Source organism: Heloderma suspectum, chromosome 5, assembly GCF_057233095.1.
Source record: "Heloderma suspectum isolate Gila_16-S chromosome 5, 16-S_ref, whole genome shotgun sequence".
In the NCBI taxonomy this organism is placed as follows: domain Eukaryota; kingdom Metazoa; phylum Chordata; class Lepidosauria; order Squamata; family Helodermatidae; genus Heloderma; species Heloderma suspectum.
The window spans coordinates 162,635,310-162,749,435 of record NC_139462.1 but is presented as its reverse complement, the minus strand read 5'-3'; the positions used below and the strand labels follow the sequence as shown (position 1 = coordinate 162,749,435).

Here is a 114,126-nt window from a genome sequence, read left to right as displayed (position 1 = left end):
ACGGTGCCCAACCAGCTGCCCACAGGAACCCACAAGCAGGACATGAGTGCAACAGCACCCATGTTCCCCAGTAATTGGTGTACACAGGCATACTGTCCCTGATACTGGAGGTAGCATATAGCCATCAGGACTAGTAGCCATTGATAGCCTTATCCTCTATGAATTTTTCCAATCCCGTTTTAAAGACATCCAAATTGGTGGCCATCACTACATCTTGTGGTAGTGAATTCCATAGTTTAATTATGTGCTGTGTGAAGAAGTATTTACTCTTATCTGTCCTGAATTTCCCACCAATCAGCTTCATGGGATGACCTCAGGTTCTAGTTTTATGAGAGAGGGAGAAAAATGTCTCCCTATCCACTTTCTCCACACCATGCATAATTTTGTACACTTCTATCATATGTCTCCTTATTTGCCTTTTCTCCAAACTTAATAATCCCAGTTGGAGCATAGGGGAGTTGATCCAGCCCCTTGATCATTTTAGATCATTTTCTGCACTTTCTTCAGTTCTCCAATATCTTTTTCTAGGTGTGGTGACCAGGCACTGTGGTTACTTCCATACAGAAGGCTCCTAGCGCTACCAGTCAGAAACCACTGTGCGCCTATTTTCTTCCTTAAACGATTTTCCATAGTAAGAAAAAAGACAGAAGTGGTGGTGAGAGAACATGGGAGAGTTATGAGTTGAAGAAGTTGTCGTCTGGCTCCCACATAAAAATTCTGTGAACAAGGCAGGCCAATGGCATGGAAGCACCCTACAACTGTGGTTATAATCTGGAAAAAACAGACAACAAACTGCGTCTTTAAAAAGATGGGAGACAACATAGAAAATAGATGTGACATTATTACAAGGAGAAGGCTTTAAAAAAAGAAGATGAAATTCACATCTTTGTCTAAATGTTTAGACAACTTGTGAATCAGGGTTGGCCCAAGATCTTTTGCTGCCTGAGGCAGAGCAGCAGAGGAGCAAATGCCCACCCCCTCAAGTCAAGAAGCATACTGCTCAAGGTTGGCCAAGTTATTGTGATATCTGAGACAGAAAATACCATAAATGCTTCTCCACCCTCCCTGGGAGTAAAAATACGATGATGGGCACAATCCTATGCAAGTTTAGACAGAAAAAAGGCCTACCACTCCCAGCATGCCCCAGCCTTAAAGCACTAACATTTTGGTGCCTTTTCACGACATCCAAAATCAGCTGCACAAGGCAGCCACCTGCCTCATGATAGGGCCGCCCATGTTGTGGATCACTACATGTGCTATCTCATTCCTATTTTCTGTGGTTACGTGGTTTACTCTTCGTAACATCTTCAGTTCCTGTTAAACTGATTCATACTGAAATTAACTACCTTGTTCCTATTTCCCATGGTCACAGTTTTTCTTTCCAAACTTCGGTTCCTTTTTAAACTAAAGGAAACAATTTGAAATGAATACTAGGGCTATCACCATATTAATTGACTGCCTGGCCTGTAGGCCATGAACAGTGTCTTCCAATGCATGTTTATTGAGATGTAAATCTCACTATGTTCAGTGGGGCTACCTCTCTAGTAGGGATGTTCAGGACTGATGCTGTAGAGTGTAATATATGGATGTTTACTCAGAAGTAAGTTCCCATTGCGTTTAATGGAGTTTACTCCCAGGTAAGTGCTACAGGATTGCAGCCTGATTACAGTCTTTTGCCTCATCCATTGGCCAGAGAACCAAGGGCCACTGGGAAGCTGCATCCCCTGCTTCCCAGGATAAACGTCATGGCAAGCGGGAATCATAGAATCATAGACTCATGAGACCAACCTGACCCCATACTTTGGACAGAGAAGGAACAGCTGCAGGGAGTTTGTTTCACACTTTGCTATAAGAAGTTAGAAACTAAGAATTGGTGCCTGAGTTGTGCTTTCTTCCTCCTCCCTCCCAATCATTTTTCTTTCTGTGTCATGTCTTTTAGATTGAATGCCTGAGGGCAGGGACTGTCTTATTATTATCTATGCGAGCCACTCTGGGAGCCATTTTTGAATGAAGAGTGAGGTTAAAATGCTGTAAATAAATAAATATAATAAATAAACGGGCGATGTTAATCACTACTCACTTAAGTACCACCCCCAATGCCTACCCTGTAAAAAAAAAAAAAAGCATCTGGATCCAGGCGCCACCATTTAAATTTCCCACAATGTCCCAGATGTAGGCTCCCATACCCATCTGCCTAGCACTGCCCACTGTTACTGCCAGGAAAATGTGAGGGCCCCGACAGCAGGCACTGTGTTGTTGTTCAGGGCTCCCGCCAGATTTGACAGAGCTCTCTGAAGGCATTTGTGTGGGGGACGAAAAATAGTGAAGACAAGTGGTAGAGCAAGTAGGTGTGTTTATTATGTGCCCTATTTTTCTGTGACTACTTACTGTGGTATAAATTTGAATTCATTTGAGAAAACCAGCATGGCATTCTGAGGGGTTTAATCAACTGATATGTTAACTTATACACGAAGGCTGTGTATTTTGTAATTCTGTGATTACAGAATTCTTCATTCAGTTTGCCAGTGGTTGCAGAATTGACTGTGCTTGCAGAATATCTGCAGGAAATCGCTATTGGCATAGTTGGGTACATAATTTCCTTCTTCTGGTTTTTACGTTATTGAATATTGACCCTCAAAATAAATAACAAATCAAGGAAAGTAAATCCAACACCCCAGGAATGCTTGCATAACAGGCAAGTCCTGTGTGGACTTCACACAGGATGCTTCCAGAGAAGGCATTTATTGTGAACAGTGGTGTAGTGGAGGCAGGGCTTACAGGGACGCAGCCCCAGCACTTTTTCATTAGCAGAGACCCTGATGTCATCTGCCACCCCCATCAGAATTCCCTGTCCCCTCTGAGCTTAGCTGCGATCCTCACTGTGGCTGTGGGGGAAATGAATTTTCCAAGCAACAATATATTGTTCCATGTTGGAATGCAAAGTATTTGGGATGACTTGATCTGGAGTGGGCAATTCAGACCTATTCACTTTACCAAAGAAGTGCTCCTGGTGGAGATGAAAACGCCTAAGACTAGTTTGTTGATATGGGTCGACACAGCTGCCTGACATTTTTGGACTGCCCTTGGAGACAGTCACAATGAGCTCCTGCATTTCCAAATTTACCACTACACCGCTGTGTGTGTGTTTGTGTGTGTGTGTGTGTGTGTGTGTGTATAGTTCAATCCAGCTGGGTGTGTGGACATTTCTGTTGGAGGGGGAGGGGGGAGATATAATGAAGGAGCCTAGGGAAGGCTAATGGGTAATGCTGGGGTGCTAAGGGAGTTTGCAATGGGGCTGTTTAAATGAGAAGGGATCTGTCCATGAGGGCTGAGTTGAGAGGGTGAAGCTTCCATAGAGTATCACATTTTGAAAACCTAAAATGTTTGTGTTTGAGTGAGCAAGCAAGTGGGTGGGTGGGTGGGTGGGTGAAAAAGATTTTAACACCCCTGAATTTTTTCTTAGATGTCCAATTGAAATACCCCTGCCTTCCTCCCAGCTGCACTGTTTTTGGATCCCAGTTGAAGGCGGTATATCTTACAAGGTTGTATAATCTTAGAAGGGGGCGTGGCTGTGAGGGGGCGTGGCTGTGGCTGTCATGAAGAGACCCTGCACTTCTGAATTTGCCACTACACTACTGATTGTGAAATTGTGCTACCTTAAACACAATAATTTTACAGACTGAGTGGTGGGTGGGGAGGTAGACAACAGCATCTTCCATTTGTAACCCTGCTGTATTTTCCCACAGCTTCTTCCATCTTCTTTCCTTACCACCAAAAAATCCATTAAGGAGGGAAAGACAGAATACTTGCTCATTACCTTTTGATTGGTTTGTCTGGAAGCACCCAAATCAGATGTTGGATAAAATGTAGGATTACCTCACAATAAGAAGCTTGTGATAATAAATGTTACAAGATATTTACATATTCTAGGATTTGGGGTGACCATCAGGGATTTGTGAGTGTAAGTAAGCTTTGGTGAGTGTAGGTATGTGGAGGAAACTGGACAAATTTCCTAGAGTTACAGGTGGCGCCTATATCTCCACCAGAAGCCTCAAAGATGTCAGGATTTAAATGGGAAATTTTAGAGACAATTTCTCCAGACCTACAACTGTTTTCCAAGTTAGGGCTGCTTCTCCCTTTACCTTTGTGGTGCAGGTCCTTCCCATGCTGTAAAAGTTATATCAGGCACCCAGGCTGTGTTGCTTGTTGAGCCTCGATTCATTCAGGTTCCATCTTGGTTTAGGATGTCCAGGTGTCCTACTTTACAGAGAACAGTCCTCTGCTTGAAGGTGCCCCGTATTTCAGGGCTGAGCAAATGGTAGATTTCCAGATGGTTGGGACTTCAACTCCCAAGGGCCCCTGCAAGCATGGCCAATGGTCAGGAATGCTGGGAGTTGAAGTCCAATACTTCTGGAGATCTACTTTCTGCCCAACTCTGCTCTGTTTGATGGGCTGTTCACTTCAGGTCTGTTTAAAGTGAAAGAACCATAAGGAGGGAGAGCAGGGGCCCATCCACAGTCAGCATCTGGACACCAGACTGAGCAGGCACACAGGTCACCTCGTCGCAGTCTTCTCCACTATAGTGAGATGTATTGTATTTTCTATTTAAATTATAGTAATCCTTTCTAAATTTTCACCTATACAAATCCATTTGCACATGCAAATTGGTGGCCTCTTTTGGCCTTTTCTTGGGTGATTCAGTTCGTCTTTTTCAGTGAATGTATAAGTGGTGAGGCTAGTTTTAGCAATGTGACTGGATTATTTAAAGGGGTTATATACAGCTCCCTGCAGCAGCGTTTCTTTTAGTCCAAGAGAAGAGAGGGAGAGGAGAGTCTGGGGGCTGGAGATAGTAGTGCACTATTAATTCAGTGTGCTTGAATACAACTCATGGGCCATGTAGGAGCAGACCATGTGGTATATTCTCTCTGTATATTCCCTCAGGATTGCAGCAACCAGCTCAGCAGCAGTCAGGTGACTCAAGGGGTCAACAGGGCCTTCTAAGGCTTCACACTCTGGGCTCACCCCTTCCTTCATGACTTAACAATGTGCGTGCCCAGTCACCGCCTCCAGACTGCTAGCCTTCTCAGTAGTTGTGTGGACATTGGAGCAATTCTAGGACTTGCTTTAGCACTATGACCATCTTAACATGCCTCTCAAACTATGCCCCAGTAGAGAAGCTGCAAAGGCAGGTTCGGGGTGCGTATGTGTTATGGATATGGGGATGGGGATGATTTCTCTACAGGTGGACCTCTTCTTTACAAGAGTTCCCCAGGAAAAGAAATTGCTGATAGACTTGAACCATCAGTCAGGTTGAACTTCCTGATAACCTTGGTCTGTCCAGCTGCTTGGGGAGTTGGAAACACTTCTGGGAAGGACCCCTCCCTTCAGCCCAGCTCTAGGGATTTTTTTTTAAAGAAGGCACTTTGGATTTTCTTGGCCCAAAGCCCAGAAGTCACAAAACCTTGTAAAAAAAATGGAAGATGAGGATCCTAAGTTAACAATTACTGGATGGCCCAAGCTATAGCACAAATGGGTTCTAATTCTGGGTTGTTCCTCCCTCAAAAACCTAGAGTCCCAGGTTCACACATCATGGAGAACCTAGGGACATGGTGACCCTGGTCTGTTTAGCACACCAAAAGTGGGCAAGCAGTCGGGAGCAAGCATACTCACTCACTCCCGCTCGCTCCCAAGCAATGCATGGTTAAGAACATGCCATATAGTCCAAACCAAGGACTATACACTATTCACTCTTTGTTTACTGAAATAACAGAGCAGATTTATATTTTCCATACCAACAAGTTGTTTTTATAGAACACAATGAAAGTTCTTATTTCATTGTTTCGATTCCTTTTTTCTTTTTCTTTTTTTGCTGACCACACTGAAAGTACGTTTAACTCTTTTGCTTTGAGAGATTGTTCCCCACAGTCACAGAAGAAGGCCAACCTAATACAAATCAAAATGACTGAACCAACAGACTATATGCCTGAGTCCTTCACAAATACAACAGATGATGATTATGATTACTCAATCTTATCTAACTGGTGTAATATGGATGACATATCCAGACTTAGTGCCATGTTTACCAGCGTCCTGTACTCGCTGATTTTTTTTCTCAGTCTGCTAGGAAATAGCCTCGTCTTGTGGGTCATGATCAAATACGAAAACCTTTCATCTTTAACAAACCTCTTCATCATGAACCTTTGCATCACTGATTTGGCCTTCTCTTTCACCCTGCCTTTCTGGATTGTGTACAATTACTATGGATGGATTTTTGGCGAGTTTCTCTGCAAAGGTGTGAGCGCCATCTTCTCTATCAGCTACTATGGTGGTGTGATCTTTCTAACCATCATGACCATCCTCCGGCACCTGGCTGTGGCAGATCCATTGTCAACATTGAGAACTCAGACAAAGAGATATGGCATATTGGTGAGCATGGCTGTTTGGACCAGCAGCATCTTAGTTGTGGTCCCTGAAATTATTTATACCCAAGTAAAAACTTACAGTGATGGAAGACAGCACTGTGAGTACAAAGAGCCATCCCCTTGGAAGTTGGTCGAGTTGTGTCAGCAAATCATTTTCTTTCTTTGTTCCTTCATTATCATTACAATTTGTTACATCAGGATGCTTAAGATTCTGCTTAGATCAAGATCTCAAAGGAGGCACAGGACCGTAAGACTCATATTTGCCATTGTGGTGGTCTTTTTCCTGAGCTGGGCACCTTACAATGTCCTCGGTTTTGTGTACGATCTGTCCTCCAAACATGTAATCAAGTTACACTGTCAACTCCGCAAGGATGTTTTCTTCGCCTTTGACATCAGCCGCAAAGTAGCCTATTGCCACTGTTGCCTCAACCCAGTGCTCTACGTCTTTGTTGGGGTGAAATTCAGAAGGCATCTGAAACTCCTGTGCAAGCAGTACTCTCTGTGCCACAGCAGGAACCCCCTCCCCAGCCCTAGAATTCCTTCTTTCCACATTGGCCCTTATGAGGATGCATCCATGTACTGAAGTAAATACTGCCTTACGGTGAGAACCTGAATGGCACAATCAACCTAAAGCGGGAGGAGGGCCCACGACAACTCTTCCACCATATCGCTTCAGAGGATTTGAGTAGGAACCTGGTAGGATACTAGGGAAGAACAAAGATGAGTGTAAAAAATGCTTCCTTTGCTGAATAATCCTGGTTGTTTAGGGACACCCAATAATTTCTGTACAAGATTTGAGTGTAATTTTATTTTGAGAATCTTTTGTAAGCCGCTTTGAGAGACTTGTAGGGCTATAAAATGGAATATAGGTATAAGTATTCTTAATAAATAATCAATTATTGATTTTACAATATTTCCTTGGTGAGCGGGAGAGAAAATTTGACCCAGTGTAGCTACCAACAATGTACATAAAATACCTGAAATGTGTTCATCCAGCTATGCAGGTTCACACAATCATTTTCTGCCAAGGCGGCTTAAACCTGGCTAGGGTGACTTCTTGGTGTGGTTAACAAACCATCCACAGCCCTAAAACAGGTTCTGGGTTCTGGGTGGTTTGTTAACCATGCCAACAGCTAAGCCTGGCTGGGTTCGCATGTAATGACAAGCTACGTCGTGCCCCTGCCAAGGCTTGAATTTTCAAACTGGTGGCTGGTGCCATGACAAGAAGCAACCCATCCTGGCTGTGTTTGCACATAATGACAAGCTATGGCAGCTTGAATTTTTAAAATGGCATCTGGCACTGTGACAAGAAGCCCTTCAGGGAAATTCGCCCACAGTGGCTTCCCATTATGTGGCCCAGTCTACACGATCACTGGGTGGTAAGCCACCGTGGCTTGCTAACCACCCTGCATGTGCTGGTCATGTGCCAGCCAGACTTGCATAATTTCCCTCACCAGCACGATTTCTCATGTCATGCAAACCCGGTGAGGGTGGCTTGTTGAGGTGGGTAACAAACCACCCAGAGCCCATGGGGTTGTAGAGTTGTGGGATAGTTTGTTACCAGCCCCAACAAGCCATCCTCGCCAGGTTTGGACGACATGGGAAATCGTGCTGGCGAGGGAAATTATGCAAGTCTGGCTGGCATGCAACCGGCATGTGCAGGGTGGTTAACAGGCTATTGGTGGCTTGTTTCCCATCCTGCGATCCTGCGAACTGGATGAATATAAAGCGGTTTCCTGTGTTCCCAATGCAAGTTGAAGTTTTCATTACGTTTTGTGACCATAATAATCAACTAGAGATTTGCAGAAGAATCACTGAAATATGCTACCCTAAGTGGCTACTTAGGCTGCTTGTAAATTTTGCCACAATATAAACTCTTCAAACCATTCTAGTTCTACAATTAGCCAGGGTATATACAATTGCTCTTGAATCCATAACAATTATATTATTTTTAGAGCTATACCTTTGCGTGATGAATCTTGAGATGTATAATATTGTCGATATTCATTTCTGATTTTAAAGCATGTTTAACCTTAATGATTTCTATAACATAAGGGTTTGAACAAATGTATTCTCCATAAGTGGAATTAACAAGTATTTGAAAATGCTATCAATTAACAGCGTTCATTGATTTTTCTATGTTCTTAATAAAGTTATTCATAAAACTGAACTAATTCATGTGATTTTGGAGACTCCCAGGTGGCCTTTTATACTTGAACTGTATCTCTGGTCACAGCTGCTGCCAGTTGTTACAAAGTACCCCTAAATTCAGCTATTTGGGGGGGAGAAGTGGCCTCCATTTGGAGAAGAGAAGTGTTATTCTGGCCTTGGGAAAGGCAAAGGAGGAACCTCCAATATGCAATAGGGTGGCCACTTATGAATCACCCCAAAAGAAGAAATGCATCACCAAAAAAGAGGACAAAGGGGGCACATTTGCATAAAATTTGCCTATGCAAATATGTATAAGATGCACATTTAGAAATAATTATTATAATTTAAATAGAAATACAGAACATCTCACCATACTATGGAAGACCTGTCTACACAACAACTGAAGGAGAAAAGCATCAGGGTATTCTCCGCATTTCCAGGAAATCAGCTTCATGTGTCTGTCAGGGCCACATGAAGCCAGACAAGCAGAGTATACCATACCTAAAACCCCAGTTTTCGCGGGTCACACAGTGCTTGGAATCAACATACTTCCGGGTCAGGTGGGCAGAGTAGAACTGAACATCATCAACATGGCAAGGGCTGCTCAACCAATGAGAGACGCTTGTTTCCCGCCCCTGCTACTACATTATTATGAATGGAGAGTAACTAATTCACAATTCTGAAGGCTAGAAACAGTGCTGTAGTGCTTTTATGAATGTCAAAAGGCAGGCTCCCCATGGGAGCACCCCGCCATCCCAATTTCACCCCATTCCAGCAAACTGTCACAAAGTTATAGCTCCCACCCCCTTTTCCCCATTCTGCATGCTTTTCTGTGAAGAAACTAAAATCCCAGATTATTCAGTGTAGCATCTGAAGACACCTCACCACCCCAATTTCACCCCATTCCAGCAAACTGTCATGGAGTTATAGCTTCCAACCCGTTTTTACTGCAATCATCAGAAAAGCGAAGTAACGCAAACATCAGAGAAATGGTAAAGTAACACAAGGATCAGATAAGTGCCAAAGTAAAGCAAACATCATAGAAGTTAAGTAATGCAACATCAGAGACGCAAAGTAACACAAACATCAAAGAAGCAAAGCAATGCAAACATAAGAGAAGCGCAGGCTAGTTATTCTAGTTACTCTCCCTGGGGATAGTAGTGTCAATGGGGAAAATGAGTGAAGCAGGGGGGAGAAGGGGCAGCCCCACCCCTTAACCACATCAATGCCAGGTCACAAAGGCACGCCTAGGAGTTAATGTGGAGGAACACAGCACCCTGGAGCAGAGCCGCCTGGGAGCCACTTTAACGGGGGGGAAACAGAGTAAAACAACTTTCCGATAATGCAGCTTTTCAAGACAGAAGCTGCTGTTTGGCAACACACTGGTCACGATGTCATGTGCCACAAATGACCCCAAAATGTTCCCAGTCCACAGGAAATCCCCCATGAAGACAGCCCCCAGGTGACCTGTGTGCCTGCCTGTTCAGTCTGCAGTCTAATTGCTAACTGTTCATGGTCAACAGTTCTTATGGTTCTTTATTTTTAAACTGGAATTGGACTGGACAGCCTTCTAATTTGTTTTATCCCTCTCTGTTAATACTTGTAATTTGCAGGTCTTGCTTTGGGTCAGCAGCCACAGAAACATCCACCAAATAATATTTTGAGTTTTAGCCTTCCTGTTGAAGCCAGGTGAAAGGAACTATTATCAGCCCATTTGACTTTGTTTAACCTTTTACAAACGTGTACATCTTTACAAGCTTTCAAACCCCAGTATTGTGTCAGAACTGTATTGGAAGGGGGAAAGTAGCTTTTGCCTCAGAAGGAGACATGCCAAAATAGTTTACACCTAGATGACTATATTTGTCACCTCAGTAGGTCCACTTTGTTTAAGACAATCACTGAGAGATCCTCCTGTCTCACACACGGACCTGCGAAAGGCTGAATCTTTCTGCCCAAGGCTATGATCAGAGGTATTAATGTAAGGATCCACATTCTTCTCCCTCCCCTCACACCATGAAGAAGAACGAGAAGTCATTAGACTGGTTTGCATGTAACCACAAGCCACTGTGGGTTAATTTCCCCACAGAGCTTGTTGGTCCATTGCTGGCCACCATTTTGAAAATGCAAACCACGGTGAGGGTACACCGCAACTTGTCATTACATGCAAACCCTGCCAGGGCAGGTTGATGGTTGGTTAACAAACTACCCACAACCCTAAAACAGGCCATGGGCAAAGCAGCAAGCCCTGTGGGGAAATTAACCCATGGCAGCTTGCCATTACATGTGAACCAAGTCATTTTCTTCTGTCTTCCCTCCCAGACTGACACCTTAAAATCACACAAAAAGCAAAGGTATCTTTTTTAGCCATAAGAAAAATGCCAAAATCCATCTTAGCATAATAGTTTTATTGAGCCAACCAAAATGTCAACAAAAAATGTGCAAGTTTTCGAGATCTCAAGATCTCTTCATCAGGCAAAATGTGCAGGAGCAGGGAGGGGGAAAGGGGCTGATCATCTTCACCCAGGATGGAGACAAATCTGAGTAACAGCTGGATTTTATATCTTAAAAAATGGGGAGGGTTTCCAAATATTTCTGCCTTTCTTGCTCTCAGCAGTCCTAGAGGCAACTCCTGGTGAAACCTGAAGCCATCACGTTATATGTTAAAGCAGGGGTAGGCAACATTTTCGGTCCTGCAGACATTTGTAATTTTATTTTCTGGTCCCACAGGCACATTTGTTATTTTTGGAGGGGGGTTCTCTCTTTTCTCGCTCCCCACTTGCCTGGGTTCTCTCTCTATGGAGCCTTATCTGAATGTCTGCAGTCTCCTCCTCCCCTATTGCATCTCAAAACCATGATCATGCAGACACCATGACTTCAACATCAAGTCATCAAGGAGCCTTTCCCCCTCCTTCCCCTCTCTCCCAACCCTAATCCTAAATGTATCTACCTGTAAGTCCTATTAGGAACATAGGAATCTGTCTCATACTGAGAACCTAAGAAGTGTCCTGCTGGATCAGGCCAAAGGCCTATCTAGTCCAGCATTCTGTTCCCACTGTGGCCAACCAAATGCCCATGGGAAGTCCACAAGTAGTACATGAGCACAATTATAGTACTCTATTATATACTGACTTCTATTGTTTTATATTGTAAGCCACCACAAGAACATAACATAAGACTATAAGAAGAGCCATGCTGGATCAGACCAAAGGTCCATCTAGTCCAGCGTTCTGTTCATATACTGGCCAACCAGTTGTTGACTAGGAAACCACAAGCAGGGCATGAGCGCAACAGCACCCTCCCACCCATATTCCCAAGTAATTGGTGTACATAGGCATACCACCTCTGGTATGCCTGGAGGTAGCACATGCCTGGAGATAGCACATAGCCATCAAGCCTGGCAGCCATCAATAGACTTCTCCTCCAGGAATTTGTCTAACCCTCTTTTAAAGCCATCCAAGTTGGTGGCTATCACAACATGTTGTGGTAGCAAATTCCACAGTTTAACTATATGCTGTGTGAGGAAGTACTTCCTTTTATCTGTCCTGAATCTCCCACCAATCAGCTTCATGGGATGACCCCGGGTTCTAGTATTATGAGAGAAGGAGAAAAAAGTCTCCCTATCCATATTCTCCACACTGCGCATAATTTTGTACACCACTATCGTGTCTCCCCTTACCCTCCTTTTTTTCAAAGCTAAACAATGTTGTAACCTTCCCTCATAGGGAAATTGCTCCAGCCAGTTGATCATTTTAGCTGCCCTTTTCTGCACTTTTCCCAGCTCTACAATATCCTTTTTTAGATGTAGTGACCAGAACTGTACACAGCATTCCAAGTGGGAAGATTACAGTCTTGAAAGTTGGCCAAGAAATATATGTAATCCAGAAATGATAAATGAAATAATGTAATCTCCTTCAATGATTGTGAGAATGGATCCAAAGTGTTGTTCTGGCTTAATGAAGAACATAATGATGTGATCTTATGTAGGTAGAACCCAAGAGACTGGGAAGAGGGGCATCATCGTTCCATGTGAAACATTGGTATGCTCAAGCCGTCTGTTAGTTTTGCCACAGACAACTGGAAGGTGCACTTTAAATACATTGGCATGTGACTTGACCAGTGATGTGCTTTTTCTAGATATTATTGAATTGGAAATTTTTCAGATGCCATGATTTATCATTTGTTTTTGACTTATATTTAGTAAACAAAACTAAAAGAGTATGCATTGTTAATTTTACATGCTGTATAACTATCTCAGAAGACATTTGCTCCCCCACTCTGCAATTGTCAGGAGCGCCCTAGCGGCCTCTTTCAGTACACTCCAATAGCCAACTCAAGACACAGATGAAAGGATTCTTTTCAAAGCTTTAATCCTTTTACAACTTAATGACTCTTTCAGATGCTAATCACCAGCGACTAAGCAATGAACAGCAGAGTAGCCTATGCTCCAGGTAGGCAGTTGATCCCCGTTTGAAAGAGAATCACTTGAAGACCCTGAACTTATGGGCTAGGGAGAGATCCTCCCTCTTTCCCTTGGGTCCACAGGACATGGCCATTGCTTGCGCGCCAAACGGGCACTACACCTCCTTTCCACGCCCTCCATCGCTCGTTGCTCCCTGCGTCTGCGTCGAGCGTCTAGCAAGCCCCCCCTCCTGCACTTTCTCACTGCCAGGGTCACTATCTATCTCAGGAATGCCATCAGGAGGAATCTCTGCCAGCCGCTGTGCCTGTGAGGGATGAGCTGGCTCCTCTCCCATAGATTGCTGATCCTTCTCAGAATCAGAACTGGTCTGGGGTTCTATAGGCCCAGTTTCCACCCTGACAGCAATATCCAAAAATATTTGAACTGAAATATTTGATTAGGGGAAAAAATCAATAAAGCATATGGGCCAAGCATTCCTATAATCCAGTTACATGGGTAGTGCAGGAGATTGGCCACCACTATTTGTTCAGTCGTTCAGTCGTGTCCGACTCTTCGTGACCCCATGGACCATAGCACACCAGGCCTTCCTGTCCTGCGCTCTCTCCCGGAGTGTGCTCAAATCCATATTCATTGCATCAGTGATGCTATCTAGCCATCTCATCCTCTGCCATCCCCTTCTCCTTTTGCCTTCAGTCTTTCCCAGCATCAGGGTCTTTTCCAGGGAGTTTTCTCTTCGCATTAGGTGGCCAAAATATTTGAGCTTCAGCTTCAGTATCTGTCCTTCCAATGAGCACTCAGGGTTGATTGCCTTTAGGATGGACTGATTTGACCTCCTTGAAGTCCAGGGGACTCGTAAGAGTCTTCTCCAGCACCACAGTTCGAAAGCATCGATTCTTCGGCGCTCAGCCTTCCTTATAGTCCAGCTCTCACAGCCATATGTTGCTACTGGGAAAACCATAGCTTTGATTAGACAGACCTTTGTCAGCAAGGTGGTGTCTCTGCTTCTTACTATGCTGTCTAGGTTTGCCATGGCTTTCCTCCCAAGGAGCAAGCGTCTTTTAATTTCATGGCTACAGTCACTGTCTGCGGTGATCTTGGAGCCCAAGAAAATAAAATCTGTCACTGCTTCCATTTCTTTCCCTTCCATATGCCAGGAAGTGATGGGGCCAGATGCCATGATCTTAGTTTTTTTAATGTTGAGTTTCAAACCAGCTTTTGCACTCTCCACTTTCACCCTCAACAAGAGGCTCTTTAGATCCTCTTCGCTTTCTGCCATTAGGCTGGTATCATCTGCATATCTGAGGTTGTTGATAATTCTCCCGGCAATCTTAATTCCGACCTGTGATTCATCCAACCTGGCGTTTCTCATGATGTACTCTGCATATAAGTTAAATAAGCAGGGCGACAATATGCAGCCTTGTCATACTCCTTTCCCAATTTTGAACCAATCGCTTGTTCCATGTCTGGTTCTTACTGTTGCTTCTTGACCCTCGTACAGGTTTCTCAGGAGACAGGTAAGGTGGTCTGGTACTCCCATCTCTTTCAGAATTTGCCAGAGTTTCTTGTGAGCCACATAATCAAAGGCTTTAGCGTAGTCAATGAAGCAGAAATAGACGTTTTTCCGGAATTCTCTTGCTTTCTCAATGATCCAGCGAAAGTTGGCGATCTGATCTCTAGTTCCTTTGCCTCTTCGAAACCCAGCTTGTACTTCTGGTAGTTCTCGGTTCGCATACTGCTGAAGCCTAGCTTGTAGGATTTTGAGCATTACCTTGCCGGCATGTGAAATGAGCGCAATTGTACGGTAGTTTGAACGCTCTTTGGCATTGCCCTTCTTTGGAATTGGAATGTAAACTGACCTTTTCCAGTCTTGTGGCCACTGTTGAGTGTTCCAAATGTGTTGGCATATTGAGTGCAGCACTTTAACAGCATCGTCTTTTAGGATTTTAAATAGCTCAGCTGGAATACTGTCATCTCCGCTAGCTTTGTTGTTAGTAATGCTTCCTAAGGCCCACGTGACTTCACTCTCTAGGATGTCCGGCTCAAGTTCGGTGACCGCACTATCATGGCTATCAGGGATATTAAGATCTTTCCTGTATAGTTCTTCTGTGTATTCTTTCCACCTCTTCTTAATCTCATCTGCTTCTGTTAGGTCCCTGCCTTCTTTGTCCTTTATCATGCCCGTCTTTGCACAAAGCGTTCCCTTGAGATCTCTGATTTTCTTGAAGAGATCTCTAGTCTTTCCCATTCTGTTGTTTTCTTCGATTTCTTTGCATTGTTCATTTAAAAAGGCCTTCTTGTCTCTCCTTGCTATTCTCTGGAACTCTGCATTTAGGCCACCACTATACCAGCTGCCATATCATGTACCTGCTCAGCCCAGGAACAGAAGGGAAAAACAGAAGAAAATCACAAAATAGTGTAAAAACAGCCTCCATACTCCCCCCCCCCCCGTTCCATCCATGGAAACACTGCCAATGCCCATCAATCAAAGTCTGGTGCAAAGTTGTGCCATTGACCAGATCTTGGTCATAGTTCAGGGATGGGGAATGTGTGGCTCTCCACATGTGGTTGTACTGCAATAACCATCAGTCCTAGCCAGCATAACTACTGCTGTGGGATGATGGTAGTTGCAGTCCAGAAACATCAGGAGAGCCACGTGTTTTCCCATCTCTGCCGTAAGCTGAGTGAGTACAGAATACAGCGTAAGTGTACTCCTCCCATGTGTCCATAACTCCACCCCGTTTAAGCCATTCCACTGGCATAGTTTTGCCAACATAGCAGATGCACCAGTGGAGCATATCTCTTGTGCTGGCGAATCTGTCACGGCGGTGGGGTTGTGCCATCTTAGTGGTCAGCCTGGTTGGGTCAGTTTGCTGACTTTTCCTGCTGCATGGTGTGCGTGTGTGTATGTGTATGAATAGGGCGTATGTGTGTGAATGGGGTAAATGATGTGTTTCTGTTTATGTGTGTGTCCAAACAAGCATACCAGGGGCCGCATGCCACCAGAGGAGTGGCCCCCAATGTGCTGGCTTTGGAACCAATGGGACCCTCCACCCCTGTTATAAATCCTTGGTCAGCTGTACCTCCTGTATAGGAGAATGCCCTTCGTGTGGTTAAATTCTATATTCCAACACATTCAAAGTTTTACTTGGGAAATATTTTTATTGGAAAACTTGTAGCAATTTAAAGACATGGCAATTCAAAAGCAGGCAATCCCCTTTTATCGTTTAAATTTTAAGAGGGGCGGGGGAATGAAGGCACTGAAAACTGTTAACAGATTACTTTAACCATACCCAAATAACTGTGTTTTGCTATAAAGATATCTCCTAGATATAGTCATCTGGACAAAGTTAATGAAATTGCCCAATTTGACTGCTATTTTATCAATTTATTATATTAATTTTAAGAAACAATGCATTTTTGGAAATGGAAAGTTTTCAGTGGAAAAATAGGGCAGCGGAATATTTGCCTTTTCTGCCCCACATAATTGGACTTGACTTGCATGCATACGTTTGCAATCCTATACATATTTAAGTAGGCCCCACTGAATTCAGTGGGACTTACTACTAGTACTAGTCATGTATAGGGGTATGCCATGACTCATCTGGGAAAAAGACACTTGAGATGCTCTCTGATTGCACACCAACTCCCCTCCACTAGTGAAGGTCACTTTAAGGGTCACTTGGCCAGGGCCCACCCAAAATCTTAAAGCTAGCTCTGGCCAATGTGATATTCCATGGACTGCCCTGTCCATTAAATTGAGAAATACAATCCGGAGGGTGCAACGTACATCAGCGAAACGTCTGTGAAAGCTGGTTTAAATTTGGAACTGCAGTAATAGTGTGAGTATAACAAAGGAATGGAGAGGAAAGAAAAAGAGAAGTCTGTTTAAAAAAGAAAAGATCAACCCGCAATGGGCAGTTCAACCCACAATGGGCAGCACAAAGTGAGAATAAACTAAAGGAAGTGCTTGTGAAGATTTCATTTTTGCTTTGATTATACATGATGAAAAAAGAACAAGCAAGACATGAAAAGAATAGAGATCCAGTTGGTTCCCCACAAACACAGTTCACGGAGAAAAATCAAATCTAATGAAAGGTTTAACTTAACTAACTGTGTTTATTGAAACATTCAAAGTGTTACATCTTTTATCTTTTCAAAACTTCCTTAAATACAGTATTTGTAGTGTAAACTCCAGGGCGGTAACTGTAACATCCTTGTTCTGGTCCATCGACAACGTGAATCTTGAGGCTTGCCAACCAGCGCTCATGACTCATGGCAACGTAGATCCCTTCATGATTTGTTTACAGGCCATATATTTCTGGCATATTTCTTTGTTTGTTTGTTTATTACATTTCTGTACCGCCCAATAGCTGAAGCTCTCTGGGCAGTTCACAAAAAAGTACATATCATTGTAATTTGGCCTGCACCTGTGTTTATAATGGTGTACAGAGACTTTTAAGTGTTCTTTTGCTAAATTTGACAGCCAGAGACTTCCTTTCTGAGCAATAACTAAACTTTGACTCGGGCCCAATCTACACAGCTGATTGGGGCGACAGCACATCAGGGTCATTCACAACAGATGACGCTGTTGCCAATCTGCAGCCACCCTGCAGCTTTCCTCTGGAAAAGCCGCATTTTCGGAAAGGCTTTTAGCGCGTGTTTTTTACTTAAAGCGGCTCCCAAGAGGTTCTGCTGCAGTGTCCCCCTGCATTAAATCCTGGGCATGCCTCTGTGACATGGCTGTGACCTGGTCAAGGGGTGGGACCGCCTCCCCCCATTCCCTCTTTTTCCCCATTCGCAGTAGGGCACTTTTGGACACAGGCTTCCTTTCCCACTTCCCACTATTTCATCCTTTCGCTATATCGTGTAGCCTCTTCACCCATTCACAGTAAGCAGCCTGCCTTTCCCATTCATAATACCGCAGTTATGCATTTTTGAGGAGTCAGAACAGCGAAGTAGTCGCTCCACTCATTCAGTCTGCAGGCCGTGTTTCCCATTCATAAAATCACTGCCTCTTCCTCAGAAATCATGGCCACATACCATCGAGATTGTCTCGCTTGAGGGAAACTGGGGGGGGGGGTGTAGGGGAGGATACAATCAATAGCCATAACCTCCACAGTGTTCCTCCTAATATTCATGGGGGAGAGCAGGAAGCTGCCATCGCCATATCCTCCTAAGCCAGGAAAGGTGGCAAGCCAGCACTGGGCCTGTCCTCCTCTACGAGCGAGCAAGCAAGCAAGCAAGAGACTGAGGCAGCAGGGATGATGGGGTCAGGGAGCACATTTTCAAGGAGTTAGAACAGCAAAGTAGCTGTTCCGCTCATTCACAGTCTGCAGTCCATATTTCCCATTCATAAAATCGCACTTGCGCATTTTCAAGGAGTCAAAACAGTGAAGTAGCAGCTCCACTCATTTATAGTCTGCAGCCTGTGTTCTGGATTGACAATAGCATGGTATCTTTTAATCTCTGACAATATCCTATGATGGGGTAAACTACAGGGGCTTAATTCAGTGCTTCCTGTAAACTTCCCTGGGCAGGGGAGTGTGGACAGGAGTGGGGAACAATCCTCTCTCATTCGCTGAGCAGGGCTGATAGGGTTCAGTTCTACTTCACCCACTCAACCTGGAAGTATGGGGATTTCATGGAAACAGAATGAGAAGTGCTTTCATGTGACTGTGAAAACCAGATTTTTAGGTACTGCGTACTCTTCTTTTCTTGCTTCGTATGCCTGGGATGGACCAAAGCAATTCCATGAAAATCCAGATATAACCAGAAACCACTTCTCATTCCGTTTCCATGTACACTCCCCCTGAGTTACATTTAACTGTTGTTGTTGTTGTTATTGTTGTTCAGTCGTGTCCGACTCTTCGTGACCCCATGGACCATAGCACGCCAGGCCTTCCTGTCCTGCGCTCTCTCCCGGAGCGTGCTCAAGTTCATATTCATTGCATCGGTGATGCTATCTAGCCATCTCATCCTCTGCCGTCCCCTTCTCCTTTTGCCTTCAGTCTTTCCCAGCATCAGGGTCTTTTCCAGGGAGTTTTCTCTTCGCATTAGGTGGCCAAAATATTGGAGCTTCAGCTTCAGTATCTGTCCTTCCAATGAGCACTCAGGGTTGATTGCCTTTAGGATGGACTGATTTGACCTCCTTGCAGTCCAGGGGACTTGGAAGAGTCTTCTCCAGCACCACAGTTCAAAAGCATCGATTCTTCGGCGCTCAGCCTTCCTCATAGTCCAGCTTTCACAGCCATATGTTGCTACTGGGAAAACCATAGCTTTGATTAGACGGACCTTTGTCAGCAAGGTGATGTCTCTGCTTCTTACTATGCTGTCTAGGTTTGCCATAGCTTTCCTCCCAAGCAGCAAGCTTCTTTGAATTTCATGGCTACAGTCACCGTCTGCGGTGATCTTGGAGCCCAAGAAAGTAAAATCTGTCACTGCTTCCATTTCTTCCCCTTCTATATGCCAGGAAGTGATGGGGCCAGATGCCATGATCTTTGTTTGTTTAATGTTGAGTTTCAAACCAGCTTTTGCACTCTCCTCTTTCACCCTCAACAAGAGGCTCTTGAGATCCTCTTCGCTTTCTGCCATTAGGCTGGTATCGTCTGCATATCGGAGGTTGTTGATAATTCTCCCAGCAATCTTAATTCCGACCTGTGATTCATCCAACCTGGCGTTTCTCATGATGTACTCTGCATATAAGTTAAATAAGCAGGGCGACAATATGCAGCCTTGTCATACTCCTTTCCCAATTTTGAACCAATCGCTTGTTCCATGTCTGGTTCTTACTGTTGCTTCTTGACCCTCGTACAGGTTTCTCAGGAGATAGGTAAGGTGGTCTGGTATTCCCATCACTTTAAGCATTTGCCACAGTTTGTTGTGATCCACACAATCAAAGGTTTTAGGCGATTTGATCTCTCGTTCCTCTGCCTCTTCGAAACCCAGCTTGTACTTCCGGTAGTTCTCGGTTCGCATACTGCTGAAGCCTAGCTTGTAGAATTTTGAGCATCACCTTGCTGGCATGTGAAATGAGCGCAACTGTGTGGTAGTTTGAACACTCTTTGGCGTTGCCCTTCTTTGGAATTGGAATGTAAACTGACCTTTTCCATTCATGATTTGTTTTCAGGCCGTATATTACTGGCATATCATTGTACTTTGGCCTGTACCACTGTTTATAAAAGTGTACAGAGACTTTTTTTGTGTTCATATTTCATTTTGGTCTAACTTGCAATTAATTATGTTTGTGTAATTATACTTAACATGTTTTTGATATTAAAAATCAAAGTTTATAGTACATTGTTATAGAAAATAGCCTAATTCTTTTTTTAAAAAAAAGCTTTATGGACATAAATAAACTCCCGACTTTGAATTATAGTGAAAACCGTTGTTATTTGTGGAATTTGCATGTCAAGAGCTTTCCAATGAAGTGTGTTTCATGAGAATCGGTCAACAGGAAGGCACTCAAAAAGGGATGACCAACCAACTCCCAACTTTGAATTATATATATTAGATAAGATAGCTGTTCCATTATGGGTTGTTTCTCAGAAACAGATGAAATCACCTCTAAGAAAACATAAACTTCATAAATAAGGTTTATAGCTAAGTAGGGACTAGAACCTGGATCATCCTAATCCCCAGTCTAACATCCTAACCATTCCACTAATACAAGTATGCATCATGAACAATTGTTACAAGAGAGGGAAGAGCTCTATTACTAGTGTTCCTTCCCACTTGCCTTTGCTATATAGCACTTTTAATTTGCAAATTCCTTTCATTGTCAGTAGAGTTGTAGATCCAGGGGCTCACAGGGACACAGCATTGTCACTTTTTTTTATTAATAGGAACACTGACATTGACATGGTTTCCATGATCACCGTAGCCCACCTTGACTTATTTAAGCTACTGTGGGTTGCAACGCATGCCAGTGCGTGCCTGGTGACTTTTGAATATTTAATCCATGACTGTGGCTTGTTGTGACATGCAAACCCAGCGGGGATGGGTTGTTGGCATGGTTAAGCCCCAGGGGTTAATTAACCCACAGTGGCTTAGCCAGATGTGCCAACAGACCCATCATCTGCCACCCCCCTCAGAATTCCCTGTTTCCTGTGAGCCTAGCTGCAGTTCTCACTGTAGCTGGAGGAAAATGAATTTTCCAGCAACAATATATTGTTCCCTGTTGTAATACAAAGTATTTTGGGGTGGCTCAATCTTGAATGGCCAGTGAAGACCCATTAGCTTTACAAAAGACTTGCTCCTGAGCAGATGAAAACTCCTAGAACTGGTTTGTTGATATGGATCAACGGAGCGGCCTGAATCTTTGAACTCTCCTTGGAAGTGTGGCTATGACGACTGTCATGATGAGCATCCGCACTTCAAAATTCACCACTACACCACCGTTCATTTGACAGTGTGATAGTGTAGGGGAGGCAGGGCTGGCCCAAGATATTTTGCTGCCTGAGGTAAAATAACAAATAGTGCCCCCTCACCAAGTCACGGTGCATGCTAAAAACAATGCAAAGAGCGAAGCAAGTTCTGATGTTGCAAAAGAACGGCATTATTTCTATTAACTGGCTTAGCTTGTTTTCAGCATTTATTTTCAGCCTGCCCAAGCTAAATTAGACCCTTCTAGGCCATTTTTTTTTCATTTATAAATCTTTTTTAAAATAAAAGTTGAGGAATCAAGGGAGTTGCTCTACAGTGTCCACTAATGTTTCCAAGATGAAGGAAATCATTCTAGAACAACTCATGTGAAATTGTTAATGTCATAAGGACAGCGATGCCATAAAATATCCAATAGGACATTCCGCATATGTTTCTGCATCTGTTTTTCCCCCTCTTTTGTTCTTAGGTTTAAATAAAAATCTTTCACTCCAAATAAAGTATTGTTAGAGTTCATGACGCCTCTTGTATGAGCATGTATTAAAATAGTCTTCTGCATTAGTGCTGTCAAGTTCCCAGGATTTTCTTCCTCTCTGTGTAGGGTTCTAAACGTCATGAAATGTGACTCTACGCAATGAAGCATGTGCAGTCACACAAGGAAAACGCACAGATACTGTATAAGTATGCATGGAGTTTAGAAGTAAAACCAGCACTAGCAGGGAGATGGAGTTTGAAGGAGGAACAGGAAGGGAGGAGGAGGAGGAGACAGAGGCAGAGTGTAAGACAGGCAAAGGCAGAGCGGGAGGCACTGTAGCTGCTTTGTAAGAAACCACTTTAATAAAGCACACTGCTTATGTGAAGTTTGGAGTGGCTCCTTTGATTGCCTAAACAGTGTCACATGAAAATGGTGTAACGCTATGCAGCTTTACCAGCCCGCCCTGCAGATACCCATGCTGGGCCAGTCACTCCCTCTTAGCCTAACCTCATCAGATTGCTGTGAGAAGCGGGGGGGTGAACTATTTGGGGGAAGGGTGGGATAGCAATAATGAAACAAATATTATAACCCCATAAATATTAAGTTTTTTAAAAAAAATAGTTTTATTAATTTGATAAGTATAAAACAATACAGAAAACAGAATCAATGTATCACAAAACAGGACAGTTACCAACAACAACATTCTACGTTTAGATGTCGTAAAATCAGGAAATCCAGTTGGAAAAGTTCAACCCGCCAACAAACCTTGTGGGAGCCATTATTCCGTTCTAGGCAGTTAAAGGGTTACAAGGTCGTCCAGAGGCATCATGGGAGTTGCAGGCCTCCGGGAATCATGGGAGTTGTAGGAAAAACATTGGCAGGGCATTCCTATGTCATGGCTGCCTTCCGTTTGAGGTAATGTACTTAATTCTTTCGCGGGGATAATTACGTTTGACAGCCCCCCACCCCACCGCGAGGCAGGCTCCGATCTCCCTACAGCAATGTGGCGCCTTGTCAGGGAAGCGGCTGGCCGGGGAGATCCAGTAGGCAGTGTCGTAAGAGTTCTTGCTGGGAGACGAAAACTTAAAAACTTTTTTATTTTCACTTGTTGCGGCGGCGGCTCTTTCTGAGTTCCACGAAACAGGTTCTCGCTTCTGGTGGTGGTGGTGGTGAAGGGATGCCCCTCCCCAGCCAGGCTGACCTAAATGACCCCATTTATGGAGATGCTTTTGATCTTTTAGCACAACCACCATTCCATCTTCATCCCCCCGCCCTCCTCCTCCTCCTCCTCCTCCTCCTCCTCTTCCCAAAAATTGCTTCCTGCAAATCCAGTTGTTTTGATGCGTGCTGGTTTCGCTTTTCGACCTCCTCCTAAATGGCTTTGATTGCTTCGAGGTGCGATTGATGCACGAACAAGTTCCGTGGAAAAAAGGGTCGGGCGTGTTGTGCAAGAGGGCCAGCCGCCCCCAGCCCGCAGCTGCTGTTTGGAACAGCTGAGAGGGGGGAAGTGTTTGCTGTCTGGCGCAACCTGTTTTAGGAAGCAGAGTAAACAAGACGCGAAGGAGGAGGGAACACGATCCTTTTTGCGGGACAGACGACCTGTTGCCGAAAACAGGCAAAAATGGGCTTCTCTACAGCTCTTCTGCAGTTGCAGTGAATATGTTGGCTGCCCACTTGCTAGATTATCATGAAATTTGCGGAACGGCAGTTACCCTCTTCTGTTCACTAATAGCCCAATCCTACGCGTGTTTACTCAGAAGTAAGCCCCACTGAGGGCAATGGGAATCACTCCCAAGTAAATACGCGTAGGATTTATGCTTTTTAAAGCTGCCTGCCGCCCAGTTTCTTCCCAGCCCGACTTATCTCCTTCCCAGCTGTTGTGTTTATCACTCCAGCCAGTTCATAAACAAAGGTTTGGCTTCCTTCTCCCATATTATTCCCTTGTTTTATTACATTTATATCCAGCCTTTCCTCCAAGATGCTCACAGCGGTAGACACGGTTCCCCCAATTTTGTATTCCTAACTACCCTGTGAGGTTGGTTAGGCTAAGAGATAGTGATTGGCCCAAGGTCACCCAGTGAGAGTCATAGCTGAGTGAAAATTTGAACCCAGATCTCCCCAGTCCTAGTGGGACAATACTAACCACTACACTACCCTGTCTCTGTCTTGCTGTCTCTTAGCAATTACACCGTTATCTACGAATCTCAATATTATATTCTCTTCAAGGTGGAACAGGTGCCTGAGAATTTCATCACAGTAGCAACAGTTTTTAGATGTTATATACCTTTAACACTCTTCATTTCTGAGACCTTTGCCTTCTGCTGTCATTTTGTCAGAAAGGATTTGTTTTTAAACTGCTGTCTGCTGGTGAATTTAAAAGTGTGTTTCAGCCCTTCCACCTCATTAGATTTGTAAACTGCTGACATATAAGCATTCATCAGCCTCCTAATCCATCAGGCCTAGTTTCATGCAGATGACAGTGTGGGTTTGCCTCTGTCACAGTGAGGTTATTATAGTATGAGGGAATGTATCTCTCCTGCTTTGAACTATGTTGTTCTTATGTTTCATGTCTGAAGTACAGATGTAAGAACAATAATCTCTGTGGACTTGTATCACCTGTTTGGTATGCAGTTTGATTTTCTTTTCTCAAATCAGAAAGCCTCAGCTATCATCCTTCTGTAGGGAGCTGAATCTTGCTGCACATTGAAAAGGTTGCAAAAGTCAGCTAATTCCTCTCTTTTTGAGCAATGTGTTGATCCGTAATGCTGACCACAACTTGATTCAATCCTTTATTACTCTTCTTCAGTTTCAGACCTCCCATCTGTGGAATCAGATGTCCTAGGCTCAGAAAGAGGGTGAGGCTAATGATGGTACAGAAGACATGTCCCATAATGGGGGTGCATTTTTAATGTCCTTGACAGATATAAAGAAGCAGCGCTGATGTCAAGGGTAGGCATGGTCGGGCACCTTCCGAGGGCCCATACCCCAGCAGGGGCCCACTGACGACCCCCCCCCCCCGATTTTCTCCTTCTCTTCACCATTGCAAGCTGCTTGTTCACTTGCTTCTCATTCTGGCCCAGAAAGTGGAGGTGGTAAGAAGGAGGAGCAGTCCATGCCGCTGCCTACTTGCTCTCTGGCTCTCTGCCTGTGAAGCAAGCAAGTGGTAGCAACAATGAAAAAGCGAATGAGGAGCGATCGCAGCTGGTGACAATGGCTGCACGAACATAGACTCGCTGAGGGAGGGGGCCCATTGAGGGTGTTTTGCCCAAGGGCCCTCCAAAATCTAGAGCCACCACTGTGTTCAGTCAAAATCCTTATAGTACTTCGATACAAAAGTTAACATTTTTCTTAAGGTGTAGTTAATATTACTGTAGCAGCAAAAAAAAATGCAGAAAATCCCCCAGAGTCAAATTCAAGGAAACATCAAGTGAGTTTTATAATTTGTACTGTTTTGTACAAATTTGAACCATTATAGATATATAGTTTTTAATGATTTTAAAGACTGGTTTCTCTTCAGGTCATATAATGGCAGAGAATAATGACTGTAAAGGCAGTGTTCAGTATTTGCATTTGTTTTGTAATTAGCAAGACTTATGGTTTCTACATAAGGGGTTGGATCCAGAATCTCTGCTGGCTGGGGGATTATGGGGGTTGTAGTCCAACACATCTGGAGAGTACCAGGGTGGGGAAAGCTGCTCTGTGGCTGCTTACTGTGCAGAGTAATTAAATTGAAAATAGCCAGTTGAAATAATAAAAGTGGTATCTATTACTTTATTTTATTTTAACGTACAATATCTTTGAAAATAAGCCCATAGAAGTTACTAGCCTGTAAAAAAAAGAAGTTACTAGCCTGCTGGGGCTGGCAGAGGTGGGACAGAGAACCTCCTGAAGCAGCCCATGACATTTCTTTTCTGGGCACGGAGGAAGGGACTTCTGTTCTCCAGCTACCCACTTGGCTTCTATGCTGGGTGCAGAGGACAGAAGGAGCACTCCCTCTTCTTACTTATTCGCTTGCATACAGTTCCTTGTCTCCTGTGGCTACCTGGCTAATGCTGAAACACAAGGCTGATTTGCAATATTTATTTGCCGCTTTTCAGCCATAATGGCTGTCAGAGCAGGTCACAATCATTATAAAACCATTACAAATACCACACATTAAAACAATCATTGATTTAAAACTAAGGTGAGATTGTGTAGCTACCACAAAGAAACAAGACAAAATAGCAGTAGGATTTTTAAAAAACCCTTTAAAAATAGCACAATGTGAAAGTTCCAAAATTGTCAGGTAAGATTAAACCGAGAAGGAACAATGAAATAAATAAGTCTTTGCTCTCCACTGAAAGGAAGGGAGGGAGTGTGCCAACCTGACCTCAGGGGGAAGGATATTTTGAGGCTGTCACTGAAAAGGACCTGCTCTTAGTCCAGGATAAGCTAAATTCCTATTTGGTTATGGACCAGGATCTGATGAACAGATCTTAATGACCGGGATGGGGGAGGGGTGTATGCGCCCTGGGATACTCAGGACTCAGACCATGTAAGGAAGAGTTGAGGAACCTCCAGAAGCCCAAGGCAGTATGGCTAATTGTCCGCAATTATGGAAGTTGTAGCCCTGTAACATTTGGAGGGCCACAGGTTCCCCTGCCCTGGTACAGGACTTTAAAGCACTTTGAATTTATTCTCGCGTTTTCTGTAAATAAAAGAAGAGCAAAGATCACCTTTGTTTGGCATTCTACTTTATACAGGTCATATGAAATCAAAAAAACACTGTGCTAGATAGAACCTTCTACCTATCTTATTCCCATCCAGCACTTATGTTGGGCAGTATTTCTACCATTGCTTTCTCAGTACTTTCTCTATATGTCATCAAGAAACAGATTGAAAAAGAAGCGTGGCCCCACAAATTATTTCTGTGCAGTGTGAACATGTTCAGCAAAAGGAGAGCATCAACTGGGAATGTCACTTTTGCTTAAAATAATTGTTGTTACTAGTGGCACATTTTTTTTTTACATTTAGGTTATGGTTGTTGTGTTTCATCTCCCCTGCCCCTCAAAAAAAAGGGGGACAAATATATAAAAAATGGGTCGTTAGAAAAGTTAAAGACAATTTTTATTGGTTGATTTTTGGAGGAAGTAAAGAAAAAACTATATTGTTAGCTTAATATAGGTATTTTTTCCTGGGGACTGTGATCAGAACAAGATTAAAACATCTCATATCTTTGCCGGATAAGGGTAAAGTATCAGAGGCTCAATGATAAGTTAAAATTCAATTTTAAGTGCATGTTGATATCTTGTGGTTGAGATATCATGATGTGAAATTCTCTGTGGGTTGTGTTCCTCTTCTTTGTTTATGAACCACATTGTGAATCACATGTCCAAATTAAAGGCTTCTTTTGAGCCAAATTCATTTTGTTCCTAAATTAGGCAGGATGTCATATTATACACAGGCTATATTCTCATCATTGGTCTTCAATGCAATTGTGATTTATGTACAATTTTTATATTTTGCCGAGTGCTTGACAAGTTGTAATTTGTCTTACAACAACTCTATTGGGTGTAGGTTACTATTACCCCCATTTTACAGGTGGGGAATTAAGGTGAAGAAAAATAACATAATAATGATAAATCCTATATACGTTTACTCAGCAGTAAATGACATTGAATTCACAGTAAATCACCAGGATAGTTGAGAGAGTTCCTTCTCCCTTAGCAACCTTCCCACCCACTGGGGTCATCCGATGATATGCTCCTGGTGGTTCTCCATGGACCTGTGGCCCGATTGGAGTCCACCTGGAGAAGAGCCTTCAGTGTGGCAGTCCCCTGTCTGTGGAACTCCCTGCCTCTGGAAGTCAGGCAGGCGCCAACATTATGGTGTTTTCAGTGCATCTTGAAAATATCTTTATTTCAGGAAGCCTTTCTTGACTGACCAGCCATAGTTTTTACTGGTGTTCTGTTTTTAAAAATAACAATAAGTTAATATGGTGTTTTATTCTTTTATCTTTTTTGGCTTTTATTGTTCATCGCTGTGGAATCTGTTCAGATGTGGAGCATTATATAAATGTTGTAAATAAATAATAAAATAAATGGAATTCAATGGGGCTTAGTCCCAGGTAAGCAAGCATAGGAGCCTTACCCAACCTAGTGCCTTCCAGATGTTTTGGCCTAAAACTCCCATCACTCTTGGCCGTACTGGTTGGGGCTGATGGGAGATGTAGTACAAAACATCTGAAGGGCAACAGATTGGGGAAGGCTGAGATAAAGGATTGCAGCTTGAGTTGGTGACAGAGGTGATTTCACAGTTGCTCATTCTACATGCTATTTAGGCTGCAATCCTATATGTACTTAACTGGAAGTCAGCCCCATTGAATTCAGTGGGACACGTACTTCTGAGTAGACATATATAGGATTGCGCTATTAGTCACACTGACTCTCTTTAAGGATCCAGTTGTACAGATTTGTATTACAGAATGCAGTCAGGAATCTGTTATGGGGGTGGGGTGGGAAAGAGATATCCAATAAGTACTTTAAACTCACTTTAAGGAATCCGAAATGTAGAACGATACGTGCATTGCTGATTAACGGAGGATTTTCTTCAAAGCCGTCTCCTGTAACCCTGTTAAGATGGCAGTTGCTGTGCCAGTGGTTGTGAGCTAGTATGTATCCTATCCTCCTGCAGCAGGAACTCCACCACACAGTCACTGTGTTCAAAGAACAATAAACTCATCAAGATTGAAAAGCCACCCACCGAGAGCATAGCAACTGCACTCTGCCTCTGCCACTAACCAGTTTGCCCATGAACAACACCTTAGCAACTTCGTAGGGAAAGCACCTGTCTGTGCTGCAATGACGTATGTCCATGGGTGGCAACCCATTCTTCCCACCACCACCCTGGTGTCATGGCCAGCAAGGCTTGTAGAATCAGGGAGCTGCGGCTGTTTCTCCTGGAAGTAGCTCACTGATGAATAGATCTGCAGTAGGCACTGGGGAGGAAGGTGTTTAAACCCTGCTTCTGGCAGATGGTGCCCTTTTTTCCATCTGCCACGCGTCTTGAGGTCGGTAGTGCTACATGCAGCTGATATTGATGGGCCTCTGACATCCTGGCGATAACTGTGTTGTAGCTGTGGGAAGATGGTGTTTTGGTGGAGGAGAAAACCACAAAGGTAAGGAGAAATTGGGCACCCTCCCTGATGCTGTGGTACTTTGGAGAGCAAGAATGGCCCATTTGGACAGGGGTGCAGAAAGTCAGGACTATGGGCCAGATCCGGACCTGATTCTCCTGATAGCCACTCCCCTTTCCACTGAACACCAGTTGCCTGGTGGTTTCCCAGCTTTTGTGCAGTTTTTTTCCCCATTCTAAAAAACTTGCAATGCCTTTCCTAAGGCCTAGTTACTAGCAATAAGGGGATTACGCTAAAATAGGCTGGTATTTGGGGGGCCTCCCCTTTGGCATTTGGTCTCGCACACCTCTGGAACATGATCCCCAAGAACTTGTCCAAAATGGAATTTGGTCTTCAGGCTGAAAAAGGTTCAACACCCCTGTGTTAGGAAGCAAAGAGTTTGTGACCAATGCTGCCACTCCCTCTTCTTGGCCTCAAATCCAACTAGTATTGATGTGATCCATATAATTTGTAGTGGTTGGTAATAGATAATGCTTTTAAATGGAAAATGCAAATGAACTAAGAAGGCATCCCATCACTCAGTGATAGGACACGTGCCCTGGGCTCTAGTCCTGGAAGCCCTGATTGTCAGTAAACCCCACCACCACCCAAATTCTGATTGTAGCAGCCTATCATACTTCTGACCATTGCTGCTATTGGTCATGTGTACGATGGTCTGGCCACTGCGGCTTGCCTAGTAGCAGATGGTGAACCCCACTCCGGTGGATCACTGATGCAGAGAAGTCAGTGTGGAACCACACTTTCTATTGCGAATGTGATCCATTGTGAATACATCAAAAGTGCCTTCAATGGAGTGTGGGGTGGGGCTTCTTGTGTTCAAAACGGCCATGAGTGGCGCCTTCCACATCAGTTTGTGTGTGCCTGGTGTAGTGATTGGCGACATGGTTAGCAATGACCGCATGACTAAGGGATGGAGAACGTGTGGCCCTCCAGATGTTGTTGGATTGCAACTCCCATCAGCCCTAGCTAGCAGCCAGTGGTGAGGGATGATGGGAGTTCAAGTCCAACAACATCTGGAGGGCCACACATTCCCCATCTATGCCATAACTGAACTTGCCTGATTGTGGTGCTGGCCTATGGTGCCATGTTTTTACTTTTCTATCACGTTTTCTGCATGCAACCCCCCCCCCACACACACACACCTGACTTGAGCACGAATAGGATGGTGAATAGGATGTCAGGTCGTGCACTGTTCCTCTGCCCCCCCCCCCCCGCCATGCCACCTTCTCTCCCTGCCCCCATTTTTGGCTTTGCTGCATCGATATATGTGACTTGCACCATGGTGCACAGCTTCTAGTTAGTTGCATGACTGCAGTGCAGTGATCACTGCAGCTCAGTGAGGCATTCTTGGGACCCATTCCTGTTTGCGTGACTCTCTCAGCAGAGTCGCCTGCCCTCAAACTGGATTCTGAAAGTGCACAAGCTCTCAGTGCTTTCTCTTCTGAACTTCTCTGCAGGTGCTGAGTTTAGATTTGAGATTAAGTAAATGGACAGTGAAGGAAGGAAATAGTTTCCCTGTCAATAACAAAAAATAATGTTGATGACATGACTGATAAATGTTACGAAACAGCTAGAACCAAGTTCTCTTTAGAGCATTGCTTTACTGTAAACTGTCAAGGGTAATCACATTTATGGGCTGCTAAATATACAGATAAACTGATAAAGTTTCCAAACTCTGACATTTTTGGACCATTTTCGTTTGTCGCCCTCCAGATGTTGTTGGATTGCAACTCTTCCAGTGCTGTATAACTGTGAATGGTGGTTGCACCTGATTGCACCTCATCCTGAGACCTGTGAGTGTAACTCCCATTCCAGGTTTCTTAGTGCAGAAAAGACTTTCTTACTACCTTCTAACTGCTCATTTTCTCACAGAGTCCTACATCTTACTATGAAGGTAAATCTGAGCCCATTTGTCTTGTCATTCTTTCTTCGTTATTCATTATTGTGGGAGGGACCACAGCTCTGTGCTGGAGCTCGTGCTTTGCATGCCAAAGGCCACAGGTTCAATCCCCAGCATCTCCAGTTGGAAAGGTGATTTTAACAATCCAAAACATCACAGTACTTGTAAATGCAAACACTTTCTTTTCTCTAGGCTTGCAGATGTCGTGGAGTCAAGTCGCTGGTAGCCAAATGGTCGCTGAGAACATGAACTCTGCCCGCTTGACATAGCTGGTTGCAAAGTTGAATGGTGCAGCCCCTTAGCGCCTTTGGTTCTGACAATGGCAGGCAGTAGTGGAGAAAGTCAACTGCAAAGGATTATCCGAGATTTGCAGGGTAAACCATTGCCTGGGTGTCAGTTGACACATTCTTTGTACCTTGACGCTTTCTTCATGCACTCGTGGGAAGGGGAGAAACAGGAATGTTGTGTCTTGTGCCGGAGGCTGCAACAAGTAACATAAACGAAGGTTCTGAAACGTGAGCCAGTTTAGGCTTGTCTACACATTACAGCCATCCTGTGGAAGCCATTTTAGATTCAACTCATGTCATGTCAAGTGGCTCACCATTCACATTGGCTGTTTCCTCCAGGCTGCCACAAATGTTTAAAAAAAAATTAAGGGTGGAGAAAATTTGCACAATGAACTGCAGCCCTTGGTTTTCAGCAGCCTCGGCAGGGTAACATGTAACTGATTTTGTTCAGGTGAATGCGAAAAGAGGCATACAAATCCTTAAAATAATAAATAAACCGGCCCATGCTACCTCTGCCCAGCTGTGGCAAGTTGTGCCCTGCTTCAGACCTGCTGAAGGGAATGTTTCAATGGAAGCTTCTCATGGCCCGTGTATATATGTATGGTTTGTAATATTTTCCAGAGGGTAGCTGTGTTTAGCCTACTGTAGCAAACACAACAAAGAGCCTTGTGGCACCTTACATTTATTCTGGCATAAGCCTTTGTGGACTGCAGTCCACTTCATCAGATGCAATTTATGAAGTGGGCTATAGTCCACAAAAGCTTAAACCAGAATAAATTGGTTAATTTTTAAGGTGTCACAAGCCTCTTTGTTGGTCTGTAATAAGTTGTTATGAATGTTATGTTTTAATATGTTGTGAGCTGACTTGGAAGTGTAACTCTGAGGGGCAACCCATAAATAGTGAAATAAATGAATAGAATAAATATTCAGCCCTATAGCATTAAACTGGAGGATAGGGTGCCTTTTTTAAAAAAAAAAAAGCACGTACAGTGTGGTATTGGCGAACTCAGTGCCAACTTTGTATGGGTTGTGCCCTGACCACAGTACTGATAGGCTGACAGCCAGCGTAGGCTGGAGACATAGGTGCAATGCGGACCACAGGCACTGAACAAAAATATTGGATGCATATCATGTATATACACACGCACACCTGTTATCTGTGTTTTAAATATACATTGCACACTAAACTGAAATTTTGTGACTCCCCCTTGCTCTTCCCCTTAGAGAGAATGATATATAGTTTTCTCTGAAAAACTGTATACTAGAATAAAAGCAGATAAGATGTTGCAAATTTTTACTATTTTGCATGAATTATTCTGTTTTGCTAGTCCTGGGGAGAGACAAGGTGCTATGTAGGACACAGATGTCACACCTTTAACCAGTGGAAAACTTATTCAGCCCTGCCTCTGGCCTTAGAGATTTTTGTAGCTGCTCACAAGCTTTGAAGCATAACTTCGCAGCAATAAGGGCTAGAAGCCTGCTCTTTTTCAAATGAAGCCTGAGAATTTCAGGAAGTTGAATTCTACACCAATGATTCATTTTTCACTTTTTCCTGGGCAGAGCTGTTTCATACAAACAGCCTTGGCCTTAAGGATCCATGGGTGGTGCTGTACAACAATTTTTAAAGTCTCGTTCCTCTTTGGGGGCTTACAGTTAAACACACATACACAAATGGCCAATGGTGGTGTATAAATTAGCCCTGACATAATATTAATTTCTAGCAGGATTAAACAAAGGAGCAAAGCCAAAATAAATTGTAATCACTTAACCAATATTTTTTTCCTTATCTGGCATTTTCACTTGTATAAACTCTCGATCTTGCCAGCTCACCAAGACCCTAGTATAAGACATAAAATACATTGATGGAGAAGAAAAGGGATGATCAGTTCCATTATTCACACATTGTTCCTGGTTAGTCCCACTAATGGTTCTTTGTTTTCTTTTCCAAAGATGCGGTGACAGAACTCAACAAAGAATTTACAGAAGCAGGAGAACCAATCACAGATGACTGTATCAGTTTGCACAAATTTTCCTACAAGCTTGAGTACCTTTTGCAGGTAAGCAACATTAGCATTTTCGATGGTCTTTATTTCTTGAGCACTGTTGTCTATAGCAGCTAATGTAGAGATGTTGATAATCAGAAGACATACTTTTAAGAGATGGTTTGTAGTGAACTATCCCAAGGAAATCCACATATTTAAAAAAAAAAAAATTAAGGCCAAAGAGTATTTTTATTAGTATAGGCTAGGGATGTACGAAAATTCCGCCACGGATCTCGGGGAGGCCGAATGCCAGCGCATTTGGCCCCCCAAAATCGGTGGCGGAATGGCCTGCCCCCCCCACTCCCCCCCCAGGACGAGACTTACCTTGGGCGGATCTTCCTGGCGGCGGCGGCTCCGGCAGCGGTTTGGCGGCGGCGGCTCCGGCGGCCGGTCTTCCGACCGGCCGCCATCACCGCCATTTCCAGTTTTTTAAAAAAAAACCGTGATAGGCTACGTAAAGATTTACGTAGCCTATCACGGCTAGGTTTAAAAAACAACAACAACAACAACGCGCATACGCAAATGGTGGTGGCCACGGCCGCCGCCATTTGCATTCCTTATTTTGGCACGTCTTAGTCTACGTAAACATTTACGTAGAGTAAGAAGGCGAAAATAAAGGGAACGCAAATAGCGTAGCGTCTACCGTGGCCGCCACCATTTGCGTACGTGCGTGTTTTGTTTTTTTTTAAGTCAGCCGTGATAGGCTACGTAAACATTTACGTAGCCTATCAGGGCTGACTGCAGGGACGCAAACGGCGGCGGCTACAGCCACCACCATTTGCGTCCCTGCTAGCCAGCGGCTGGATGTCCCGCTGCTGGCGGAGCCGGCCGGCAGCTCCGCAAAATCCCTGTGGAGCACAGCCGGCCGGCCAGGATTCCGGGGGGGGAGGAACGGAGCACCTCCCCCCCCGGCGAGGATTCCGGGGAGAGGGACGGAACGCCTCCCCCCCAACCATAAACAGAATCTGCGAAAGGTAAGTGCCTTTCGTACATCCCTAGTATAGGCACACTGTGTAACTTGATGCTAAAAGTGCACCGTTTTACCTTAGAACTCTAAGGGCTCAGTCCTATGGAGATAGTCGGCTGCCTCCGAACTCAGAGGTGACCGACCATCCGATGCAGAGCAGGCGGAACGCGGAGGGGGTCTTCTCCGCCGTGCTCCAGCCGTCCTGCATTTGTGGCTAGCTGGCCAATTTTGGCTGTCTAGCTGCAGCGCTTCAGAGTTGGGGTGTGTGGCCAGACAACGCATAGGAAGCATCATATCAGCCCTTCTGAGGTCCCCACTTGTCCCTGCCCCCAGGAATGCCCCCTGTTCCCCCGCTCAGCTGCTCTTACAAGGGGATGAACAGCTCCTTCTATGAGGTGGGGGGAAGGGGGGAGGTATTTTTCTGGGAACCAACCTCGGAGTGCTGACTCCGAGGTCGGTTCTCGAAAACCAAAAAATCCTATGGCCATCTAGCCGCGGTCTAGGGGCCATAGGATTGCGCCCTAATAGTATGTATTGTTATGAGTTTTAAATACCCATTCATAAACATAAAATTCCCTACAGGAATGAGTCCCCTTCTGTAAGAGATCACCTGACCTCCTTTTTACGGTTTAGGGACTTTGAGCTATCTGTCTATAGTTCAGTACTTTGGGGCCATGTAGATACCTGTTTACCCCCTAATAGCAGATAAAATACTTCTAAACAAAGTATACACCTAGGATTCTTTCATGGGTTGCAATCCAGGTTTTGTATTAACAAGAATTAGTACAGGAAAATCTTTTTTGATCCTTTTATTATTTTTATTAGAAATATGCTTATAACATCACATAGGAATATAACGTGCATACAATGACATTAAAACCTTTTGTGCTGTTAAACAGACCTTTGCTAAAAAGCCTTAGATCTTAATAGCTTAAAAAGGAGAGATCTTATTCGAAGTACCAAGTTCCCTATTCAGTACTGAATAGGCTATTCAGCTGACAGGTACACAGGCGTGATGAGCTTCTAAGAAGAAGCTCCTGCATTATAAAATCAGCACATATTTATACTGTTTTGTGTAAAAAAAAAAAAAACCTCATAACTAATATTATCAACTATCCTATAAAGTACAGTCTTTATGATTTCATTGTTATTAAACATTCTTAAACTTTTAGAGCATACATAAAAGGCTTACATGTACACCTTTCAGGCTAGCTAAGATCAATTTTGAATTATAACTTTGGAGAAGATAACTCCTTACTCAAAATTTGCCAATTAAACTTAAGCCTATAATTTTTTCTAGACATCTGTATATCAAGCTTTTTGGTGTGTATACTTTACACAATATTTTTTGCTTATTAATTGGTAAGTGAAAACTTTCAGTACACTTTTGACCTGGAATAATACAGTCTCACACTTGTTCATTACTCAAATAACTTTTTGGCCGAAGTGATAGGGCTTTAAATCAACACTTTCTTTTTGGATATCATCCAAGTCAACTTGACCATTATTTTTATGCCAGTTACCCAGAATTCATTGTGAACCTGCTTATGCATCTGTTTTTTCTCTTTTATACAGTTTCAAACAATGCTTCTTATTTACATTTTCAAATTCTTAATAATCTGTCATTAATGTTTAGCATTTACAATTCATAATAAGACATATTGTTTCAAAACAGGTGGATTAGCATTTTTTCAATAATCTTCCCAGCAAGTCCAATAAAGGAAAGTCAGCTATTTCCTAAAATCCGTGACACTCTACCTGCCTCTTCCATTGCTGCACTCATCAGGAGATACCCTCCTGGTGATGCCTAAAATTTCAGATATCTGGTCCGTGACGGCTCAGAATAGGGCCTTTAATATCATAAGCACCGACTTTCTGGAACTCCCTACCAGTACATATTAAACAGGCGCTGAGCCTTCCGGGTTTTCGTGCCTACTGAAAACATACTTTCAGTATGTTTCAAAGTTTGACCAGAAGGAAACTTTCAGTATGTTTTCAGTAGGCACGAAAACAATCATTTTTCTGACAATCTTTGTCAGAAAGGTGATCTTGTCTTCTGGTTACAGAAATAATATACAGTATTTTACGATGATCTTATACTGTATTGTTTTGTACCTTGCTTAGAAATTTATTTAAATGTAAGCAAAACATACATTTCATTAACTAAATGAATAATAAAGAAATAGATTTAACAAAGATCTCCTTAATTCTTTTGCATTGTACCATATCTAAGAAATGGACCCCAGGATGGGGCTGTGGAAATAGGTGCAGACTCTGTTTTCAGTGGCTCTTATTGAGTTTTGTGGGACTACATAACTTCTTATGCCTGTACAACTAAAACCAGTCAGTTGGATGGGTTGCCCATGCTGTTCAGGTCAACAGAATGAAGTTGACTTCAGTCCAAGTGCTTTATCTTAATTGGCTTGCAGATCAGGGATAGCCATTTTTAGGCCTACTATCTTTGTTCATTTGTTTAATGTTTAATTATTTTATCAGGAATCCCAGTGATAATTGGGGGATGTGCCACTGGTTTCTCTAATGTTTACAAAGAGAGAAAATGATGTTTTGTGATGTTTTGCTGGTTTTCCCTTTTCTGTTTCAAAGTTTGACCAGAAGGAAAAATCCACTTTACTGGGAAACCGGAAAGACTACTGGGATTATTTCTCTGACTGTTTGGCTAAGGTTAAAGGAGCAAATGATGGAATTCGCTTTGTCAAGTCTATTTCAGAAGTAAGTAAAGAACATCGATTTGCCGTAACAACTGTGTAGCATAATGTTCTGACAGTCCAGTCGAACAGTCTGGGTGATAATGGTGCAGAAACCCATTACACATATAGTAAGAACACAAGAGCTGTGCTGGATCAAACCAAAGGCCTGTCTAGTCCAGTATTTCGTTCCCACAGTGGGCAACCAGATGCCTGTGGTGTTAGCTAGGCTCCCTTACATGAATCCTTCCACCAATTCTGGAAGATCTCTCCCTTTGCAGAGGAGGTTTCAGCACTTCTAACACAGACCTCCCAGGTCAATCCATCGCTGATACCTAGTAATCAAAGCATATTGGATGACAAATTTTGGGTAGGGAAAAGACAAGTGGGTATGTCAGCATTTATATGTAAATGTAGATATGCTCAGTGCTTTGATATTGTGTTACAAAAATTTCATGAAATAATAAATGTGGTTCTTAATCCCCCCCGCGCTGTTAAACCACTCACCTTCAGACTACACATAGACTAGGGCTGGTTCACACAAAACATTTTTTATTTTTCCACATGAGCAGCCCAGACAGTGCCCTCACTTGAAAGAAACATAATAGCCTAGCTTGCATGTTGCAATAAACCAGGGTTCTGGGGAACCCTGGCTTACTGGAATCAAGCAGGATGCTGGTGCATGTTGCCCAGTCGCTCCCGCTTGGCTCATCCTAGGGATGAACGAAAGTGAGTTACGTTTTCGCGGATTCTGTTCATGGTGGGGGGGAGGCGTTCCGTCCCTCCCCCCGGAATCCTCAACAGCCGGCTGTGCTCCGCGGCGGCTCTGCGGAGCAGCCAGCCAGGCCCAGGCCAGGGCCATCAGCAGCCGGATTTCCGGCCACGGAGGGCTCTGGGTAACAAAACAAAACAAAAAGTACGCAAATGGCGGCGGCTACGGCCACCGCCATTTGCGTTCCTTATTTTTCGCTGTCTTAGTCTACGTCAATATTTATGTAGACTAAGACGAAGCAAAGAAAGGGGAACGCAAATAGCGTAGTGGGTGCTATTTGCGTTCCCCTTTCTTTTCTTCGTCTTAGTCTACGTAAATATTGACGTAGACTAAGACGGCGAAAAATAAGGAACGCAAATGGTGGCGGCCGTAGCCGCTGCCATTTGCCTACGCGTTTTTTTCTTTTTAAACCCAGACATGATAGGCTACGTAAGTCTTTACATAGCCTATCACGTCTATGGGGGTGGGGGGAAAGACACAGACTGCAAATGGCGGTGGCAGCAGCCGTTCGGAAGACCAGCTGCCACCACCACCGAAGCCGCTGCTGGAGCCGCCACCATCCGGAACATCCGCCCCAGGTAAATCTCGTCCCGGGGGGGATCCGTGGGGGGCGGGGGGAGTGGCAGGCTGTTCCGCGATGGATTTCGGGGGGCCAAATGCACTGGCATTTGGCCTCACCGAGATCCGTCATGGAATTCTCTGACATCCCTAGCTCTTCCTGCAAGAGGGTGTGGCTAAACAAATCATGGATCCTCGGTCCGTGGTTTGTTTATCAGGATATCCAAACCATGGACCCTGGCTTGTCTCACCCCAAACAAGGCAGAGTCATAAGCCGACAACAAATCATGGCTTATGACCCTGGCTCATATAGGGAGAGATGAGCTAGAACCCCCAGTGGAGACCTTATGATAAACAAAATGCAGGCAGAGAATCTATAGTTTGCTAGCTGATCCCATCTATCGGAAGGGCCAAGGCGGAGTGATTGAGCAGCACACAACAGGGTGATGTTGAAATCGGACTAATGTGAGAATCAGCTGGCAAAACATAGATGCAGTCAGGAATTGGCCATTCCTGTGTTCACACTGGCAGCATTTTCTTCCAGACAACTACAGGAGATGCTGTTGGCTATATTCATTATCAGTGAGTGCACATAGTACTACATGCTACATAGTACTACACGCACTTTGCCTCTGTATACCAGTTGCTGGGGAAAAGGGTGCTGCTGCACTCACGTCCTACTTGTGGGTTTCCTGTGGGCAGCTGGTTGGCCACTGGGTGAACAGAATGCTGGACTAGATGGAACTTGGTCTGGTCCAGCATGGCTTTTACGTTCTTATCTGTCCTTGTGAGTGTGTGCCAAAGATGGTTGGAATGGCTTTCATGCACAGAAAAATAACCTGTGAGCCATCTTTGGCTTGCTTCTGGCAAGTCACAAAAACAGACAGCATGCCATCTGCCTTTCTTTGTTCCTCATCTATTCTTTGTATTGAATAAACACTGCTCTTGTGCTCCCACTTGGGGCTGAATGTCTGCCCTGTGCCTGGGAATTCCCCCCCCACACACACACACACCTGACTCATAATGAGCTTCCTTAAATTGAGAATAATGGCTGGCACCTCTTCCCCCTTCAAAACACAGTCAACACAAAATAAAGGAAGTTTCTCTCGAAGTGTCCTCGGCTCGAAAGTGAGCGACTACAAGAAATAAAGGAGAGGGGTGCAGTAGGGGACAGATCCGAGGGAAGCTGCAGGCTTTGCTCAAATGGACGCTTGCCACACTGACCGTCAACGCAGGGGATGGGTTATGTATTACCAATAGAGCATCCTCCGTGTGCACAGAGCTTTGCAAAGTAACAAGGGCAGGTCCCTGTCCCCTACCCAGGGGAAACAACAGAGGAAGGGAATGGAAATGAATGCAGGGGTAAAAATGGGGAGGATGTGCTCTTATTTCCGTTGTATGTATCTAGGCTTGGTTACCATAGGGCAGCCTTCCCAAGTGTGTGCCTTTCAGATACGTTGAATGACAGCTCCCATCATCCCTAGCCAGTATGGCCATTGGCCATGCTGGCTGGGGATGATAGGAGTTGTTGTCCAAAATATCTGGAGGACACCAGGTTGGGGAAGGCTGTGGTAGGATATTGGGATTCTGCCAAAGGCTTCACAGAAAAGGTGGGTTTTGAGGAGAGACCTGAAGGCAGTGAAAGAGGTGGCGCCCAGGCATTCTGGGAGGCAGTTCCAAGCATAAGGAGCAGGAAGTGCAGCATCACTGAGGACGCAGGATACCTTTGGATGGCCAAGGGTGGTAGGGCTAGAGGACCAAAGGTCACAAGTCAGGTTGTACCAAGCTCTGTGAGTGGAAAGGTAGGCTTTGGAGGCAAGGACAAGAACGTTGTGAGGAAGCTCATTATGAGTCAGGTGTGGAGGGACCATTCCCTTCTATAGGGCAGATGTTCATTCCAAGTGGGAACACAAGAGCAGTGCTCCAGGGACAGACAGTGTAGGAATTTAAGGAGAGGCATCATGTGGTCAGAGAGACGAGAGAGGGGAATATTATACAACAGAGTGCTAAACAGAGGTGACACACTGGAAGACCAGAGAGGCGAGAGTTATGGTTAAGGAGAGGCAAGAAATCAGCAGGGTGTGAATCGCTTTTCGCTGAGGGAACAGAGAGGAAGGGTCATGCTTTTACAAGGTTGTAGAGGGAGACAGGACATAACTTGTTGATGGACTGTGTACTGGGAGCAAAGGAGAGAGAGAGAGGGAGGAGTCGAAGATAAAGCTGAGGTTTTTGTTATGGTTCCATAGGGCATCCCCAGCTCCCCTGACATTGCCAAAACATTCGCCTAATGTTTCCCGAGTTTTCTTAGTATGAGCCATATCTCTTGTGCCTTAGGGCCTGTGTACCCTTATTTAGGCAATAAATAATTAGGCAATAGGCAAGCCTTTCCCTCTTTCCCCTTCCTTCACCGATGGTCCGACACTGACATTTCCATCTCAGACTTGGTGTGCAGCATGGAATGAAATATGCTCACCACATGCACGCATTATCACACTGTGGCGGTTATAGTAATAATGTCTGCTGATATACATGGAACAATAGGGAAGTGTTTCTAAAGGTATGGCAATGAAGACTGTAACATCAGCACCAGGTATGCCAGAAGGGGAGGTTCCCCATATTGCAGTTCTATGAATAAGGAGGTTCCAATTGGAATGAACAACATTAAGAACATAAGATGAGTCTTGCAGGACCAGACCAAAGTCCATCTAGTCCAGCATCCTGTTTCCCACAGTGGCCAACCAGCTGCTTCTGGGAAGCCCACAAGCAAGCCGGGCTTAAAGGCAAAAACCCTCCTGCTGCTGTTGCCCCTGCAGCTCATTTTCAGAGGCATATGAAATGAATGAACCTGGTGGTTTCATTTCAGCATCATTGCCTTTGATAGATCAGTCATCCATGAACATGTCAGCTCTTCTTTTAACACCATTTTAGCTAAACACTGTTAACCACATCTTTCGGCAGTGAATTCCATCAACGTGGAGTGAAGGGGTACTTGCTTTCATCTGTCTTGGATCTACCGCCAATCAATTTCATTGGGTTCTAGTATTATGGGGGAGGGAGAATGGTCTGGTGCCCATTCTGCATCTCTTGAATCTTCTGTCCAGTCTCCTCTCCTGCCTAAGGCCTTACGTCCTTACTGATGGCTTCTCCTGCCTTTAGACAAGATTCTTTCCGGTATGTAAAACCAGTGATGGGCCTGTAGGTGGCACAATACGCCTAGCCTGATTATTTAAGTAAGTGTCAGCCTAAAACTCTGTTCTTCAGACAGAAAATCTGCTTCCCTGCAATTTCCTGCTCTCTGGAGCAACAGAAAACAACTCTGCTCCATCAGATTTCTGAAGGGCTACCATACAGCTGTCATGACTGTCCTTGATCTTCTCTTTTCCGGGTTAAATACATGCAGCTCTTTCAACTGTTCCCCATAGTACTTGGTTCCAGAGTTCAGACCCCCTCACCATCCTAGTCACCTTCTTCTGGATGGGCTTTAGTTTGACAATGTACTTCTTTAAGTGTGGTGCCCAGAACTGGATATGGTACTCCAGTAGCTTGGCTTTTCATTTGTTTCACCTTAAACTCCTTCCCCATTTCCAGCAAAACAAGTAAGAATTCTGTGAAGATTTTTGATTAGCCACTTGCTGTGAATCGGTTGATGAGATTAGTTAAGAGGATGTTTCAAACAGGTTAAGAGAGATGTTTGCTAAGTCTGTTAGGTCTTGTGCTTACAGACAGGAGATACGCTGTCAGGTAGAATATCATGGTGATACCAACTAAGGGAGGTGTAAGCTATAAGGAGCTAGAGTTTCCAGTCCTTGCTTCAAATGTGAGCTCAAGATAGCTTTACCATTTCTCAGTCATCACATCTGTAATAGGGGATTATTATTTACTGGTTCATACACTCATTAAAGAAATATATTAGTAATGGTCAGTTGTACAGTATTGTGGTAACTTATCTGAAGAGCTCCAAGCACTGGAGGAAAATGCTTTGTAAATACTAAGTATTAATAGAGATACTGGCCACTTCTGGATGTAACATTAAGCCAGGAACTGTGGTTTAATATGTGGTGGGTAGACTTCAGATTTGCAGGATCTCTTTTGTATTTTACTAGAATGCTGCAGTCTGCTGACCAGAGCCAGACACAAAATGGTGGTTAAGGCGGGAGAATAAATAATGTACTGCATCCCATGAACCGTACACTGCGATACATATATAAACCTACATGTGATTTAGCATAGATCAGGGATTCTAATGCGTCACTCTAAAACTGGCCAGCAGAGCTCAACAAAGGCCTGGTCAAAAGCAACCAATTAGTACTCCTATTCTACAGATGAGGAATACTGAGGCTGAGAGAGAAGCAAGTAGCACAACACCAGTCATGGCAAAGATTTTGTTTTATCCCCTTGCACTCATTAGAGTCAAAAACCCTTGAAGATTTACTGCAGACCTTCCCAAGATCTTCCAGTAGATCTCAGTCTACATTCTTCCCACAGCCTTGCTTAATAAATTGCAATGTGAATGAGCAGTGTGCTGGTGCAGGTAAACAAACCAGTTGGTAAATACATTGACTGGGTTCGGATGATCACACTGAGGGAAGCAACCATCATGGCCGCTTCTGCCGCCCCCGCGTGTTCTGCGCGTGCGGCCACCATTTGCATTATTCCCCTTGCTGCAGCGCGGGTTGGTGTGTTGTCCGAACCCAATGTGCAGCGCGGGGGGTGGGGGAGTTGTACCCACCCTATAACCCATGACGTGCAGTAGAAGTTGTAGGGTGGGAACGAAGCCCCGCCATGCACCAGGATGACACACCAATCCGCAGCGCAGGTCATAATGCAAATGGCGGTCACACACATGGCACAGGCGGGAGGAGCAGCCACAACCGTTACTTCCCTCATCGTGATTGTCCAAACCCGTCCACTATAACTGAATCTGGAATTATGGTTATGTTTGGCCAAACAAGCCAGGCTGTGTAAGCCAACTTCTAAAATCCTGACTCACAGGAGGAGGAGAATGAAGTGGCAGCAAACAGAATTCAGGCATTGCTTGTTTATACTGTGGTTTATTAAGCCAGGATTCCAAAAATGGCCAATATCTCTTTGGAACCACCCCCAGCTTCACTAGAGTCTCCTGCTTCGATGCAGAAGGAAGGACTGCGTGGACACTGGGGTGGGGGAATGTTGGCTGTTTTCCCTATCTGCTTGAGTGAAATGCAGAGGTGCTTAAGTGTGCCATTTTCTCACTGCAAGCAACCTATCTCCCCATCTTCCCCAGGAATCTGTGTGCATGAGAGAGATTTTTTTTAGACTCTGAGAAGCCACATTTTGAACGTTTATTTCAGGTCTCCTTGCCTTCTCTTCAGTTAGGATACCCTGTTTGTCCTTTTGAGACCCCAGGCAGTTGTCCCCTCCCTAAAAAAAAAAGAGCCCAGTATGAGTACATCAATAGTAGAACAATGGTCTGATCTATATAAAACCAAAGAAGACTCTACCACAAGGGTGGACAGTTTCTGGGGGCCAGGGGCCACTTCCCCCCACCGGGGGCCACACACCCCGCCGCCAAAAGTTGATGGTTTGGCGGCAGCCAGAAAGTGGCCATTTTGCTTTAAGACAAGGTGTGCATTCCCTTTGGGCCTTTTTCTAAAGAGGAGTCGCTGCTTTTTTGCCGCCACTGGCAAAATGTGGCAGCACAGAAGCAGCAAACATAGGATAAGGGGTCCGCATGTAGGCCACATGTTGTTCACTCCTGGTCTGTCACATTGACCACTGGTTTTCAATACTAAACCCTGGTTGAGTAGAACGCTTTGCAGATTGTTAAGTAGAGTGAATGCTCACAGAAGTACATTGTTTGTTTGTTGTTCCTTTTTTTCCCAGCTCAGAACTTCCCTTGGTAAGGGCAGGGCATTTCTCCGTTACTCCTTAGTACACCAAAGGCTTGCAGACACTTTGCAACAGTGTTTTATGAATACCAAAGTAACAAGGTAACTATTGTGGCTGTTTTTATTCAGCATTGATATGATGGTATCAAAAGGTTCCGGGGGTTGGAGGGCAAATGTCTCCACTGGTAGGTTTACAACCTGTCTACTGGGGAAAGCGCAAAAGGTGAAGGGAGGGAATGGGGACAGCAGTGGAATTTAATTGCAACTGATATTGCTGGATTGCTTGCTATGTATTTGTGCAAGGGCTCTCTGTGGCGCAAGCCTTTCATTTGCCACAGACAGCTGCCAATAAGGCTGTTCATAGCAGTCCTCCTGATTGTGGCAAGAAGACCGCCATTTCCATGGAACCACATAGCATTTCCGGAATATATATAACCAACAATGCAGTTGCGTTGGTTATCGTGCATCTTGTTGAGAACTGTGGCTACGAGCTGCTTTTTAACTTACTGCAATCTTTGTTTCTCTAGTGACTGGTACTATGCAAGAAGCCCCTTCCTCAATCCCAAAATGAGTTCTGATATTGTTGGTCACCTCTATGAACTCACCGAGGTTCAGTTTGATCTGGCGTCTAGAGGCTATGACTTAGATTCAGCGTGGCCCACCTTTGCCAGGTAATGCAAACCAGCTGCTGCCAAGCTTCTGTGACCTGTATATTTTAATAAAACCTTTCAGCATTTGGCATGCTGGAACTTTGTTTTGCTTCTTGTGCTATATTTCCACATCTAAGTCCTATTGAAGCCCTTCCAATGATCAGACCTTCAGAAGGAAGTGCATTTGCTTTCAGGCCCTACGGTAACTACACACCCCACATTGGACCTGCAGTGGTCACAGTGAGCTATATAGACCAGCAGGAGAGCTATGCAGACATAAGCAACCCTGCTTGTGCTTGTTCTTTACTGTGTGATTGGATGTGCTGAAAGAGTACATCCAATTCCAAAATTAGAGCCAAGTGGACAGTTGTTGAGACTATTAAAAATATGTGCTTGTGCTTTTATATATATATATATATATATATATATATATATATATAAAATAAATAAATAAATTTAAAAAACATTTTCAGGAGAACATTACCTTCGCTTGGCTCCTCGGCTTACCTGTGGAAGCCTCCAAGCCGTTCTTCAAGCATGAGCAGTTTGGTGAGCAGCTATTTGCAGGTAATTGTATTGGCAAAGGAATGCATGAGCTATACTTCCCTATAAGACAAGCAACAGTGCAATTGTTACTCTGGTAGTCTTCCTTATGTATGCCATCATTGTTATGACCTATCACCATTAGGCTATAAAAAAGGGGAATTTCAGTAGAACCGACATTCCGCCATTATTCTAATTGGTTACCTGACTCTCCTGATTATCTGAAGTTACCGTGTGTTTCCCATTTAGCCCCATAGCACTGCAGCTTTATGTAAACAACAACCCTGTTGGTCTGACTGGCTTGAATGTTGTACTGTTGGATTTCCCCATCCCGTAAAGGATTTCTCCGCCCCTTAAATAGAAGAGCCTTCTTTGTACTAATCTGGGATGGATTCACACTGGTGAATGGCTAACTTTTTAACCAAGGGGCAGCTATTCTTCTAACTGAAATCCTTCATTTCTCCCTTGTTCCTAGACACAAGAGCTCCCTTCCAGCCCCAATGGGAATAATGTCTTAAATGCCGAACCCCTGGAGGGTCTGGACGAGTTGCACATGGAGCTTGACCAGGCAGAGCTGTGGCAGAAGGAACTGCAGGGTCAGATCCAGCATCTGGAAAAGGAGAACCAGGAGCTTCAGGTGGCTGTCAGCTTCGAGAAACAGCAAGCACAGGCAGAAAGGGAGAAGAGCAGCAATTTTGGCGAGGAGAACGCCAGGCTCACCAAAATGCTTGGGGAGCTGGAAAAGCAACGTGAGATCTCCCACTGCACTCAGGATGCTGTCCAGGACCTGCAGAAATGCTTGCAGGCGTTAGAACTGAATGCTGCTGAGAAGCAAAAAGAATACTCTGCAAGGCTTGAGGAACTGGAGTCCAGGAAAAAGGACTCTGACTCTAAGCTCCATCTCTTGAATCAAGAGCTGGAGGCCACCAGGACTTCAGTTTCCATGAAGGACAACTGTATCAGTGAGCTGATGGCCAAGCTGCAGTCGGCAGAACTGAAGAATGAGGAGCTCATAGCCAAAGCTAGTGATCTCATGAATGAAAAGGATCAACAAGCCACCAGTCAGTATGAGTCTGCTCTGAAGATTGAGGAGTTACTAAAGAAGCTTCACAAAACAGAACAGGACAGGGCTGATGATCATAAGCTCAATAATGAACACCTTTCTCAGCTTAAAATCATGGAAGAGCAACTCCTTAGGAAAGTGGAGTTGCAGAAAGAGCTTGAATTGAGATTGGAGAGCCTTTCTGCCAGCTCCAAGGAAGAATCTGAAAAACTGTGTATCAGTCTGGAAACTGCAGCAACTGAAAAGTCTGTCCTTCAGAAGGAGCTAACAGCAAAAGGCAAGGAGGTGGCTGATCTTCAGATCCATTTGAAAGATTTGTTGGATTGCGTAAAATCATTGGGGGGAAAACTTGAGGAGGAAAGAAAAGAGAAGGCGGAACTTGAGGCGTCATTCAGCCATACGAAAACAACAATGGAACAAGAAGTAAAAAACACGACAGAACAATTTGAGTTGCTGGAAATTCAGCTGTCAAAGCTAAGTCAAACAGTGAAAAGCTTAGAAGAGCAAAAGAGAGAACTTATTTCTGAAAGAGACCATCTTGGAAAAACAATAGAAAGAATAGAGCAGGAGGCCATGAAGCAGAGCACTTTGTTGAGAAATGTCTGTGAAGGAAATGAAAGCCTCAAGTCCCACAATGCAAAGCTGCAGCAAACCAATCAGAAGTTAGAAGCAAAGTGGAGAGAGTTGGATGCCTCTAAATCTTCTTTAGAAGCTGAGGTTGCCCGACTGAGAGCCTCTGAAAAACAGCTCCAAAGTCAGATAGATGATGCTGTGGTGTCTGTGGATGAAAAAGAGGCAAAACTCCGTGGTCAAAACAAGCAGTTGGATGAAAACCTGCAGAATGCCACAAGGCAAAATCAAGCTCTGGAAGAAAAGTTGGATGCTCTGCAGGTTGATTATCAAGAACTGAAACAAAGTGAAGAAACTACTCAGCAGTCCTTAAGTGTACTTCAAGCAGAGCTCCAGAATGCCAAGGAGCATGGCCTGCAGATGGAAAAGAACCTATCCTCCTTGAGGCAGGCTGAAGCATCTCTGAAGCTACAGATTGCAGAGAAAGATGAGGCGTTGCAAGGCCTGGAGAGCCAGTGCAAGCAACTGCAAGGACAATCTGAAAGGTACCGGCAAAAAGCAGAAGCCCTTGAGGCGGAAAGGGCAAAGGCTGAACAAATTTGCCTCCATCAGACAAAAGTGATTGAATCCCTTACTTCTGAGAAGACTGCCGTGGAGAAAGCCCAGTTGGAACAGGCAGCCTGTCAGGAGAGAGATGCAAAAGACCTGGTGTCAAGGTTGGCTCTTTCTGAGGACCAGCTGCATCTCAACCAGGCCGAGGTCTCAAGGCTCCAGGTGAAGATTACAGACCTTGAAGCCAAGCTTCAGCAGGCAGTAGCAGAGAAGCAGAAGCTGCAAGGCAAACTGGATGTTAAAGGGACTGTTTTAAGTGAGCAAAAGACACTGACCCAGCATCTGAAAGAGCAAAGCGAAACGCTCAACAGAAACCATGTGCAGGAATTGCTTCAGTGCAAAGAGCGGGAGGAAGTGCTGAAAACCGAGCGGGACCAGGAAGCACTTCAGAAGGCTGAGCTGGAGAAGAGCTTGCTGTGCCTCACGGATGAGTTGGCCAAGGCCAAGCAGTGTTTGGAAGCTGTTAACTTGGAGAACATGGAAATCAGAGACCTTCTCCACAGGATCAACACGGACATGGCTGAGCTTGGCATTCAGATCTGTGCTTTGACCTCTGAGAAGGCGGAAGCCGAAGAGAAGCTGTCCCACGTCCTGGAGGAGCTCAGAGCTATGAAAGAGACAGCGGCCAAAGAGCAAGAGGAGCTGCAGCTTGATCTCTCAAGGGTCACTCAGGAGAAACAAGGATTGCAGGAGAAACTGGAGGAGTCTAAGGTTTGTGCCGCAGCTGTTCCTGCCCTGCAAACTCAGCTGGTGATGGCAGAGCGACAGGCCCAGAGCTTTCAAGAGACCAGCAAAGAGGAGCTGTCTGCAGTCAAATTTCAACTGAGTACAGAAATTATAAACTATCAAACAAAACTTAAGGTAAATGTAAATATCTGATCCTTCCTTGATAGAATAAGGCTGCAATTCTATTTTATGCACACTTGCCTAGGAGTAAGTCCCACTGAACTCAGAAGGACTTGCTTTGGAATAGACATGTATAGGATTGCACCATATGAGTGGTTATGATCATCCTGATGGTTATGACTTATGACTGGTTATGATAACCCTCCTGAATTAAATGATTCCAAGTATTATACAATTATTCTACATATAATTTATCTTTAAGCATTTTTACTTGCAGAGAGTAGAGTTTCACTTCTTTCACAGTTACTCCATAGCCACACAGGCAATTGACAGGACTGGTTTTGAGTAAGCAAGTAAAAGCCTATCTTTATTTCTGGTTGGACCCTATAGCACCGGGCTATTGATCCTCAGGTGTATGGGTCAAAGGCAACCCCGCTGGGGTTCCAGTCCAGTTCTTCACGTTTCCCCTTTCCCCTTGTCTGCTTATTATTTGGTGGTTTCCCAACTTTTGCATGGTTTTCTCCCATTCTGAAAGGTTGACATGCTTCTCCTAAGGCATGAATACTGGTAGTAAGAGCTTTCAACTAACGTATGCTGGTATTTGGGGTATTTAGACCTTGTTTCTCCAAAATCTAATTTGGCCCATGGGCTGAAAGAGATTTGACACCTGTGCTATAGCACAGCTTGCACCATGATAGCACGTAGTTGTGAGGATGGGAAAGTATTCTGGGGGAAAGCAGATGTCTTTCACCCTTCACTCACCTTTGGAAGCCAACCATGTAGAGCTTACACTTCCACATCAGTCTCAGCCACAATGAAGTAATATGCCCACTGAGAAACTTGGAAGTGAAGAGATGGCCTAGTTCAGATGACTGAGATACGAACAAGCCTTTTGCTCATGCACTGCTCACTCAACAAACCAGGAAGCCTCTACTTTAAACAGTTTCCCATTTCACCTGAACCAGGAAAACTATGGTTACCAGCTTCAGAACAAGCCAGGATATTAAATCTGGTCTGAAGCTGGTATCTGGCTTTTTTTGAAGCTGGGAACCATTGTTTTCCAGGTTGGATGAAATGGAAAGCTATGGTTAATTAGGGGTTTCCTGGTTTGATTTGCTTGTGCCATGTAGGGGATGTATGAATGGGCAAAAAGCTTGTTCATATCTTGGCTTATTAAGCCAGGATATGATCACCCAAATGCAGCCACTGAACAGGGAGGATATTTTCTCTCTCGCTCGCTCTCTGTCTCCCCCTCTCCCTGTCTCATAATGCTATAACTAAAGGACATCGATGAACATTGATTGGTCATAAAGTTCAGGACAAACAAAAGGGAATACTTCATACAACCATAGTTAACATGGGATTTATTAGTACATGGCTTTAAAATGCGATTAGATCTATTGGATACGTCTAACCACCACTAAATGGAATCTCCATCTGCAGAGGTAGTATACCGCTGGTTACAGATGCTGGGGACAAACTACGTGGCATGTTTCTCCATCATGTCCTGCTAATGATCTTCATTGTAGCATCTGGTTGGCTGGTACTGGAGTCAGAATGCTGGACCAGATGGACCTTTGGCCTGAACCAGCAAGACAGTACAAACACTGCATCTGATCTTGGCCATTGGTAGTCTTCCAGATCGCACCTAATCACCTCTTTCTGGCCATTTAAAACAACAGCACTTTCGAATCGAGCCCATTTTATCTGTTGTCTTCACAAATTTGTCAAGCTTTACTGTGCTTGGATCATTTATGTTTTAAATGGCAGCTAGAATGGCAGAAGGTGGTTATTGATCAGAAAATCAGCCCCCAGTAAAGCAGCAGGGATGTCTCACACATAACGAACACAGCTTGCTTGGTTGCCCATTGAAGTGATTTACCATGAGGGTAAACCGAATACAAAATTCTTCCTGGTATAATGCCACAGTGGTGATTTTGATAATCATACAGGCTGACCATAGGGAAGGGACTACACCAGCCCCACTGGCCTTGAGTGCCTCTCCTGCCCCCAGGCCTGCTGAATGTACATACATTAGTGTCATGTTTGAATAGCACCCATGCACAGGGAAAAATCCAACACCCAAATTACACAGTTGATATCATCCTGCATAACATCTGGGAATTGCCCATGCAGTTTGGGCCAATGTGTGTTGGAGCTTTATATGTAGCATTACTCAGATGTGATGTCCGCACGTGTATAGCCAGCAGGCCCAGAGATGGAACAAGCACTGCTGATGGATGGAGTGGGAGCCATGATCTTGTACCTCCAACCATATGTAAGACCGTCCGAACAAGCCTATTGATATTTGACCTTCTAATTTCATTTTCTAATGCCATCATTAATTCCCATCTCCAGTTCAGACGTTAGCATAAATCCCACTAATCCAGACTAATCAATAACGTATGTCACACTTTTAAAGATACTTTTTGACCAATTTTTCACTCTTTGCTCCATTTGAAACAACCCTAAATCCCTTCTTTGTCACAACCTTGCTGACCCTCCTCTGCCTTAATGTACTTTGTTGGTTGCTCTCTAACTTCAGCAGATAAACCATATAATGCTTGGTTTATGGATAATGTACCTTTTTAAATCTATCAACATTTTATGGATCCCACCAGGCTGTCAGTGGAGAATGTGAAAAATTAAAGCAGGAAGTGGAAGAGCAGAGTCAGCGAGCACATGCTGCAGAAGAAGCGCTCAAAGAGATGCAGGTTGGTCCTTGATCTGATTTAAAAAAATAATCACTAAGCATTTGAGTCAACAAGTATTTGTATTCAAATCCATCTACGCAAATAGGCAAGAGCGATGGGCAAATCTGTCTCTGAACCTGACAATATGCTTCAACAGTGAATGTACACCGACAGTTACAGGCAGGGAAGCTTAAGCCAGAGCCCGAATCCACCCAGGAAATAAAACCCTACAGCTAGGATCCAGAGATGTGTGGGTTCCAATAGGTTCTACGCCTGCTTACAGTTGTTTTTTAAAATCTACCCATTAAATCTGTTTGCAACGTGCATAGAACTTGGCATATCACCTCCTGATGAGGGTAGGTCACCATACACATAGAACAGCACCATTCCAGGTTCTGATTGATTTCCTTTTGCCCTCTGTCCATAAAGGGACCCCATAGCATCGAAGATCCGAAGACTCAAGTTGGCCAGAATCTGGCTTTCCATTACTTTGGGCTCTGCCTATGCACGTGCCCCTTGGATCCCATAGCATCATTGCTTCCATGCTGGTGTTTCCTGTGCTGTGGAAAATTAGATGTCTTTTTTGGCAGCCTTTTGGGGGAAATATGGTGACATTTCTGTAAATCTACAAGGGCAACACTTTGGATGTTCCCTAACACCAGATCCACACCCTGAATTGTCTCAGTGATCAGATTTATTCTAGATTCTCAGTGGAAGATGAAAAGCTCTGTTGTGAAACAATTTCGTTACCGTTTTGTAGGCTGTGAAAAGAGACCTGTGTGCAGAACTGGACCTTGCCATGGATCAGGTGACTGAGTACAAAGCAGCCCAGCAAAAAAAAGATGAGGAGATGACACAGCTTAAAGAAGAACTCAAAAGGTTAGAATTTTATTTACGTCATTTGGGTTCTTTTTATGGTAACACTTACTTTTAATCCCTTAAAAGAGGGATGGGGAACACATGGACTTCCAGATGTTGTTGGACTGTAGGAATGTTGGAGAAATCTACAACGGAATCAGATGAGTTCAAATTTCTATGACTCTGACCTGCAAATTCCACAGCAGACCAGCTTCTCCTAGGTCACACAGATTCTGCGGATTCGAGGGCTGTTTTTTTTTATTTTCTGAAATGTTATGCAAATTTAGTTGTGGAAAAATACATAAAATTAGAAAAGCAGCTGAAAATAGCCATTTCCCTCATAGGCTAAAGCATGAAAATGTGCATGGGGGGATTTGCACATTTCCGCAAGTGTCAGTTTGCACACAAAAGTTTGGAGCCAGCCCTGCATGTTATCATCTAAAAGAGGTGCGTCGGATGTAAGACCATTAAGTCCCGACTCTACAACTACCTGACTATACCACTACATATTCTACAGTTATGCTTTTGCAAGCACAGAATTGGGTGTTGGCTGTAGAATACAGTCAGAGAGGGAGGGGGTGAGAAACAGATGAGGCCTCAAAATGGCTTTCAAAAAATTAACATTGTTCTTTCCATTTTAGCCTTTTTCGGGGGCCCAAAAAATGTGATAGAACGTTCTCTAAGTCAGGGGTCGGCAATGAGGTGCCTGTGGGCGCGTTGACACTTGCCAGGACCCCCGAGTGTGCCCGCCAGACCCCCTCAGGATTTACTCTTCCTCCTCCTCCCCCACTGCCCCTCTCACTGCCTCCACTTACCTCTGCGCTCACCTCAGCAGCCATAATGATATAGCAGGAAGTCAGTATATCCAGAAACTTCATCTCCTGATCTGCCGACTTCATGGTACCTCGCTTCTGAGGTGAGTACAGAGGGAGGTGATGGCAGTGAAGGGAATCTTGAGGGGAGAGGAGGAAGTGAGAGCAGCAGTGAAGTGAAGGACATCTCAGGGGGAGGAGGAGGTGTGCATGGCAGGGGGAAGGAAATTGGGTTAGGGGGAAGAGGAGGAGATGAGTGTGGCGGTGGCAGCAACAGTGGGAGAAAGGAAATCTCGGTGGGGGGGAGGAAGAGAAGGTGAGGTTGACAGCAAGGGGAAGGAAGTCCCAAGCGAGGGGGACAGGATAAAGAGGGGGGAAAGACCTGGGAAGGTGCCCTCCCTGCAATTTGTGATGGTGCCCTCTGACACTTTTTCAACGTGTTAAATGTGCCTATGGGCCCCAAAAGTTTTTGTATGCCTTCTCTAAGTGAACTGTTACTTTATGGTAAGCCTCCCTCTAGATGTCCAGGTTAGAATCTATGACCATTGTTAGATTCCCATCTTCCATTTTGTATATCAGCCTTCATGAGGTCTTTGTTTTATGTTGAGCTGAAATCTAAAAGCATGTGTTTAAAAAAAAAACATGTCGGCAATCGTATGGAGCAATGGTTTGGAACCATTTGTTTGACAAAAGTTAAGCATTTATCCACTCTTGAAAATGAAGGAGAACTAGAAATAGTTTTGTGGTACAGCTGTGCTGTGTGGGAAACATATTAATAATAGTACTGATTGAGATAAGGCTGATGTCAGAAAAGGTTGAGCAGAAATTCATATGTGTTTAAACAGGGCACAAAAGGAAGTCAACAAAGCAAATGAGCAGATTCAAGATTACAATGATAAACTCAACAAGATGAGATCCAATCGAGACAGCAATGAGCAGAAGTTACTGGCTGAATTAGATGACTTAACTAGAACAAAGCAGTTCCTGGAAGAAAGGTTAATTGAACTTCTCAGGTAGGTAGATTTATTTTTAAATAGTTCCACTACTGGGTGGAAAAAGCTGTCTTTTTATTTCTGGAATCTCCTTTTCCAGAACTAAGATAAATTTATGGTGCCATCATAAGCATGTGCACTCCAAGCTAAGTCCCATTGTGCTCAATTAGACTACTGCATGTGCTGCAATTGTGGTAAAGCAACAGTGCTGCAGGAGGTCTCTGGGCCACCTCGCCCACAATGCATCACTCTGAGGAAGGTGCTGAAGAGAACTGCAGAGAGCTGCTTTCCCGCTGCAGTGGTGGGCAGGGGCAAAACAGACACAGCCGGCTGGGGAAACATGGTTGCAGAGGTAGCAGACAGCCCTCCAGCTGGTAGACAGGAACGGGGTGTGTGTGATCCACTGCCCCTCCTGATCCACTGCCTCAGTCATGTGACTCATGAGAGGGCCGGCTCTACAGACAAGGGAAGGACCTTAGAAGGGTCAGCATCTCATGGAGAAGACTCTTACAAGTCCTCTGGACTGCAAGGAGGTCAAATCAGTCCATCCTAAAGGAAATCAACCCTGACTGCTCATTGGAAGGACAGATACTGAAACTGAAGCTCAAATACTTTGGCCACCTGATGCAAAGAGAAAACTCACTGGAAAAGACCCTGGTGCTGGGAAGGATTGAAGGCAAAAGGAGAAGGGGATGGCAGAGGATGAGATGGCTAGATAGCATCACCGATGCAATGAATATGGACTTGAGCACACTCCGGGAGAGAGCGCAGGACAGGACGGCCTGGCGTGCTATGGTCCATGGGGTCACAAAGAGTCGGACACAACTTAACAACTCAACAACAACAACAACAACAGATACATTCTCCAGCTGACCGCTCAGATGGTATGGTAGCCATCTTCCATGGCCTCTGCCAGATTCTCTGCAGAGGCTGAAAAGCGCCAGACAGAATGCCGTGCCTGCTCACTTGGTGCTTGAGCTGTAGGTGCATGGTAGGTATTGCTTCATGATACCTAAAGCGCAAATGGTCTTTGTTGTTCAGTCGTTCAGTCGTGTCTGACTCTTCGTGACCCCATGGACCATAGCACGCCAGGCCTTCCTGTCCTGCGCTCTCTCCTGGAGTGTGCTCAAGTCCATATTCATTGCATCGGTGATGCTATCTAGCCATCTTATCCTCTGCCGTCCCCTTCTCCTTTTGCCTTCAATCTTTCCCAGCATCAGGGTCTTTTCCAGTGAGTTTTCTCTTCGCATTAGGTGGCCAAAATATTTGAGCTTCAGCTTCAGTATCTGTCCTTCCAATGAGCACTCAGGGTTGATTGCCTTTAGGATGGACTGATTTGACCTCCTTGCAGTCCAGGGGACTCGTAAGAGTCTTCTCCAGCACCACAGTTCGAAAGCATCGATTCTTTGGCGCTCAGCCTTCCTTAGAGTTCAGCTCTCACAGCCATACGTTGCTACTTGGAAAACCATAGCTTTGATTATACGAACCTTTGTCAGCAAGGTGATGTCTCTGCTTCTTACTATGCTGTCTAGGTTTGCCATAGCTTTCCTCCCAAGGAGCAAGCATCTTTTAATTTCATGGCTACAGTCACCGTCTGCGGTGATCTTGGAGCCCAAGAAAGTAAAATCTGTCACTGCTTCCATTTCTTCCCCTTCTATATGCCAGGAAGTGATGGGGCCAGATGCCATGATCTTTGTTTTTTTAATGTTGAGTTTCAAACCAGCTTTTGCACTCTCCACTTTCACCCTCAACAAGAGGCTCTTTAGATCCTCTTCGCTTTCTGCCATTAGGGTGGTATCGTCTGTGTATCTGAGGTTGTTGATAATTCTCCCGGCAATCTTAATTCCGACCTATGATTCATCCAACCCGGCGTTTCTCATTATGTACTCTGCATATAAATTAAATAAGCAGGGCAACAATATATAGCCTTGTCATACTCCTTTCCCAATTTTGAACCAATTGGTTGTTCCATGTCCATGTTCTTACTGTTGCTTCTTGACCCTCGTACAGGTTTCTCAGGAGACAGGTAAGGTGGTCTGGTACTCCCATCTCTTTCAGAATTTGCCAGAGTTTGTTGTGATCCACACAATCAAAGGCTTTAGCATAGTCAATGAAGCAGAAATAGACGTTTTTCTGGAATTCTCTTGCTTTCTCAATGATCTAGCGAATGTTGCCGATTTGATCTCTAGTTCCTCTGCCTCTTCGAAACCCAGCTTGTACTTCCGGTAGTTCTTGGTTCACATACTGCTGAAGCCTAGCTTGTAGGATTTTGAGCATAACCTTGCTGGCATGTGAAATGAGCACAATTGTACGGTAGTTTGAACACTCTTTGGCATTGCCCTTCTTTGGAATTGGAATGTAAACTGACCTTTTCCAGTCTTGTGGCCATTGTTGAGTGTTCCAAATGTGTTGGCATATTGAGTGCAGCCCTTTAACAGCATCATCTTTTACGATCTTAAATAGCTTAGCTGGAAGACTGTCATCTCCGCTAGCTTTGTTGTTAGTAATGCTTCCAAAGGCCCACTTGACTTCATTCTCGAGGATGTCCGGCTCCAGTTCAGTGACCTCACTATCATGGCTATCAGAGACATTAAGATCTTTCCTGTATAGTTCTTCTGTGTATTCTTTCCACCTCTTCTTCATCTCATCAGCTTCTGTTAGGTCCCTGTCTTCTTTGTCCTTCAACATGCCCGTCTTTGCACAAAACGTTCCCTTGATATCTCCGATTTTCTTGAAGAGATCTCTAGTCTTTCCCATTCTATTGTTTTCTTCGATTTCTTTGCATTGTTCATTTAAGAAGGCCTTCTTGTCTCTCCTTGCAATTCTCTGGAAATCTGCATTCAATTGGGTATATATTCCCCTTTCTCCCTTGCTTTTCGCTTCCCTTCTTTCCTCAGCTACTTGTAAAGCCTCCTCAGACAGCCACTTTGCTTTCTTGCATTTCTTTTTCTTTGGGATGGACTGAGTTGCTGCCTCCAGAACAATGTTACGGACCTCCGTCCATAGTTCCTCAGGCACTCTGTCTATCAGGTCTAATCCCTTAAATCTATTCCTCACCTCCACTGTATATTCATCAGGGATATGATTTAGGTCATACCTGAATGGTTTAGTGGTTTTCCCTACGTTCTTCAATTTAAGCCGAAATTTTGCGATAAGAAGCTCATGATGTGAGCCACAGTCAGCTCCAGGTCTTGTTTTTACTGACTGTATAGAGCTTCTCCATCTTTGGCTGCAAAGGACATAATCAATCTGATTTCGATATTGACCATCTGGTGATGTCCATGTGTAGAGTCGCCTCTTGTGCTGTTGGAAAAGAGTGTTTGCTATGATCAGCGTGTTCTCTTGGCAAAACTCTATTAGCCTTTGTCCTGCTTCATTTTGTACACCAAAGCCATGCTTGCCTGTTATCCCGGTGATTTCTTGACTTCCTACTTTAGCATTCCAATCCCCTATGATGAAGAGGACATCTTTTTTTGGTGTTAGTTCTAGAAGGTGTTGTATTATAAATGTTATCCTCTTTTAAAAACAAGTGTTAAGACAGAAGAAGCTGTGATTTCCATCCTCAAGACTTGGTTTTTATTTCCTATGCAACTGCACCACGTTCCATGTAATGTGAGCTCTTTCTTGGCAGTGGCATCACACTATGACTCGTTAACTAAACATCTTCACCACACATCTGCACTTGTTAAGTCCTGTGGTTCCTGGGTCACACTTGACATTTTGAGCTGCAGAGAAATAAATGTTTTCTTCACTACTAGTATTTATCTAGCACAGAAGGCCAAAATTTGCAAATGTATTTGTAATAATTCTCCTATTTGTTACAAATGTATTTGTAATAATTCACACATCACAGGTAGATGTTATTAATTTATTTAAAGCATTGGTACTCCATTCTTGAGCTGGAAAGACTCCCAGAGCAGCTTACAGATTAAAAAAAAAAACCAGGACAGCCCCTCCCCACAGCTTACAGTCTAAAAGGCACGACACAAAAGGAAATGGGGAGGGGGAAGGGAAGGAAAGGAAAGGAAAGGAAAGGAAAGGAAAGGAAAGGAAAACAAGAAAACTTAGGCACTAATTCTTTATGTCAAAATATTCTTATAATGTAAAGCAGCTATAATGCAGCCAGAGGTTGTTGGACTTCTTATCATGTCCAGCTGGAATGGAAACAACTCAAAGAGAGGAGGAGCCAAAAATTGCTGTGGCTCACTGGTTAAAACAATAACAGAGAAAAGCCCTGTTCACAATAGAAGTTTGAGCTGGCTATTCTGTCAAACGTGATGTCTTGGAGCCAAGCTACAAGTTATGCTCATTACGTAGTGTGCAGTTGACGGTTAGCTTTTTATTTACTTCAGTGTAAGCACCCATGCCCCCAATATGGATTGGGACCACCACACACCTTTAAACCTTTCCTCCACATCAGTTTTTCTCTAAAATACCCCCCCGCCCGCCATGGATTGTGGGGAGATGGTTAAAAAAGAGAAATAAAGCTTCCATTGATTCCAGTGGAGAATTTTTACTTTTTTTAACCCCCTTACAGGAGGGGGTATTTCAGGGGGAAAACAGTGTGTGGGGAGGAAAGTTTAATCCTGCCCCCCCCCCCTCCGGGTGCATGGTGGTCCCAATCCAAATTGGGGCCACACACACTTGTAAAGAAGAAGCCAACTCTCCGCTACGTGATTACTATAATGTGTAGTTTGGCTGTTGAATTCAGTGGATGAATCACTCTTCTACCCTGCCTCCAATCCCTGAATATATTTGAAATCTTTAGAGGACGTTTGTTCCTCTGGGCTATTTTCCTCTCTATGATGAGGATGTGTTTTGTATTTAGCATTTTCTTTGGGTTATTGTTTTTTTCTGGTCTCATCCAAAGCTTTTCACTATGTAATCTTAATAAATACGTATTGTATGTTTTGTTAGCAGCACCTTTTTCAGCCTTTTCAGCAATCTGAGTGGTTTGTTAACCATCCCCAACCCCCTGTGCTCGCCGGGTTCGGACATCATGACAAGCCGCACCCGGCAAGGGTAATTATGTAAATCAGGCCAGCACATAACTGGCATGCACAGGATGGATAACAAGCCACCATGGCTCATTAACCAGCCTTGTGTCACGTGAAACAGGTCTCTGTGGTACTTGCTTTATCTATCGTTTTGTTTTGTTTTGTTCACAGTAGGGGCCAGAATCGCTCGAGGAGATTGCAATAGCCAGGGCAGGAGGGATGACTTTTCTTATTCTTTGAACAGTTGACTTCCATTCCCACCTCAAACACCATTTCATGAACTTGTTTTTGACACTTCCCAGTTTCCAAAGCAGTTTGTCATGTGGCGTGGGAGGCTCTTGCTGGAGAAAAACAAGCCTAGAGGCCCCTTCAGCTCACAGAATTAGTTTCACAATTTCATTCGTTTGGATCCTGGCTGGAGGGTTGATCAAATAAGCTAGCCTTCCCCAACCTGCGCTGATCTTTTGGACTACAGCTCCCAGTATTCCTGGCTATTGGCTGTGCTGGCTGGGCCTGATGGGAGTTGAAGTCCAAAACATCTGGAGGGCACCAGATTGGGGAAAGGCTGAAAGAAGCTTACAGACAGTAGTGCACAATTGTTGGCTTGGCTTACTAGTCTAGACATTACTAGTGGCTCCCACCTACCACCTCTTCTCCCCTCAGTCACCTGGCATGCACTGAGGATTTGGTAGAGGGGGAGGGTCATGTTTCCTTTTTGTGGGAGCATGAAGAAGCTGCTCGGAAGAAATGTCTGTTTCTTCTTGAAACCACTGCACCAAGAAGAGTTCCAGGGCGGGGATCTGTATATTTCTTGGTGCCCTTCTCACCAGAGAGCTGGGGGCACATATCCCCGACGAGCTGTTGAGTGGATTTACATGTGTCTGTTTTTAAAATGCCACATAGCAAATTTAGATGGCCACATTTAGATGCCACATAGCAAATTTGATAGATTAACTGGTAGAACTGGCAACTGAACTTCTTTTCAGTTGTTTATGGTAAAATGCATTGAGTACAGATTATTACTGACTACAGAGCAAAGGCTAGGCAGCAATAGTGGAGGCACATGGTCAAGAAAAGGTATACTAAATTTTGTTCACATGCACAAACATGCGTGTATGCACACACAGAGCCTTGCTCAATTTCTTGTACTTCTTTTAAGGAAAACCTGCAATGTGCCTTGAAAAAGCAGGAAAGTGCATATCGTGTCCAGCTAGAATTTCTGATAAGGATTAACCAGAGTTAAGTGATGATGTCCTTAACAGAGGAGATTTTCCCATGATGGACCTGGCTAGAGTTTTCATAATACAGATGTACAGATGATAAATTGTTTTTTATGCTCACTTTTTTGTTGTTGAAAGGGACAAGGATGCCCTTTGGCAGAAGTCAGATGCTCTGGAATTCCAGCAGAAGCTCACTGCAGAGCAAAGATGGCTTGGTGATGCAGAAGTAACCTGTTGCCTAGACTGTCAAAAAGAATTTGGCTGGATGAATCGCCGACACCATTGCAGGTCAGTGTGGCAGAGCGGTGACTTAATAAATGCTTGTCAGCAACCTTTCGGAGGGCACGCAGGGGAATCTCCTTGTTATCACTGATCAGATGACATGGGGATTCCTCTCCCCAGGTCAGGGTTTGGGGACTTGGGGAGGGTGCGCAACACTTGGCAGGCTGGATTGGGCAGCTCCGCGGTCCGGGGGTTGCCCTACCCTGCGATATAGGGAGAGAATTTGATCAGTCCAAATTTTGCTGGATTTAGGCCTAGATATCTGTGTAGGTCAACCTTCCCCAATGTGGTGCCCTCCAGGTGTGTCAGACTACATCTCCCAGCCACTGTGGCAATAGCCCATTTGGTTGGGAACATATGGGAGCTGTAGACCAACACATCTGCAGGGCACCAGGTTGGGCAAGGCTGGAGGAGGTTGTCCAAATGGCCAAATAGTTGTTCATTCAGTGTTGGCCTATGATACGTCACAAACTCACAGGTGGAGAATGAGGTTAGGTCATCCATCCATTGATGTATGGAAGGGATACTTATAAATCACTTCATTTAACACACTTGAAAAGTGCATCGTGACTCCGATTTTAACTGGAGTGTGTGATGTTTAAACATTTTCTGCGTTGTTACCATGTTGTAACCAGTTGTGGATATCTTTGGACACACCGGATGCTTTCAAACTAATTTTCCCAATCATAATAGTTTGCTTCCTCTTTAGCTGAGTGAACATTCATGAAATATGGTCAGGAAATCACTTGGATTGAGATGCTGTAGTCTTCTCATGGTTTAATTAATTGAATAAGAGGTTCAAGGCGATGTCATTAATCACCTAAAAAGGCTTTAGCTGGTTGACAGCCTTAGTTAAACCTGATGATGCCTGAGGACAGTTTGTATCACCAACCAGAACCCTGAATAAACCTAGGGCAGTATCTGACACTCCCCTGCCCCCATTAGCAGAACGGAGTGCTAGTGCAACAGGAACTAGCAGTTCCTGAAAAACCTGGAAATGAGTGGCCTCCACCCAATTTGTGGGAAGCCCCTTCCAACTTTTCACCCATACCACAGCTCAACCCATTCAGCAGGGTTTCCTGACTTTCTGTGTGGCATTTTCAGAGGACTGGAGGGGCTGCTATGGGTAGGAGGGGGCAGGGAGGTCCACTTCCACTGACACAGGTGATCCAGTGTAAATCTAGATCCAATCCATATATTTAACTTAGTTTAATGTTCTTTCTTTGACTTCAGAGGACAGCCAAATCTGTCCACTGCAATATTGCTAAGACATGAGGTTTTCTGCAGGTTGAATATTGTATCCTTTAAGTGCCTTCATTTTGAAGTTGTGTGGGGAGCCCTTTTATCTCTTACCAATTACAACCTTCTTTAGAATGTGCGGCCGCATTTTCTGCTACTACTGCTGCAACAACTATGCCGTATCAAAACAAACTGGAAAGAAGGAGCGCTGTTGTCGAGCTTGCTTTAAAAAATCAAGCGTCAGTGCAGTGGACTCTGGATCAAACACTAACCAAGAAGAACCGCCATCATCAAGTCTGCTGGCCTCACCATTGTCCCTGGTCCAGAGAGTGATGGGTGAGTCCTTCCTGCACATACATGGGAATCAATTTTCTAGGAAATGTCCAGTGGATGTACAAAAACCTCAGATCAAAATCCATCCTTGAATATGCTCAGACTGTGCAGCATTGTAGAGCTAGCTAGGTGACCCTGGAGCTAGCACAGAAGTGTTCCATATTTGGGAATGATCTTGCATGGCAACATGCTATGAAAACTGGGAAGACAACATTCTGAAATGGGGGGGGGGGTGAAGCAGCTGCATATCAGTAAAGATATTTTATTTTGTCCCCATGATATTATACAATCTCTCTTCCCTCATTATGCATTCTCTTTTCCAAAGCGACCACTCTTAGCCTTCCATCATCTTTTCCAGCAGGCATTTGATCAGCCGGGTTGAGCAATTTTGGAGGCCAATCCCTTGTTTTGGAGCTGTCTTTATCTGTGTTGCCTTCTTTGGTTTTATTGTTTTATTGTGTTGTTTAAAAGCTATGAATGGTTTTGTAGTTGTTTCTAACCTTTTGTAAGGTGCCCTGAAATATTGTGTCTACACTGGAATCATAAAATCATAGAGTTGGAAGGGGCCATTTAGGTCATCGAGTCCAAACCCTTGCTCAGTGCCTGAATCCAGTTTAAAGTATCCCTGACAGGTACTCCAGTCTCTGCTTGAATACCTCCAGTGACAGAGAGCCCACCACCCTAGACAGTTAGTTCCATTGTCTGACTGATCTGACCATTAGGAAGTTTTGGTGATGTTCATTTGAAATCTGCCTTCTTGTCATTTAAGCCTGTTATTTCATGTCCTACAGTCTTGGATGATAGAGAACAGGTTGCACTCCACTTTTGTGTGACAGCTCTTTAGGTACTTGAAAAGTGCTATCATAACCCCCGCCCCCCATCTTCTCTTCTCAAGGCTAAACATACCCAGTTCCTTCCATTTTCCTTCATAGGACTTAGTTTCTAGTCCCCTGATTGTCTTTGTTGTCCTTCTCTGAAGTCATTCCAGTTTATCTGAATCCTTCTTAAAGTGCAGTGTCCAGAACTGGACATAGTATTGAAGGTGAGGTCTGACCAGTGCAGAATAGCGTGGAACTATCACTATGATTTTGAAGCTATACTTCTGTTGATGCAACCTAAAATTGCATTTGCCCTTTTTTGCAGCCATATCACACTGCTGACTTGTATTCCGGGTAGAAAGGTATCCTCCTAAATAAATAAATGTGTTAATTCTCTTAGACAAAGATGAGCATATTAGGAAGTAGCAGTATGGCAAATATATTTTCTATGTTGAAATGATAAAATACTAGCCATATGAGAGGCTGCTTCCCAATTCATGAAAGTCTCACTTACTTACCATCGAAATCTCTGTCCTAGCACTCTCTTCATTTGTGAATCTTCATCTGACATGGTCCACAGGATTCTTGACAATAACGTAGACTAGATAGAAAATAGGGATGTGCGAAACCCCTCGCTTGGCACAATTACAGATGAAATTACAGAAGGGTGGCCCTGTTAGTCTCTTGCAGCAAAACCAAGAGTCTTGTGGCATCTTAAAGGCTAATGCATTTATTATGGCATAAGAGCCCACTTCATCAGGTGCATGGAGATTACTTGCCTTTTTTTGGTAAATCTCTCTGAGGTGCATGACTGTGGGGAAGAATGTGTCCTTGGTTCATTCTTAAATCTTTTTCCGTTTGCCATATACGGTGTGCTCTGATCCACGAAAGCTCATGCCAAAATAAATGCATTACTCTTTAAGGTACCACAAGACATTTTGTTCTTTTGGATAAAATCCACTTACCTGGTCAAGTGCATAGAGATATCTAAGGAAAATCCACTTGACCTGTTGGATTCAGTCTGCTTCCCTTTTGTTCTACCAACTCTTCCTGTGAGATTGCAGTGATGCAATTTGACTGCAGCTCACGTGCACATGCACGTGACCAGTCTTTGGATTCTCTTTTCCATGTATGCTTCATCCACAGTTGTGCTGCATCCTAGGCGCTGTAGTCTTATAGGAGAAAATGGCAGGACAGAGGGGAAAGACGCAATTGGAATCAGGGGAAACAATAGGTTCTCCTCCTGTTCCGGAAATAGATTCCACCTTGATGGGATGCTAGAATCAATGTTTCCTGAGTTCTACTTTAGGCAAAACCTGATGGATCCTACTACAGATGGCCACTTTTACAAAAAGAACTTGGAGACTCCTAGTCTGCACTTGACGGTAAACTTCTGGAATACACAAGGCCCTGGTATAAAAGGACTCTACGTAGGTGCAGACAGAGGTGCGATGTGTTCAGTGTCCTTTATAATCCTATAAGTATAAAATGTTGTAAAAAGTTATGGTGCTTGGCAGTATATACAGTATTATAACACCTCATTTTGTGTCTTTTTTGTGGTAGTTACGAACGAAGCCTCTAAATCCACAGATGATGCAGTGTTTGATATAATCACGGATGAGGAAGTGGGCCAAATTCAGGAAGCTGACCCTATTCACAATGAAAGCCAAACTGAAGAAGAATCTCTGGATCACAGCCTGACTGATCTGTGAGTAAAAAATATTAAAACAAAAAATCAGGACTTCTTTCATGCACAAATCAGTGTCAGTATGGGCAAAAGTATTTACAGTTCTACCTGGCTCTTCTGTCTAAACCAGCCTTCCCCAACCTGGTCACCTCCCCTCCAGCTGTGTTGGACTACAACTCCCATCAGCTGAACCAGCACAGGCAAGGGCCTGCTGGCTGGGGATGATGGGAGTTATAGTCCAGCACAGCTGGGAGGCGCCAGGTTGGGGAAGGGTGGTCCAAAAGATAACCAGAATGGCTAGACCTCATGAGAGAAACACTAGGCTCCCAAACCTTTCCCCTGCATGTCAATTCTCCCCTGCAAATCCTGCTCTCCCAAGTCATTTCCCACAGTCAAGCTCCAAAACTGAGAGTCTAGTTGGGGGTGGGGAGAAATGGCAGGTGCAGGAAGGTTAAGCTTCCGTTCCATCTGTCACTACCACTGCAAGTGCCTCTGTGCTCCTGCATTCTTCATGATCTTGGCAAATGTGGGGACAGGAGCACGCGTGTGCCAAGCTGACATCTAGTTTCACCACAGGATTTTCAGTAGAGAAATGGGGTCTCTCCTCTGGCCATTTTGAACAAAATGGCTGCCTGTGCACATAGCCCCCAGAAGAGTTTGAAATAACATTGCTTATATTTCCGCATCTTTAACTCACTCATTTTCTTTGTCAAAAGAACATAGTATTCTTTTGTATGTAAACATATGTAAAGTGGTATTCAGCTTCTGGCCCCCCTTTGTTTATATTGCAAGCAAGAGGATGGGAGCATTAACATTTCTGGGCCCAATTCAAAGAGCTAGTTTGGCTTTTTGGAGCTCTTCACAGCTCAGGACCAGAATATTTGAAGAGCCACTTGTCTTCAGATATATCTTCCTCTACTTTAAACGCTTCAGTAGAGGGCCCTGCCAATGGAGGCAAGGCAGGTGGCTACCAGAGAGAAGGCCTTCTCGGTGGTGGTGCCCAGTTTAGCAATGCTGTCTCTAGAGAGGCTCACCTGCCACCAACTTTACCATTTAGTCATCAGGCAAAGACCTTTTATATTCCTGAGCCTTTTAACCCTCTAGGGACTTTTATCGCTGTTTTACACTGTTTTGGTTATACTGCTTTATTAGTTATTTTTGCTAAATTGCATTTTTTGTAGTTTTTCCTAAATTGTATTTTTTAAACTAAATTTTATTTTAAGCTTCCTGAGAATTTTATTGAAGCATGATGTATTAAAACATATGTAAAATAAATATAATATTTTTTTAAGTTGAATTTCAAGCAAATCTCTAATTCTACTAAAGAAAGTTTTTCATTAAAAGATTAATGTGTAGAGATTAATTTTTAAAAACTGTTAATTTCCCACAGATTCATTGGTATCAGTTAGGCTTAGTTACCAATGCACATATAAGATGTTGGGTTTTTTCATTACATTTCATTGTAGTATGTACCTCATGGTGAACTTTAAGCCACTTTTAAAACCTAGGGTATGGCGTGAGAAGTCTGGTTATTAACAGCGGAGGCTGGTAGCTCCGATGTCGGTGGGAAAATGAATCCGCTCCATGCTTTGGTCTGAACCAGTCGGAACCCTAAAGGAGCTATCCAAGGTACAAAGATGCTTTGCACCTTGGATAGTTAGAGTTCTGACTGGTTTGGACTGAAACCCGGAGCGGATTTACTGCTGCACTGACATCAGAGCCACCAACCTCCACTGGTTATTAGCAGTCCTATACTTTAGACAAACTGATTAAATGGTACATATTTCCTCTTCACCAATATTAATAGAGAATAATGCATCTGCAGGAGTAAAAGGAAGGAAACGTAAGGTCTTTCCCTCTGTACTTTTTGATTCCTTCAGGGCTCGTAACCCTCTAAGCACTCTAATGCTTGCTGTCAGTATTGTTCACATCAGCTCTGTATTGAAGCACCTGGCAACGTGGTATGCGCTTCTTTTCACAATTCCCCTAGAACTGTGAAACCTAGCCAAGTTGTTCTGCCTTCTGCCTGGCTGGTTCCTGTGTGTGGATTTGCTTTGTTTGTGAAGGGCTGCATTTGGGTTTTTTTTTAAAGAATTTAAACTGTGAAGCATTTCCCAGGCAGACCATATGTAAAAAGTATGTCACCACTGATTTCCCCACCCTGTCACTGCAGCATCTGGGTGTGAGTCAGCCTTTATTACTTTAGTCATAGGAGGAAGTGTCCAGAACTTTACTGCTGTTATTCTCATGTCCTGATAGATTTTCTTTCTGAAAGAAGACAGACTTAAAACTGATAGGCCAGAATACGGTTATTTTGAATGAAACTCAAACTCCCATAATCCCCAGCAAGCATGCTGGCCAGGGGTGATGGGTGTTGTAGTCCCAGTGCATCTGGAGGGCACCAGGTTGGGCAAGTCTGGCCTAGATACACCAGTAGTCATTGACCAGGTTCACACGATCATGGAGAGGGAAATAAGGCATCATGGCTTATTCCCCCACCCCAAGCTTCATGCTGGTTGCATGCCGGGTGGATTTGCGTATTTACCCTTGGGAGCATGGTTTGTCATGTCGTGCAAACTCAGCTAGGGTGGCTTGTTGTCATGAGGAACAAGCCACCCAGAACCCATGGGCTGTTGTAGGCTCATTTCCCCTCCATGATGGTGCGAACCAGGCCAGTGTAAGGCAGCTTCATATGTTCTCTGTGGAAGACAGAACTAAATCAGGAAAGGACAAATAATACAAACACTATGCTTTTTGTTCTCCAGAAAATTCAAGGTTTAATGTAAAATATGCACACACACACACACACACACGCTGTAAGTAAAGGCATGATAACACTATTTGCAGTTTCTTATATCCAAAGCCCAAAACATTCTCTTGGAAAGCTAATTGGTCTCCCATCCATGCTCTGGCTGTGTACTTTCATGATCAGCCATGATCATGGATTACAAATAAAAACAGATGTTAGATTTCACCTTAAACCCCTTTTCAGAGTCTGTTCTAAAACTGCTTATTATTATTAGCATTAGCATTTCTGTACCGCCCCATAGCTGAAGCTTTCTGGGCAGTTTACAGAAGTTAATACATAAGTTGCACAATTCAGTCTTTTCTCAGAAGCTGCCTGTAGCAGAAGAACTGGGACTGCATTAAGATTCTGCAAGATTTTCTTGCTGGGAAGTTGATTTCTGCCAGGCTTGTGAGCACGGTATTGAAAATGTTCAGCACATAGCATTGATGTTCATGATTACTCAGGCTGACTAGAAATGAAACAACACTGAAAACATTCATGAATGAGCTTCAAAGTTCCCTTACAATGGATACACACTTGTTTCCTCTACGTTATGTGTGGCAGTACCAGTTTTTGAGCCATCCTCTTCAGTTGTTTGCCATTGCTTTATGATTTGTTGGTGCTTAGCACATCCCATCTTTTTAAGAATTTTTGCCAAATTCTTCCTAAACTTCACACCAATAAAGAAATAGAGAACAGGGTTGAGACAGCTGTGGAAATAAGCAATTGCTTCCGTTATGAACAAGGCATAGTCAGAACTATAATCCAGAAGAACATTCTTGTCTGTGACACGAATGAGTTTCAATAAGTTGTAGGGTGTCTGTGTAAAAATGAATGTCATGACAATAGCAAATATTATTTGCAAGGATTTGATCTTGCGGAAACCCCTAGCATTGAATAAAGTCCACACAATGATTGAATAGCATATAATCATGACCAGCATAGGGCAGAAGAATCCAAGAACCACCTGAGTTATTGTTGTGAGCAGCTCCACGATGTTTGAAGGATACGTTGTGTGACATATCTTTCTGTCAAGCTCTTCCTGTCTACTAAAAATAAACAGTGGCAAAGCAAATGCCAGAGAAATCACCCAAACCAAAACACAGGCGACGGTACCCCAGACTCTTCTTTTGGCTTGACTGATGTGGGCTTTGGTGGCTTGGACAATAGCAAAATACCTGTCAAAAGTTATACAAGTAAGGGTTAACATGGAAACGTACAGATTCATGGTGTAAAGGCCTTGGATGATTTGACATATCAAAGTCCCAAAGATCCACTCCTCAGCAGCAGAATAAGCCCACAATGGCAAGGTAGAAAGAAACAACAAGTCAGCTACAGCCAAGCTCACTAAAAATATGTCAGTTAGCACTTTCACTTTTTCACAGAAAATAAGAATGATAAGAACCAGAGCATTTCCTGGTATCCCAAAGATGCAGGCAAATGAGTATAGGCAGACTAGGAAAGGCCTGATGAACTCTAAAAGCATTTCATGCGTGTGGTTTTCATCAGATGTGGCGTTGATGGGGTTGATGTATGTGTCATAATCATATTCCTCCATGTCCATGTATCCTCCTTTCTCAAATACCTGTAATCACATACATTTGAAAATGGCCTCAATAGGTAAATCCACAGCTTGTAATATGTCTCTACATTGCTGCTAAGATCTTAATTTTAACTAGTTTCTTGGAAGGCTGTGATTTCATCCCCTATTATATAATACACCTATCCCATCTATAGGTTATGACTATGTTTGCCTTTTACTGAATAGGAAGGAAGCCAATCAGCACACTTTTGAGACTGATCCCAGGATAAGTGTCCATGGCAACAATAGTGGGTTGGTTTGCCCCGGTATGCACAGATTGGGGATATTCACTGCTCCATGGATAGCTTACACCAACCTTTCCTAACCTGATGCCCTCCAGGTGTGTTGGACTACAACTCCCATTATTGCTAGCAAGCATGGCCAATAGCACAAGTAGGCAACTGGGTTTTGGATGACAACTCCCGTAAGCCCCAGCTGCATGGCCAATGGTCAGGGATTAAGGGAGTAGTAGTCCAACATGTCTGGAGGGCATGAGGTTGGGTAAGGTAGGATACATCCTGACCTATGCTGGTCAGGAAAGTAATGTGGCTAGATGCCATAGTTTCCTTATTTGGGTAGACAGGAGGAGTTGTGTTGTGGCAATATCCCTGAGAATGGTAGACATTGTCCAAGGGTAGCATGAGAAACGCTTAAACTTGAACTGTTTTCTGATCTGTGTGCCAATATTAAGGCTTCCAATTTCTAGCTTCACCTCTAGGAAGTTAAAAGTATTTGCATGCTCATCCACGCATCACACCCCAGCAGAGTTCCAGTACTGGGGTACCACCATTAGCCCCTGCAAGACTGCGGGTGCATGGAGAGCAAGTCAAGCAACGTGCTGGCCATCCTTACCATTTGTTTGATTTAATTTTATGCTGTATGTCGTGGTTTTAATTTTTGTGAACTGCCCAGAGAGCTTTCGCTATTGGGCGGTATAGAAATGTAATAAGTAAATTGATATTACCCTCAGAGTGATGTCATTAAATTGGCATTGTCCTCGGGGAATTCCTCTAATTTGTATTTGCTAGAGGGCCGACATCAAAGGTAGGCACGGTCAGGCTCTACTGAGGGCCACGCCCCAACAAGGGCCCACTGATAAGAGTCCCCTGGAGTTCCTCCTCCTCTTCGCCATTGAAACCTCACCTGCCTTTCTTGCTCTGGCCCAAACAACAGTGGTGGGAAGCTGGAGGAGCAGTAGATGTCACTGCCTACTTGCTTCATAGAATCATAGAATAGTAAGGTTGGAAGGGGCCTATAAGACCATTGAGTCCAGCCCCCTGTTCACTGCAGGTATCCAAGTCAAAGCATCCCTGACAGGTGGCTGTACAGCCTCATTTCTGGCTTCCTGCCTGTCAAGCAACCAAGTGGTAGCAATGATGAGAAAAAAGGAGGAGCATTAGCAGCAGGTGACTAAGGTGCTGAGAGGCAGCCTCACTGAGGGAGAGTGAGGGTGTCTTGCCCAGGAGCCCCCAGAATCCTGGAGCTGCCACTGATTTGCTGTTGGGGCATTTGGGATGCTGGTGAGGTAGTGGTAAGCTAACACGTTTTAACTTCAGTGTCTCCGGAGACATACAGATGTCACCCTCTTCAGATTGATGGGATAGATGCCAAGCAATCATTTACTAGGGTGGATCTCACTGCAGGAATGAGACTTCACTGTGTTGGAGGCGGGGGGGTAATGGCAAGGTTCTTTTCAAGTAGCTTTTAAAAAAGCAAGGTTCTTTTCAAGTAGCTTTAAAAAAAACAAAAACACTGGCAATAAAAAGATCAAGCCTTTCTGTTCCTAAATGATATCATAGAAGATCTTCATTCAAAGGCAACTGTAGCCAACAAACCCATGTCAGTATTAAGTGAAATAAACTGAGGAGCCGTACTTCACAAACTGAGTCAGGCAGGAAACAGTTTTCTTCTATGTTTTCAAGAAAAGTGATTTCTCCAGGACCCTGAAAGCAAATAACATTGGTCAAAACTAGCTGAGCTAGGCTGAGACCAGTGTGGGGATCTTCATAACAATGGAATGAGAAGCATGTTGGAGTATTACCCAGATTTTCATGGAATCGGCTTTGGTCCATCAGGGACACATGAAGCAAGATAAGCCGAGTGTAGCATCCCTTTAAAATCTGCTTTTCAGCACTTGAAAGGAGCATACTTCCAAATCGGGTGAGGGAAATAGAATTTAACATCATCAAACTGTCAGGGGCTGCTCAACCAATGAGAGAGGCTTGTTTCCTGCCCCTGTCCAGGCTCCCCCCTGCTACTACATTATTCTGAAAGGAGAGCAACTAATTTTCCCCACTTTTGCCTACTGCTTCCACCCCTCACCCCCCCCCCACCTTCTCCTGACTACCACAGGAAATTAGAAAAAAAAACCTGTAACTTTTTATATTGGTCAGAACTGGATGATAATTGCAGGCATAGTAGCCCCCTAGAAGGGGATTAGACCTGTCCAATGTCAGAAAATAGGTGCAGGGTTATATTTTGATTTTCTTTTAAAGGGAACTGCCAATAACATTTTTATTATTTGGAAGAATTGGGTAAAATTATCAGGATTCATTGCCCCATCAGGGGAGATCATGTCTGCCAAACTTCAGAATAATAGCCACAGGGGGTTTTGTGCAAGGGTGGCTTTGACATTTCGAGGACTCCAAAAGAGAACATACTTATGTACCTATTTTCCTTATGGACCATTGTTCTGAAAATTACAGACAGCCTAGAGTAGTTCCTAAGTAAGAAAACAGGAAAGTTTCAGAAGGATAGGTTAGAATCATAGAACCATAGGGTTAGAAGGGGCCTACAAGACCATCGAGTCCTACCCCCTGCTCAGTGCAGGAAGCCTGATTCCCAGCGGTCTCCCATCCAAGTACTAACCAGGGCTGACCCTGCTTAGTTGCAGCAGTTCATGTGGAAGGGGAGTTCTCCAAAATGGGGGAGGGAGTGATTTGCTTTCCCTTCCCTTCACCCCTTCCCCAATAGTTTTTGGGTAAGTTTGTATGAAAATGCACAGTTCATTAGAGGTGTCCCCCAGTAAAGAAACCAGCAAAATTCCTGAAGGATATACATGCATGCAAATTTAGAATTACTAGAATTTATTTACCAATGTTAGGGGTAGGGAAACATGGGTGGGAGGGTGCTGTTGCACTCATGTCCTGCTTGTGGGTTTCCCATGGGCATCTGGTTGGCCACTGTGTGAACAGAATGCTGGACTAGATGGACTTTGGTCTGATGCAGCATGGCTCTTCTTATGTTCTTAAATAAAGAGTGCCTCTGAGCATATGCAGAATGCTTTTCTTTCACCACTGAGCACTTACATTCTCCCCCTACCAATTCTATTCCCCTCCATGCAACCATCCCTCCTCATCCTACCATCCTCCAGCAACTCTTCATCAAAATAGATGTCTTGTTTTGTGCAGCTCTCCTCTACCTCCTCCTTGTTATGCACAAGCTCTCCTTGCATCTTCTTCCCCATAACTTCATTTGAGCCAAGACTTTTTTGGTGATGCCTGCCTACTTTGGGAGGCATAAAAGGTGAAATATAAGGATGTAGGAGCACTGCAGAATGAAAGCAACCCTTCTTTTAAAACACCAGAGACTAAATGGAAGAACCAACTTGACCTTTCAAAGACCTAATCTTTCAAAGACAGTTAATTCTGCATCCTACATATACACATATTATGATTCTCAATCCGAAGCCAGGGGAGAGCCACTTACCTTGCAGAGGTGGAGCAAATGTAACTCGGTTTCAGTCACAAACTTGAGGCTGAGGTGGCAGCAGCAGTAGCAGTGCCTATTTATGATGGTTTCCTGTTGGTGGATTTTTTTTTTTAATAGCAAACAGCACGTATGCATTGGTCGCCTATGCTGCGAAGCTAGCCATCGAGCTGTGCAGTCCTGCCATGTATCCTCAGAATTGTTTTGGTAATAGCCTACCAGTGCTGCAGTATTTCTTTCTCTCTCTCTCTCTCTCTCTCTCTCTCTCTCTCACACACACACACACACACACACACACACGTCTGGAATAGCTATGCTCTTGCTATTAGTGGCCCAGTGCCTCCCCTCATATTTGCTGCATTTATATCTTTCTGCTAAGGCACTTAAGTCATTTACAGTTTAAAATGTTAAAAAAAACAAAGATGCAGAGGACAAAACAATAAAATAGCATTATCTCTGACCATCGGTGGTCTTTTCAGGAGGTGGGAATATGAGATTCCTGGCCTGGACTTCTAATCTGCTGCTGCTACTAGATGTAGCAAGGCTGTTCCTATGCACATTTACCCAGAAGTAAGCCCCTTTCTGTTTACTCATAGGTGAATAAACTGGGAAGGTGGGTGAAGGGCTACCCCATCAGGACTTGCATTATCTACCATGGGTGGGTGGGTGGGTGGGTTGGATGGATGCATGAGTGGTGTAGCATCATTCTCATGTTAAGCTGGGAAAATTGGCACCCCAGTTCTTAAAGTAGAAGAAAAAAACATTATAATCGATTGAACCAGCAGGCCAATTCTATGCATGTTTACTCAGACTTGTCTATATTCAGTGGAATTTCCTCCTGAGTAGGTTTTCATAAAATTGCAGCCTTAAATTCTAATCGATGTGTCAGGGTGCCATTTTGCCTCCAGGTACAATCACACAAGGGCCATTGCACAAGTTATGGGACCAGCAGCAGGTACACTTCTGTTAACCACATTTCCCTATAGTGCCCCTGTAACATATGCCTGTTATATTACTGTATATGTGTTCATTATTAAGTGTGACCCAGGTAAGATAGGCTTAACTGTTTGGTAGGGAGGGAGGGAGGGAGGGAGGGAAAGGTGGGAGGGGCTTGTGTGTGTGAGGGGGGGATTCTGGGGTTATATGAATTGACAGGAGTCAGATAGAGATTTAGGGATTGAAGAATCTACATCTAGTTTGTAAGGGGAGTTGTGTATAGGATTTTAGAAGGGGTAGAGTAGGTAGGGAAGTTAGGACCAAGCATTAATGAATAATAATAACATATGAATCTTTGTGTTACAAATCAATCTTTACTTGTTCTTTTAAAACACAGACTCCCATGTGTTGATTGAATGAGTATGCTACCATTATGAAATCGATTTCCTTGTTACTTCTCCTGTAGCGGGCTGGGAGAACCAACTGAGCATATTGAGTTTCTCTGGAACCCAGGGAGAGTTAGAGGGCTGAAGTTTGGATGTCAGTGGGAACAACTGATCCAGGTGAAAGCAGGCTTTTCCTGAGGGGGTTGTTTCTCCATTTCAGAGGTGGAGGCTGGGAAAAGGTGGAACCCAGGCAGAAAGGCCACAGCCCCCATTAATATGTGAGAGATGCAGACTACAATCCTATACCCACGTGTGTGGGAGTGAGCCCCATTGAACTCAGTGGGAGTTCAGAGCAGACATGCATAGGATTGCAGTGGTAGTCATCTTCCTCTAATGACATGTGCATCGCACATAGCTACCATGCGGAACTGCAACAGGCACTGGCTCCCTGCAGAGTGTGCATGCAATACATATGAGGTTGGAAAGAGGCACAATACAGGGAACACCGTCAGTATACATATGTATACCCACAAATTCCTATAATGTGTTGTATCCCTTAGTCACATCCATTTCAGTGGACTTAAAGCCAGCCTAGACATGATGCTTGTTGATCTGTGAGCAGAATATCCTGTGGGTTTGTGGTTTGTTTGTTTGTTTGTTTTAGATCAAGGTCTTATTTGGCTTGGGAAAGCGCTGCTAGAAGAGGTGTTTTTAAACTCTCCACACAGTTTTCCCTGTCTAAATCCCCATCCCCAAAGTTATTGTTTGTTCCACAGGAAGAAACATACAGATGACGTACAGGTACATGTATGTTTCCCCTATGTGGGGCAAATAGCACCTTTCAGGGCAAACATTTAGATTCTGAAAATGACATTGGGGGAAAGAGTTAAATACGACTGCCCCACACGTACAAACACAAGCCCACTTCCAGTTCCCCAGCCTTATTTGGGCCCCCTACCTCTGCTTTTATCTATAATAATTTGTGATCTGTTAATGGATCTCCTGCCTGTGAGCATGTTAACTGAATATAAGTTACAGCTTAAAAAGCTAATTATCTAGGGTTCATCTTTGCTCAAATGAATGCAGTGAACTGGGACTATATTCCAAAAAAAGTGCTTCATTATGAAGTAGGAGGCATTTTGGGTGAAAAGCTGGTATCTGGTGTCCCCACCTCCCACCCCCTAATATTTGCTGGATCCAAATATTCTGTTTACCAAGCTGAATTCTCACAGGAACACCTAGAAAAATTGAATTAAAATGGCCCAATTCAATCAGGACTCAAAAAGTTGAAATGATACTCAGAGGGTTAAAGTGATGAAGTCCTGATTCCTAGGTAGGCTGGTTGCCTAAGGAAATCTGAGTTGTAAAGGCTTCCTTTCCTTTTTCCTCTTCATCTAGTACAGTAGCTTGGAAGGCAATGAACGGCTATCATATTTGTGAACCTCGCTTCCTATTGAGATTTAGATTCTCGGCAGCCTTTCCCCTCTGCAAGGGTGGGGGACCCATTAAAATGGTCCACCCTCAGAGGCTAATGAATTCTGATGGATTCCGGAAGGTTCTGGGAGATTTTCCTGCTGGTATGGCTGGTGCTCCAGTCCAAGCTCAGCTCACTCTGTGGAATGCAGAGATGACTAGGGCACTTGACACAATTGCACCCAAGCACCCTCTCCCTCTGAGCAGAGCACAGCCAGCTCATTAGTGTAAACCTGAGCGGAGGACAATGTGGTTGCTGGCCTCCAGGCACTCCTGAATGAAACGGATTATCTAGATCTATTTCAATCTGGTTTTGGAACAGAAACTGCCTTGGTTGCCCTGTGGTCACCTTGGTGAGAGAGGGACAGGGGGAGTTCAACCCTTTTGATTCTCTTGGACCTCTCAGCAGCTTTCAATACCATGGTGTCTGGGCTGGGAGTTGGAGGCACTGCAGTGCTTCTCTTCCTGCTTGGATGGCCAATTGCAGAAGCTGCTGGAGGATTATTGCTCTGTCCCTTGGCAGATATGCCACTGGGTGCCACAGGGCTCTATTTTATCCCCCATGGTGTTCAACATCTACATGAAACCACTGGGGAGGTTATCCAGAGATATGGACTGAAGGGTCACCAATATGCAGATAACATCCAGTTCTATCTCTCCTTTTTATCAAATCCAGGTGAGGCAGTGAGTGTTCTGAACCAGTGCCTGGGTGTGGCAGTGAACTGGATGAGGGCCAATAAACTGAGACTCAGTCCAGACAAGATGGAGGTACTATTAGTGGGTAGTTTGTCTGCCTCGCTAAGTGATGTTCAACCTGATCTGGAGGGGGTTGCACTCCCCCTAAAGGATCGGGTTTGTAGTGTGGGGGCTCTCGGAGCCAGCATTGTCACTAGAGGCACAGGTGGACTCGATGGCACGGAGAACCTTTTATCAGCTTAGGCTGGTATACCAAAACTACGTCTTTATCTGGACAGAGATAGCCTAGCTACAGTTATCCATGCTCTGATAACCTCTCATCTGGATTACTGCAATGCGTTATTCGTGGGGCTGCCTTTGAAAATGGTCTGAAAACTTTAGCTGGTCCAAAATAGGGCAGTGAGATTGTTAACAGGGACTGACCAACGTGATCGTATTATGCCAATACTTTCCCATCTATACTGGCTGCCAGTCCATTTCCAGGCGTGATTCAAAGTGTTGTTATTAACATTCAGAGACCTAAATGGCTTGGCGCCAGGTTACCTGAAGGATCATCTCCTCCAGTATATACCTGCCTGGACCCTAAGGTCATCTTCAGCAGTCCTTCTCCGTGAGCCCCCACCTAAGGAAGTGAGGTGGGTGGCCACTAAGAAGAGGAGCTTTTCTGTTGCGGTTGGGGAATGAACTTCTCAAAAAGGCTTGCCTGGCGCCTACCCTGAGCTCTTTCTGGCACCAGGTGAGGGCCTTTTTGTTTTCCCAGGCATTTTTGTCTTTCAGTTTCTGTTGTTCTAAATCTGTTAGTGTATTTTAAAGCTTCCGGTTTGCAGAAACAACCCTGTTTGTAGGTTGTTAGCATGATGTCCAAACCTGGACACTTTGGGTTGTTTGTAGGTTAAACAACCCAAAATTAACATAAGAACAAATCATAGGTTGTTTCTGCAAACCAGAAGTCGCTCACACACGCCTCCACCAAATGCCACTGTTACGTGCGAACCAAGTCAATGTGTTGTGGGCAGACAGAGCCTCCTTCAGGAGAAACTGCTCAATAGTTAGCCACTTATGCTGCATTTTAGTTTCTGTTCAGTAAGAAGGCAACTGCCTCCAAGAAGCCTCTCATACACACATACTCTCCCACACACCCACACATGCTCTCTCACACATACATTTGGTCTGTCTGTCTGTCTGCCTGTCTCTCTCTCACGCACACACACGCACACACTGTAAGTCTCTAGTGCTCTCTCATCCAGAGGAAACTAAATCCTACAGCCTTGCCATAGGAACTTTCCATCACTTGGAAGTAGAGAGTACATAATAGCATCTTTTTTAGCCATGAAGATTGGATTGTTGAAAATATCTTTGAAGTTGACAGCCCTAGGTTAAAGCATTGCTGGGCACAGCTGGAGAAAGGTAGGCAAAAGTGTGGGCTGAAGACTGAAGCTCTCAGTGCTCTCCTGCAGACCAAGACAGAAGACTGGGAAGGCTGTACAGAAAGCTGTCTTTGCACAGCAGTATCTTTCTGAGCGATGGGGGGGCAGCCAGCCAAAGGGACAGAAACTTCTACAGAATGGTAAAGCCTCAGTGTGTATCATGCTACCCCTTTTTTCATTATGAAAAGTGCAATGCATTCCGCCAGTTTCTTCATCCAGCTGGTGACAGTGCTGAAATAACATGGCAGAAGAGAAAGCAGCTGAAGCCCCTCAAACTCATGACCCTTCGCTCCATAATGAAGGTAGCCTGCAGTGTGAATGGGTGAGTCTTCACCTACTTAAAAAGGGGGAAGAGAAACTGCACAGACCAGGTCTCTTGCACAATTGGATGTTTTTGTGGAGAGCCTGGTTCACAACGGAGCCTGTCTGCATGAACACCAGGCTGCTCCTCTCCCATGTTACTTTGTTCCCCCAGGGCCAGCCCTACCATTACATGGGCCAATGCACCTGTATCAGGCGATGGAACTGGAGGAGCGGCAAATTGCACCGCTCCCCGCCCCAGCCCCAGGTAGGAGGGCCCGCTGCCGCCTCCACCAGCCCCAGAGAGCCCTGCCGGCTGCTCTCCCATTTGCTGCTGCAAGAGAGCAGCCGCCAGCCATCTGTTGCTCTCAGCAAGATCCGCGCAGCCGAAAGAAGCAGCTGTGCAGCTCCCGCAAGAGCTCGGCTGAGTCTCATGAGACCTGGGAGGCCGCTTCCTCCAGGCACGTGGCACAGCAGCAAAGGTAAGGGGGTGGGGGATGGGGGCACACAGTAGCAAGAGGGAGGGCAGCGAGGTGGTGGCACAAGTTGTCTCTTGCTTCAGGTGGCAAGAAAACTTGTGCCGTCCCTGCATCCCCCACCACCTATTGAATGCGTGAACTAGGGCACTACATCCGAATTTTAAGAGCAGTGGCAAAATGAATCCCCAGCCCACCAAATCTCCTCTGAAGGTTTTGACTGTGGATATTCTCCGGATACTTTCTTGATGTGCAAATATTCAGCAAATAGTTGGTATTCATCAACATCTGGTTTCATAATCTGGCAATAGCGGTCAATTATTGACAGAATATGATAGCTACTAGTATGTGGCACTGTCACATTTTTAAAAGTATCTGACATGTAGCTGTCATATCAATATCTGACAGCATTTGACATCTGATATGCAGTAGTAGTCAATATTTGACAAAATTTCCAACACCCCCGCACTAATCCGATCATCTACAACAATGTATCATACATTTATATCATTCATGCTGACACAGCTTTTGGGAACTGAACAGTGACTAGTCATGCCAGCCATCAGAACATCTTTCTGTCGCATATTTGTGATATAGCTGTCATTTTGTGCATATGTTTGCTAAAACTTCAGTTTCAAATGTCAAGACTAACTGAAAAGTGCAGGTAACAGCTTTCATAATCTGTGTGGCTTTGGGGGTTTTGTTTTTTCCTTTCCTTTTTTGCAATTTTTTTAAAACCTCAGTGTGTTATCACAGGAAAAGATCAAATGCATTTGATAAATAAAAGTGTCTCATTAAAGAAAAGTAGGTCAGCACTCTGGTTTATCTTAAGCATACTGCTCACTGAAGTGGTAAACCTGGGTCTGAGCTGTATCACTTTAGATTTCCGCTAGAGGATCGCATAAAACGAACATAAGAAGAGTTGTGCTGGGTCAGACCAAAGGCCTATCTAGTCTAGCATTCTCTTCCCACAGTTGCCAATCAGCTGCCTGTGGGAAGGCCACAAGTAGGGCATGAGTGCAATAGCACACTCCTGCTTGTGTTCCCTGCCTCCATCCCGTTCTCCATCCCTGCCTTAGGCAATCAGCCTCTCTCAGCCCCACTCTCTCTATCTGCCATATGGGGGATAGTAATATTGGCCTGCTTTACAGGGTTGTTGTAAGGATTACAACTAGATCATACAAGTCCTTTGAATGCTTGAAAGTCCTATATAAATATTTTTATGGTTGTTATTGGAACAATATCCAGGTCTGGACTCTCTTAAAGAATGTTGAGACTTCTATTTCTTGGTAGAACCAGGAAGTTTAGATCCTCAGTATTTCCTCATCAGTGATTTGGATGAAGGTGTATTTTATGCATAGGCAAAATGTATGGCTTATGCAGCCACATTAGGGCCAATGTTTTCTATGGTAGTGCAGAGTGAGATACACCAGTGTTTGACATTTGCTGCAGCCTATCAATCTTTGGAAGCTGCCTTGAGAGGATTTTTCCATTAGATGCAGCATACAAATATCTTAAATTCATAAGCAAACAAATAAGTACAGTGATGGGAGATGCACATGCCCAAACACTCAGGGACACACAATGGAGACATGCTAGAAAGCGACAATCAGCCGCAGTTTCTATGTGCATGTTTGCTGAGTGTTTGGAGGTAAGTACCTCTCCCTCTCACTTCGCATCTTATGGGCTGGTCCAGACTAAATTAGTCACACTCGGGTCCCATTGAAATCAATGTGAAAAGTTAGCCAGGTCTAACTTAAGTCTCATTGAGTTTCATGGGAAATCAATGCAACTGTGGCTCAGTCTGGATCCAACTCAATGGCTTCACTGCAGCAAACATTTGTAAAATACCAGTGTGCCTGCGGTGCCACGTAAAGTATACTTTGGCTCAGAAGAAACAAAGAGAAAACTGAAGTACCGGACTGGCCACCTGAGAAAAAAGGTTGTGACCATTTTGCAAGCCAGAGGATAGGAATGTCTTCATGATGTGCTGCCATCTAGTGCCTTCTTTTTATATCAAATTAGTTAAAAAACAATAAAAGCCCACCTATTGACACTGATTGACTTTTTGTTATTAGGACATAAGAAGCTGCCTTATACTGAGTCAGATCCTTAGTCCATCTAACCCAATATTATCGACACTGACTGGCAGCAGCTCCGGCAAGAGTTTTTCCAGCCCTACCTGAAGATGCTGGGGATTGATGCTGGGGAGATGCTGGGGATTGAACCTGGGACCTTCTGCATGCAAAGCAGGGACTCTGCCACTGAGCTGTGGCCCCTCCCATTATTTTGGCTCCATTTTAGCAGTGTTTTCTAAGTAGTGAATTTGCACTACTGCAGTATGTTTATATCACTACCGCAGGGTTAGGGGACATGTGGCCCCGCAGCTGTTGATGGATGGCAGCTCCCAGTGCCCCTTGCCAGCATAGCCTTTTTCCCGATCCCTGCACTACAGACTTAGGTTTCTATCAAGTTTTGGAAGCTGCCTTGGGGGGGGGGGGGTCCTGTGGAGTCGGCATACAAATATTTTAAATGAACGAAGAAATACAATGAAGCTGTATCAGCACCCTGATGCACAAGAGCCCCTGTCTCTGGAATTGCCACCCTTTGCTCACAGAGCATTCACCGTATGTCATTGTTTGTTCATTGCGTGCCAGTGTTTTCTGCGTAACCCTACTGTGTCTTTTAGACCTGATTTTTGACAATTTTGTATGTGTATGATAAATTGGAATTGTAGCACCAGCCTCTCTAGTGTGGACAGGCAAAGCACTAACCATTACAGCTCTAAAGCCTCCTGTGCTTTTAAATTGACCATTCCCCATTTGCAAATTCAGCCTGTTTTGTTGTTTTCTGTTGACCTGGGCTATGAGAATGAGTGCTGAATAGCCTGTGATTTGCCCCTTGAGTAGCCTCCCGCAATTGCCCTGATGTCAGTTTCCCTTACTTCTGCGGGCATGTAGTCTTATTTTCTTTCTTTCTTTCTTTCTTTCTTTCTTTCTTTCTTTCTTTCTTTCCAGTGGAATAATATTAAAAGAAAATAGCAAAAATAGGATCTCATCCAATAAAGTAGTAAGTCCTATAGCATAGCTAATAAAGATACTTTATCTATTTTGAAGGCTGCAATCCTATACATACTTAACCTGGGAGTGAACTGCATTGAACTCAGTTGGACCTTATTTTCAGTGGACATTTACAGGATTGTGCTATAAGAATTCTAACCTCTGTATCAAATGGTATCCAAGTCAACTTATAAAAGCCATAAAATTCAGTTAAATCCATAAGAATACATGTTGCCTCTATGACAGCTGAACGTATTGATGAATCAAGTATAACCCATAATGCAGAAAGTTTTCCCTAGAGAGCACCAGTTTGTCTCGGCTACTGCTTCCTTGTGGTTGGAGGGTGAAGACACAGATCTGGTTTGCACGATCACCACAGATTGCTGTGGCTAATTTAAGCCATGGTGGGTTGTGGCACATGCCAGCATGTGCTGGGTAAGGTTTTCAATATTCAAGCCAGAACCACAGCTTGTCATGTCACCCAAACCTGGCAGGGATGGGTAGTGCGAGGGTTAAACAACCCTCACATAACCCTAAAACAAGCCATGGACACAGGCACACACTGCAGCTTACGGTATTTGATCATGCGAACTGGCCCCATTGTTCTTGAGGATCTTTGCTAACTGTGCAGTTCGATTGCTAAATTGCTGATATGCCCTGCCTCGCTTGTTTTCTTGTCAATTATTGTAAGCCATCATGAAATTCTTTTGCATACAACAGGCAGGGTATACATATTTTTTTAATACAGAAATAATGGGGCTTGCCATATTCCATTTGGAAAATGTTTGATGATAGTCTCCTCTTCTCTTTGCCTCAGAAACAGCACGTATAATTCCTCAACTTTTGATGAGACTGACAACTTGCAGATGGCCCAAGATGCGGAGATATGCTTACTGAAGTCTGGAGAACTGATGTAAGCCCAACCCATTGCTTAGTCTCTAGTTTTTAAAGATCAACAACACAATCCAATAATGCCTAGTCAGAAGTAATTCCCATTAAGTTCAGTGGGGCTTATATCCAGGGACATGTGTATAGCAAGGGTGTCAAACCTCTTTCAGTCCGGTGGCTGAATTCAATTTCAGAGAAGCTCTCAGGGGCTGCATTCCAGTGGTGGGTGGAAGGGGACAAAACACCAGAAATGCCAGTACATTTGTCTTAAAGCTTTTTCTGCCAGTAACTATGCCTTAAGAGAGGCATGGATGTGTTTTAGAATGGGAAAAAAGCCACACAAAAGCAGAGAAACCACCAAACAGGTGGCGGTCTGGGAAGAGGGGGATAGCGCCAAGGGAAGGGGGCATGGCCATCTGGGGAATGCTGGAGGGCCGAATTGGGACCCCAGGTGGGCCAGATTTAGCCCACAGGTGGGCCAGATTTAGCCCACAGGTGGGCCAGATTTAGCCCACAGGTGGGCCAGATTTAGCCCACAGGCTTGAGGTTCAACAGCCCTGGTGTATAGGCTTGCAGCCTAAACACTCCATTTGTGAGGCGGGTGGGTACCAGGAAGGGGACCTTTTCTGCTGTGGCACCCCGGCTGTGGCATGAGCTCCCTAGAGAGGTTAGCCTGATACCTACATTGTAGTCCTCCCAGCACCAGGTGAAGACCTTTTTATTCTGCCAGTATTTTAGCATTTTAGCTTCCTAGTCTTTTAACTTTGGTGTTTTAAATCTATTTTAAATCTCTACCTTGCTGCTAGGTTTTATTCTGGTTGTACTGTTATATTAGTGGTGAGCTTTCATATTTTATATTGTTTTATGCTGCATTTTATAGTTTTAATTTTTGTGAACCACCCCGAGAGCTTCGGCTATTGAGCGGTATAGAAATGAAATAAATAAAAATAATAAAAGAAAATGTCCTGCATATGTGGACAGGACTCCACTGGATAAGGGTGAGCTTTTGGATTTGGACAAATCCTGAACCGAATTGGGCTGATTCAGACAGAACTTGGACAGATCTCCACTTTGGAGACTCCTCTAAAATGGACCGAATCAGAAATTAAGGGAACTTCTACAAGATTTTCCTCTGAGCCCCATAATGTCCACAGGTGTACATCCCATTGGACCCAAGCCATCCATGCTTCCCACGGCGTTTTCTTTTCACATTATGCAGGACTCACCATGAACCCCTAAAGCAAATGCACAGTGGGTTCACACTGATATGTATCTTGTGACGTTGGCCTTGAGTTTGAGTTTCTACAATACACAAACACTGCTGTGAGAAGGAAGTGAGCCTCCACATTTCTTGTTTTATGCTCACGTGCATCATCAATCCAATATGGTGTGCTCATATGAGCTTTTTTTCTTTTTCTGTCTCTCTTTTTCAGGCTAAAGCTTCCCTTCACTGTGGAGGAGATATTAAAGTTTGGAGAAGCTAACAGAGAACTGTTCATTAAGTCAAATACTTACAGCATTATTCCCGTCACTGCAGAGGAAACTGGCCTTACAATAAGTTGGGTGTTTTCATCAGACCCAAAGAGCATATCGTTCAGCGTGGTGTACCAAGAATCGGAAGAAGCCCCTCTCGATCAGTGTAAAGTAAGGCAACCATATCATGAGAGTATTGTTCTCCTCCCCAAAACTAACTTTGCCTTTTCACTTAAGGTACAATCCTATGCATGTTTAGTCAAAAAAGTCCTACAACTCCCAGCATTCCCCAGCCAGCATAGCTGTCTAAGAATTTTTAGAGACTTTTTAGAGACATAGACTTTTTCTGTCTAAACATGCATAGGATTGCACCCTTAACTGTGTATGAAACAAATGCAATCAACTAAGAAGAGTAAACTCCTTTCAGCTATCAGAGTCCCAGAAAATCTTACTAGAAATTAACATTACTGCAACATTAGACAGGCAACATTTTCTGGTGCAGGATCAAATGTGTTTTCCCATTTGGAAAAAGAACTATTCCTGGTCGCACATGATATTCTGTAAAGCATCATGATTGATGATGATGATATCATCTGGGGTGCAACATACTGCTCTGTCTGTAAACATGAGTACACAAAAAGTCCCACTGAACTTTGGCTAGTGTAAGCAGCAGTTGTGCTGTCTAAATAGCTTGCCAGGGTTTTATTTTTCATTGAGCCTTCTTAAAAGCAGCATCTGACCTGCCCTAGTTAATCAAGAAGGGAGCCAGTCCCCAATGCAGCCACCCTTCCCACATGTGTTGCTCCATGTCCAGGAATTCCTTAAGGGTGACCACTTGCCTTTGGCAGCCCTCCTGTACATATAAGGGCAGGGCTGGATTGGTCCCTTCACAAATTAAACTAACTGGTCATAATTTGAAGCTCACTTACTTGAGGATGATCTGGTTGGAGGCCAAAATCCAAAGAACTGCATATGATTTCTGCCATGCACCCAATGGGGCTTGCCATCTTGAATGGCAAGTCTTCTTGTGCCATATGGCAAGCTGCTTGGAAATTAGAGGAATTCGCGATGCAGGGGGTGATGTGCACAGGGAGTGGGGCTCAGCCATTCCAAAGGGAAAAATCTGCTTAGGTATGCTCAAACCCTTGGGCACGCCTGAGGGAGCTCATTGGATCCCAGATGGAGTTTATTTCTGAGTATCCATCACTGATTCACAGTACAATCCCCTGCATGTTCATTCAGAAGAAGGTCTCACTGTGTTCAGTGGGGCTTACTCCCAGGTAAATGTGCATAGGATTTCAGCCTCCAAATGACTGGCACTAAGCAGCACAGCCTTCCCTGACCTGGTGCCCTCCAGATGTTTTGGACTTCAACCCCCATCAGCCTTAGCCAACATGGCCAATGTCCAGGCATGCTGGGAGCTGTGATCCAAAACATATGGAGGGCAGCAGTTTGGGGAAAGATGGGCTAGCAGGTTCAGCACACTTGGCTCAGTCCACAAGAGTGACTCTTGCACAAAAACTTCCATCCTTGCTGATTCCTCTTTTATCGTTGTATTTTTCCTTACCTTTCAAGTTTTAAAGACTTCCTTTACCAAGCTTCTGCAATACGTACATGTAATCAGTTAATTATTTAATGGATTGGTTGAAAGCACGCCTTCAAAAAAAATCATTTGATCATGGCAAAGTTCCTCCAAGCAGAACTTTAGTTCACATTTTGCTTTGGTGCATCGTATGCAGGTTCTTATTCCCATGACCCGCTGCAACTCTCATAAGGAAACCATCCGAGGAAAGGTGAAAGTCAGAAACCCTGGGATCTACATACTTATATTCGACAACACTTTCTCCAGGTTGGTGCAGCTGGAGTGTGTGAAGTGGGTGTGTGGGCATATGCAAGAGAAAGCAAAGTCATGCAGCTATTCAAGGAGCCCTGTCCTCTTCTGCATCTGGCCACCTTAGTGTGGAGTGAAATAAGTAGAATTGTGTCCTTTGTAGAATGTTGCATAGTCTGCTGTTTCTGAATAGACGCCAAAAACCTATTCCTCATTCTCTCTGAAGGCTTGTGGCCAGAGATCTAGTAGAAGTTTGTTTTTATCTCACAAATGGATCCTAGCTTAAACTTAGAATTCAGCCAAAACAGCAATCTATAGGGTAATGGAAATGTTGGTTTTAAATCCTAAAGGATTTTGCTTTCTTAGGCTGCAGTCCTAAGCACAGTTCTTATGATTAGGTTGTGAGCCCTATTATTAATTGCTGTTGATGTTTTAACTGCTGCTGCTTTTAAGTTGTCATATGGTTTTAATTGAATGATTATATTATTTATTATGACTGTTGTTGTATTTTATGAAATCTTATACACCACCTTGAAGGAACTATTACACTTGAAAGGGTAGTATATAAATTAGGTAAGTAAGTCAGATTGAAATCATTGTGACTTTCTGAGCACACATAGTAAGGATTGTGCAGTTAGACCTCAATCCAGAGGAAGTTAATTACACTTAAAACCAATGGGATGATGTAGTTGCAACATTGTTTTAATGGGACTTATATGCAACTAACTTTCTCAGTTTCAACTCAACTAATATTTCTTCTTGTGGGGGGGGGCGTTTCTCTACAGGTTTATCTCAAAAACAGTACTTTTCCACTTAACTGTTCAACGCCCAGTGATCTACGATGGAAGTGATTTCCCATAGTCTTGAATGTAATATTTATATACTGTATCTTTTCAAATTATATTTTTAAGAGACACTATTATTTATATAAACATGCAAGCACTACACTGACAGATGTGGTTGAAGCCTTCTTAGGCTTATGCAATAATCCTAAAACCATGCTAACATGCAGGTATATACAGAAAGGCACATAACAATCATAGGAATGCTAACAATTCTGGACTGTGTGCCAATTTTTCAAAAGCCATTTTGTTTATTTAAATAAACAAACACAGCTATGCAATGCTGCACCCAATAGTTCACGATCTAGATATACATTTTCAAAGGGCTAAGAAACAAGAGATTTGCTTTTGGTTTGCTAGGTTGGAAGTGTGTATAACTATTTTAAAGTGTTGCTTCTGCTGCTTGTTTATTTTAAACAAATGCTGCAAAGGGGATGGAATTTGCATTCAGTTCTGCAGAATCAAAATATTTTAATGTAGCTGGATTCGCTTCTAATTCCTGCTCTACAAGCAGGATGGTGGCAATTAGGCGGCGGGAAATTTGTGGATGTTTGTCACAGTAGACTTTTTGCAAGGTGATTGCTCACACTTATGCACTACCTAAGCACTGTGTTGCTGTGTGATCACATAATACACATGGCAAGACATGGGTGCTAGGTCAGCTGCCTGTTTAAAAAGCTTGGGATCTTTATAAAAATCTGCTTGCATTGATCTGTGCCTTGAGGAGGAAGCTCCCCTCCTTCTTTCCACGTCCTTTGTGATAAAGGGTATTTCGCAACCTGATTGGCGCTTGAAGCCTGAATGTTTCATGCAGAAGTAAATTTTGCTGATTTTATTGGGTTTTATTTCTACACAGTGCATTGAGAATCAGGATGTGCACGTAGCAGAGCCAAGTCTGGAATTAGTAAATGGAAGCCCTTAATTTAAAATGGCAACGTATGCACAAGGGGCTCCCCGCTCAAAAAAAAATTAATTTTCCATTTTCATAATTTAGCAAAATCTATCCAGTAAGAGAGAGCCTATCAAACGGCCATGATAATCACATTGGCAGAATAATTCTTGAAGCATTTGTTTTTAGAATTTAGAATTGGCAGAGTCTTTTGCTCCTAAATGTTGTTAGGAAAACAGCATGACTAGTTCCAGAACTGGTCATGTCTGCATGTCACTTTCAGCCAGAAATCCTGGCTTAATAAACCACAATGTGCACAAGCACTGTGCTAGTGCACACAGCCCAGTTGCTCCTCCCTTCAAGAGCAGGTAAACAAATCAGGAAGAAATAGCTTTGTGTTATGTCTGAATCTGAGTTATGAGTAAGTGTGCCTGAACAAGCCAGGATCTGAAGCCAATTAACTCTGATTTAAAGCTGACTTAAGATCCTGGGTTGTTTGGGCACATTTAACCATAATCTGGGGTTCAGAAGTAACATAAAGCTATCCCTGGGTTGTTTTCCCATTCCTATGAAGCGAGGAGCAAAGCAGGAGCAAGTGTTGCTTGTTCACATCACACTTTAAGCTAGACTTTGTGACTTAAAGTGTCACGCAAACACAGCCATGGTGTCACAAAGAGGGGAAACAAAACACACATTTTTACTTCTTTGATTGTCATAGCCTAATTCTAAGGATATGAATGCTTCAGATGAACAAACTGATAGGTGCACCAGCATGTTATGCTGCATTGCTAGCAGATCCACTGATGAAAATGTTTACGATTAGGGTATTTGACAGCCATATTAATAAGAATAGAAAACTAGTAATATAATATGAATACAAGTACTTTTGCCTAATAGCAAGAACAGACTGTAGCATAGAGTGGACTTCTAAAACAGCCTTCCCCTGGGCATGATGGAAGTTGGCAGTCCAACACATCTGGAGGACACCAGGTTGAAGAAGGCTGGTCTAAGATATGTCAGTACAAAAAGCTGGTCAGACATAGAAGCCCTGAAATAACAGTCATGGAATTTCAAGGTATAATTCTTGCTTCAAAGGCAGTTGCAACATTCTGTCTTGGAACTACTTGTACAACAAGAGTTGAAATGCCTGGGTTTTGAATCAGATCTTTCCTGACTAAACATATTTTGTGTCTAAAAACTAGTAAAGTAAAAATGGTCTGATCCCTTTTGAAACACTGCCATTTTTAAAATTTGTATTTTCAGGGAAACACAAAATGCTTTCATACTATTTTTGTAAGTATAAACTATATATACACATTCTCTCTATGTATGTATGTATGTATAAAATAAATGTATACAATTTTATTGTTACAACCACTGGTTACAAGACATAATAAAAAAACCCCAAAGAATACGATAAAAATACATTATAATAAGAGCAATAAAAACACAATAATGACAGTTCAAAATCAGTAAAATTTACTTATCCCTCCTCATAGACAGTAAAAAATTGGCTCAAAGTTTACTTGCTATAAGACCAAAGTCTGCCACTGCCAATAACATTGCCTTATTACGTGATGTGAACAAAACAAACAAAATTTCTCCAAATAAAACCAAGAATTTTCCCCTGTAACGACAGAATCTAAAAACTGTCTTTGAACTGTGGAGGAAATAGGACAGTTAAACAGATAATGAAGGAATCTTCCCCTGCCCACTTCCCAACCCACTGCCACGTGAGCACCATATACATATTAGGTATAGATATATCAAAGTCACTTTTTAAAACTTCTTTGGCTGGAAACAATGGGTTGGATCCAGATGTAGTCATACTTGCAGTAGACCTATTGAAATCAATGGTGGATAACCAAGTTAAGTCCCATTGATTTCAGTGGGTCTGCTCTAAGTATAGCTAAACCTGATGATCGTAGATGATCATATGATCAATGATCATAGGAATAGAGGAGTTCCTGTGGAGGATGATCAGTATTGATAAAATTGTTACTGCTCGAAAGTTGACTTTAGGAATTTTGGACATTTCCTCCTGAAGACAAGTAAATGCCAGTGCCAAGTTAATGTTGCTACGAAAATAAGGGAACGATAGGTATGCAATGATTTTTTTAAGAAGTGAGGAGAGGATGCACTTAGTTAAGCAATTCTTTTTATAGTCTAGATAAGACCTTTGCATCACAACAGCCAGATTTTAGATTGGGCCATACTTGATGTTGCCTGACACATCTGTTAAGCCTAGACTGATCTTTTTGCCCCCATACTGATACCAAATGTGAGAAAGACTCAAGCTGTTTTACTCTTGAGAACAACCTTCCTCCAACCTGGTGCCCTGACTTCAACTCCCATCAGCATGGCTAATGGTCAAGAATTCTGGGAGGTGTAGTCCAAAACATCTGGAAGGCACTAGGTTGGGGGAGGCTGCTTTAGAAGCATCCAGTTACAAGACCAACAAAATGTTTAAAAGTTTTTTTTCCCCAACTGCAAATATTCTGGCAGTTCCTAAAATCAGTGATTCATGGTGGGAATGGGAAGAAGACGCTCTGGTTCCTCTGATGGCAAAAAGGTGCTAAATGATGTGGGGAGTGGAAGTTGTTCCTAGCATAGAGCTGTAGTAACTCAACTCTTGCCATCCATAATATCTTACAGCAGGCGGAACATCCAGCACACTGCCAGCTACTATTTTGCTTCACATCCCCGCTCCCCCCTCTTTGTGTACTTGTTCTGTCAGTCAAGGCTATATCACATAGGGATGGGGACTCAGCTAGTTGCTTGGTATTGCTATGTAATACCTATGCAGGTTTGGGTATATACCAGATTTGTTGGGCTATACCAGCACGGTGGGGATGTGAGTGTGGTGCTTATACAATGTACAATACCATCACCCCTTGTACAGAGCTGGAGTAGACCCAAACAGATCTGTGGGTTGCCTGAAGTAGTTAAGTAGATAGAAAAAGCAGCACTATGACATAAATTGCACATTTGCCATTTGATTATTGAGAGGCGTTCTTATTTAAGTGCTAGGAGTGTATTTTCTTTTGAATTGAGCAGCAATAATAATGTAATGTTAAAAGCTGAAATACTTTTTGCCATGGACTGTGCAATATCAAATGGGTTGTGCACTGAAATCCACTTAATATTTGAACTGTGGTTTTCCAGTCTGTTTTTGCTGTGGTATTAGCTAATTTTTCAGACGTGTTTTTGTTTGACATTTCAAATTAATATGAAAGGGATACCGTCAAATGTTAAACCTCACATTTTATGGTTTTAAATATACATTATCTATATACAATGTAGTATCTATTTGTATTTTACTTTAAAGCTTTGATTTCAAATTATTACCTTTTGAAAAGACAGAGGGCTGGATCTGAAGAAGCTTCCCCTTATAGAGGGGTTTTCTCCATCAGAGGCACAAGCTTCTTCCAAAAGAGGATGCTTCTCTGGATCCAGTCCAAAGAATCTTTGCTTTGTGGTGCTCATTTAGCGGTAACTATCATAAAATGAGAACACTTACTAGCAAGCCTTATTATCAGAAATATATAGTGCAATCCTATACATGTTTACTCAGAAGTAAGACGCACTGAGTTCAGCTGAATACAGGATTGCAGCGATGTCATTTTGCTTTCATTTCATAATATATCTGCACCAGCAGTCCTTACTTCATTTCATTTGAGTTTGCCCCTAATGTCAGTACTAACCTTTGCCCATTTCCCAGACATGGGTGTTCCAGACATGGGAGATGAGCATCACACAGCTTAATAATGTTCTGGATCATGCTATACTCTGGTCCTGCTCATCCCTAGCCTGAACATACCCAAAGTACACAAATCAGAAAGAAATGATGTAGCTGAAACAAGTATATCCCTCAAAAAGTGTGATCCAGAGTTCCCTGTATACAATATAGAACACCGCTGATCATGAAGCTGAGGATTGCTGGAAATCAAAGCTGGAAGTAGCCCTGAAAGTCCACAACAATTCAGTTCATCACCCTGGCTAAACTTGGTCACTTTGAGTAGCTGGTTGGCCCATTGCAAGAGATAGTAATCATACAGTTCAACTCAGTGCCTTAGCAACCCGTTTTACATACTTGGGGCCCGATCCAGCTTTAGGGGCTGGCTTAAGCAGACTTCCTGGCCCCCTTTTCCCCACAGCTGCTCCTCCAGCCCCCTGAAAATGCTAGAGTCGGGGGGGGGGCTGCTGAATGGGGTGACCTGTGGGGTAGGAGGGGAGGCACCTTCTGCAAGAGGAGCCCTTCTGCCAACAGAAGGCCAATTCTAGACCCAACCCTTCATGTTCGCTTCATGTTCATCCTACAGTCTAAGTATGATTCTAGAAATAGGGCTGCAATCCTGTGCACACTTACCAAGAAGCCCCAGGGAACACAGCTCACATACATAGGATTGCACTGCGTATGTTTTACCCCTTCAGATATACACTTGTTTGCTTAGTGGGGGACTACCGTGCAGACATAAGTAAGCCCAGTTTTGCACAGATAAATTTACCTGCATGAAGAATAAGAATTTTGTTTGGTTTCCAACATTTGATAATGTCCTTTTCCAGTTTTGTACTTGTTACTGAAAATTGGTTCATTAACCTGAAGTCAGATATTATGCAAAAATAATAATAATCAGGGGCTCTGTAAGGGAGCAAAATTGACCAGCAGCAAGATGTTGCCTTGATCTTTTGTTTTTGAGTTGAAATCACAGTGTGGTTTCATTAATCCTCAATCCAAAAAAATTGTTGGACATTTTGTACCTGTCAAAATATATTATACAGTGAAATGACATCAAACCTCAACTGATCTAATGCAAGGGAAATAATCACTTGTGTATATTTTTAAGTCTGTACATTTGTAAGGATGCAGGTGGTGTTTGTAATGGACTATTTCTTGATGCTTTTTATACTCAGGAACTTAATACAAAATCTTATCATTTAAAGTGAATGTCAGTTTTTATTAGTAATCAATAAAAAGGGTTGCTGGGTCTCCTGAGGTTCCGATCCTGAGCTATATGGGGCAGAGCCTGGGAGCTAAAGGATGCAGCCTGCTGGGATGAGACAGTGCTTAGTGGTCCCTGGTGGGGCAGAGGATAATACATGACAGGACAAGGGAAGAGGCTGATGGTAGCTGACGCCTAAAGATGGAGCCTGATGGAGGAAGGTGGGTGGTGGAGTGACCTCTCAAGCCAGGCAAAATTAACCTGCCCTCTTAATTCTGCCCTTAATGCTGAGTTTTTCAGCTTCGGCTTCCTCTGAAAACCCTGAGAAATAGGCTAAAAACCTCTAAAAATTTGTGATACTCACCCATCTAATTCTCTCATAAGAACTTAACAATCTTAACAATCAAGGCACAATTTTATCAAGGTGAAATATTTCAGTGTCATCAAGTTGGAAAATCCTAATATGGCCAGAATTCTTACTGCTTAAGTGTAGCTCAGATTTCCCCATTGTGCCCACGGACACCTCTCTTCCCACCCACCAGGCTCCTCCTGCCTATCCTGATTTTAATTTTACTTAAGATTATTTTAAAATAAAAATTTAACTGGAAGATTGCCATGCTGCAACACAAAGTGTTGCCCTTTATTTGGGTTTAAAATCTTTATTTGGGTTCAAAAGAGTGGTTTTGTATTTGGAGCTCAGCCCCCCCCCCCCATCTCTGTCTTGTACTTAAGTTCTTGGGCAAGTTACTTTCTATTTGTCTCACCAGTTTGCTTTCTGGGAAATGAATGTTTTGTGACTGGCCATGACAGCATGGCAGCCCATGTTATGAATGAGCAAGCCTCTCTCATGGCAGCCATTTTGTGAGAGTGCCCATGCCACTTTCTCAAAATTCCGAACGTGCCCACCCAAAAAGGTTAGGGACCCCTGCTCTAAGTAGAGAAAACTGTTTTATTTTATATTGGTTTTCCCCTCCACCCACATGCCTCACAAAGTCTTCTTACCCATCTCCTGTCGTTTCTTCTCCCCTCCTTCTTTCACTTGTACCCTATCACCAACTCCCAGTTTCATTCCTCCCTCTCTGCTTTTACATCCACTTCCTCCTAATCCTAACAGATTCCTTCTCTTATTCCCTTCCTCTTTATTCCCAGTTTTTAAAATTATAATTATTATAATTATTAGCCTTGCTCTCTAACCGGCACCAGCTGTCACACCTGCCTATGCAGTGTCCATGGTGCAGCCATGGTACAAGGCTATCCAACGAAGAAGCACTGGGCATTCTGCAGCACTGTAATCCATTGGTGCATCCTGATGCACAGTTCGAGAAACACTGAATTAAAGCAATGATCTATTTGTTATTCTCATATAAAAACATTAAATTTGTTCTGAGGATTTAGGAAACTTTCAAAAACAGTAGTAATTGATGTTAAAAAATCTTGTCTGATAACATTTGTGGAAAAGAGCTCTAGTTAAAATGTATAGAAATATTTTAATGCACAATAAAGTATAGTAATGAAAACAGAAAATGCTACATGTGGTGTTAACAGTGCATATCCTAGTATAAGCTGTCCATTTCAAGTGAGATCTAGGCAGTTATTCAGAAATTCTGTAGAATTCTGGCATCCGAATTTGAGTGCAGCGCTCAAATTACAGCAGCGCCTGGCCCTCTTAGCTACTGGTGTTAAAAGTAAAAGAGTAAAGAGTTCAGGTGACACATATATGAATGATATGAAGATAGATGTGCCTGATCTCAGAAGCTAAGCAGGGTCAGCCCTGACTACTACTTGAACGGGAGACCGCCTGGGAATCGGGCTTCCTGCATTGAGCAGGGGGTTGGGCTCGATATAGGCCCCTTCCAACCCTATGATTCTGTGATTCTATGATTATAACTGATCTTTTGAGGAAATGTTGATTAGGTTCAGAAGAACCCTCAAAAACGCGAATTATGTTAAGGGCAAAATCTGATGCATGTTTAGACAGAAAAAAGTTGTAGGCTTTTTCAGTCTAAACATGCATAGGACTGTGCCCCATGTTGCTTTAAGGCTCCAGAGCTCTAAACATGACGTAATAATGAAAGCAGGGGTATGATTTTGACATTTGTTTAATTTTTTCCCTGTGGAACATCATATAAAGAATGACAAGGACCAAAACTTTGCCCAAAGGTTAAGAGGCGGCGGGGCAGGGTAGCAGGGTGTTCCAATTTTCAGTTACATGTGAATGCTTTCTTGACCTCAACTGTGAGCACGCTGAGTGAAATAGAGGAAATTAGCCCCATATCTCTGCTGAGAAAAACAGTACTACATACATCTGGCTATCTCTGAGGCATCTGGTGTATGACCTCTGAAGAGCAGCTATGCACTATCACAGTATATAGAAAAGGCCTTCTTACAAGGTGAGTTGGAAAGACTGCTTAGCAGAACTGGATCAGGAGTCTATTTATCTTGGGGCCTAAGATTTAGGCAGCTGGGGGAATCTCAGTTCTACAGAAATCAGTTGGATTTAAGCAACCCTGTACCCACTTATCTGTAACTCTCTATTTTGGGTTCACTGAGTTTACAGCCATTCCACACATTACCTGCCAACAAAGCTGAATGTGCCACAATTAACAGTGTGCTATAGCACCTCTCTCTTTCCTCTCTCTCTCTCTCTCATACACACACACACACACACACCTGAGTATACCTGTATGATGCACTTGTTTCCAATTGTGTTTTTCTCATTCATACATTATGTATGAATGGACCCAAATTTAGTCATACTTATAGACCTGCTAAAAACAAAGGCATTAAAGTTGGCCAAGACTAACTTAAGTTCTATTAATTTCATTTGACCTGTAAGTCTGGGCCCAACCATATATTTTCCAAATCATGCGGTTCCCCAAGGCGCACCTATCTTTGACTGGACTGCCCCCATTGTTAGTTCCTCCTTGTGTTGGTGCTCTTTAAGGACATTAAATAGTCATCTTAAGGGGAAGTGGAACTTTTATTTATAAGTTATTTATGAAATAATTTCTGACTCAGGTTTTGGCCCACAAAGCATCACCAAAGCGACTTACAATTTAGAGCTCTAAAACAGTTTTAAAACTTTAAAACATCACACACAGAACAAAAGTGCAAAATTGTTGCTAGGATTAAAAATGCTGGGGCCACTAATGAGACGATGGCTGGGTTCGCACGACACCCCACATTCAAGACTGAGCATGGGTTGCTGTTGAACTGTGGGTTGCTGTGTTGTGTGAACCAAGCCACGAATAACCCACAAAGAGAACCTATGGTTTGTTGTTGGGTTATGAACTGGGCTTCTCATGGTGAATAAACCATGGTTTGTTCGAGCAGCTGGGTTTACACAACAACCCACATTTCAACAACACACTCAGTCCATACTCTACCTTGGGTGTGGGTCATCATATTGTGTGAACCTAACCAGTGGAAACCATTATTTTCACAGCCCTATATTTGAAACATATCTTCTCCACCGCCACCCCCAAATGATACTTTGCAATTTCTGTTAATTTTCAATAACCCTGCAATTTTCACACAATCCTAATCTGCCACCCCCCTCACCAGCTCTTTCTTTTTAAAAAGATCTTGCACAGCAGGGCTATCCATATAACAAATGTCATGTCTAGTTGCCCCAAGCCCATCCTCCCCAACCTGCAATATGGGGATAATTGCCGGGCTGTCCTACAAACCTACAGTATGCAGACAGTGGGCAATACTGTATTTGCACTTGCACAATTATTTTTTTTAGAATCACATTTACATGAAATAATACCCGAGTTAGAAAATACATACACTCCTCTGTTTCCACTTATTTATATACCGCCTTTCACAAATGTCATCAAGGTAGTGTACAACAATTCAGATAAAACCGGTAAGGCATAAAAACAACAAAACCATATTTAAACATATTCTAGCTTCATTAGACCGTTGCTGCTGCCCGCTGAAAGCTACGTTAAAGCCCTGGATTGCTCTACTCTTTTCCACAAGCAGCTGTCACTTTTTTACCCCGCAGGAAAGAGAGGGCGGAGGGAAACTGGTGAAAAGTAACCAGGAATTACAATGTCCGAACATCAGAACAGCCGCTCTTAACTTTTCAGCGTTTTGTCGTTTAAAGTCTGCGATCTATTCCGCGCGACGTTCAAAATCAACTGTCGGTTTCCCGGCCTTCTCGCACGCGACGGCTAATACATCAGTTCCGGTCGCGCGAGCGCTCTCCCTCAGCCAATGATATTCCAAAGAAGGCGCTCGCGAGGCTTCCGTTTCGTCACCATGGCAACCGTCGCCCTGTGAACCGTCCCCTCTTCGCTCAGGACCACCGCTGGCTCGTCATGGTGAGCAACGGACGCGTTATCTCAGTTCACCCTCCCTGTCAGACCCTCCTCTCTTACTCTGAGCAGCTGTTGCCACAGGTTTCCCGGGGGCGGGGGCGTCTGGTGTTGCTTACCCAAGAAGTGACGCCTCCCCGCCTGAAAGAGGCCTAACCTCCCTGGGCTTTTATTTGTGGGGCGGGTTAGAAATGAAGCAGTGGGTTAGAGATTAAGACCCCTCATGACTGAGACCTCCGTGATACACGTTACAGCCACACGCCGACCTTTCACTGTAACGGTTTCCCTGCCTCGCCCCGCCCCCTTCCATGTAGGACGACGATACCCCCGGACACCCCTCGCCTCGCAGCGCTGCGTCCGTTGGTCTGCTCGGGGTTTTAGCATCATTTTGGTCGTGCATGCCACCCTTTGGCTAGTTCAGTGCCACTTTAATGTATCGATTTCTGTTCATGCAGATTAGTGACGGGTGGAGGGCGTTGGGGGAGAGATGCGATCTTCAGTTTGATTCCATGAAGCTTTAAATGGGAATAATAAGCCCTAGAGTTCAGCGAGGCTTACTTTGAATTATTACAGTATGTACTAAATGTATGTGTTGCTTCCCATCGCAAAAAAACAGGCTTGAGGCGACTTAAACACACAAAAATAGAAATCTGTAATAATTATAACAGGAAAAAAAAATCAGTATAAACCTTAACCAGCACACGAATACAAATAAAAATAAACACTATAAAAACATATACTAAAAACAATTCAATATGAAAAGTGTTCATCCACAACACACAAAAGCTTAACATTTTAAGTAAGTATTATAGGACTGAAGATTTATTTGCCAAGCGGCTTGTATGAGAATCAGGGAGACGACCACGAATGAATCCCTGATTATTCTGAATTTTTTTGTTGGTTTGTTTCTGTTCTTGTTCCTCCCTCAAAAGCACATGGACCCATCTGCTGCTATATAGAGAATCATTCTCCCTGTAAGCAAGGTTTAATGAGTAAATCTTGGCAGTGTTGTCTTAAAACTGAGTGGACATGGTCCAGAAAGGTGGGTTATAAATACTTAGTAATAGACAGTGAATTTTAATAGATTTTTAAAAATGCTTGTGTGGGACAGCTTTTTTCTTTAGATGAGAAAAGATGTAATATTTTCCCATTACGCTAATAATGCTGAATAAACTAGCAGAAGATCCACATTTGTTGAGTGTTGTTGTTTTTTACCCTTTTTGCAGGCTGAGCTGGGTCTGAATGATCACCACCAGAATGAAGTGATCAACTACATGCGATTTGCACGCTCTAAGCGTGGCCTGCGCCTCAAAACAGTAGACTCTTGTTTTCAGGACCTTAAGGACAGCAGGTACCATGAGGATGAAATAATATCCATACAAACTCGCATGGGGCCAATACAAGAAATTCTCAACCCATTATCTCCTACATCCATGTAATGCTTAAAATTAGAACATTTTTTTCAGTATAGGCAAGAGATATGCCAGCAAATGTGATCAAAGTTGGGGTATCACTTGTTAAATTTACAAGCTTCCCTACCCAGAGGCTTTTTATCCCACAACTTTATTGGGGCTTCTGCGTCTGTATTTTTTGCGGGATTAAGATTGCCCCTTTACATGCACTTCTGCTTTTTTCCCCTGGGGAGTTCCTTTATCTGCAAGCGCTATGTGTTTCATTATACAGCCACTCGATGGCGCTGTATTATAGCCGCTTCCTCTTTTCATGGAGAAATTCAACTCGCTATATTTAAATAGCTCATTCTCTGTGATCTTTAAAAAAATGGGATAAAGGTCAGAAAGCACAGGAAAGGCCCTGGAGCTTGATGACTCATGTAAGGGACCCTTAAACTTCCATGAGTAACCAATCTCAGTTGCAAGATAAAGGTCCCATGTGGAGAGGCCCACAGTGTCTTGTGCATGCTCGGGTACTTTTCAACTTTGCCCTCCCAAGCAGCAGCCCTATCTCTCCCTGAAATGCTATACCCTGGAAGTGGGGGGAACAGCAATTCATGAGACATCAGGAGCTACCACCAGAAGTAATGATTGGGTGTCTCCCCCCTGTATTCACACAGAAGCACTTATTTCCCATGCATGGGCTTGTCTGAATACTGGTCCATGTGTTTAAGAAGCTTGATTTAAAGAGGCAGCTCTAGTAAAAATGTTGTTCACTAGTTATCTCACCATAAACATAGTCACATTCTTTTTAGGGTCTTTTGCTACATGTGATATTGTGTATTTCTGACATGGTTCTTTTAATAATCCTGTTTTGTGGACTTCTTTGTGTAGGCTCGTGGAAGATACGTTCACTATTGATGAAGTGACAGATATACTGGATGGCTTACGAACTGTGGTACACAGTGAGGTGGAATCCGAACTTATTAACACAACATACACCAATGTATTACTTCTGCGTCAGATTTTTTCCCAAGCAGAGAAATGGTATCTTAAACTGCAAACTGACATTTCTGAGCTGGAAAATAGGTAAGCATTTTTAACTATAAAGAGAACTTCATATTGACTTAAATGTACCCTTACTAATAAGGTCTTTCTAACAAGTGTTATTGGCCCCATTACAATATTTTCATAAATGGTGAATTATAACACATTCCTAAGCATGTTTACTCAGTCATCAATCCCATTGAACTCAGTGGCTCTGTTCAGATGTAATAGCGGTGTTCTGCAGCCATTTGTGGGTTAATTCGCTGCACATGAGCTGCTTCCTAGTTCCAGCAACAACCTGTGTATGCCACATTCGTAGGTGGCTACCGTTATGTCTGAACCTGGGCACTTGGGGTTGTTTATATGGTTTAAACAACCCCAAGTTAACCCATGGTTTGTTCTTCGGTTAACTTGGGATTGCTTAACTTACAAACAACTCCAAGTGTCCAGGTTCAGATGTCACAGTAACAACCTATAAACACAGTATTCATAAGTTATTGCCGGAAACAGGAAGCAGCTCTCCCACAATTAACCCATGGCATTAACCCACAAATTACTGCCAAATGCCAGTGTTTTGTCTGAACAGAGCCATTGACAATTATTTCCTGAATGTGTTTAGGATTGCAACCTTCATCTCAAAAGCAAGTTTTCATCTAAAAAATAGCTGTATTTGTCTTCATGAGAAGACTTGTCTATGTAAGATTTTGTCTTGGCACAGTTTGTTCCTATGTGACTATGAAGCCAGTTCTTCCATTTTCTAATTGTTTTCATTGCTGTGTAGAATATAGACTCTGACTTGGTCTTCAATAAAATTTATTGTCTAAAATGTTTTTCGCTATTTTTCAAGGGACTTATTAGAGCAAGTTGCAGAGTTTGAAAAGTCAGAATTTACATCTTCAAATAAGAAGGTATGTGTGTGTTTCTAAAAATGTGGCCAAATTGCTTGACTTCCTTATTGTGAAATAAAGTTATGGGATATTTTTATGGCTCTGTATTTAAGGGGAAAGGTAACAGTGCAGAAATTTATTACTTAGATCAGGGATTCCGAAATTTACCATAGGGAGATTCCATTAGTATTTTTCTGCAAAGGTTTTTATGTTTCTTCTTCTTTAACTACCAAGTGTCCACAAATGTACTCACCTACAGCTCTAGTGAGGGCTCCTGCTATGCACATCAAGAGAGTCAGGGAAGGGGAGGTTTATTGTTTTGTTCTTGGAGTAAGCACCAGCCGTGAGAGAGAGTCATGCTGCTTTTGCCTTGTGCAAAGCTTATGGGGATGACTGTCAGTCTGCTCTTCAGGGTGGAGAGTGTGGACAGGCTGGCTCAGTCTTACAGAGAGCTGGGAAACTAGGGAGAAAGCAGTGGCAGCCAAAGTTGGGTGGGTGAGGGGGATTCTTTTAATTACCACTAGGTTGGATGAGACAGCAGTGAGGAGGTCTGTTGCTCTGACAATGGCAGCAGTCCAAGCTTGCAGGACTGTAGAAAAAGATGGGCAGTGAAAAGTGCCCCTGTTTATAAAGGAAATGGATAAATCATCATGTCTTGCAGGATCAGAGACTCTCACGATAATACAGAAAGAGGAAGGAGACACTGGCTTGGACACTGTTTTTAAAGAGGGATGGGAGCAATGGGTTGAGAATGGGACTTTCCCAGGGGTCTTATTTGAACGGTAAAGGAACCAGGGGAGGAGAAAAACTCTGCGTTTGGAAACTCCCTTCCATCCAGCCAAGATCTTTAAGATGGCTGCTTTTGAATGTAGGGTGTCCCAGACATCCCCTCTCTTTTCTGGTTACTCTAGCATGCACAGAGGATAATAGGGAGGGAAGGGCTCAGACAACTACAAATTTTGGGATTGTTGCTTTGTATGCTAGTTAGCCCCTTCATGGATCACTGCCTTGTTGTGGCGAAGGGGCTTGCGTAACTCAGTGAAGCCATAAGCTATGCCGTGCAGGGCCACCCAAGACGGACAGGTCATGGCAGAGAGTTCTGACAAAATGTGGTCCACTGGAGAAGGAAATGGCAACCCACTCCAGTATTCTTGCCAAGAAAACCCCATGGAACGTATCACAAGGCTAAAAGAGATGACGCCGGAAGATGAGCCCCTCAGGTTGGAAGGTATCCAATATGCTACTGGGGAAGAGCAGAGGGTATTTCCAAGTAGCGCCAGAAAGAGTGAAGCGGCTGGGCCAAAGCCGAAAGGACACTCAGCTGTGGATGTGTCTGGTGGTGAAAAGAAAATCCGATGCTGTAAAGAACAATATTGTTTAGGAACCTGGAATGTCAGATCAATGAATCAAGGTAAGCTGGAGGTGGTCAAACATGAGATGGCAAGATTGAACATCGACATCTTGGGAATCAGCGAACTCAAATGGACAGGCATGGGCGAATTTAATTCAGGTGACCATCATATCTACTATTGTGGGCAAGAATCCCTTAGAAGAAATGGAGTAGCACTCATAGTCAACAAAAGGGTGGGAAAAGCAGTACTGGGGTACAATCTTAAAAATGATAGAATGATCTCAGTACGAATCCAAGGCAAACCATTCAACATCACAGTAATTCAAGTCTATGCCCCAACCACTGAGGCCGAAGAAGCTGAGGTTGATCAGTTCTATGAAGACCTACAACACCTTCTAGAACTAACACCAAAAAAAGATGTCCTCTTCATCATAGGGGATTGGAATGCTAAAGTAGGAAGTCAAGAAATCACCGGGATAACAGGCAGGCATGGCCTTGGTGTACAAAATGAAGCAGGACAAAAGCTAATAGAGTTTTGCCAAGAGAACATGCTGATCATAGCAAACACTCTTTTCCAACAGCACAAGAGGCGACTCTACACATGGACGTCACCAGATGGTCAATATCGAAATCAGATTGATTATGTCCTTTGCAAACAAAGATGGAGAAGCTCCATACAGTCAGTCAAAACAAGACCTGGAGCTGACTGTGGCTCAGATCATGAGCTGCTTCTTGCAAAATTTCGGCTTAAATTGAAGAACGTCGGGAAAACCACTAAACCGTTCAGGTATGACCTAAATCATATCCCTGATGAATATACAGTGGAGGTGAAGAATAGATTTCAGGGATTAGACCTGATAGACAGAGTGCCTGAGGAACTATGGACGGAGGTCCGTAACATTGTTCAGGAGGCAGCAACGAAATCCATCCCAAAGAAAAAGAAATGCAAGAAAGCCAAGTGGCTGTCTGATGAGGCTTTACAAGTAGCTGAGGAAAGAAGGGAAGCGAAAAGCAAGGGAGAAAGGGGAAGATATACCCAACTGAATGCAGAGTTCCAGAGAATAGCAAGGAGAGACAAGAAGGCCTTCTTAAATGAACAATGCAAAGAAATCGAGGAAAACAACAGAATGGGAAAGACTAGAGATCTCTTCAAGAAAATTGGAGATCTCAAGGGAACGTTTTGTGCAAAGACGGGCATGATAAAGGACAAAGAAGGCAGGGACCTAACAGAAGCAGATGAGATTAAGAAGAGGTGGCAAGAATACACAGAAGAAATATACAGGAAAGATCTGAATGTCCCTGGTAGCCATGATAGTGCGGTCACTGAACTTGAGCCGGACATCCTAGAGAGTGAAGTCAAGTGGGCCTTAGGAAGCATTAGTAACAACAAAGCTAGCGGAGATGACAGTATTCCAGCCGAGCTATTTAAAATCCTAAAAGATGATGCTGTTAAAGTGCTGCATTCAATATGCCAACAAATCTGGAACACTCAACAGTGGCCACAAGACTGGAAAAGGTCAGTTTACATTCCAATTCCAAAGAAGGGCAATGCCAAAGAGTGTTCAAACTACCGCACAATTGCACTCCATTTCACATGCCAGCAAGGTGATGCTCAAAATCCTACAAGCTAGGCTTCAGCAGTATGCGAACCGAGAACTACCGGAAGTACAAGCTGGGTTTAGAAGAGGCAGAGGAACTAGAGATCAAATCGCCAACATTCGCTGCATCATGGAGAAAGCAAGAGAATTCCAGAAAAACGTCTATTTCTGCTTCATTGACTACGCTAAAGCCTTTGATTGTGTGGATCACAACAAACTGTGGCAAATTCTTAAAGTGATGGGAGTACCAGACCACCTTACCTGTCTCCTGAGAAACCTGTACGAGGGTCAAGAAGCAACAGTAAGAACCAGACATGGAACAACCGATTGGTTCAAAATTGGGAAAGGAGTACAACAAGGCTGCATATTGTCACCCTGCTTATTTAACTTATATGCAGAGTACATCATGAGAAATGCCGGGCTGGATGAATCAGAGGTCGGAATTAAGATTGCTGGAAGAATTATCAACAACCTCCGATATGCAGACGATACCACCCTAATGGAAGAAAGCGAAGAGGATCTAAAGAGCCTCTTGTTAAGGGTGAAAGAGGAGAGTGCAAAAGCTGGTTTGAAACTCAACATTAAAAAAACGAAGATCATGGCATCTGGCCCCATCACTTCCTGGCATATAGAAGGGGAAGAAATGGAAGCAGTGACAGATTTTACTTTCTTGGGCTCCAAGATCACCACAGACAGTGACTGTAGCCATGAAATTCAAAGACGCTTGCTCCTTGGGAGGAAAGCTATGGCCAACCTAGACAGCATAGTAAGAAGCAGAGACATCACCTTGCCGACAAAGGTCCGTCTAATCAAAGCTATGGTTTTCCCAGTAGTAATGTATGGCTGTGAGAGCTGGACTATAAGGAAGGCTGAGCGCCGAAGAATTGATGCTTTCGAACTGTGGTGCTGGAGAAGACTCTTACGAGTCCCCTGGACTGCAAGGAGGTCAAATCAGTCCATCCTAAAGGCAATCAACCCTGAGTGCACATTGGAAGGACAGATAATGAAGCTGAAGCTCCAATATTTTGGCCACCTAATGCGAAGAGAAAACTCCCTGGAAAAGACCCTGATGCTGGGAAAGACTGAAGGCAAAAGGAGAAGGGGACGGCAGAGGATGAGATGGCTAGATAGCATCACCGATGCAATGAATATGAACTTGAGCACGCTCCGGGAGAGAGCGCAGGACAGGAAGGCCTGGCGTGCTATGGTCCATGGGGTCACGAAGAGTCGGACACGACTGAACGACTGAACAACAACAACAACAACAATGCTAGTTAGAAATGAACAAGTCTTCCTATGGGAAGGCTGTAATCCTATAGCCCATTTAACTCAATGGGGCTTACTTTTGAAGACTGTGCTGTAAATGTTAGAAAGAAAAAGTTCAATTATATACTTTTTTATTTGTAGCCAAATCCAGAGCTGGTTAAACCTAAACTTACTCCACTGCATGAAGGAGCATCAGAATTGCTAAACAAGGTAAGACTTTGCTCTTTGATATTTATGGTGGCTAATTGTTGGTTCAACTGAACCTCTGCATGATATTTGAGCTCTGTTTAGAAGTTACTCCAATGCAGTACAGTAATTTTAAACAGTTAATGACTTACATCAGGTGTGGGCAACCTAGTGACAGTCACATATTTTGGGCTACATCTCCCATAAGCTCCAGCAATATGCCTAATGGTCAGGGATTATGGGAATTGTAGTCTGAAACATCTGGCAAGGACAAGGTTGCCTACCTCTGTTGTAAGTTGCTGTAGGGAGGAAAAACAACTCTTCTGTATTTTGACTTGATAGAATATTAGGAGTACAAAACTGCACATATAATTTGCAAACATCCATTTTAGTAACTTCCTTTACATTGCAATCCAATGCATGTTTACTCAGATGTAAGTCCCATGATGTCTGGGGATGATGAGAATTGTAGTCCAACACACCTGGAGAGTACCTCTTGGGGAAGGTTGCTGTACACAGTTAACCTGGGAGTAAGTCATTGAATTTAGTTGTGTTTTTTCTAAGTAGGCATGTATAGAATTGCATTGTTAATGCACAAGGTGAGCTGCAGATGTTTGGTTAAGAAATGGTGACTCACCAGATGTTTGGTTGAGAAGTGATACATTTAGCACAAATGCATTCCATTTAAGAACCAACCATAAATTGCAACACATACACCCCTAAATAAACTGCAAACTATCATGTAACTTTAGGATCAGTCTGAAACCCCTTTTTAAACATCTGAATTCTGAACAGAAACCATCCATCCGTTCACTGCCCACCTCCCCCTCGAATCCACAGAGGTTTTTTAACCAGTTTAAATAAGGAACCTGTGAATCTCTGACATATCAGTCTGTAAGTGTTTTATGTATCTGATCCAGTTTTATATGTCATGAGCTCCCAGAAACTCTAAAATATTTCAGTTCCCCTAAAGTTCTTTTTCTGTCCCTCACCAAAGGCTTCACACAAGTGAAGATTAGGACTTTAATTCTCTATGCTCCAAATAGAATCAGTGGCCTCTTTTTAGTTTCATTTTATATGATGAGTGTGTGCCATGGAATTAAATGGTATGTGTAATCAAAAGAAACATTGGGGATGGGGACAGGAAGAGATATTCAAAGATGAAATTGCAGTGGGACAAATGCTTGATGTTACAGCTTAGGCACTAGAACTTGAGAACTGGAGGATGCACATAAAGCAGTCCAGATTAATGTGCTCCTACCCTCACATTAAGGACCAAACGTTCTCCCCAACCCCACACACCAGCTGTTTTACCCTGTGGTCACTCCCATTGTTTCTTCACTCAGAGGTGCCTCAACAGATATGGTGAAGCAAGGAATATTGATTGAATGTGGGTGCCAGTTCTGGGCTTGGTGTAATTTTTTCTGGATATTGGTGATTTTTCAAATAAGCTGGGAATCAAGTATGTCAGAGGCCAGTAACTGCCTTAACTCCACACATGATAGATAGCTATTATCTACGATAAATAACCATTACCTTTTTCAATTTGTGACAGACTGCCTTTGTTGTTGAGGTATGAAAAATGCATCCACATGTGAGAAATTTCTGCAGTCTTGTTTTATTTAATTATAGAAGGGTATAGTATTGAGAAGTTATTTTTTGCCTACAGGAAATTGCAAGACTCCAAGAAGAAAATGAAAAATTGAAGACTAGATTAAAGACAATAGAAGTGCAGGTAAGTTCACTTGATGTTGATATGTGTATCAAAAGAACAGTAATTCTATTACTTATATTTTTAATTGTGTCTTAATGTATTTGTTTATCATTGTTTTTATCAAGCTTGATTGGTGATTGTAAGCCACTTTGAGTGCCATTTTTGGTAGAAAGGTGGGGTACAAATCAAATCAGTCAATAAATACTTACTAAAATATGTTCTGATTTTAATTTTCAAATCTTGCAGGCAACCAGTGCACTGGATGAGAAATCACAGTTGGAGAAGGCTCTACGAGATCTACAGATTGCTCAGGGAGATCAAAAGGTAAAATTATTAAATAGGAGAAAAGACTACTAATATTTTGAGACTGTTTCAATTAAATATTGCTGTTTTGATAGAATGATTTCACGTACATTATTTTAGCAGCTTTTTATAAACCTTCTGATGTACTCCTGTTATTTTTTACAAATAAAAAATTATTCTAGACTCTGTAATAGTATGTAATGTTGCTTTAAACCAAATTTGATTAGTAAGGAATTCCAAGCTAGAACAGGTTGCCTGTTTTTATGACATTGGTATTGGGAAATGAGCATTGTTAATGCCTCTTAATTTTATGAGAAAGGTTTTAAATTTTATTTCATACAATTTTTTACTGTTTTTTAATTCATATTTCTTTTTTATTTTGCTTTCAAATATGGTGTGTGGTATGTATTATTAAATATGTTGTCCGGTTAAAGTATCCTTTGTTTCAATAACAATTTTTAAAAATATTTTTACATGTTTTTCAGTACTTTAAAGAACTAGATCCATGCTTTTTTCCACTCAGTAGCAATGGATAATCTTAAATTGTCATTTAGATGAGTTGAGTGATAATACCCCTACTCAAATTAAATTCTCATTTCTAAATATTTCACTACTTCGCTTCAGGTCTTATTCTAAGCTATTTACATATGGTGAATCTACTGTTGTCAATTTTGTTTTATTTTTTCTTTGAGACTGTCTCTCATCCAGGCCATCCTTTCCATGTTTGTTTAAAAGTAAACAAACATTAATTTCAATGACGCCTCCTACCATGCTGACTTTATGATTGCAGCTTTAACAGCCCAATCCTATGTATGCTTACTCAGAAATAAGTTCCACTATTTTCAATAGGTCTAGGCAATTCTACATAGATAATATATTACTCGTAGGTAATTCTACATTGATTATCAGTGGATATTTTTATCTTTTTGCAAAAAGGAGCAGAATGGAGAGAGAAGATACTATTAACTACTGAAAATATTATACTTTTAAAATATTTTGTAGCATCATCTCTTTTAAATAAAATGAATCCTAAAATATTAACATATAGAATAATTGTTTAATGATCTCTGAGTAATGGTGGTTGAATCCAGTCTGAATTTGTAACCAGAATGCCTTCCTGAGTTCCTGGTTAATTTTTTCCCCTTGAAGTGGTTTCTATCTCTGTTATAAATGTCAAGCAGGCAGCTCATGACTCAGAGATTAATCAAAGGCAAATATTCATTCTTAATTGTACATTTCTCCTATATTGCCCATGGTTACATTGAGCAATCAGACATATTAAATGAAAACCAAAAAATGAAACACAATCTTATAACACACCCACTACATGTTAATCTATTTTATTAAATTAAACAATGATATCCATATATTTCATTCAAGTATCCAGATATTCTGTATTCCAAAGGAGCTGTTGCTGGAGCTGTTTTGATTAACTGTTTTAAAAATGTTTTGCTGTAATGGATTAACACAGCTACCCCTTGGATATTTTAAAAGTACATTTATAAGCCTTCCTAGCAAGGAGGGAAATGGAATCCCTGTTCTACAGCAACACAATACAAATGAAGGATGCCAAGGTTTTCTACATTGCTTTTCAGAGTTGATTACACAGTATTTTAAATAGTTTATTGGACCAATTCCATTTCAAAGTTCTCTCATCAACCTTTAGATAATGATGACATAATGCTACTGTTTTTATCATCCATCTCTTGTTCTAGATAAAATAAGTCTGAACCAATGTCTCCAGTAAAAGAGACATACATTGTATGTATTTTTACTGCACTAATCTTGGATTGTAATACATTATATATCAATCTCTATCTGTCCGTCTCTCTATGTATTTTTACATCTGGAATCTTAAGATTATTAGAAGGTGTGTGTGTGTGTGTGTATTGTAGCTTATTGTTAACTAACGCACGTCAGTGTATTTATTCCATCATAAAAAATGCATTCACATGTTTTTCTTTTTTTTCTTTTTTTAGTTTAACACTACTCAGGATATTAGTGAACTAGAAAATAGTATGGCTGATCTGAAGTGCCAATTTGAAAAGACTTTGCAAGACAGTACTGAAAGCCAAAAATCCTTGGAAGAGAATCTGGTGTCAACAAAGCATGACCTTCTTAAGCTTCAGGACCAGTTGGCTATGGCTGAAAAGGTTAGTTTTCATTCTGTGGGATAGCTATAGTGATGGCTATCATCATCTTCTTTTAATTCCTTCTTTTAACTCCTGTAACGTAAGGCACTGGTAAAATATATAAGCTCTGTCTGAAGGAGAATATAGAAGGTTATTATAGGTAGTGATGCTGTTGAATTTCATAATTAGTCAGGTCATTGGTCAAAATTCATCCATTCACAGTGCTCACCTTTGTTGCGTGCTTGGATCAATGTATTACCAATTCTCTCTTAACTTTGGAATTGATTGTGAGCTTCTGAGCATGCACGATAAAGTAGTGCACAGATTCTCCTCCCCCATGAATTTTAGTCATCTTACCACCTAGACCCGCCTAAAACTTACTTAAAGCGGTCTCATTAGCTGCTTCTCTCGTTGTTGCCATTGCCACAGCTCTGGCTCCAAATAGGAGGAGGATTGTTCAGGTCTGTCTTCATACTGATGATCAGTGACACCAAGTAGACATAACATGACATCATCACGCAGGCAGGCCATGTGAAAACAACCAATCAGAAAGGGGCCACATAACATGGTAACATATGATGCCAGACTACACTACACGATTCCAAACTACAGCTCCCCAGGTGCAACTTGATATTGCGCATGTGCAAAAACTCATATGCACAGAACGAGATCTTGTATTTCCAAATCACATGGACAAATTTGTTACTTTCTGAGTAGATAATGAATTCACTTGGAGTAAGTTCACTTGGAGTAAGTTCACCCATCACTAGTTATAGTACATGTAATCTGCATTATAGAAGAAAAACTTAAATACCTTTTTAATTTAGATATTTGTTGTTTTACAGCTAAAAATAATTAAAATTAAATAGCTGCATTTCTCTTGAAAGTAAAGAGGATGTTTTGTTTTTTTTTTAAGTTTAACAGATTTGATTAAAATTTGTATTTTTTATCATATCATAGTGCAGGTTTTAGTGATTCTGGACTTACACAATGAAGTAAAGGAATTACTTCCTTTGGAAGTGAGAACACAAAAGGGAGTTAAGGCTGCAATCCTTTCCCACCTATCTTTGAGTATGTCCCATTGAGCTCTATGGAACTTACTTCTAAGCAGATAGATAGGATTGCATTGTAAATCTAATTTCCCGCAGATACATTGTCTGACTAGCAAATTTAAACATACATGGCAGAAATATCCAGTAATTGTTTAAAGTATATATAAGATAACATTCCCAAGAATATCCAACACAAATTGTTCCATAAAATGTTTTGCCATACATACTCTATAATGTCAAACATTTGAAACTGGATACTGGTATCTTGATCAGTTTTGAAGGTGGGAGTTGTTTATATCATTTCTCATTTAGCTTTAAAAATAAGTAAATAAATAAATTAATGGTTCTAAATAGGAATTGGAAAAGAAGTTCCAACAAACAGCTCCCTACCGTAACATGAAAGAGATTCTGTCCAAGAAGAATGAGCAGATAAAGGAGCTACGAAAGAAGCTTTCAAAGTAAGTGGTACTCTTCTATTTGTTCTCTTGGCATGTCTTTGCTTCCACAAAAACACAAGCTCTAGAAACTTTTAGTAAATTAAAACCGAGACTGGGATCTAGTGAACTTCTTCATGTGTGCCTGAGCGCTTGCACATTCCCTGTGAAATTTTATTGTTTATTTCTGCAGCAGATTCTCATGCCATGTTACATACCTTTGAAACTCCCCTCAGGTGGCTGCTGTTTCAGAAGCCAAGTGTAAAGTTACCTTGGGCATGCAGAACTAGTTGCAGAGTTCTTTGAATAGTTGGTAAACATGCATACTATAAGTCAAGTGAAGTAGTAACCGTACACTTCCTTCAAATCTATAAAGTGAGCAAGCTTCTGGCAAGCTGAGTAACCCCAGCAGGATCCTCTGGATAGCTAGTGCGTTTGTCTATTCCAGTGTTGTTTCATTGGAATCACATTGCCGAATAGGAATGTAAAGGATCAAATAAAAGTTTCAGATTATTAGGATTTGAGATGTACAGCTTCAATTGGGTTTATAAATCCTAGGGTTATATAAGTGTACTTAAATGGAAAAATGGTGAGTTCTTCTTTGTGGTCTCTGTGCATCACACATATGGGTTCTGCACCTGTGTGGAGCCTCAATTCAAGAAACTTCTATAGCTGAGGAATTTCAGCAGGAGCCTTTCCCCCACCGTCCCAGTGCGCATGTCCCTAACGGCTTCCCACTTATTCCCTGAGTTCTCTTTTGACCACCATTGTGGTAGCCTCGTCTGGGAACTTCTCTTGCATTCAGATCGTCCAAAAGCAAAAAGTCACTAAAAAGCTGAGGATTTATTCTTCCTTCCTCTCCCTCTTTATATATTTCTGCCTTTATCTTCTGTGTTATTTGATTTATTTTTGTGATCCTATGATCGCCCTTGCAAGCATATGGCCCTCAAGGCACCATTTAGAAAGTGTTCCTGTTGTGGGAGCATGTTACTGCCGTCCAAGAGCTGTCTCTTTTCTCTCTCGGTGAAGGACACGCTGTTGAGACTTGTCCTCATTGCCAGACATTCTCAAAACAGGCTCAGTGAAATCATGTCCATCGACTAAAAGCAGCACTTTGGAAGAAAGCACTTCAGGCAGTTACAGACCCACCGATGGCTCAGGTCTCTAACCCCCTAACAGAGGATATTCCTGCCTTGCCTATGTCTGTACAAGTGTTGGGGGTTCCTTCCCCCCTGCGTCCCACACAAATTTCTCTGAGTGCAACTAAGCCCCCTACTCCAGGGCAGGTGCTGACGTTTTCATTGGCCAGAAAGTGATCAAAAAAGGCCAAAAGGCCAGAGCATGTGGTTCAGTCTTCTTCAGAAATGAAGAAGAAAGCCTCTAGAGACAAATGGGCTCCCCTAAGGACTGAACCAGGCTGCATTCCCCACCACAGGATAGGTCTAAGTCACCAGCACTGACAGTTGTCACTGACGCCCCTGCAAGGCCTTGAGATCAACTGCCACTGGTGTCCCAATTTGGACCTCTGAGTTTCCCAAGAAAGCCACACCCTCTTTGCCTGGTCCTACCTCCTTTCTCCCAACCACCAATCATTCAGTGATTTCCTGGCTTTTGTGCAGTCTTTTCCCCGTTCTAAAAGGTTGAAATGCCTCTCCTAAGGCTTAACTACTGTCAGTAAGCGTTTAAACCAAAATATGCTGGTATTTTTAGTTTCTGGTCACAGACCTGCCCACCACTGGAATGTGGCCCCCTAAGAGCTTCTCCAAAATGGCATTTAGTTCTCAGGCTTAAAGGAGTTCTGCACCCCTGCTTTAAAATAATAGTAACTTAACATTTTGCTTGTTTATTTCAAGGAATAGATAATTTCACTATTTAAATTTGTTTTTCCCATTTCTTTTCAGATATGAACCAGATGATTAAGAACTGAAGAGCATTTGTTTTGTCAAGAAACTGGTACAAAATGAAAATGCAGAGTTTTTTGGAGGGGGGAAAGGATCTATTTTTCAATATGTTGCAATTTAAACTTTCCAAGGAATTTGTTTCCTGTTTTCTTTTTTATATATATATTTTATCATTAGGAAGCTATAACTGAGAATTGAGAGCAAAAGAAAAGGCAGTCTTATTTCTCTGTGTTATGCCTTTTTTGAATGGGTACCTTGTGCATTGCCCGGAAAGCTACAAGCACAGCACTATTAGCCAGTTCTTTTTGAAGTAGAAAGGTTTATTATTTTAAACAAACTGTAAAGGTTAAATTCTAGTTCTTTCAGTATTTGTAAGATGCAGGACCAAGGAGTCTATTCCCTGCAATTTAAATGGTTCCCAAACATGGCTTTTCTTTTACAGTTGTACTAGCAACTGTACAGAAAAATACATCAAACAAGGTGAGTCTGTACAGTAATTTGTCCATTAACACCTATTTATTACCAAAACAATATTAGCTCAGCAATTTTCAATAGAGTTTCTGCACTGCAAAGAAAGGAACCAATCTGTTTGCTATGTATAGGAAGCAGGAGCATTTGATACTCATGTGGTAATTAACCAGTTAAATATATTTGTGTCTTACACATCCACTTGAACTTATTCTGTCTTCAGTGGAAGTGCTTTATTATATTACAAACGTAAGGCAGAAATCACGAAGCACAGCTCCTGTAACTTTCTATTCATTTCACTGCCAATTGACACAGACGTCCGGCAGGCCACGCTGAAATGAATTGGTTACATGCAGCAGGCTTTCTTTCTGGATTCTGCTCATAGGTCCCAACAATATATATCACATACTAAGTGTTGAAAAGTAGAATGAAAAATAGTTTGTTCCATATCTGCTAAGTTGACATCAGACTAGATGAAACCAAATTAAATAACTTTTTGGTGGGATTTGTGGAAGATGTTAACATTGGAGAGGTTGCTTCATTTCCTAGGCAACTCCTGTTGTGCAACAGCTGACTGGTCTTCATTCCAGCCTTTTGTGTTCTGTGTATCTGCTGACCTATGTTATTATACAGTTTAATTGTTTTTATGATACATGGTATCAAGTTCTTAATTAAGACATTTAATGAAAACTCTGCTTTGGGTATGTGGTTTCTTTACAGGAAATACACATCGATGTTTCTTTCTCCCTTAGACAGTTGTATTTATCTAAAGTAATAGAAAGCTTGGATACACTATCACAGCTTGACCTCACTATTTAAAAACATGACACACGATTTATATCCTGGTGGGATCTAATGCTATATACATATTCTGATCATATAAATCATAACCATTAATATATTACAATAGAAAGATTATACAACTGAATCTTGATTTTTGCAAAATTCAGAATATGTTGGCCAAGGCTCTATAGGTAGAAGTGCAAAACGGGAAGGCTGGAGTCAGGATGTTGTATGGACAGGAGCAGGGATAGGTGAGCACCCATTTGCTCAGCCCAACAATGAGGCTACTTGACTGTTCAAGTCAAACAGTTGTAAAGTATTTGTTAGGTATTTTGATTGCTTGTTTTGAACAGTCAAGTAGCCAGCTTCCCTATCCCTCCAGTTTCCTCACCCCCTCTGTTCCCTTGCCTTCCTTATCAGGTGCCCTCTTTCACCCTCAAAATACTATGGGGAATAGGAGACAACAGGTGCAGAGGGCAAGACAGTGCATGGGGTTGGAGGGGAGCAGAGCTCTGTGCATAATTTCCTGCCAGATCATTGGGCTTTGATGGAAATTACAGGAAATTACATGTGGAGCATGTCATGGGGCTGCCACTCAGTGATCCAGTGGGAAATTATGTATTCACATGCCATTTGCCACCAAGGAAAGTCTCCACAGGGCCTGGCCTAGCCTCTCTGTTACCTGGCACCCATTCCTTGATCTAAGATTGTTTCCCCCTTGGGGAGGGAGGAAGGGACTAGGAGGGAAGGTTACAAGCCTACAGAAGCAGAGCTCAAGTCAACAGTGTAAGTGTAGTGGTTAGGGTGTTGGACTGGGACTTGGGAGATGCAGGTTCTATTCCCCACTCAGCCAGCTCACTGGGTGACTTTTGGCCAGTCACTGACTCTCAGCCCCACTCAGCCTACCTCACAGGGTTGTTATGGGGATCATATGGAGAGGAGGAGGACCATGTAAGTGGCCTTGGGTTCCTTGCAAGAGGAAAAAAGACGAGATATAAATGTAATAATTAAAAAAACGGCCCACATTGATTGTTGATATTCACAAACTGCCTCTAAAAGTAAAGGGTCCATTTAGCTGTCATGGCGAACTGGGCAACCATGTTGTTCATACACATATCCTCTATGGGCTGGATCCAAAGGTTCCCTTTTTCTGAAGGAGGAAGTCCTGTTGGCGAAAAGGAACCACTGGATCTGGGCCTGTGAATTTCCTAATCCTACTTTAAAGCCAGTTATAAGTATAGTGTCTCCAAATTGAAG

The 114,126-nt window shown here is 43.1% G+C and overlaps 4 protein-coding genes across 12 annotated transcripts; 3 read left to right on the top strand and 1 right to left on the bottom strand.

The window, feature by feature from the left end:
* Positions 1-5,926: 5,926 nt before the first annotated feature.
* XCR1 (X-C motif chemokine receptor 1) lies at positions 5,927-8,584 on the top strand. The gene has a single exon (XM_084860419.1). It carries the CDS (start codon positions 5,959-5,961, stop codon positions 7,003-7,005), a length of 1,047 nt encoding a protein of 348 aa, XP_084716545.1. The 5' UTR covers positions 5,927-5,958; the 3' UTR covers positions 7,006-8,584.
* A 14,090-nt stretch (positions 8,585-22,674) lies between these two features.
* On the top strand, positions 22,675-88,494 carry FYCO1 (FYVE and coiled-coil domain autophagy adaptor 1). Of its 7 annotated transcripts, none has more exons than XM_084858137.1 (19): positions 22,693-22,762; positions 30,735-30,814; positions 31,114-31,295; positions 33,159-33,265; positions 36,822-36,947; positions 44,120-44,221; positions 44,647-44,790; positions 45,243-45,336; positions 45,788-48,418; positions 51,025-51,117; positions 51,857-51,975; positions 53,612-53,779; positions 60,114-60,263; positions 61,630-61,832; positions 64,211-64,355; positions 81,983-82,078; positions 83,487-83,697; positions 85,266-85,375; positions 86,143-88,494. In XM_084858137.1, exons 4-19 carry the CDS (start codon positions 33,213-33,215, stop codon positions 86,216-86,218), a joined length of 4,521 nt encoding a protein of 1,506 aa, XP_084714263.1. In that variant the 5' UTR covers positions 22,693-22,762; positions 30,735-30,814; positions 31,114-31,295; positions 33,159-33,212; the 3' UTR covers positions 86,219-88,494. The 7 variants fall into 7 exon arrangements, with proteins under 7 accessions (XP_084714262.1, XP_084714260.1, XP_084714265.1 ...); XM_084858135.1 differs by having other exon boundaries at positions 44,115-44,221; XM_084858138.1 differs by lacking the exon at positions 22,693-22,762 and adding an exon at positions 24,654-24,702.
* Positions 67,096-72,463, bottom strand: CXCR6 (C-X-C motif chemokine receptor 6). 3 transcript variants are annotated; one of them, XM_084858144.1, is made up of 3 exons: positions 72,413-72,463; positions 69,848-70,647; positions 67,096-68,707 (listed from the first exon to the last, which is right to left on the bottom strand). In XM_084858144.1, exons 2-3 carry the CDS (start codon positions 69,923-69,925, stop codon positions 67,643-67,645), a joined length of 1,143 nt encoding a protein of 380 aa, XP_084714270.1. In that variant the 5' UTR covers positions 69,926-70,647; positions 72,413-72,463; the 3' UTR covers positions 67,096-67,642. The 3 variants fall into 3 exon arrangements, with proteins under 3 accessions (XP_084714270.1, XP_084714268.1, XP_084714269.1); XM_084858142.1 differs by having other exon boundaries at positions 70,579-70,647; XM_084858143.1 differs by lacking the exon at positions 69,848-70,647.
* A 3,738-nt stretch (positions 88,495-92,232) lies between the features above and the next one.
* LZTFL1 (leucine zipper transcription factor like 1) lies at positions 92,233-113,007 on the top strand. The gene is made up of 11 exons (XM_084859813.1): positions 92,233-92,252; positions 96,146-96,362; positions 97,583-97,707; positions 98,642-98,836; positions 99,642-99,702; positions 104,038-104,106; positions 105,752-105,817; positions 106,043-106,120; positions 108,079-108,252; positions 109,638-109,741; positions 111,619-113,007. Exons 1-11 carry the CDS (start codon positions 92,233-92,235, stop codon positions 111,635-111,637), a joined length of 1,128 nt encoding a protein of 375 aa, XP_084715939.1. The 3' UTR covers positions 111,638-113,007.
* The last annotated feature ends 1,119 nt before the right edge of the window (positions 113,008-114,126 follow it).

Excerpts from the sequence above, each read along its gene's own strand:
- XCR1 (XM_084860419.1), top strand. The coding sequence starts at position 5,959 with ATGACTGAACCAACAGACTATATGCCTGAGTCCTTCACAAATACAACA.
- FYCO1 (XM_084858134.1), top strand. The coding sequence starts at position 31,241 with ATGGCAGGCAGTAGTGGAGAAAGTCAACTGCAAAGGATTATCCGAGAT. Across the intron at positions 51,118-51,856 it reads AAGCGCTCAAAGAGATGCAG|GCTGTGAAAAGAGACCTGTG; the intron begins GTTGGTCCTTGA and ends ACCGTTTTGTAG. Across the intron at positions 61,833-64,210 it reads CCTGGTCCAGAGAGTGATGG|TTACGAACGAAGCCTCTAAA; the intron begins GTGAGTCCTTCC and ends TTTTTGTGGTAG.
- CXCR6 (XM_084858144.1), bottom strand. The coding sequence starts at position 69,925 with ATGAAGCAAGTAGGCAGTGACATCTACTGCTCCTCCAGCTTCCCACCA. Across the intron at positions 68,708-69,847 it reads GGCCAGAGCAAGAAAGGCAG|GTATTTGAGAAAGGAGGATA; the intron begins GTGAGGTTTCAA and ends ATGTGATTACAG.
- LZTFL1 (XM_084859813.1), top strand. The coding sequence starts at position 92,233 with ATGGAGCCTGATGGAGGAAG. Across the intron at positions 97,708-98,641 it reads CAGGACCTTAAGGACAGCAG|GCTCGTGGAAGATACGTTCA; the intron begins GTACCATGAGGA and ends TTCTTTGTGTAG. Across the intron at positions 98,837-99,641 it reads ATTTCTGAGCTGGAAAATAG|GGACTTATTAGAGCAAGTTG; the intron begins GTAAGCATTTTT and ends CTATTTTTCAAG.